The following is a 125,820-nucleotide window of genomic DNA, read 5'->3' as shown; positions in this document are numbered from 1 at the left end:
TGAAAATAACAGCTTCATTCTTCCTCATGGACACTTCCAGTCTTCTGCACCAGAATAACGCATGAGGTGGTTGCTCTGAGCTATAAGCATAATTTTACTGAAGAATCAGGTACCTAGTAATATTAGGAAAATATGTTTCAAACAAAACATCAATATTATAGGTTTCATGAATGGCAAAGGGAAAGAGAAAAGAATATTGCTAGGCTCTTCTTTTCCTAAACTATAACAGGTTTCTACACTTGCATTATTGAACCTAACCCCATAACTTAACATGGGACACTACACTTAACATGAGAACAAAATGAAAATGTTATACTGTATAGTCTATATTGCCCTCTGTGATAAAGACTTATCATCACTCAATTTCAGGACTCAAGCTTTGTTTTTAACTTAGGGTCCTGCTTGCAGTTAAGACTTGTCCTCCAGTCAAAAAACAGGGCAGACAGGATATGTGGTGTCTTTTGAAGCCATTGATGGAGTGCAAGTGCAACACAATCTAGGAGCCAACACAGTAGTCTATGCCAAATCCTCAACTTTCCATTGACTCATTTATCCAGATTATGCCCATTTTACAGACGAATGAGCTGTAGTGCAGACCAAATCTACATTAGGGTTTTTTGGCAAAACTTTTTTCCCCCATTACTATTACTAGAGAAGCTTCAAGTAAATGTATGTGAAATAAGGGCCTTGTCACACATTCACTCTCACCAGTTACACATCACTGAAATGCAATGAAATGCAATTAAAGTTAGAATGTTAGGAAATAACCCTTCCTTGAAAGGGAGCAACTTGGCAATGTCAGAACAGCACTAAACATTAGCAGCCCGTGTGTAGCACTCAGCAGATCAGGGAGGCAACAGGGAGCACAGCAACAGAGAGGGCAGGGAGCAGAAAGCAGAGCAGCAGATTGGGCAGGGGAAGGAGATGAGTGAGTGGCACTTGGGACAGATGCAGGGCTTACATTGCGGCACGCCTGCCAAAAAGGTTGGCCCCACACTGTTCAAGTATATGTTGCTATGAGGCTAATCCTGCTTGGTAGTGAGAATTTCTCTGTTGTTTATAGGGGAACACCGTGTGTATTTTAAACATGTATTTTCCATCCAGCAGAGATAACACTTCAGTCTATTTTTTTTCTTTTTACAGCAATGAAAACACACTATCTATCAGTAGTAAACTGGCAGTTCTTAGATTTTGTGAAAATGCTCTAATTTGTCCTAAACGAGAATACTTGATATGATTTTCCAAAGTGTTAAATTATAATTATAATCTAAGGGGGGGGGGAAATGAAATGGCAACATTCTTGCTAAAGAATCTTATGCACAAATTACAATAAAACTCCTTGTTCCTAGCAAGCTTGCTGATGCTAGGTCACTATAGGAATGGTGGCACCATGCTAGTTGAACACTAAGTACACTGAAATTATGAGATAGAAAAGCCCAACACATTCCTTGACACATTTTCATTATTTTGATCAGGACTGACTGTAGAAAGAAAAAGACTTGTGGAATTAAAACCCTTTCCACCTCAATGACTATATATAGATTTACTAGTATTGAGACATTTGTACATCTGAGGAGCTTTGCCATTAGGACACTAATAGCTATTGGAAAAAATATCATTTGCACAGTTTCATAAGACCATTTCAGTACAGCAGTTAATGTAACTTTTAATATCCCTTCTTTATACAATCCATATGTATTACTATAGCAAAAGTAACACTAGTTGATTTTTTTTTTAAATATCACACAATGACAACAAATATTATTACAACACCCTCTTTACTCAACTAGATTTACATAAGATTCTCATTTAAATGTCCTTAAAACCTGTAGTTTTTTTAGTGCTTAAGTACAAAAAGAATAGGATGTGGGTTTTGTGGAAAGTGAATAATCTGAGGGATCAAACCTCACATTAAAATTGGCATAATCTGATCTTTCTGTCTGGGACTAAAGTGTTTTAGTTTTTCAACTGTTAATTGTTCATTTTAAAAATAGATATGATTGCTTCTGAAGCTTTCTAGTGTTTTGATTAACGTGTATGGACCTGTGGCTAAAGAAGGGGTCTCCTTTTTAAGAGGTCTGGCTTCTATTCTTGGCTGCACCTCAGGAACGTTGTAGCTTGCCAAATATAAATGGCTTGCCATGTAAATCGTAGTCAACTGAATTAAAGCCCAAACTGTAAAACTAAACTTATTTTAAGTTATGTCAAATACAAGATTTCCTTTGAAATTCCTGCTGAATTCTATGGGTGTTAAATAACATTTAACAACTTTTTTTTCTTTATCCGGTTTCAATGGTTTGGGTCTTTCAAGCAGCCAAAAGGGAAACTGAGCAGGAAAACAATGCAACTAAATGTGCATAAAATCCTGTCAGTCTCAGAAGTTTAGGTCTGGAAGGGACCTCATGAAGTCATCGGGTCCAGCCCCCTGCTCTGGGCAGGAAAGACTGCTGGGAACGAATAACCCCGGCATGGTCTTCAATCTAAAACTGAACACAGATTTTCCTTTCTACTCATTTTCAGTTCTAAGGCAAAAGTGTAACATCTAAATTGATAGCATCCCTTTTGCCAGCCCGTGCCTCAGATTACCAGCTAAAACTGGGATATGCCTTGGATTACCAGCTAAAACTCCTATGGGGTTTTTTCATTAACACCTATAATCAGCTTGTCATGAAATGCAGGTACAAAGCATTAATAGAAAGTCAAAGGGAAATACTGCTGTCCTACTGGTCATGAGGGGGGTCAGCAGGGAATAGGGAATACTCCGTTTACCAGGGTGCCCCTCAGGGTTAGTAGAAACAACAGCCATAAAGCGAAGAAGAGTAGATTTAGACTGGACATCAGGAAGAAATTCTTTATGCTGAGCGTTGCCAAAACATGGAAAGGGCTTCCAAGGGAGGTGACGCTTTTGCCTACCTTGGAGGTGTTCAAAAGGAGATTAGACAAGCACCTGGCTGAGATTACTCGAACCCACGCTCTTTCCTGCCCAGGGCAGGGGGTCGGACTCGATGATCTAATAGGTCCCTTCCAACCCTAAAAATCTCTGAAATACTTCCTTAACCATCAGGAATTATCCTCCTTCTACTCCTCCCCCAAAACCAACTTCCTCTTCTATGTTTTGCCATTTATTGATAACATTTTCGACAAGTCCTCTGCGCACTAGTTGAAGAGTAAACAGAATCATAGAACATTAGGGTCGCACGGCACCTCAGGAAGTCTATTCCAACCCCCAACTCAAAGCAGGGCCTTCCCCAACTAGACCATCCCAGCCAAGGCTTTGTCTTCACAGGTCTTAAAAACCTCCAAGGATAGAAATTTCACCTCTCCGTGTAGCTGGTTCCATCGTGGGGCACTAGGTTAAAGGCTAGTTTGAAATCCAGATATATGACATCCACGTCATCTCCCTTTTCCAGGGCTCGTGTTAAGGTATTTTTGCTAATCATCTTGGAAAAATGTTTTCATAGTCAGATTTTCGGCAATCTCACCTAAGATCTTATTTTAGTTTCTGCAAATATTTGTGCTCGTGGTTTGGGTTGGGGTGGCCAACCTGTGGCATGCATGCTACTAGTGGCACAGGAAGCCTCTGTGCGTGACACTCAGCAGATTAGGGGAAGCACAGGAAGCATGGTGGCAAACAGAGCCAGAAACAGAGAGCAGTTTAGCAGATGAAGCAGGGAGCAAAGGGGAGGAAGCAGAAAACAGAGCAGAAAAAAAACAGGCAGGGAATGTAGGGCAGGGAGAAGGTGGCAGAACAGCAGAGAAAGGAGACTGAGGTGCTATTTGGGGAGCAAACAGGGCTAATTTGTGGCATGCCCTGCCAAAAAGGTGAGCTCCTCCATCGGTTTAGATTACAAAAATGGAGTTTAGGGACTCAAAAAATGGCTCTAATGAACCATGTTCTGTAACCACTGAAAAAGCACCTTGAAAAAAAGTTATAACTATATCTCTGAATTAATTTGAATATACTGGATGTTCAAGACACCAAATAACAAATATTTTACTGATTTTATACATAGCATTCCACCTGCTTTTTGCATATTACAGAGTTATATTGCAGAGGTTTGCTCTTGAATGATTTCTAGTGCACACTTCTGTTGTCTTTAGAGGGTCATTCAGAGAATACGTAGTTATAAGTAGGAAAAAGATAGGACATGCACAGTAATCCATTTTAAAAACTTTATTAGTGGCACAAGCTCTTAATACAGGCTGTCAAGTACAGCCAGAATTCTGATGATCCTCCATATTAAATCTCTGGGTGAAGGCTGTCTGGAACACTAGGTACTCAGAACCAGATTTTCATATCGTTTACTAATGCTGCCTCTACCATTATCTCACTCCATCCACATAAGTCATTGAGACTCTTCATACGAGTTACTCAGTGTGAGTAAGAACCAGACATGTAGTACTACGTTTCCCTCTGCCATGAGGAACAAAGGGAGAAACCAAGAGAAACTGGGGAATTCAGCACATCCACAGACCACAGGACACTGTCAGCTTCAGCTCTGCAGCACAGGTACTGAAGTCCAGCTGCTCTTTGCTACCCGTTTCCCTGAAGGCCCTACAATATCTAGTTCATGAAAATTAATGCCACTCCATGTAGCATTATCTTATGGTTTGCTCCTGTGGTCACTTTTGGAGTGCTGATGGAGAAAAAGAGAAGTAGAAACTGGGTGCCATTGCAGAAGTGCACTTGTGGTAATCTCAAATTCCAATTCATTTAACCCTTGCTGAGTCTCCTGGGCCTCCTTTCCCTATCTTGTAGTAAGATATAGCCCTGAGTGCAAGGTGAGTTGCATTAAGATCTTTGTTCAGGAAAGTCTTGATACAAAAAGAGGATAACAATGTAGGTGCTTGTTGCAATGTTTGATATTTTTTTAAGCTGCAGTACAGCCGTTGTTCAAGATGTAGATAATTTATTAGCAGAAGCCCATGATGAGATGATGCATCTTTCAATCTGTCATCCTTTATATACCTACGGATGACCTATGATTTCTCATCAGTAATTTGCTCAAGGATATACATTATACAGCCAGCTTAAGAAGGCTGACGATAACCAAAAACACCCATTACATTCCAGAATGCCCAACTGCATTCGTTGCAATGTTACAAACATTAGCGCATATCTAGAAAACTCTTCTGAGATTACGGGCACTATGTGGAGATTATGTGCAAAAGTTTGCAGACTTTTTTGGCATTGCTATTAAGGTCATATGAAATATATTTCTTACAAATATAAAGCATCCTTTCCCTCTCAGAACTGAAGAAAATTACCCCCCAATAAAGTTTCAAAAGGTATAATAAAATGATTGGCTAGGAAAACAAACAAAAATTGAAACCATTCCTGGAAAAAAATGTGTGTAAAACCTCCAACAAATGCCACTGTACAAAACCACCTAAAATAAATGCATACATTTGCATCAGCTTTTGTTCTTCAGGAGTCATTATTCACCAGCAGACAGATGACTTTTTACACTATATGCCAATAACCTGAAAGAGAAAATCCAGAAAAGAAAAATTCAGTGAACTATGACAAAAACAAATTCAACTTGGAAAAACATACACTAATTTATCTAAGGAGAATAATACAAAACACGTGTTCAGTGAGAGAAATAAACCTGAGAAGAAGTAATACCGGAGTGATTTAGGTATGAACATTTGCAATATAATACTGCAATAGAAGTCCAAGTAATGCAGTCCTGCAGATGCAGAAATAGTGAAACATTTTTTGGAGAAATCCTGGCTCCACTGAAGTTTGACCAAAGCCTTATATGGAGATTTTACTCTATGTGGCCTACATACAAAATATTGTGCTTGCTTCTGGGCAAACAAACACCACAAAGTCAAACAGGTTGAAGAGAAGCAACAAACATGATTAGGAATTTGAGGAACTATGTTTTGAGGGAATAGTTATAAATACCCACCATATAATTAAAGAATGACTAAGAGTTCATATAATTCCCACACATTTTAAGGATGTAAATTAACAAGGAAAAAATAATGCACAATGGTACAAACTGTAGGAATAAAAAGATTCAGACAGCAACAGTTTAGACTGAATATCTTTTATTTTGTGATTGATCTTAATTAGTCAAAATGGTTTCAGAAGGCTAGCAGGAGAAGTATCATGACTTGAACTATTTAAAATTAAACTAGACATAGCTCTACAAAATTAAGTGCAGCAAGCAGCTCTGAATTTGTGCATGAACTAAAAGAACCATCAGACCTATTTTGTCTAGAATCTTCTAATGTTGAGTCTTTTAAATGGTGTTTGCTTTCTTGTGAACTAGATTTTGGTTCCAATTAGGTTTTTGACTCATTAGCAATCATTCTTAAGAGGCTTGGTTAAAAAGAAAATCTCACCCAATAATGTTAACGTTTAGCTTGTTTTTTGTCTCTCAGATTTTCCGCTGGAGGACTGCTCCTTCGCCTAAATGGGGGAAAAAGTCCAACACATGAATTAGCTGTAGTTAACCATTTTGCATTAAACACCAAAGCACTCTGACAGTGATAATGCCAGCTTCTAAATGATCTGCATCTGAGGCAAATTCTGTCAGCAGGAATAGGAAGAAAAAAAAAGGCTAAAATTGTTGATCATATAACAATTTCTTTTGCGTTCATTTCTCCTTTTTCACATTTCATATTTTACTTCAGCATCTTTGCCTGACTTCCCCATCGTCTCTGAGTGCAGACAGAAGTTACATATGTTGCATGCTCGGCCCCCTAAAAGCACTCTATAGCTGTGCCATGGCACACATGCATGGCTACAGAGTGCTCTTAAAGTAGCAGATCATGCAACTAATTAATCTTCATCAAATGCAGGATCAGTTGAAGGTGCTCCACTTTGGAGCGCCTTATGTTCCCTAGAGTTAATCTGTTTCAACTGGAGCTGGGCTGATGCAGCTCAGCCCTGCCCCACCTCGGGAGCTATCTGCAGGAAGGGATGGGGGATGGAAACAAAGCGAACATTTCCAGTTCTAGACACACATTTCATAAGTAATTATTTTTTCTTCACTAGATTCATTTTGAATATATATTTACATACAAGGAGGGCTTTTATAAATTTGATTTATTAAAACATGTGTGACCAAAAAGGAAAGAAGAGGAAACCGTGTCTGGAAGGCATTTTGTGTTCCTTTTCAGAACTGAGAATTTTGCATTGCAGCCATTTCATCTGTCAACTTAGACCTGTTTTCCAAAACAGTTACTGCATTTACTTATGGCAGTCTGATTTGAAAGTTATAGCACAGGATCATCAAAGGACCTAGAAGTAGTTTGTCTTAAGAGGGATATGATAAAGGAAAATAATGAGACTGAATACAGAAGGCAAGAGAAATTCCAAGACAGAAATGGAAAAAAGAGTGGAATAACAAGTGAAAATATGAAGTGATGAGATAAGGGGTCAATGACAGACAAGGACAGAGATGTAAAGCAGGGCAGAGTCTTAAAGAGCACAGAAGGCAAGGGTGAGGAACCTGGCTGTCATGAGGAATGACACTCACAGACCACATCCACCTGGTCTGCTACAGGAGATTTAACCTTCTACGAATGGACACTTTTAGACTAAGGCATAACAACAACAAACCCGGATACAAGTGAGTACATCTCGCTCATACATACTTACAGAAACAGATCAGGTTGGATCTACTATTTCATAACCCACCACCCAAATTCTAGAGTCCAGACATAATGAATCTAAATTCAAATTCCCCATTTCCACATTCGTATAATACAGCAACTCAGTACTGTGCACATTATAACTGGTTTCTACCTTTTGGGTATCTCTAGGTTTCCCGCCATCTTTTGTGGTGGTTTTCGTGGTCGCAGGTTTCTTTCCACTTTTGTCCTACACTCAAAAGAAAAAAAAAAGCCACAATTACAAATTGATCAGATGAGAAGAGGCATCCTCCTCCCCACCCACCTCACTCCAAATATCAGGGAATCAATGATAACTTATCCTGGACTCCTGAAAGCAGAAACAAATAGAGAAAAAAGTAAGTTGCCTTCTTGATGAGGCAAATGGAGGTGAACATTTTTGGGCCTCATCCTGGTTTAGTGCAGGGGAGCCTCATGGTAGCAGAAAGCATAGGGAGCAGAGCCACAATCCTCTGGCCCTTCATCCATCAGTGAATAAGTTATAACTGTACAGCACTTGTGCTGTTTGTTTAGATATTCTAATAAGAGAAACTGTGGTTAAATGGGTCAGGCTAGATGATCCTGGGAACACGGTCATGAAAATATTGCCACCAACTGCTAAGAGATTCTGAGGGAGTCTAAAAACCAACCAACAGTTCTTTTGCTGGAAAGAGGAAAAAAAGGGTTTATGAAGAGGAAACAAACAGGATGTACTGTCAAGTAGTGATGAGAATTAATAAATAAGGATTTATAGTTCAGGAATATATTTCCACTTAATTGTAATCAGCAAAGTTGCAGGCTGAACTATTACAGCAAAGAAAAATCTACTGTTCATTCTCTTACAGTGGTGTGGAAATGACCCCCAGTGCTGTAAAGGATATAGTTAAATACTATGCATCTCATGAATGACTAAACAGAAAAATGTAAAGTTGATTTAGTCAGAGGGGATTTTTGGAAATAGTAATACCTTCCTATCAGGGAACTGCATTTGTTTATCCTCTTCAGTTTAGCTGAGCATTTCTTATAAACAGAATGGAACAACAGTTATATATGAGTAGACACCAGGCTGGGCCAGAATTCAAAAGACAGAGTTCTGACTCTACTTTACTCTTCCTGCCTGGGAGTGCCTGTCCTGTCATGCTCCTAATATGGCACCTCTCCACTGCTGCCAGTTTCCAGTTGGATCACAAGGCTAGAAACAAGCAGCAGAGGCATTTTATTCGGTAGCCAGCAGTGAGGCAGGGAAGAACTGGCATGAAGTCAGCAGCAGGGCAGGGAGACAGTGGTTCAGCTACATCAAGTCAGTGCAGAATGAGGCATCCACCCACTCAGTTGAGACTCTAAACCAGCGATTCCCAACAAGGGTGCCAGGGTACCCGGGGGTGCTGCCAGGTCCTTGGAAGGGTGCTACGAGGTATATGAAGATAAGCAAGTTGTGAGGAGATAAGCAGATAAAGAGATAAACGCAGGCTCAAGATTGTTCCCATCTGAATGATCCCCCACACCCACAGCACATCCCCTTTGCAAGGAAGTAAGCACTGTAATATAAATTAGATAGGGTGCCACTCAATTCATAAAAGTTATGAAGGGGTTACCTTGAGGTCAAAAAGACTGAAAACCACTGCTCTAAATTAAGGGTTTCTTTTAGTACTGGACAAGGGAGCTTGAAGAAGTTATTTGCTGCCTTCCCCTCATCATTACAAATAGGAGCAAAGGACATATGGTAAGCACTGAAGTCATGAAGACTCACTTAGCTAGCACTGAGAACTTCAAGAAATCCTAACAGTTCGGGAATCTTAGCACTTATAGCCACTCAACTGTCGCAGGGGGCTCTAGTTACAAAGCTCAACCATTTCGAACTGTATCAGGTTTTTAAATAATAGTTCACAGAGTGTGTCTTAGATAAGTTTTGTGGGCACAGTTTATGATAGCAACACTGGGTAGGTAGGTGGAGGAGGGGAAGCAGGAAGGAAGTACTATTTGACTGCTTTTTTCTGAATGGCAAATTAAATTAAATCCCGTCACTTGCATTCTTCCACGCCTCTAAGAAAACAGCCTCTCTTTTGTGCCATAACTTATAGCTATGTCACAGCAGTGCTTGCAGCAATAAAAACGAAACTGCTCTCTGTCTTCTGAGGACATTTTTCTCCACCCAACCTATACAAATATTACTAATGAAATTCCCTCCTTCTCTCACTGCTCTGAGCATGTCTACCCCTCTCAAAACTACCTCTTGCGCAGTTCCTCTAGCTCCTTCTGAATCAAGGTTAGAGGCACAATGTGATAGGTGAGTGGCTAGGACAGCAGTGCCACATGGGACAGCGTCACTGGATATGGTAATTTTTGTGCCCCTCCAGGGTTGACACCCAAGGCCAATGCCCCCATCACCGTCCTTCATTAAATTACTGAAGTGCAGATGCCTCTAAGGGCCCATACAGTTCTGCTCTTACTTCTTGCCAATCTTCCTTCTTTCTCCAAAGAGGTTAAACTTAACAACATTTGCACCTTTCTGGATATTTTTTAACCAGATATATAATCAGGCTAGTACTATATCTTGATATTGCCCTTTAAAATTACACATTGCCAAATAAAAGAACAGAAGAAGTATTTCTAAAAGCCAGATAAAACCAATACAAAAAAGGACAAAAACCCACATGCAAAACAGATAATTTTATAAGTCCCTAGTGAGAGAATGTCCTACCTCTGAGTGTTGTAGTTTGGCAGGTGGTTTTGAGCAGACATCAAAGTCCCCTGATAGCGCATCAATAGCTGCAGAATCATCTGCAGGCTTCTGCAACAAAATTACCATCACTCAAAGTATGGAAAGCAAAGAATTCAAAGGATTCTAAAACTATCAAATATAGCAAAATCAAGACAAACAAGTCACACTTGCACAGTCCACAACTATATTTTTAGACAGCACAGTTCTGTTCCCAAGTAAATGCTACAACCTGTAATCCTGTGCCAACATTTTAAAAAAGAACTATATTTAAAGCAACCTGGTGGTAGTCTGTATGGCCAGACATATTATAGAAGTTGTACACCTCTACAGACCTTACTGTGGAGCAGCCAAAGCACAGTAACAGTTCCATGAGTCTGTTCCCATCCCAAAATGAGTCAGAATTAAACTGGGAGTGAAAATAAATCCCAAATTAATGAAGACAAAGTCGTTGTGGGTTATATTCTGCCTGCTGCAGGAATGGAAGAGTCAGTCCTCCCCCCAGCCATACGATTCACCTGGTACAGTTGCTGGAAGATATCCAAAAAAGTGACGCTATTTTGAAGTCAGCAGGAGTTAACTGCTTGGAACTTTTTGAAAATCAAGTTACATATGTAAGTCTGTAAATCAATTTTAAATGGTCCATTTTTTTAAATCTTGGGCCCTATATATTTGTTATACATGGAGCTGATAGTGCTGTTTCCATTCCAGGTTCCAGACTGCACAGGCAACATTGAGCCTGTAAATTTCATAACTTTGGAGCAAAGAATGTTAAAACCTTTGAACACTGGGTTTTTGGGATCATGCACTAGGGCTGTGTGCAGCTTCGGGTCCTGATTCGATTCGAAGGAGATTCAGCCCAATTCGTTGGCTGGATCTCTGAATCTGAATCAAATCAGGGGACCAATGAAAAGGTCTGAATCAATTTGAAGTTCTCTGAATCGATTCAGAAAAGATTCAGAGAGCTTTGGCAATTCGGGCAGTCCCCATTGGCTGCAGCAGGGAGCTGGACCTGGACTCCATGCTGGTGAGGGGCAGGGGAGTGGGGACTGGAAGAGGAGACCATGGGGGGACCCCTGCTAGGTCCCATCCCCTGCCTGCTCTCCCAGCCCCCCCGAGTGCTCCCTGACCACTCTCCCAACCTCCGCCATGGCTTCCCTGCCGGCCCCAGCTCCTGGTTGTTTGAAAAAAGCCCCTGCTCACAGAGCGCTGCGGGGGAGGGGAGGAAGGGGTCGATCCTCACTACTCCCTACTGCCCCACCTGCGTGGGGGGCTCTGCCACGATGCCCCAACCGCTACCCGCTCTCCCAGCCCCCCCATGGCTGCCCTGCCTGCCCCAGCTCCCAGCATTTTAAAAAAACAAAACAAAACCCCCGCACTCACTGGCAGGGGTCAGGGGGCTCATAGTGGAGTCCCCCACATGGTGTGGGACAGTGGGGGGGCAGCAAGGATCGCCCCCTAGCCAGGCGGCAGCTGGTGAGTGTGGGCTTTTTTTCAAAGAGCCAGGAGCTGGGGCAGGCTGGGCAGCCATCAAGAGTGGGCAGGGGATGGGGCCTGTGTGGTTTGGAGATTTGGCTGATTGAGCAGCAGCCAAATCAGATTCAGCTGAATTGAATCACTGTCCCCCCAAACCAGCCAAATCCAAATTGAATACTAGCCGTGTCGCACAGACCTATTGTATATGTCTGTTACATGTATACTATAAAGTACTATGCATTTGGAGGACTTCACTATCAATATTTCTTCATCTATTCAGTAGCATTTAAAGAGATTTGAACCGTACAATGCCTTAAAATGAAAGATAACATTGCTCAGATCAGCATTCAGTTATGAGCACAGTCAGGATGGGGTCAATGCAGAACAAAACAGTAATGACTTTTACCTTTGGTTCTTTTGGTTCCAAGTCCTCTTTTGACATTGGTTTTACTGGTTTACCCTTTAAAGGAAGAAGATATATAGAATAAATGCAAACCAGTGAATCTTTACTTTGAAGTGATAAACTGGAAAAATAAAATAGGCTTTACACAGGTCATCATTTAAAAGATACACATTTGCAACAATTAAGGCACTGAGCTGTCTCTAGTCACTTAATTTCTACTGTAAGGCACTTTATAATCTGTTTATCGTGTTAATGTGAGATGCCCTGCAATCTCAGGGATCTCCCATTTTAATTACCTTCTGAGTATATACACCGTGTTGTTTGTTAGTCACAGACAACTTACTCAATTATCTCCAATGTTTACTCACATTATTCAATTACAAGGGGAAGCTGACCCATATATACATAAACTTGTATTAAGACAGTCAAGGGCAAGTTCAAAACAAACAAGCAAAAAGCTGTGAAGTATCTGTTCTACATACCTGTTCATTTGAGTCCAAAAGCGCTCTATACTCAGGAGGAATTGTATCATCTCTTTCTCCAAGTTTGTCTGTGTGTTCAGATTTAGCCTTTTCCTATAAACATGAAACAAACATTACTATTCCTTCGTTGTTACTGTAGAATCTAACTACAACAGCTGGTATTCATTACAGTTGCTTGTATAATAGTATATCATGTAATACATAGCCCACATGAATTGAAACCTGGGACCAAAAATTTATTAGTTAGGAGGATCCTAAGAGTCAGTATTTCAGTTTCAAGTGAAATATTTCTGTATGAGAACAGCAGCACTTTTAAACGCTACAAATTTCAGGATCAGTACAATCAGCTACATTTCTGGTTAACTGTGAAACTTGCACTTAGTGCCTGAAGCTTTAAAAACCGCTATCCCTCAACAAATACACCATTTTAATAAGTAAAAAAGGCCTAACATGATGATAGACACTACTTATTTAAAGTAAGTTTTCAGCTTTGCTTTCAGGATCATACCCATTTATAAAAGTTCCATATCTGATACCTCTGTTTTAGAACCCATCCACAGGTTGCCCTCATTTAAACCAAAAAGCTGATATTACAATACCGTAGCTTTGGGCTGCTGCTCCTGGGACATGATCAGAATGGATAAAAACACTTCTTAACAGCCAAATACCACAATGAAGTGAAAGTAGCCTCTCTTTCTCAGCAGGAAGCAGCCTGAACTGGCTGTAGCCAGATACAGGGTTTTTTGTTTATAAACATAAATATGCTTAAGAGGATATGGCATCACAGGTTCCTGAATACCATATGTAAAATGGAAGTGTGCATTCAACAAAGTACTGTGAATAGAAGTCTACAGTTATCTTTGAATGTTGTTCTAATTTCTGTGTATAGCATACAAATATGACCTTTGAAATAGATATGAATGTGTTCTTCAGCATCTGCAAATTTATAATCAAAATATTAGTGACAATGACAGAAAACCTAATCTGGTAACATTTCTTTTATGTCTTAAAAGTGGTACAGCAGTTAAGCACACATGAACCACAATGAAAACATAGAAGTGGAAGGGACCTTTTGGATCACCAAGTCCTACCCCCTGCTCTGGCAGGTGGCCACATTTATATAAACCTTTGGATGAACTCCTTATGATCTGTCTTAAAACTAGTTACTTTTCCTCAACTACTCCCACTAAGTAGACTGTTTCATAATCTCACTGTTCTAATGGTTAGGATGCTTATTCTTATTTCTGGTCCAAATTTATTCATGGCTACTTCATACACATTTGTCCTTGTGTCAAGACTGTTCTTTTAATTTTGATTGCTCTTTACCTTTCCCTGGTGTTTATGTTAATGTTATGTACAGATACAACTTTTTCTTCAGGCTTGGCATATAGCAGAATTTTCCATTGTTCTCTCCTGACCACTTTTGGCCAATTGGGGAAAAGAGGAGGAGGAGCACCATAGGATAGAATATTTGCAGACATAGCTAGGAAAATATTATTACAAAATAAAGACTCAACAGGTCAACAAGGAAGGGAAAAGTCTTAAAGAAAAAAATAGGAATCAGTAGTAAGAAAGATCACCTGCTCCCACCACCAGTAAAAACAGCAACAAAATTCAAGAATGGAATAGCTATACATGATTTTTTTTTATTTTCATCTTTAGTAGCGTCTTGATGGATTTCCTCTTTGTGGAGTAATAAATGCACTTTAACATCCAAAAAACTGAAGAAGTCACTTTAGAAACAAAGACTGGAAAAGAAAGCTGTAATGTACTGGCAGTTGTTGAAATGGCTGTAAAAGGTTTAAAAGATAACATGAAGTGATTAATTAAACTGCAACTGCTTGAATAAAAACATGCAGAATTTAAAGTCTATTCACATGACTGAAAATGATATACCATTCTCTCTCCTATGTACACACATTGCAATACTTCAATAAAAAAGGTATCAAGATAAGCAGATGTCCCAGTTTTTTCTTGACACCGCAAGTTTCAGAATATCTTTTATTACCTTTACTTTATCTACGATGGGCTTGTTTTCATCAGGGTCAGGTTCTCTTTGTCCCAGTGAATCAGAGAGGAGATCTAGGGCTTTGTCTAGCTCCTTTCCACCCTAGCAAAATAAAATATGTTGCAGAAAACAAATATGCTGCCACACTTTACTAAAGCAGGGCTTGTTAACTTCTTCAAACACTGAAAAATCTATTCTGCTTTTATAATATCACAAACAAAGTTAACTTCAGTGAAACAAAAACACACGAAGGGTTACTGAGAGTGTCTACATGAGACACTTATTGGGCAGTCATTACTGCACAGTCATTTAGTACTTGCTTATACCACATGAATGGTTTTAGTACTTACTTATACAAGTACTAAATGAGTGCGCATTAACCAAGAGTTACCGCATAGTAGTGTCACTGAATGAGTTTTTTCACGTTGCTGACAGCGCAATAGCCCAAGACTACTGTGCAGTAACATCATGTCATGCTTCTGCCATGCAGGGCTACTGTGCAGTCAGTGTCTTTTTTACTGTGCAGTCAATTGATACTGGTCTATTGGTGACAATTTGAAAAAAATTAACTTTACTAACAGGAGCCACATTATTTTACCAAAGTCACAATCAGCTGCTAAGCAAGTGCCAGCTGAACGTTTCCATGGGCACAGTTTCTCATTAACGTTTTAAACTTTATTTTCCAGAAAGTGCTGTCATTTGCTTGCTTGTATAGATTTTAGCCACTGAAACATTAACTTCTCCCATTAATCTTTTTTAGTCGGGCATAAGCCAAAATAGTTCTCTCACATGCCATTGTAACAGCAAACTGAAACAGAAGGGGGAGCTTCCCCTGAATTGACAAAGGATGAGAAGTTTGTGCAAAAGCACTTCGTATCCAAGCCAAAAATAGTTTTCCCTTTACTTGTAACAGAAAAGTGGAGTTCAACCTTCACTTGCAATTTTGTTTCAGACAAGCCACACCAAATAAATAAATAATAAATTATTAATATTAGCAATGGTAGCAAGCATATGGTTCCTTAGGGATACACCATGCACATCTAGCTCATTTCTCCCTCTGTCAACTAAATTCTGCTAGATGTAACAGACCCTATTATGGTGCATATACCTGCTACAAAAATAGACATGAATGTGTGTCCTTATTACGGCCAAGGCTAGTTACAAACCCATCATAAAATCTCTTCTGACTCACAATAGAAAGGGGGGCATATTTAGAGGCTATAACTGGGTCTTCCTTTATGCACGTCTTGGCTCATAGATCTTAAGCTGTAAAGTTTTCCTCCGGGTTTTCTGAGGAACCAGAAGATGACTCTGGAAATTACACCCCATTTTTTGTTGCTGACAAGGAGCTTCTAGTAACATCAAAATCGAATTTGGGACATGAAGCTGAAATTGTACCTAACATCTAGACACTAGAATTATTTTCTACAGAAAAATTAGCTTGCTAGCCAGTCAGTCTTAAAAGGTAAAGAGTTTAATTTTATAGTAGGCTTCATGATTAAAAACTTTTCCAATCAGACCCCTTCCTTGATTTGGTTTTAACATAAATATCCTCATCATTTAAAAACTTGCATACTGCTTACTTGAGGAGCAGCTGAGTGCACTGCAGAAGCCGCAGTAAAGGAAACAGCATCTTCAGTAGGTGCAGCAGAAGATTTTTTAACCTCTGTTGCTTCCTAAAATAAAAAGAAACATGATGATCTGTGAACAGCACTAAAAAAAAGAAAACAAACACAGGAAATCCCAGCTTTATGGCATAGGAACTCCCAGATCTATGGTAGGCAACTTTTTTCCTCCTGGTAGTGTCCTTTAAGATTGCAATTTTATAACATTATACCTATTTCAGTCCAACTTACTTTATTTATAAGAGTCCTTAATGTCTCTCAATTTGTCTATGTGCTCTAAATTCTATATTTCAGAAGTAACTTGCTTAAGTACACCCAGTAGTACAACTAAGGGAGGGCAAAAGGAGCACCTGCCCCAAAGCATCAAGTTCGGAGGGACACCAAATTCCCCCCTTCTCAAACTCCACAAAGTTCACACCCTGGTAGCATTTCTATGCTGGTATATTCAAGAGTCCCCAGCTACTGCTTTAAGAACAACAGTGGTGCTGGCAGCTAGGGACTATTTTTAGGAGGTCCTGGCATGGAAAAGGCGACAGCCTCCCTCCGCCCCCTCACCACCAACCACCTCAAAACCCACAGGTGCCGCACCACACCCCACCCCACGCTCTTGGAACTGCATCCTTCGCCCTACAGCGTTTGCCCAACTCTGCTTATTATGGCACTGAGCTGGCATAAGGAATCCAGACACATTTCCCAGGTGAAATCCTGGCCTCAAAGTCAAAAGGCAAAAACTGCAATGCCTATTATCCCAGAGATTTTTCCAAGTAATCGCTAAGGTTCTAGCATAATCATTTAAGTAAAAACAAACAAACAAATCTGATTTTTTCTTATTATTTAGGAAAGTCTGGGTCTCTGTTCTTTCAAAATTCATTGTTAAAAAAAATTGACAGAAAACCCAAATTACTTAATTTGAATAACTGTAAATCAAGTGCTTTTAAATATCTTACTTTTGAAGTGGTTATTGGTGCAGACTGTACAGTTGTTGCTGCAGAACAGGAAAATCCCTCTGACAAAGCATCAAGGAGATCACTTTCACTCATGGGCTGCAGTTGAAAAGAAACAAAATCACAAATGTAACCCTTTTGTCCTTTAAAAATCTGCTGCTTACTCAGATCATGAAGATCACAGATGACTCTTAAAGCACAGATTGGAAAATGTTTTGTTACCTGCTTAATGTATACCAAATGGAATAGTAAATGACTGTCTGAACCTTTACTTATTTACCTCAGGTTTTTCTTGAGGTTTTGGCATAAGTGGTTTTCCATCTTTATCCTGAAAGAATGGGAAAGGAAAAAACATCCCTCTGTTAATAATACAGTATGTTATGACCATGAAACACAAGGCTTTGATAACAGTAGTTGTAATAAACAATGGTTAAATAATATATAGTATATATATATATACACGTGTGTTTTTTACATATATATACCGTATTTTTCAGACCATAAGACGCACCTGACCATAAGACGCACCCAGTTTTACACACCCCTCCTGGAGCCTCAGTCTCCGCGGCAGCGAGTCCCTCCTTTGGACTCCTGCCCCGTCTGTTCCGGCCGGCCATTTTTATTGCCGGCTCCCGGCCACCAGCACGGGCGCCGGCTTCCGATGTAAACAAGCGGCGGATGTCCCGCTCGGGCTCCGCCGCCTCCACGGGCAAGCTCCGCCCCGTCTCCCCGGGACACGGCATAAACAAGCGGCGGGTGTCCCGCTCGGGCTCCGCCGCCTCCGTGGGCAAGCTCCGCCCCATCTCCCCGGGACACACACCTTTGGACCATAAGACGCACCCTCGTTTTCCCCCCACTTTTGGGGGGAAAAAAGTGCGTCTTATGGTCCGAAAAATACGGTATTTTACACAACTAATTTACCTAACAAGAACCTCTGCAATTTACTAGTGAAGTCACAAAGACAAATAATGCTGCAGGATTTTAAAGTAAAATCTTGCACATGTTGATTCTTTCTCAATTTATAAATAAAAGCCTAATGTGGAGCCCTATATGGTCACTCCAGGACCCACGGTCCTTCTCATGCAACAACTCAGTAACAAAAGTTGTGAAGGCCTTAGTCACACACTTCCAACTGTCTTCTTGTCAGTATCAGTCCTCGATGAAACTTGTAAAAAACCCATCTGCTCCAATGGCATTGTCCAGATGTAACTAATTGATTTTAACAGAGTTCTTTTAAAACAAGCAATAATGAAATCCAGTTCACATTACCTAATTTTACTCATACTTGGGTACCACAGAGTACGCTACATAGGCCCAAAATTTATTTTTACATAAAAACTCCCTAATGTTCAGATACCCTGATGAATTATACATCTTAATGAATACATTTTTTTAAATATTTAAAGTAGTGCCCAAAGCAACAAAGTCATTTCAAATATGAACTGCAGCTGTAGCTACATCCATACACACCTGTAAACAAAGACAAAGGAACACATTACAAGACATTACCTTGGCTTCAATTAATCTGTAGTCAGGAGGGATCGTTTCTTCATCTTCACCCAGTTTTTCTCGTTCTTCTTCTTTGGCTTTCTCCTAAAAGAAAACAGTGGAGCATCTCTCAACAGAAATGTCATAAGGCAGTGGTTTTCAACCCTTTTTTCTATTTTTGGACTCCTAAAAAATGTAGAATGGAGGTGCGGATCCCATAGAATTGTAAGTGGAGGTATTGACATACTTTTGACTGATCATAGTCATCTTTTGCAGACGCCTTAGAATAGCCTGTGGACCCCCAGGGTCCATGGACCACAGGTTTGAAAACCACTGTCATAAGGCTTTGAACACTGCGTGTGAGCAGACAACTGATGTTGCAGCAACATTTTGATACTACTGTAGTCATTAGGCAAAAATCTTATATTTCCTTTGGTAATTTTTAATTTATATCTAATACACTTGATTTTACACTCAGTTCCTTCAGCGTAAATCAGGAGTACTCTATTTCTTACTATAGAGTTCAATTTTGTTTTTAAAACTGACAGAAGCAAATAAGAGAATAAGCATAAATCAGCAACAAATAGAGCATTATTCTCCTGGGACTTTGATTCAGGAGTGCTGGACTCCAGTATAATTTAAAGCTTCAAAGGAGCACGCTTAAGATTCAGTGTACATAAGCTCATGTTAAGGAGACAGCTGAGAGAGAAGGCAGGAGAGCCTTCCCCGCTTCTCTTCCCCACTTCCCCACTGGCTACCTTTTTCCATGATAATTACCACCTAGCCCAAAATTTCCAAGTTTTAGAAGACAAAAAAAAAAAAAAAAATCACACCGCAAACTTGTATAGTTCCTAAAACAGACTGGACAGTTCTTTTTGATAATAAGCTGAACTATGACGTTTTTATGACAGCACACCTTTAATAAAAAATTACTACTGTACATTGTGTTTCTGACTTTGTTGTTATATACAATATTAAGAGGCAGCTTCAACAATATGCCAGCCCAACATCTGAAATTTAGTTCCTTTTGAAAAGACAACAGAACATTTCTGGGCATGTTTTACATACATTTCAGCTGTGCTTTAGTGTAGCTTTCAGAAACTAAATAAAGACAATTTTCAGGAGTTGCCTTAATTTAGAAAGGTTATTGTGCTATTGCATTTTTTCATTTTTGTATCATTGTACTTATAGATGGAATTAATAAAATATGCAGTAATCATGCCAGCCAAAACCTGACTCCTGGAAATTATCTGGTCTAAGCTAGCATGTGTCAAGAGAAGCACATTTACAAAGCCCAACTCCTGTTTTACCTTCACTTTATCCACAGCAGGTTTACTTTCTTCTGGGTCATGTTCTCTCTTTCCTAGACTACCAGACAATGCTTCAACTGCCTCATCTGGCACTTGGCCAACCTGTAAAGACATTTGCTATTGCATGAGATGCAGCTGTAGTTTGATATTCCCCTGGCTTCAAAGTGACACGTTCAGAAAGACAAACTCAAATTTATCACCACACATTATAAACATCTTCATTTTACAACTAACAAATATATACGTGTAGATAAAGTCCACTGAGTGCCTCTGTCTATATTACATATATCAGTAATGAACAGGAACTAGTCTGAAACCAGTGCTCCAACTTTTTATGAAGCAGGAGTAAACTTTTACTTGAGCACCAATTCTAGTTCTCTCCAGATTACTCACTGAAGTCGTTACTGATGGAGCTGAAGATTGCCCTGTGCACATGGCAGCATGCAGGACAACTTCTTCCTTTGTAGTCTTTGCATGGGTCGAAACCGCAGGGGTCTTTGCAGGGGTTGAAACCGCAGGGGTCTGATGCAGACAAATACAGGGACCTTTACAAACTTGCTCAGAGAACAGAGCAATGAAACCCTCTCCCCCCCAAAAAAAATACAACAGAATATGATTGTTGCAAGACTGTTTGAATGTAGTGAAAAATTACTAAGCAAAAGTATAGATTTGAGTAAAACCTGCAGCCAGATATTAAAAACATTTTAACTGTTGTCTGTGTATAAACGGTGTATACAATACCACAGACAACATGAAAAATAATGAAGAACTAGCAAAAGAAGAACAAGTATTTCCAGGACAATATTGTGAAAAACACTACAGATATTTTCTAAAAACCCACCATCCTAAAATTCTCTCTTCAGTGCCAGTGCAATATACACATTTAAAGATCCCAGAAGACTTACGACAGATGCATTAGTGGGCTTAGTTGGTTTGGACTGTGCTGCAGGTGCTGCTGGACAGACAAATTCTTTTGAAAATTCATCAACGAGCTCAGAATCGCTTAAAGGCTGCAATTAAAAGGAAAGTGTGGTATAAACTGACTGATTCATTTCTATCTTGCAAAAACAAGATAAAAGGTATCTTGCAAAAACACACCAACTTCTCAGAAAATAAACAAGCTTTCTCAGCCAACAACTGGGCAACCGTTCTGAATTTCAAAATATAATAAGTATCGCAAATTAATCACAATCCTGCAGACAAAACTAAAAATATTTCCTCCATAATTCATAATTTACATTCTTATAAATAAAGGTGATTCTTACTGAAATGATAGTTTCATAGTAGCTAGAGTCGGAAGGGACCTAGGTAGATCATCTAGTCCGACCCCCTGCCTTGGCAGGAAAGAGCACCGGGGTCAGATGACCCCGGCAAGGTGCTCATCTAACTTCCTTTTAAAAATCCCCAGGCTAGGAGCCTGCACCACTTCCCCTGGAAGCCGGTTCCAGGCCCTAGCCGCCCTGACTGTGAAGTAGCGCCTCCTAATATCTAATCTAAACTTACCCTCCGCCAGCTTGTGACCGTTATTCCTGGTCACTCCTGGCAGCGCACGGGGGAACAGGGACTCCCCCAATACCTGCTGATCCCCCCTGACCAGTTTGTAGCAGGCCACAAGGTCCCCCCTTAACCTTCTCTTGTGGAGGCTAAACAGGTTCAGGTCCCGTAGCCTCTCCTCATAAGGCCTGCCCTGCTGACCCCTGATCATACGAGTGGCCCTCCTCTGAACTCTTTCCATATCGTCCACGTCCCTCTTGAAGTGTGGCGCCCAGAACTGGACGCAGTACTCCAGCTGCGGCCTGACCAGTGCCGCCTAGAGGGGGAGGATCACCTCCCTGGACCTGCTCGAGATGCATCTGTGGATGCATGACAGGGTACGGTTGGCCTTCTTGACTGCCTCCCCACACTGCCGGCCCATGTTCATCGTGGAGTCAATGACGACTCCAAGATCCTTTTCCGTCTCCGTGCTGGCAAGAGGGGAGTTCCCCAACCTGTAAGTGTGGTGCCGGTTCTTCCTCCCCATGTGCAACACCTTGCACTTACCAGTGTTAAACCCCATCCTATTCTCATCCGCCCACCGTTGCAACCTGTCAAGGTCAGCTTGTAGCCTATTGCACCCTTCTAGTGCACCCACATCCCCCCACATCTTAGTGTCATCAGCAAACTTGAACAGGGTGCTTTCTACCCCCTCATCCAAGTCACTGATGAAGATGTTGAACAGTGCGGGCCTGAGGACTGAGCCCTGCGGAACCCCACTGCCCACGTCCTTCCAGGTCGAGAAGAACCCATCCACTACCACCCTCTGGGTGCGGCCCTCCAACCAGTTGGCGACCCATTTGACCGTGTGGGCATCGACACCACAGTCTCCCAGCTTTTTGATGAGGACAGGGTGAGAGACAGTGTCGAAAGCCTTCCGGAAGTCCAGAAAGACTACATCCACAGCAACCCCTGCGTCTAATGATTTGGTGACCTGATCGTAAAAGGCCACCAGGTTGGTCTGACAAGACCTGCCACTGATGAACCCATGTTGGTTGCCCCTGAGCATGCATTCCCCCGCAAGGCCCTCCTGGATGTGTGCCAGGATAATTTTTTCAAAGAGCTTACCCGGGATTGAGGTAAGACTAACTGGCCTGTAATTTCCCGGGTCCTCTTTTTTTCCCTTTTTGAAGATAGGGACCACATTGGCCCTCTTCCAGTCCTCCGGCACCTCACCAGAGCACCACGAGTGCTCATAGAGCCGCGCCAGGGGTCCCGCAATGACCTCAGCCAGTTCCTGTAGAACCCTAGGGTGAAGATCGTCCGGACCAGCGGACTCGAACACGATAATCAAGGGACCTTGTGAGGTAATCTTGTCCAGCCCCCTGCTCAAGGCAGGATCATCCCTGATTAAACCATCCCAGCCAAGTGTCTGACTAAACAGCTCCTGTAAGCTACCAAGGAATGTTCTTTAGTATCCTCTTCCAATGCTTGAACACCCTCATTGTCAAAAAAATTCCTCCTCATCTCCAATTTAAATTTCCCCTGCTGCAGCTTCCATTGCTCCTAGTCCTGTCTCCTACAGCAGGGGTTGTCAACCAGAGATGCACATACCCCCAGGGGTACTTCGACAAGGGCTAGAGGGTATGCACAGGCAGGTGGGGATGGAGCACTACTACCCAACACCCTGCACTGCCACCTTCCAGGAGCAGGGCCGGGGGGGAATAGGGGAAGAGTGGGTGAGGACAGTGGCTCCCCTCTGTGGGCCACACAGGCGCCACCCAGCCAGCTGGACACAGTACGGGGGGAGTTCTCACATGGCCACCGCCCCACGCTACTACCACCGCTGCCACATGCAAGCCCTACCCCACTCCACATCTGGCTGCTGCCACCCCCCTGCCAGGAGTGTACCCAGAAGGGATACACTCCTTTAAAAAGGTTGAAAACCCCTGCCCTACAGCCACAGAGAAAAGCTCCATCCCTCCATCTCCATCCTCTCTGTAATTGCCCTTTATGTATTTGAAGACTTATCAAATCTCCCCTCAGTCTTCTTTTCTCCAAACTACATAACCCTAAAAATCATGACTGCTTCCCCGTTATAATTCATACAGGAGCAACAGAAAGGCATAGAAACAATTAAGAGCTTTTCAGTTAACAACAAGACTTTATTCTGGTTGTGTTCAGTAAGCCTAATTACTAGCAATAAGAAAGGACCACTGGCAAATGCACCATGTTTTGTCAGTTTCTACATACTGCTGAAGCATTTCAATATTACTCAAATATCTGCACGATCCATTTACAAAACAAACAGTATTCAACCTTACTACCAGCCTGAAAGACAGCTAGAAAGCAAAACAACTTTTCACTTTCTGCCTACGCCTCTTCATTACTGAAGCACAGTTGTCAACAACAATCCTCCAACCAGTGCTGCCTTTGGCTCACTGTTTTTGGCTTTACTTCAAGTCAGACCAACCACCTCTCCAGACATTTTTGGTGTAACCACTCCAAAAATGTGTGTAATGTCAGTATCTAGCTCTGGCGTAACGTCAATATCTAGTTTCCTCAGAATACGGCTATATGCCATTTCCATGTTTTTTCTTTCCTCAGATCTTTTGTGCATTGTGCTGTGTAATTTGTTGTTTACTAACCACTCTGGTCATTTAATTTTTAAAATGTGGTATAGATATTGATTTTAAAGTGGTTCTCACTGAATGTTTAGTGCTAACCTGCTTTCAGGAAAGTAAAAGCTACTTGTGCTGTACCATTTCTTGCACAGACCTCTTCCTCAGTGCCACCAGAGCAGCCCCCAATACTTTCAAGGGAAAAGTAGCTCTCCACTTCTTCAGGGTATGTGCCATTTACACCGCCATCTCCCAGGGTTCCAACTATTTTTTTGGTGTTCCCTTCCTCTCCCACCCCAGCATCGTTCCAATTCAACTTCTGTTTCGATGATTCAACAGAACAGTGTTTCATTTTGAATTTTGTTTAGTTTCGAAAACACTGTCCCATTTTGTTTAGTCAAAACTGTTTCACTGTTTTGACATCTCACCCAAAGGTTATTATGGGGAAACAAAGGATGCAGCAGGCAGGCAGATCGGGGGCTCACCTGCACCCCTGGGTGGGCTGCTAGGGCTATGCCAGTGTCCTCCCGGGGGTGTGAGGCCCCCAATCTACCTGCCAGATGAGAGAAATTGGGTGCTGCCACCTGGGACCAGTGCCGGGAAGATCATTACTGTCACCAGTCCCAGGCAGTAGTATCTGGCTCCTCTCATTCGGCAAGCAGATCAGCGGCTCATCCGCACCCCTGGGAGGGCTATGCCAGAGTCCTCCCGGAGGTGCGGGCCCCCGATCTACCTGCCAGATGACAGACTAGCACTGGGTGCCTGCACCCAGCGCTGGGAAGATCAGTGCTGCCACTGGCCCCAGCCAGCAGCACCCTGGCTCCTGTCACCCAGCAAGCAGATTGGGGGCATGCGCCCCCAGGAGGACTCCAGCACACCCCCCGCAGCCCTCCCGGGGGTGCTGACTGACAGAAGCTGGGTGCTGCCACCTGCGGTCAGTGGGGCTAGGGCAGATCAGCTTGTGCAGGGACCTGCCCCCCCAAGGGTCGGGGCGGGTCCTCGCATGAGCTGATCTTCCCTGCCCCCTAGCAGAGCCGGCTCCTGGTGGGGGCCCAAGGCAAATCAGCTGGTGCAGAGACCCTCTCCCGCCCTGGGACTGGGACGGTGGGTCCCCACACCAGCTGATCAGCCCCAACCCCATACCGAGGCCAGCTCCAGGTGGGGGCCCAGAGCAGATCAGCTGGTGCGGGGAGCCACCCTTGCCCTGGGATCAGGGCGGCGGGTCCCCACACGAACTAATCTGCCCTGGCCCCGCTAGCCCCAGGCGGCAGCACCCAGCTCCTGTCAGCCAGCAGGCAGATCGGGGGGGTCGGCACCCCTGAGAGGGCTGTAGCGGCTATGCTAGAGTCCTCCCGGAGGTACGTGCCTCTGATCAGCCTGCTGGGTGACAGGAGCCAAGTGCTGCTGCCCGGGGCCAGCAGCAGCACCAATCTTCCCAGTGCTGGGTGCAGGTTGCGCTCAGTGCCGGTCTGTCATCTGGCAGTTAGATTGGGGGCCCATGCCCCCGGGGGGACTCCAGCACAGCCCCCACAGCTCTCCTGGGGGTGCTGCCAGCTAGGACTGGCGCTAAAGCCAGTAAGGCTGGCTTTGAGACTTGAAACATATCAAGTTTCCTTGTTTCATTTTGAAGCTATTTCAAAGGCTTTTGTTTTGTTTCAATTTCACTGTTTTGAGCATGAAACGCATCAAGACAGCTTAGAGATGAAACACCGGGTAAAATTTCGCACAGCCCTACCACTTATCTCCAACCCAAATTTTTCAGCTTCCTCTTCTGGTCCTTCCATATTCTCAGTCACACTTCTTTTGGTCTCTTGGCTCCATGGCAGATATTAGCTGCAAAGTCTTTTTGGCATTAGATGTAACCTTCTCTTTTAAGTTCCAGTTGTATTCCTCATCAGTCACTCAGTTAATTAAAAAAATAGCAGAAGTGATGGAAAACATCCTTGCTTCAGAATTGTCTGTACCTCAAAAGGCTTTAGGAAAGCCAACCATGGATTACCGTATATCCTGAGATGGTGCTCAACCTCCATCCTGAGCCAAACACAGCCCACTGAGCCATAAATATCCGAGCCTCAGGGCTTTCCATGGATAAGGAAATTTAGCAGCAGGGGAGTGGTGGCAATAAATACGGTCACCCACCTCTGCTGCCAAATTCTCAAACCCCAAGCCCTGTACAGCAGGTTGGGGCAGGGTCACGCCTCCTCGCCACACCCCTGCACCTGGTTGAGGCTGGGCGACACCCCTCCCCACAGGCTAGATGGGACTGAGCCATGCCTCCTTTCCCCTCTGGGGCTGAGTCAAGCTGCCTCCCCCCCCTTGTGGGTCAGAGTCAAGCCCCCTCCCCTCCCTTGTGGGTCAGAGTCAAGCCCCCGCCCCTAGTGGAGCCAGACCACACACCCTCCTTCCCCTAGTGGGGCCACATTGGAGCCGGGATAGCTCCTGGTTCCCTCCATGCAGCCAGATGGGGCTCTACCACAACTGTCCCTTGCTGGATTGCAACCACCAGCTAGATCTGTCCCATGAATGGCCCGGTCACAGCCCATCCTGCCCACCAGCCAAAAAGACTGAGCACCACTGCCTTACGCCATTATACAAGGCTTTCACAAGATTAATCTCTGGAATTCCATAATGGCTCAATTTCCAGATAATACCCCCTCAAATGCTTTTTCAAAATCAGCAATCTTTATGTACAGCAGCATTTTTTCACTTGACACTCAAGAACATCAAGCTGTGCTTTTACAGCATGTGAATCAATAAATATAAGAACAGGTTCAGAGACTATGTAACTGTAGTATGAAAGAATGGACAAAGTGAAAAAAACTCATGTGCTCACAATCCTCTAATATTGTTATTTTGCTTACCTTAGGTTTTTCATCAGGTTTTGGCAATAATGGTTTTCCATCTTTATCCTGAAAATAAAGTATAAACATTACTGATAGTTTTTTTTATTACTACAAAATTTGGTTTATAATGCCTGCTACCAAGGACAAATTTAGGATGTTTACAATGAGAAAGGTGTCCATACATGTTCAAGAATTCAGAAACAATTACATGAAAACAAGCATTCAAAAGAATGTTGCCACATCACATTTGTTAACAAGTGCTAATAACGTAGAATTCCCAAACATTGTGTTACATTTCTTGTACTGTGTGGGAATAGCAAAACATTCCCATTCCCATGCAGAAGAGGCTGGTACCAGAATGAGGCATAGAAATCATTAAGCCAGAAAGCATTTTGGTAGTATTATTACATAAACTAACATAAATTATTACATAAACCACACTTAAGCTCTTGCCTACAGAAAACATTCTTATATAGTCTCCAGCACCCAGTTTTTACTGAGGGGGCAGGGAGATAATCAGAGAGCCTGTTACCGTTTCCTGAGCCTCAAGGCACAGTTGTACTGACCGTAGTTTTCAGCATACACTGCCTGTACCTAAACTGGCTCAGGGAGAACTAGGGTTACTCTACTCTATTAGAGCTGGTGATGATGCCCAGAGAATCATCAAGCAGAACAGGGCAGAACAGGAGCACAGTGTACTTTCATCCACACCCCAGTTACTCTCTACAAAAACATCCACCTTTTACCAAATCCTACATCAGGGCTTGATGGAAGAGGTGATGTGGGGATAGGGTATAGCTCTGGTATAGCCAAGAGCTCCCCCAGGCTCTAAGAATTCTCAGTTGACTACGTAGAACTGGTGCCCAAACACTCAGTGAGCATACAGTCGCACAAAGGGGCCATAACACCACAAAGAATCTGACTAATAGGACCTATAACAGATTTACAGTGGCATAGAGTCAGATCAGTGAAAAACAGGAATTAAATGAGAAGTAATACAAATTAATACAGATCCAATTTTATAGTCCTGGTAGCTGTGAAGAAAAATCTGACTTTCAATTGACATAGGACTGCTTCTCCGCATGTAAAAACTGCCCTGTTCAAAATGAAACCTAACAAGGCCAGTTCAAATGTCAACACTGTACTGTACATTAGTCACAAGACGCTGATAAAGTTTTGCAAGAACATTCACCTATCTGCTTGGCAAAAAAATATAAATAATGTGGACAAAAATAAAAAATAAATACACTCTCCAGTGGCTTGGCCAGTTATAAAATGGTACTTTCAGTGCTTCCTCAAAGACACATCCAAAAGAAATACCACCACTTTCCCAGGCTGCACATTCCTCTCCTAAATGCAATCAATAAGATGCCAGGAATCCTTAGGACTATTTTTAGCATGTCCACTGGGAAAAGGAAAGAGACCAGGGATATAAAAACCACCCAAAGGGAGTATGCTAGAAAAGAGATCCACCATTTTGTTTCTCCAGTTTCAGCCCCCATCTGCAATAAAACCACAAACAGTCAGACACTTCTAATGTACGCAAAGAAAGGAGAGACAAGAAATTACCAATGCTGGTTTTAATCTGTATTCGGGAGGGATTGAGTCCTCACGTTCTCCAGCCTTTTCTTCTTTTTTCTCTTTGGCTTTTGGCTAAAGAAAAGAATATAAATACATATTTACAGAAATTCAAGGAAAAAACAACACCAATGTTATTTTTCTGTAGCAAAGTTCACTTAAATTTAAGCTGCTACTTCTACAGTCAGATAAAGTTATTCTGTGCTTTGAGGACCTCACATTTCCGAACCCTCATGACCTTTTTAAGGCAGGCTTTTGTTGTAAGTATGACACTTACATGTGAAATAAATATTGTTTTGAAACTGACAGTGCATATCACAGTGATGCATTACGCTATGCATTCTGGAGAAATACAGTCCCAGAGAAGTGGGACACAAATATAACTCTAGTGCCTAATACACTTAAAGCCTTCTAGGAAGCACAGGACAAAGCCCCCAGATTTCCTAGGGGTTGCCACCAGTCTGGCCATGCCAGTAGCCAATAGAAATAAAGGGTGAACAGGCCTGCATGCCTCGCTAACTGGATCCCTCAAATACACAGTGCCAGCCTTCGCTCCCCTGCCACCTCCAACACTGGGCAATACATCCTTAGGTCTTCCACGTGTTCCCAGCTCCTCTAGACATTCACTCTCCCTGACTCCAGACTCCTGTTCCAATCTGCTTTTCTGACAGCATCTCAGGCTTTTCAACCTCCATTTTTAGTAGCATTCTAGGGCCCCATCTAGATGTTCAGGGAAAAGCATGATAGGACCTGATGCACGATCCATACAACTTTGCCTCCTGCCATGCCACTCATTCATAGCAGGAGGCATGATTGTGGGATCCAGCATCAGTGTCGATCACGCTTTACTGCCACAACCCCAAGCTCCCCCTGCGCCGGTTCCTGCTGCTGGAAGCTTTGCAGCTGACAGGGCCCGCAAAGTGGGTAGAGTTCCACAGACTGTCCCCACCATAAGCTCCATAGCTAACGAGGCTTGCAGGAGGGGCAGCATTCCCCTGCACTGTCCCCGCTGCAAGCTCCACAGCTGACAAGGCTCACAGCAGTAGTGGTGTTCCCCAGGCTGCCGTTGTCACAAGTCCCGCAGCTGAAGAGGCTTGCAGTAGGCAGCAATTCCCTGTGCTGTCCCCACTGCAAGCCCTGTAGTTGGCATGTCTTGCATGGGGGGAAGCCTTACCCATGCTGCCTCCCCTCCACGAGCCTCATCAACTATGGGGTTTGCAGCAGGGGCAGTGTGGGGATGCTGCCGCTGTTGTGCGCCTCATCAGATACGAGGCTGGTAGAGGCTGGTACACCTCTGTGGCTTGGAGCCCCTCAGTTTATGGAGCTTCCAACCACAGGGTAGCACCTGGCCACACATTCAATTGATGGTGTAATAAGAACAAGTCACAAAATTATTACACAATTTTTGTGGAATAACTTTGTGGCTTATTGCATGTTTTATCACACCATTAACTGATTGAATATGTGGTTGGGTCACAAACTTAAGAGGTGATTAACTGGTTAATCACACCTTAAGTGTAACATTTAGATGAGGCCCTAGACACTTTCATGATCAACTGACTTTGCATTCCCTTCTGACATTCGCCTGCTTTGTATCACTACTGTAAATAGCAAAAAGATAAACATCACAAAGCTAGTAAAACAAGAATTATATGTAAATATAAGAAATCTCAGAAAGTCAAGGATTACATACAAATATAGGCCAGAAGTTAGACACAGCAGTTTAATAAAAGGTACACTGTTGAAAGTAACTAAAGGCACATGGAAAAGACCAAAACTAAGCAGGAAAGCAGCAAGAACACGCGCAAAAACAGGAATTCCATTTACTTCTTAAAAAGGCTCTTACTGATTTTAAACACCGACTAAGGTTAGAGACAGAGAGAAAAAGCAGATTTTAAAGTTCAACTGGCAAGATACACACCAGTCATCTCCCTAGCTACTTTGTTACACCTTATACCTACTCTCCTTATCTGTTTTTATTGTATTTAGATTGTTAAGTTCATTAGGACATGAGCTGCTTTCTTCTTTGGACTGCAGAGCACCTAGGAAAAGGGAACCAGGATTCTCACTGGAATTTTGAGATGTGTCGCAGTAGAAATATAATCATACCTCTGCAACCTCTACAATGGAGCTCAGGTCTTGCTCAGGTTCAGGTTCTGGTGCACCAAGAGTATCAGCAAGGGCCTCCAGTGCATCATCACTAATTGCTGCCTGTATTTTAAGAACGTGTGTAAATTATATTGTGATTTTTCATACAATGACAAACACTTTATCCTACATGCCTCTTCCTCTACACTACACATGGAGCTCAAGTGAATAAAAAGCCAGACATTTCTGCTTGGCTAAGCCCAATTTCCTTAATATCAAGAGGTAGCAGGTAGTCAGGTCTCTGATCAAACCAGCAGGCCCTAATGAAAATAAATCCTAGCTTAAGGAGAGAAGAGAGCAGAGACCATAACATCACACAGGGCAACATCTGTATTGCATTTTATTAGCACAGTCAGAAGTTATACACTGTCTCTCCAGGTATTGGGGAAAAAAGCAGTTTTACAAGTACAAAGAAATGAAATTAGAGATTTTACAAATACCCTACAGAGCTAAGGAAACAAGATCATTTTAGAACCTACTTATGTTAATGTTTTTAAGGATTACAGGAGCTCTGTGGATGCCCTTTAGGAGCAGAATTACTCAACCCTGTATTTGAGCCCAAAGCTGTAATATGAAGAACACCACCAATCAGGTCCTGAGCACTTGCAATACACATTGGACTAAATACATATAACATGATTTCAAGTACAGCCAATAAGATTTAGCATCCTGGAATAGCATGCCCATATTAATGTATATAAAACATCATTTTAATATCGTCAGTCAAAGAAGAGAAGCCTTTACCTCTTCTGTTTTTGGTTTCTTCTCCTTTGGAGGAGCTGAACTCCTGACTGAACTTGTTGCCTCTGCTTGTACAATTTTACCTTCTGTTGGCTTCTTCTATATGAAAGACAAAAAAACAAACAGTCTGTTACTAGCAAATTTGCAAAAATGAGTATCAAAAGGGTAAAATTATCAAGATTTATTTTAGGCCAAAAAAAATCCTGTGATGGGAAAAATTAATACCTCTTTCAGATCTGTCACCTTCTCCTCAGCAGATGGAACACTGCAAGTAAAGTCAGATGACAGGGCATCTGCAATGTCATCATCTGTCATTGGTTTCTAAACAGAAATTGCAGCTAAGTTATAGTCATTGAAGTCTGAAAGTCAATACTCTCAAAACCTCCCAAACCTTATGCACTGCTCGGTAACTGTATGCTTAAATAGCAACATATGCCCAACACACTATTGTTTCACATCATCTCAGGTCAGCCACAGGAAAAACAAGACTAAAAAAAATGTTAATCCTACACTTCTCTGTACAACTAACATCAAAAACTTCAGGAACGGTGAACTTCTACTGGAATCAAAGTATAGTCTAAAGATATGGACAAAGTTCAGTGAGCCAAAGGGACTGACACTTAACACATCTCAGCTAGCTGCTCCACCATATTGTTTGTCTGCCTGGCCTCACCTGCAGTAGGCAAAAATTAAATTTGGGCAGCTAAGCTTACACATTTCAGATAGGAGCATCTGTTGTGAGGTAAGGTCCTACCTCCCTTTTACTCAGTACAATTTGATTGTTTGCCCACATCCTAAGAAATTACCTTAAACACAAGGATTCAAGCATTCTTTGCTATGGAAGGTAGTGAAGAAATCCCACATGAAACTATCGAGATCTACTTTAATACTGCCAAGCAAAGAATACTATTTGTAGCATTCTCAGAGGTGTAACAATGTATCCAGGCACTTGGGGCAACCCCAGTATAGAGGGGAGTGGTGACTTCTGGCTGCTGCCATGCTGCTAGCACAATTGTGCAGCTATGATGGCAGGTTTTTCCCCCCCAGCCTCTTCCACCTTCTCCAAGTTGACAACCTGGGGAGCTGTCCCAATTTCTTCCCTAGTTATGCTACTGCCTCCCACTGATTTCAATGGGATCTGCATATAGCTAGTATCTTCTGAAAGTCAGGATTTTTGATGCTAGGAAGTTAATACAAATCAGATTATGAGAATGAAGGTTCATTTTCATGTTCTGAGACAAATTTAACCTTACCAGAGATTCTTCCTCTATTTTTGAAGGGATTGCAGCTTTGCCATCTCCTTTACCCTGAAAAAAATTTTTTTTTTTTTATGGTGAATGGAATTTATCAACTCACCAAACTAAAAATCACAGCTGCAACCTAGTAATATTATTCATCTTGTTTACCGTCAATAACTTTAAGTACTCTGGAGGGAGACTACCTTCCCGTTTTCCCAGTTCTTCCAAATACTCAGCAGAAAATGGATCCTGCAACAGAAAATGAGTCAATTTTTGCATTAATGCTTACCAAAAAAATGGAAGTTGCTAATGCATAATGATAAGTATATATGAAAACATGAATGCCACATGCCCCCGGAGGCTGGGGGGGCACAGCAAGCTCCCATAGGCAGCAACAACGTTGTTGGTGGTAGAAGTATGGCAGAGGCAAGTGAGGAGCTGCTGCAGACAGCTGCAGCACTGTCAGCAGTGGGGTGGTGAGTGCTGACCAGTGGTTGGCAACCACTCACAGACACCACTGGCAGCACTGATGGCAGCCAGTGGCGATTGTGGACCACCCACAGATGACAGCAGTGGCGAGGTGGGGAGGAGGTGTTGGTGGCGCCTTTTCGCAGGGGGTGCACTCAGGGGGTGCTTGTGCACCCCCTACGCATCGCCAATGTATGAAATGAACCTCTATCCACTAGTGATGGTGGTGAAACACACGTGAAGGTAGAGTACAATTAGTGGTCCATTTACACTAAAGAGTACAGTGTGGTGAAGAGATATTTCAATTACCTTTAAACAAGCCACTTTGGTACCAGAGGCAGTATAGACTGCCAAGGCTAGACTGTTTCTAGTATCTGAGTTAACTCTCGTACTCTGGTACAAGTAAAAATGTAACCAGAAAAATTCCTTTCACCTTCCCAAGATTTTTTTAATCTACCTCATTAGATGTTTTGATTAAAAATACTCTGTCATTTTAAATTGGTCAGAAAAGCAAATACTTGGCAACCAATTCACAGAGCAGCTTTTCTTTCAGTTTGCTGACACTTCACTACTTTTTGCTGCAGCATACTTACATTTGAAATATTTTCTTACAGCCAAGCATGGTATACTAAATGACATGGGTGTCAAATTGTATGTGTTACAGAAAAACATTAAATATTTATGATGTTATGATATAAAAATGACAACTATTGATCTCCTACAATAACAAGGAACATATCTTAAGGGAAAGTATATTTTTCACACATGAAATTCAGTACCGTAACTGCTGGACCAGTATACACTGGGCTGGGGGGTGCAATTTCTTCAGGTCCTCCAAGGGTATCTATTAAGCTATCTAAGGCTGCATCAATGTCAGACTAGAAAAAAAGTAGAGAATTCAACAAGTTAAGATACATATCTATCCCTGAAGTCACAGCATTACTATGACATTGTAAAGGAAAAAAAAAACCACACACACACATCAAAGTAAAGAACAAACCTTAAAATGAACAACCAAGTCTATTTTTTAAGATATTATGCAAGTACAAAAGTATGTTGCCTGTCATCTTCTTCCATGTTTACAAAGGAGTTGACTGAAATTATTAAGAATACTTTTAGATAACTGTCTTCAGCTAATGTTCAAAGGGAAGCACTGTCATGTTCATGTATGAGCGTGGGATTACACTGTTCGCTTTGCAGGCCCAAAGCAATAAGTTTGTTGTTTTCTAACGCACTACACTTATTTAAAAGTAATTATGAGAAGTATCATAATTGTGATTAGATGAATATAATGCCTCTGACGGTCTCCCTCATCTCTCATAATTGGAATCCCAACCGTACAGCAGATTAGAGCTGCGTGGCACCCCCACTACAGGGTAGCCAAAGGCAGAATCTGCTTCAGTAAGATATCTTAACAAACAGTGCAAAACTATTTTACCTCCATGCTTTCTGATTATCTCCTATTTGATGACTGCAGGATCAACTGAATTTTTATTCCAATAAGCAAGAAGGTAGTTGAGCTTGTTTGATTTTTTTTCTTAATCTTTATTCATTTTGTCAGAGGATCAAATAAAACACTGATATAATGCAGAGACGGTCAGAAAGCTATGAACATAAAGAGGCTCAGTATTTCCGTTTAAAATTAGGAAAACAATCTAATATGGACACCTACAGTTTGGCAGAGTTGTTGCCAAACTTAAGATTCATGCTGCACCGTAGGCCCAAGAAGACAAAGCAATACCAAGGCAGCCAGTAGAGATGGAACGATCATTAGCAATTTGAGATTTTTTTGTTATTAAACGGGGCAATTCATATGAGGAGCTGAATTACTCAACTTGCATCGAGGCCTTCATTAGTCAAAGAAGCTCAACACCTAGAAAAAGGGTTGGTAGGCTCTAAAAAGAGACGTATGTTCCCTTTGGTTAAAAAAAATCCAATCCATTTGACATAGGATCATTAAGGAGAGAGATATACATGAGGGTTCAGATCCATCCCAGAAACCAACCCAAAAAATTGCTGTGAATAACCACAGTTAGTTCAACAGTAAATAAGTCTTTTCAAAGAAAATGTTTTTCAAACTCTTTCAGTTTCAATAACAAGAAAATAGTAAAATATCAAATAACTGTGCTAATTGCTAAGGACCTACCAAATTTGAAGTGGCAGGGGATCAATTTTGTGGGCAGATTGTGGGGCTAGCCTCCATTTTCATGGTTTTATCACAGTGCCCCCCACCCCCCAACCTCTGATTGGTCAAGGGACCTCTGTGTCCCCACTGCTTGCCGCTGATTGGTTGAGGGCTGTCCACCATGTGGCCCTGCCCCACACCACTGATTGGCTGAGAGGGACAGGGCCACATGACAGGCAGCCTTCTTAGCCAGCCAATGGCAAGGGGCAGTTGCCATCTCAGCTGCTCCCTTCCCACTGGGGAGCCAGCATTTTATCTTTAGTAAGTATTTTTTCAAGGATTCCACAACACTGCCTGATTTTGCAGACAATGCGTGCTTTCACAATTTCTGCAAAACCCACGAAATCACCAACTGAGGAGGTCCCTACTAATTGGGAATGAACCCTAGGCAGTTATGAAAACATGTATAACTCTTACATCTACATGCTCAAGCAGTGATAGAAGTACAGCAGACTGTTACAACTTGAACCATTCAGGGTTGCATCTGCAGCAATTCAGATCACTTGTCTTGTTGCAGATACTGAACTGTAATACTCTCTTCGTTTTGAAGAAGTTAAAAAGGTAGCCTTTGTCCATAGTCAGAGATTACATTTTAAAATACTTTGTTAACTTGTAAAAGAATTTAGGAAGGTATTTTTCAAGCTCTCAAAATTTCCTTATCAAAGAGGAGCAAGAAGTCTTTATAAAACTTTGAGAGAAGGAAATAAACTGACCTGTAAGAAGTAGGAAGTTGTTCAGCACTCTACTGTATTTGCCGCTCCTCCTGAGTCATTGTAAATATTTATTTACAAAGATAAAAGTACTAACCAATTATTTACAGCAGTCTTAGATTTGGCAGAAGTAAAGAACAGGGGAAGTTTTGTTTTTTTATAAGATGATTTGTAGATCACTATATTGTTACCTACCTTTTCAGATGGCACAGTAGTTACAGCTTCAACAGTTGGGGCTGCTGGTTTACTTTCTTTACTCTGCAAAAAAAGGGTAAAAATATTGCTGTAAGCCATCATGAAACAATTAGATGTAAATATATAACTGATACATGTTAAGATTGTAGTTACCAACCTCAGCACTTGGCTTATCTGGAGCAACCAAACCAGCTGCAGCAACAGCACCAACTGCACCTGCAGCTGCAGCAGCTGCCCCACCAGCTAGGGTTTTATTTTCAGTTTTATGCTAAGGGTGGGGGGAAACAAAAAAACAAGAGTGTGTTACTCACAAGACTATACAAAATTTGATACACAAACTACAATAGAGATGTTCTATTCCAGTATATTACTTTTGCCCTTCTTGCCACTTATGCAAAAAGGTAGAACATGATCATATACACATTTCAAGAAAAAGACTATTAATTCAACAAAGGATCACTTGGTGCTGATAGAAGGTGTGCAACTTTATGACACTCCTTTCATACCACTGATATGCTTTGAGAGCCAGTTATCTATTACAGGTGTTGGCAACCTACACTCCAGCTGCAGCTGTATTCAGGAGTGGATGAGCACTTCCCCCTTGCCACAGCAGGGGAAATCTATGGTAGCAGTCACCATCTAAGCCAGGGGTGTGAAAGATGCCATCTGCAGAGCCACATCATCCAGCCCCCAGTGCTGCCTGCGAGTCTGAGTGACCCACAGGCAGCATGCAAGGTATGCTGGATGTCTCCATACACAGCACCAGCTCTTGTTCACATCCTGGACTAATGGAGTCACCATGTGCAGCACAACACTGAGGCAGCAGCAGATTCAGGGCCATGCAGCATTGCTCTACAGCGGTGGTGGAGTCAGGGCTTCAAGCTGTGTACAACAGCCCTGGACTCGCTAAAACAGGACTCGGCTGCATGTGGCACCCACTCCAGGACCCAAGCTGGATCCAGAATGTAGGACTGGTCTGGGGCCCAACCCAGCCTGCAAATGAGTCCCAAGCCTCTCATAGAGCCTGTAAGGCTAGATGAGTTTGACAGTTCTCATCTAAGCACTCTCCTGTCTGACAGATAAGCAGGCATTACTGCACTTCTGTAAACTGCTTGCTTTCTTCTCTGTCACATCAAACCAGTTGACAGTGCTCCAAAATCTGCTTGAAATACTCTCAAAAGAAGGGAGCCAGGTTTCAATTATAGCAGTGCTTCTGAGTCAAACAGAGCAAAGAGTGCACCTCTGGTTGACACTAACCTTCCTTGTCTGCTCATGCATTTCATTAAGAAGGCAGATGAACAAAATGTGGTTGACTGGCTCAAGTTCAAACAATACACAGCTTGTGGAGGAGTGGAAGCATTGCCAGCTTCAGCAGGTCTACAACTGCCACATGCTCCTAGTCTGGTTTACCTTAAGAAACAACCAGAACATTACAAAACTAAAAGTAGCCTGAAGTTGGGTAGGGGGACCATCATTATCAATGAGCACATACCCACGGGTACAGTTTCCAGTAGGGTCTCTTCAGTACTGAAAACAGTAGCACAATTTCAGTACTGAAAACAGTAGCACAAGCCCCAGGCACCAATTCAGAGGAGACACTAGAATGACAGTCCCCATAAAACCTAAGTCACTGCTGCAGCCCATGTTGGGGGAGCTTGAATGGAGGCATCAGTAGCCCATGGTAAGGTGGTAAGCGCTCCCCTCCTCCCCATCTGTGTGCTGCTACAGGCACCAACATTTTAAGTTATATCTCTGCTGACAATTATATATTAATTTTCTCATCAACTCTTTCAAAGAGGTCATGAAAGGCAAAGTTCAAAGCCCCGTGAAATCCTAAATCGTAAAACTGTCAGAGTGGAATATAACGGTTGCACAAAAAGATTGCCACACATCGTCAAATGGCAGTCGCAGGATTTCCCTATATAGGAAACTTTTGGGGAAATGAACTCTCTTGTTTGTACAGAACCAAGTACAACAGAGTCCTAGTCCATGACAGAGGCTGCTATCCCCTGCAATAGTAAAAACAACAACAAAGGGATCGTCTTTTCTATTTTACCTTGGATTCTTCTATTGATGTGGCTTGTGCTGGCTGCTTAGTTGGACCGGTGGCAGCTCTTTCCGTAGTAGCTTGCTTGGATCCTGTTGCCACAGAAGATTTGCCTGGGCTTTTTGCCTGTACAAATGTAAATGTGCTGTTACTATATAAAACAGATTTTCTTTTCAGTATCGCCATTTTAATTTAGCAGATATAGATATAGATATATAGATAGATAGATGTGTGCACAAGCAGAATAAAATGTCAATAACTTACCCCACCAGATTCCTTTTGCTTTTCCTTGGTTGGGTGTTTAGTTTGAGAGTCATCTGGCTATCAAAATTAAAATAGCACAATATATACATATTAGAAAAAAATTACCAATCAGTAAACAGTCATATCAATAATTTAGTTTAATAAATATACATGATATTTTTCTTCTCTACTCCACAATTTAAGAAATAGTAACATAGAATATTAATAATAATTGGTTCTAATATTTTCTGAAGATCTGTGTAGGCAGGACTGCATAAACAAATAAAAATATAATTTCTGGCTCTAGTACAGTATACATTTTAAAGGCACAGCCCTGTGAACACTTATTTGCATGGAGATTACTACACTACAAAGGGAAAAGCAAAGACTTAAAATAATCTAAAAGAAGCTTTAAAATGATGGGGCCTGTTAAGAAGTTGTCAGAACATTTCAATTTAGTTATTGATGGACTTTTTATTATCTGTCCATTTCTCACAGTTTTCTTTGATGGTGACAATTTCTCTTTTAGATTATATTTTCAAGGTCACTTGCAATTTGTACTCAGTTTGATGGAGGATGGTATGTATGACTACAGCCGGAGACCACATGTGGAGGAAGAGTATAGTTGGGGTTTATAGCAATGTTCTTCATGCCACTGAATTATAGCAAAGTTTCTAAGGAAAGATCCTTGAAGAACCTTGGGTTGTTTTATTGTTTGAATTTTTTTTCTTGACTAGTCCTCAGCAGGATTTTTCCTTCTCTTTTAGGAGAGAGAAAGAAAAATAGATTAATTTTAAAACACCTGAAACTTACTCTGCAGATGGGAGCCTACGCCCTTTCTAGGAAAAACATACATGAGAGTAAGTAGTAGACAGGAGAAGCACAGATCTTTCTCCCTGTGATTCTGATGTAGCCAGAAAGCAAGCCAGACTCTTCAACACATTTGATAACTACCTCCTGAAAAATGAATGACGCTTTTCCTCATTCATTCTCCTAACATATGCTCCAAAAGCAGCACACTAGATACAGCGTTGCATCCTATTTAGAAATCTAAATTAGGGGTGAGGGTGTTCAAAGCGGCTGCTTCCCAGAGATGAGCTTCTTTTACTCTCAACATGCAGAGAAACAGTTCCTACCCTATTTGCATTAGCTTGTTGCCCTCAGTACAATGCAAGTAGTTGTTAGCACCTGGTACACTAGTGGCCAACAGGTTTACCCTATCATTTCAAATTTCTTCAGAGAAAAAGGTACGAGGATTCATCATAGGTGAGTAAGTAGTAGTTTACCTTTGCTGACTGTGGTATTTTCTCAGGGTCCATTTTTGCTGTTTGTGCAGGCTAAGATAAAATCATAAAAATATATGTATAAGGAAAGAACCAAAATTATCCGGAATACAACTGAAAACAACTCACCCCCCACCTCTTGGATCATATTTTAAAACCTATTACTTCTGGATTTTCCATTCAGGTCAAAACTGATCCAGAAACATGGTTTCTGAGATACGGTCATAAACTGTCACGTATATATTACATTCACACCAATGAATCATACAAGTTATACAACCCTGATGTTATACAAACACATACTTTGCATCAATCAAATCAATCCACTATCAAAGCAGGTAATCCTAATTTTTTTGGTCCTCTGATCCAGGGAGATTAGGTGCGATTGTATGGCTGTGGAAGTAAGAATTTTTTTCCAACATTACTGAATGATCAATTAAACATAAGATGCATTTTAGCTGATGGTTGGGACAATGAGTGTTACAGAAGTGAGGGTACAAAGAACTAGAATTGTTTTAATGATTGATCTCCAAAGTATGGTGGGTACATCAGGAAGACTGCAGTGTGAATAAGCATATGAAAAAACAAAGCCTGGAATTGAAGATTATTAGCTCAAGCCTTTTGGCCCTAGTGGTAAGTGGTTAAAACATGCTGTCAGTGTGACTGCGAATAACTACAGAGAGACACACAGTGAATCACATTTCACCTTGGTTTTGTTTCTTTTCCTGCCATGAGACTGCTGTCCGCTGGTCTGCTTATGGCTTGCAGTAGCCTAGTATTAAAGTACAAACTCATTTTTTTAATACATACCTCCAAGGACAGGTTAGCAAAGAAAGGGCTTTTGTGAAAAAGAAAACTGTATTTTACTAACATTTTTTTTTCTCAATTAAAACAATTTAGCAGAAATTAGAAAAGACAAGGAGGACAAGAAAATTAGGGCCACATCAGAAGCATCTCTCCTTCCTAAGCATTTGTGTTGGTACAAAGTAACTTTAGGTACCTTTGGGATTATGGTACTTCACACACAAATGAAAGTCTGCAGAGAAATTTAACATATTTTAACTGATATTCATTTAGGCTGATGACAGATGTTGGGGGGGGGGGGGGAAACCCCAGCACTTTACTGAAAGAGGAATTGCATCAATTTGACCCAGCTCCCCAGCATCTGTATAGCTTATGTGCTTCAGCGGGGCTTTTTGGTGCTTTTATGTAATAGCCGACTGAATTACTGATTGAATCAGCTTTTAAACAAAAGCACCAAGAGGCCCGCTGAATTCCATGAGCTACATAGACTTGGGCAAGCCAGGTCAAACCGATATGATTCCTCTTCTGGGCATGTGCAGCGTTTGATGTCAAGGCATGCTAAACGGAAAGTAAAGCCCTGTTTTGTTTTTTTGGGGGGTCCATGTCTGTAAGCAACCTACATTTACACTTTCAGCTGATTTTAAGGTTTCCTGAATGTCCCATATATGTAAAGCCCTGAGAAAAATAAATACAAGATATTCTTTAATTTTGCAAACCCAGCTTGAGCTCTGAACTCTGCCTCTCAGATTTCCTCAGCAACTAACAGTGGACCAAAGGTGTAATGATTTGAATAGTATAGGGCTGTAGCACAATTAATTAGTATATTTGGCTGTTAACCAAGATGTTGGTTGTTTGAGTCCACCCAAGGATGGAGGTTTTAGAGGCTGCCTAAGCACTAGACAAGAATAATCCAGGAATGGTTTTCCCCTATTGCAGGGGAAGTGATGTTGAGGGGTAACCAGCATGGGTTCGTGCAAGGCCAATCCTGCCTGACTAACCTGGTCTCTTTCTATGACGAGGTAACAAAGAGCTTAGATGGGAAGGAGGAAGTTGATGTCATCTTTTTGGACTTCCAAAAGGCCTTCGACACAGTGTCCCACCCAATTCTGGTGGGCAAGCTGAGGGACTGCAGCATTGATGAATGCACACAGTCACATGGGTGGCAAACTGGCTCCAGGGGCGCACCCAGAGGGTGGTGGTGGACGGGTGGATGTCGACCTGGGGAGGTGTGGACAGCAAAGTCCCACACGGCTCGGTCCTTGGGCCGGTGCTGTTCAACATCTTCATTAGTGACCTGGATGAGGGTGTGGAGAGCACCCTGTTCAAGTTCGCTGATGACACCAAGCTGTGGGGTAAAGTGAATACACTGGCAGGCAGGGACCACATCCAGGCAGACCTGGATAGGTTAGAGAAGTGGACGGATCTGAACAGAATACGGTTCAACAAGAACAAGTGCAGGGTGCTGCACCTGGGGAGAGGGAACCAGCATTATAGTTATAGGTTAGGGGCTGACCCTCTCAGCAGCACATAGGCAGAGAGGGATCTTGGAGTCAGGGTGCTTCGAGGCGGGCTTTGGCTTCCTCAGCCATGACCGGCACATCGTGATGAGAGACATGCTGGGATGGGATGGGCTCCACCTTTCCCCTAAAGGTAAGCGTGTGTTCTCTTCCAGGTTGGTGAACCTCCTTCGGCGGGCTTTAAACTAGGCTCGTCGGGGGAGGGGGAAGATGAGGGCGGAGGAGACGATGAGATACCAGGCCCAGCAACAGCCAGCGAGCCCAGACCAATGGTCAAAAGGGAGAAACAGGTAAGCGATGGGGGACGGGGCATTGCTGAGACTAGGGGGTCAGTGGGCACAACCGCTGAAGGCCTCAAATGCCTCTACACGAATGCTCGAAGTATGGGGAAGAAGCAGGAGGAACTCGCCCTCCTCCTAGCTGTCACCAGCCCTGACATAGTAGGGATCACAGAAACGTGGTGGGACTCATCGCATGACTGGGCGGTGAGTGTCAAGGGCTATAGGCTATACAGGAAGGACAGGATAGGAAGGAAAGGTGGAGGAGTAGCACTCTACATCAAGGAGGAATATACTTCCTCGTTAATTAGCATGGGGGTAGAGGGGGGGCACTCTGAGGTGCTCTGGGTTAGAGTAAAAGGCAGTCCAGGGGAGAGAGACTTAACGGTGGGAGTCTACTATAGACCTCCCAACCAGGGAGAAGAGCTCGACCTGGAATTCTTAGGTCAGCTTACAGAGGCAGTGAGGGCTAAGGATGTGGTCATCATGGGGGACCTGAACTTCCCAGACATCTGCTGGGAGGAGCAGTCAGCCAAGTCTGATCGCTCACGTCGGTTCTTAGCCAGACTGCAGGACCTCCATCTAACCCAGGAGGTGCACAGTCCCACCAGGGGAGACGCCTTGTTGGACCTAGTGCTGGCCACGGGTGATGACCTGGTGAGGGGGCTGCGGGTGATGGGCCACCTGGGAGACAGTGATCATCGCTTGCTGGAATTCACCATCCAGCGTAAGGTGGCAAAGGGCTGCAGCAAGGCAACAGCCCTAGACTTTAGGAGGGCTGACTTCAACAAGCTAAGGAGGATAGTTGGGGAAGCGCTGAGGACCCAGAGGGGAAGGGAATCAGATGTCGAAGGTGAGTGGTTGCTCCTTAAGGAGACGATCCTCCATGCCCAAAGGGAGGTAATCCCAACAAGGGTCAAAGGGAGCAGGAGGGCACATAAACCCCCATGGCTCACTAAGAGAATCCGGGAATGTCTCCTTGCTAAAGGGAGGCATATACCCAATGGAGAGATGGGGTCATCGCCAAGAAGGACTATGTTATAGTCGCCCGAGGATGTAGGGGGGCAGTCAGGAGGGCCAAGGCAGAGTTGGAGATAGGACTAGCTTCCCGGATTAAGGACAATAAGAAGTCCTTCTTCAAATACATAGGGGGTAAAAAGAGGGTCCCGGGTAATGTGGGGCCCCTGCAGGACACGATGGGCAACTTAGTCATCACGCCAGATGACAAAGCTAACATATTTAACGATTTCTTTGCCTCTGTCTTCCTAAGTAGGGACCAGTTCAGCCACCTCCCTGCTGGGCCCCCCTCGGGCCCCGAGAGAGACACGCCTGGGCCAAGGGTTAGCGAGGAGTTAGTTAGGGTACTTCTGGAGAGGCTGGACGTGTTCAAGTCCGCTGGTCCGGACGATCTTCACCCTAGGGTTCTACAGGAACTGGCTGAGGTCATTGCGGGACCCCTGGCACGGCTCTATGAGCACTCGTGGTGCTCTGGCGAGGTGCCGGAGGACTGGAAGAGGGCCAATGTGGTCCCTATCTTCAAAAAGGGAAAAAAAGAGGACCCGGGAAATTACAGGCCAGTTAGTCTTACCTCAATCCCGGGTAAGCTCTTTGAAAAAATTATCCTGGCACACATCCAGGAGGGCCTTGCGGGGGAATGCATGCTCAGGGGCAACCAACATGGGTTTATCAGTGGCAGGTCTTGTCAGACCAACCTGGTGGCCTTTTACGATCAGGTCACCAAATCATTAGACGCAGGGGTTGCTGTGGATGTAGTCTTTTTGGACTTCCGGAAGGCTTTCGACACTGTCTCTCACCCTGTCCTCATCAAAAAGCTGGGAGACTGTGGTGTCGATGCCCACACGGTCAAATGGGTCGCCAACTGGTTGGAGGGCCGCACCCAGAGGGTGGTAGTGGATGGGTTCTTCTCGACCTGGAAGGACGTGGGCAGTGGGGTTCCGCAGGGCTCGGTCCTCGGGCCTGCACTGTTCAACATCTTCATCAGTGACTTGGATGAGGGGGTAGAAAGCACCCTGTTCAAGTTTGCTGATGACACTAAGATGTGGGGGGATGTGGGTGCACTAGAAGGGTGCAATAGGCTACAAGCTGACCTTGACAGGTTGCAACGGTGGGCGGATGAGAATAGGATGGGGTTTAACACTGATAAGTGCAAGGTGTTGCACATGGGGAGGAAGAACCGGCACCACACTTACAGGTTGGGGAACTCCCCTCTTGCCAGCACGGAGACGGAAAAGGATCTTGGAGTCGTCATTGACTCCACGATGAACATGGGCCGGCAGTGTGGGGAGGCAGTCAAGAAGGCCAATCGTACCCTGTCATGCATCCACAGATGCATCTCGAGCAGGTCCAGGGAGGTGATCCTCCCCCTCTAGGCGGCACTGGTCAGGCCGCAGCTGGAGTACTGCGTCCAGTTCTGGGCGCCACACTTCAAGAGGGACGTGGACAATATGGAAAGAGTTCAGAGGAGGGCCACTCGTATGATCAGGGGTCAGCAGGGCAGGCCTTATGAGGATAGGCTACGGGACCTGAACCTGTTTAGCCTCCACAAGAGAAGGCTAAGGGGGGACCTTGTGGCCTGCTACAAACTGGTCAGGGGGGATCAGCAGGTATTGGGGGAGTCCCTGTTCCCCCGTGCGCTGCCAGGAGTGACCAGGAATAACGGTCACAAACTGGCGGAGGGTAAGTTTAGATTAGATATTAGGAGGCGCTACTTCACAGTCAGGGTGGCTAGGGCCTGGAACCAGCTTCCAGGGGAAGTGGTGCAGGCTCCTAGCCTGGGGATTTTTAAAAGGAAGTTAGATGAGCACCTTGCCGGGGTCATCTGACCCCGGTGCTCTTTCCTGCTAAGGCAGGGGGTCGGACTAGATGATCTACCTAGGTCCCTTCCGACTCTAGCTACTATGAAACTATGAAACTATTGACTCCAGGATGAATATGAGTTGCCAATGCAACAAAGCAACAGGCAGAGACAACCGCACCCTGTCATGCATCAACAGGGGCATCACTAACAGGTCCAGAGAGGTCTTGCTCCCCCTCTATGTGGCGCTGGTCAGGCCACAGCTGGAGTACTGTGTCCAGTTCTGGGCATCGCACTTCAAGAAGGACATGGAGAACCTGGAGAGGGTCCACTTGTATGGTTGAGGGCCTTCATGGCCAGCCCTATGAGGAGAGGCTGAGGGACCTGAATCTCTTCAGTCTCCGCAAGAGGAGACTGAGGGGGGATCTTGTGGCTGCCTACAACCTTATCGGGGCCAGTAGCAGGGACTCGGGGAAAGTCTGTTCACCAGGGCCCCCCTTGGAGTCACCAGGAACAATGGCCACAAGCTGAGGGAGGATAGGTTTAGGTTAGATATTAGTTTCATAGTTTCTAGGGTCAGACAGGACCTGAGTAGATCATCTAGTCCAACCCCCTGCCATGGCAGGAAAGAGTACTGGGGTCAAACGACCCCAGCAAGGTGTTCATCTAGCCTCCTCTTAAAGACCCCCAGGGTAGGAGCCTGCACCACTTCTCTCAGAGCTATCAATGATTATAAGGCTTAGATATATGTCTGTGCTTCTGTTTCTCCTGCAGACTTGATTTCTGTAGTCTGATTAGACAGGAAAATTAGCGACCGCCTCTTGGTGTCATTTTGGATCTATATATAGAAAAATGGCCACATCTTTTTATAGCTGCCCATTTGACTTATCATGTAGAGAACAGCATAAGAACATGTTAGGAATGAGTTAATCTATCATCCTCAGGAAGCACATATCTGAAACTGGAGACGAACAAACAACAAATCCCTATGTTTCTAAATGGGTACTGATGACCGTGCATGGTTTAAAATGGCTTAAATAATTGTCTAGTTTATTGCTAGGTGGGTAGTTTTATGGAAGTGTGCTCAGGTTAACATTTATAAATTAGATTTACCGGTCCCTATTTCAGCTGAATCAGAAATCTACTTGGTGATATTAAGTATTATTATTATTTAAAATCAACAAGGGTGGGTGGTACAAAAGGAAAGTTGTTTTTATTAAGAAATATACTGATATTCAGGTAAAAGTTGTATACTTTCAAGTTCTATAGATTATAAATATTAGGTATAATTCATTATTTGTAGAGTTTTAGGGAATATAGCATCATATGTATTTTCACTAGTTTGCATTACTTTTGGAATAATTTCAGAACAAACCTGAGCTACAATCAGCCTGTAAAGACTGTTATTTTGGGGAATGCTCATAAAGCTGGGTTTTTTTTCAATGCTCATCAGGGTAAACTGGCTGATGATACTACACATCATCTTGGAAGTGTCATGACCATAACTAAACAGACCAGTTTTTGATTCACAAGTATGTAGTGTTGGCAAGATTCTCATTTTGTCTCATCCACATCATTTCCTGTCTTATCTGATTCTGTGAGCTGCCAGAATACTGAAAAAACATGTAAGGAGGAGTACAAGATTTCTGTTGATTTCAATATACTGTTCCCAAGTAGGAGTGCAACAAACCAGGTAGAGGGAAGGGACAGCACCTTTCTTATATTTATCTATCATAGTAACCAAAAGCCCAAATTAGGCATAAGACCCCTTTGTGCTAGGTGTAGTATAAAGTTAAAATGTCATTACCACTGATATGAGAAGCTTACGAACTCAAGACGGACAGAATAAGTGTAAAGGACAACAGGAAGCTATGACAGTAGACTAATGACAACATGCTAAGGTCCTTACCCTAGGCTGGAACAATGCATGCAAATTAAGTTCTACATATTATTGTTTTCTGAATCAGGACCTATGAACATAACTCAGAGATTCTGACTAAGTTATACTTGAATGCGAGTCAGTAACAGTGTGTGAAGACTCAGATCTTCTGACTTAATCTCATGCCTTCTAAGCCAGTGCTTCAGTTGAAAAAATTAATATACTTAGGACTTCATACCTTTACTTCAGATGGCTTTGCAGTGGATGCTTTTGATACATCTGCAGAAGAGGGCTGTGTCCAGGGGAAAAAAAGATAAGAAGTGCTTAAAAATAAATTTTCATGTTTACTTAATATGTTAAACAAGTACTAATAGAGTTTATTATGCAACTAAATCGCCTTATTAGAATTCAAGCTTAAGAGCCAGTTGAGAACAGAAGATTAATGAAAATCAGACCTATTGCTTATTTTGATCTTCTGACATGGACATATCTACTCTTCATCTCTGTGAACAGACAGGACCTCTAAAAGTATGCTTCATAAATAGACTCTTGTCCAAAGTATGCAGAAAGTAAATTTATTGTTGAGCGAGCCCTGAAAGGTGTAAGAAGCCTCTCTCCGATACTGAAACATAGAAATACTGACATAAAAACAGAATTCTTAAACACTTGTGTGTACAAGCACATTGAAAAGTATCCTTTTGGATTTATTCAGTTACCAATCAAAATGTGTAATAATGAACTAGTAAATATATAAGCAGTAAGGTAAAAGGAATCATCATGACTATGTAGTTGAAACTGCTGTATAAGACAGCCCACAGAATTTCACCAAACAGTTTCTGTAATAATCTCACATCTTGAAGCTGAACTAGAGCACGTTGCTTAGAAAGACAGTGTGTGTAAAATATCAAGTGATGCAGAATACATCCAACTCTTTGTTCCAATGATTAATTACAACCTCACAGTTAAAACTGGTACCTGAATTCCATTCTGAATTTATCTAGCTTCACCATTCAGGACTGGCCTGAATATTCCAGTAGGAACCTCAGTGCTACGTACAGAGGGAAGACCACTTTCCCACTCCTGTTTCATATTCCTCTGCTTGCACAGCCAAGAATCATAGAAAATTAGGGTTGGCAAGGACCTCAGGAGGTTATCTAGTCCAACTCCCCACACAAAGCAGGACCATCCTCAACTAGATCATCCTAGCCAAAGCTTTGTCTATCCGAGTTTTGAAGACCTCCAAGGATGGAGCTACAACCACCTCCCTGGGTAACCTGTTCCAGTATTTTACTACCCTTCCAGTGAGAAAATTCTAACTAATATCTAACCCAAACTTCCCTTGCTGCAACTTGAGACCATTGCTCCTTCTTCTGTCATCTGCCATCACTGAGAACAGCCTAGCTCCATCTTCTTTGGAAACTCGCTTCAGGTAGTTGAAGACTGCTATTAAATCCCCTTTCTGTCTTTTCTTCTCCAGACTAAGTAAATCCAGTTCCCTCATCCTCTCCTTGTAAGTCAGACGTCCCACCCCTTTAACCATTTTTGTTGCCCTCTGTGGGACTCTCTCCAATTTGCCCACATCCTTTCTGTAGTGAGGGTGGGGGGGGGCAGGAGGGCAAAACTTGGCACAGTATTCCAGATGTGGCCTCACCAGTGTTGAATAGAAAGGAATAATCATTAATCACCTTCCTTGATCTGCTGGCATTGCATTAGAAGTCTTATAGCACCATACTATTCAACTGGTCATTTAGTATGAACCCTTATCCAATTTTGCCCAACTGTGCACCCACCTGACCCCACATGCCCACATCCACCTGCACACCCACCCACCCCCACATACCTACATCTGGCCACATGTCCACATCTGGCTTGAGAGCAGCCCTGTGCACTGGCCCAACCCTGCTCTGGTGCTACCTTGCACACACAGCCACATTATCTGGCCAGTAGGACTCTCCACAGGTCTGGAAATTTGGCAGGAGGAGAGCAACTATTAACACAGTCACCACTCCCCTGCTGCCAAGTATCCAGACCCATGGGGAGCTCCATGGGCCAAATGATAAGGCTCTACAGGCCAGAGAATAAGCGCCACTACTAATCAGTCAGTGCTCACCAGGATACTCTCCATCATATGAGGGAAGAAATCTGTATTCTTTGTTCTCAGTACAACCCTGCCTTGCATTACTTTAAAATGCATTTCATTCAAATAAATCCAGTTACAATACCAATTCCCTCACATAAGGCAACCTGCCTTTGTAATATATGAATGGTCTTCCACTTTCAAGGAAGAATAAAGTGTTAGGTCAGTCAACCATGAATGTGACACATTATGCTTTTCCAAAATTCCACAGAACTAGATTCATAGGTTGTTAGGGGCTAGAAGGGACCTTGCAGATCATCAGGTCCAGCCGCCCACTCTAGGCCGCACTAAATCAAGCTAAATGGTATTAACACTATGTAATCTACTTGATTTTTTTAAATATGTGTTAACAAGCTTTACAGTGCTCATATCTCCAGCTAATCTCTTATGGCTTTAAACTTATATAGTCTATGTTTATACCCCTCTTGGCTTCAGGAAAGATCCACGTGGGAGAGGAATAACAACACAAGAGAAATTATTAAACTACATGTACATAAAAGCATCATCACAATGTACAAACTGAAGAAAATTAATAGTTACAAGGCTCTCAGTTATTGTAAAAACTGTTGCAAATACGTATCTCTAGCAAAAGTCTAACTGTTAAGTTGATACTTAAAGTCCACATAGGGCTAGGTTGCACAGGTAACAGATACAGAAAGCTTGTGCTCCACTCCTTTGCTCATATCCTTGACATGCTGGAAAAAGGTTTACTTTCTTCAAATATATTTAATTTTTTGTGGAAAAGAAAATATAAAAACCCCTCAACTGATTATAGGAGCTGTTCTGCATAATTAATGTAAGCAAATCCATTTTGCCTTCAGACTTGTGGTACCTCGCGCACCTTGCTGCTTTGCCTCCCTGCCAGAGTCTGGCCCAGGACTTTTGACCAACCTACAAAGTCCAGGACTGTCTCTGCCAAACTGGGACCGATGGTCACCCTACTGAAAGGCATAATGTAGGCAGGGTGCTTGGAAGGTCACGGCTTCTGTTCCTCAGAGCTCAGAGTCCTCAAATGCCTGAGCCTGCCCCTGCAACAGGCCTCAAGAAGAGGTGGAGACCTGTATTATCACAACCTGATTTCATATCTTTGAGGTGAAGAGAGCAAGATAATAAATAAAAATGTAAGGCTTTTATGCTACTGCGCTGCTTATAAAACAACTTGTATGTTTACAAAAAGACTATTTTTGATGTTTCTTTTTACTGTTTTTGGTGGTATGTATTAGCCAATAACCTGCAGTTATTAAAGAATGGTATTCTCTGTTCACCACAATCTGAGTACAGAACAGATGAAGTTTTGTCCTCAGACACAACAAGCAAACGCATGACAGATTTGGAGATAAATATTAAAGCGTTGCCTAGTAACCAGCACAACAGTGAACTGACACATAGCTTAAAAAGAAGCTGGAGAGATTTGTATGCGTTTAGAAACACACCCTGTTAAATAGTATCAAACAGGCCATACCAAAAAGGTTAAAGGTCCAAACACAAAGCAAGAATGGATGAAGCCTCAACATGACTTCATGAACTCATGGGTGGAGAAACTTAAGCAGCTGGAGGTACAAGAGTATTAGCCAGCTGAATTCACTAGCAGAGGAAGGCAGGGAAGCAGGTTTTTCTTGTAGTGTTATCCAAGATAAAGAGGAACCCACAGCAGTTGAAAAATAGTGCTTCAACAACACTGCTGTTAATTTCTCCTTGCACCCCATGAGTGTGCTGTCCAAGCAAGAATTTTGGCTCCGGACGTCTCCACTCATGTCCAAGTCTTAACTTGCTGGAAATGTGGCCAGGAAAAAAAAGTACAATATAGTATCTTGCAGAATCCCTCAGGAAACAGGTATGAGAGTTGCAGAAAGAGGTGATTTGGCTGTGAAACATCCAAGAACAAGACTTCAGTATCGACAGGATGACCAGAGAGACCTTCAAAGCAGAAAAGGCTAGCCAGCCTAAGAGGACTGGAACAGCACTACAGGAGGAAGAACGTTTCTTCACAGGAAAATAAATGACTGCTAGCTGTATTGTGCAGCAGAGTGCTCTCCTCCCAAAAGTACTTTTAACCATCAAACTCAAGAAGTACTATATAATCCTGGGAGCAAGAGAAGGTAAGTGGACCTAAAACAGCAAGGGAAAAGAAGCCACAAGTTCAAGACCAGAAAACTCAAAAGACACCAGCCTACAACAAGGGACAGATGAAAATTGATGGTTGTTGTTAGAGACTCCCTTCTGAGGGACACTGAGATATCCACCTGATGGCCTGGTCCATCACCCCAAGTGTACTGTCTGTCTGCCTGCACCCAAAATCTGAGATATCACAGAGAGCTTGGAAAGGCTTATTTGGCCCGGTCCACTACTACCCCATGTTACTTATCCACTTGGACACTAATGATGGTACCATGGTCCTGAATGGTCATTTGGATACCAGAGATGAACACATGGGTTGCAGAGATGGTGTTCAGAAAGCCAAAATCTCCTTGTCAAACAGACACTTTTTCGAGAAGGACTTCTAAGAAGAAGAAGTGATATACAAGTGATGAAGAAAGGAACAGCATCCTAGAAAAATGACTCACCAAACTACTGATTTACCAGATTACAGCCATTTGACTGAGGGGGTAAAGGAATGGGAGAATTACAAAATGGCCCGAGGAGAGACAAGATGGAAAAAATGTGGCATGTTGAACCTCTCAACTATCTAGACAGGAAGTGGTGCTAAACAGGAAGAATGAGGAAGGATTAGTATGTGACCTGACTACAACTTAAATCAACCTTATTGGAGATTTGATGCAACAATAGGACTGGAAGAGTGATATGGAAAAATACAGTTTGTTCAAGGACAGCAGAGAAAAAAGGGAGGAGATATTGCATGAACAGATTAGCTTGCTCTGAAGTTTATGGAAGCTGTGAAGGGCAAGCTTGTTGAATATTTGAAGGGAGGGAAGGAAAAAGGAGAAGCAATATTATACTAGGAGTCTATTGTAAAGCGCCTAGTCAGGGGAAACATATGAATGAGATTATTTTTTAATCAAGTAAAGAAACATCCAAATAGCAACACCTAGTAGTATAAGAGGATTTTATTTACCTGTATTGGAAAAGCAATATGGCAGGACACAGACAGCCCAGCAAGTCCTGGGAACATGTTGGGAATTCTCTCTTAGTTCTAGGAAATGGAGAAATTTTCTATGCATGGCAATTTTAGATTAGATTTTATTCTAATACAAGGAACACTAGCTGAGAATGTAGAAGTAGAATGCCATTTAGGTGAAAGAGTTTATGAAATGACAGTGTTTATTATTCTAAGAAAAAGAAGGAGAGCAGTGGCATAAGGGTCATGTGCTTAATAAAAGACTTCAGTAACTCAGGGAACCAGTAGGTAGAACTCTTTGGAAACACAGTCTGAAAGAGAGAAGACTGCAGAAGAGTTGCTAATTACAGAGACTATAATAAATAATTGATGACAACTATCCTGATGCAGAGGGAAGATCAATAGTGCAGGAAAAGATCAAAATGGCTGCATAAAGTACTTTTCAATTATTTGAAAATGAAAAAAGAAATTGTATAAGTAAAAACAATCATGCAGAACAAAGGCTGACTATAAAACAGTGGTTTTCAACCCTCAGCCCATGGGCCACATGCAGCCCAATCATGCTGCTGTGGCCTATGTGACATTCTGTTAAAGAGTAAACGATTGCCTCCCCCAGTTTATTAATCAAATGTAGAGAAATGTGAGAAATGGTGGGTTTCCCCTTGCAGGCTGACAGAGTTCCAGCCTTCAAAGGGCTGCGGGGAGCGGGAGGCAGGTGATTGGAGGCAGGAGGTGCCATGTGCATGCGCGCATGCATACATGCATGTGGCAGCCCGGCAGCATAGAAAGCAGCTCCCTCCAGATAAATCTGGGGGGGGGGGGAGGAGGTGGCTGATTGAGACCACCACAATGGAGACACACGGAACAGAACAGAGCGCAGCAGAGCAGGGCTGGGGCTGCTGTCCACCCAAGGTGGTGCATGGGGCCCGGGGTGGGAATGTGCAGCCACAGAGCCCAGCCGGGAAGCGGGACAAAACCACAGATGATTAGTCTGCAGGACAGCAAGGAGGCTGGCTCCCTGCTGCTGTGCGCACTCCTGGGGAGGGAGAGGTATATGGAGGAATGTGCCCCCCTGATTTGTGCACGGGGTAGATGCGAGCTGCCTGCTGTGGGCTCAGGGCTCCCTGCCCTACTGCCCGCCCCCTGGGGGCCTCCACAGCAGGGTAGGACAGGGAGGCTTGGTGATACTGCCGGCAGCCCCATGCCAGCTGTGCCACCATAGCGAGGCACCCCCTGCCCACCCGGCAGCAGTGGGGAGCACAACTCCGTGCTGCCGCTACTGCCAAGAAGGAAGGGGGTGCCTTGCCAGGGCAGCGTGGAACTCCTGGCAGCGGCAATGAGCCTCTCTGCCCGGCAGAGCCAGGTCCTGCCTACTGGGCTGAGAAGGCCATGGGGGAGAGGGCAGCAAAAGCGGGGAGCCCCAAGCCCATAGCAGGCAGCCCACATCTACCCCCAGTGGGCTCTGTTCCAGCTGTGCCACCCATAGAGTGGGGGTGGGGGAAGCAGGGCTCCATGCCCTGCTCCAGCCACAGCAGCTGTCACCTCCCATGGGCTTGGGCACTGCAGATCCTGGCCCCATAGCCCTGGTAGCTGGGGGGCTCCTCTGCTGTGGCGTGCAGCCCACATGACACATTGCAAGTTGCAGATGTGGCCCACTATGACAAATGGGTTGAGAACCACTGGTATAAAACAATGGAACAACCATGCAACGTTAAGAAGAAATTAGACAGGCTAAGGCAAACAATTAGTTACAACTAGGATGGGACAGGCACACACACAAAGTGTTATTTAAATACATTAAAAGGAAAAAAGGAAAACAAAATGCATACAGATTAGAGATGTGCGAAATGGGCCATATTCAAGTCTGATTTGGCTCAAATCAGGGGACAGTGATTCGATTCATTGATTCAGATCACTGCCCTAATTCAATTCAGCAGAATCCGAATCTGAAGATTCGATGCTGATTCAGAGAATCAGCAATTCAGCCATAGACACAGCTTTAAATGTTTTTTCTGCATACCTTGGAGGTACCAGGCGCAGCTCGTGAATGCCGAGATGGTGGGGCAGATACAGCATCCCTCAGGAGCGCCAGGGGTCCCCAGTGCACTTGACAGCAGACCCAGAAGTGGATCAGAAGCACTTCCAGTCCACTTCTGGGTCCACTGGAGAGCATGCTGGGGGTCTCCCCCAGACCCAGGAGGCACCAGTCACTGAGCTAGGGGGCAGGGGTCCCCCACATGCTATGCGGTGGACTCCAAAGTGCTTCTGGTCCACTACCGAGTGTGCTGGGGACACCCCCGTGCTCCTGTAGGATGCTCAATCTGCTCCACCATCTCAGCATTCATGAGCTGCCCAGTATCTTGAGCTATGTAGAAAAAACATTTAAAGCTGTGTCTATGTCTGAATCATCGAATCTCTCCACATCAATCTGTAGAGATTAAAGGGTCTCCTGATTCGATTCAGATTTGCAGATTCAGCCACTGAATTGGGTCAAATCTCCACCAGATTGACTCAGCAACCGAAGCTTTGCACAGCCCTAATACAGATCCCTTGTTTAACAATGTAACACAGGACAAGCAAATTGGCTCACACTCCCACTAGAACCACTTATCCTAGGTGCAGTGCCACTTAAATGAGGCTATAGATATTTTTGGTTCAGGTGGGAAAAATAAAAAAGCACACATAGCATGTTTTGACCTGGCACAGTAAGAGGTACAGAGTAAGAGGTACAGAGGTGTCCTGCATGGCCTCAGGTCTGGTACTTAATCCCTTTATTACATCATTTAAAATTTGGTCCGTATCTGACTTAGTATTTTGTATTTTCAAAGGATACGTGCTAAATTTTCCACTGAATTCAGTTTGCTGAATGGAGCTGTGATGGAGCAGGTGTTAAGGCATGCACAGCTGACAGACCAGAGGTCACAAGTTTGAGGCCATGACAGGGCCATGCTGTGAGTGCTTCTGTTAAATTCCAATAAATCTGCAAATTCTGCTAAATACCTTGTCAAACAAGGACACAAAATAGCAAAGGGAAGTTTGCTGAATCAGGGCCCTATTGAACAAATTCCTCTAAACACACTGGGCACGTTTACATATGCCCTGGTGGGGGAGGCGGCATTTTTAATTGGAACAGCTCTTGGGAACCACTCAAATTAAAATGCCCGCAGCATCCTGGGCTTCAAAATGGCAGCAGGGGCATTTTAACTAAAGCTATTTCAATGCAATTCCCCACTGCCATTTTGAAATGAGGAGATGCCTGAATAGGATTAGAATGCTCCAGCAGACACTATTAATCATTCTAATTAGAATGCATCAGAGTAGGTGTTGGGCACATGTATAGGTGCCCATTAGGTTTTGAAACCTCATGTACTTCCTATGCTTATAATGTTACATAAACATTCATTATAAAGCTAAACTAATATGACCAATACCTTACGAATGACAACAATACAAACGTAATTCCTCTTTTGAAACGGCTCTAAATGTACATTTGTCTATACTCTAATCAACACATTCCAGTCTTTCATAAGTTTTGGACAACAGCCATAAAGGTAGCCTCAAAATATATTACAATCTATTCTCATATATGATACCAGGTGTGTCTACATATGCAATTAATTCAAAGTAATAAACTCCGGGGCAGTTTGAGTTACAGTAAACTACTCCCGGATGTAGCATCTACACATGCACCCAGGACAGTAGCAATTTGAACAGAGGTGGAACAGTTTACACCAGGGCTGCTCAGCACCAGGCTCCAGGTCGCCACATCAGAGGGGCTGGCTAGGACATGAGGATGCTGAAAGTGTGGAGCTGTGTGGCTATGTGACAGGCAGGAACCTGACCCCCAGCTGGCTGGCTTACCAGGTGCGATCAGCATCTACACATGCAGTTAAATCACAGTTAATTACCCTGGCATAGGACAGTACTGTTCCAGCAGTACAATCTTACAGCAGCATCAATTAGTTTACTGTGGCCTTATACTGGTACATGTATACATGGTGAAGCATTACTCTGTAACTAATTGGTTTACTCCACAGTAAAGCACATGTGTAGACGTGGTCTCTGTAAACAAATGCAAGTACATCTGATAGGTTCATGACATTCATTCGTCTAAGCATCAAAAAAAGTCATGTGTAATGAATCAAAGAAATGAGAAATGGAATAATACTATTAGCGTAGAACTCAGTATCTGTGCAGGACTGAGCCAGAAGAAAAATCTGGAATCACTGCCATGACAAAGACAAACACTAAAACTTAATTCCCTGTGTGATCTTCAAACCACAAAATGGTTTTTACAGTAAGAATCATTTTACACAGGCGAGTAAAGACAAAAGGTATGAAGAAAGTAAGAAAGCAAGGTAAATAAGTAATAGTTGTACACAGAAGAGAATAAAGGCATTGAAGGATGTAAGAAATATATGCAGTTCTCTCTTAATTAAGAACATGAAGAATTTAATGCAACTTAATGGTAAGTACAGACTGTCAAGAAGCCTGAGACTCAATCTTCAATCAATTCGATCTTCACAAGTTAGTCTAAGCTACGCAGACTGAACCAATAAGCAAGTAAACATTCACTTTTGATTCTGGAAACGCAGACACGTACCAGTACTTGCCTCAGGCCAGAAGCTGGGGGGCACTAGTGCACACCTCCTTGCTCAGCTGGAGCAGACAGCTTGGGCCAAAGCTATCCTATCCACCTTGTAAGGCAGGGTTGACAAAGAGATGCAAAGCATCCTGGGAAACTGAGTTAACTTGAATCTGGCGGGGATCTAGAAGTTCAATAACCTGATTTAACCTAAATCAGTTAAGTCTGATACTACATCCGTCAAGGTTTATCTTAAACTGGTTTTGGCTATTCTAAAAGCAGTTTATGCACACTGAACTTCTGTTGTGTTACAGATTTGAACCAATTTCTGATCACTTATACTGGTTTAAGTGCATCTTCTGCTGCAAAGAACTCAGACCACAATAAATCTGAATGATACTGACACTGGATTCCTATTTCAAGTCTCTGGGTTTATCTTGTGAATCATGTTTGTACACCTAATAATGCTAATGTTGCATGGCATGCTGTGACACTCTTGAAAGGAACTCAAAGAACCCCAGGGTGATATGGCACCCTGGTTGAGAATTACTGCTCTAGCCAATCACACAACATGCCAGGTACAGAAGTACAAAAAGCTTTATCTCGTCTAAATTTGCAGGGGGGGGGAGGGGTTGCAAATTATATTTCCATAGTAATGACAAACTCAAAAGAGAAGGAGAAAAAAGGTTATTCAACTAAGTCCTAACCTGAAACTAAATTTACTGTAGCTAAGGATTTAACACAGCTCTGCCCTGCAGCTCTTCCTTAAGGGCTTTATAACCTGCTTCAGAACTAACATGAAATACCCTAGAAGTGTTCTAGAGAGCAGTGAACTATTGTATACTATTCCCAGTTTAAAAATCATAGAATCATAGAAAATTAGGGTTGGAAGGGACCTCAGGAGGTCATCTAGTTCAACCCTAGGACCATCCCTAACTAGATCATTCCAGCCAGGGCTAGGCCTTAAAAACCTCAAAGGATGGAGATTCCACCACCTCTCTAGATAACTTGTTCCAGTCCTTCACCACCCTCCTAGTGAGAACGTTATTTCTTAATACCAACCTAAACCTCCCTTGCTGAAACTTGAGACCATTGTTCCTTGTTCTGTCATCTGTCACCACTGAGAACAGTCTAACTTTCAGAAGCATCCTTCAGGTAATTAAAGGCTGTTATCAAATCCCTTCTCAGTCTTCTCTTCTCCAAACTACATAAGCTCAGTTCCCTCAGCCTCTCATAAGTCACGTGCCACAGCCCCTGAACCATTTTTGTTATCTCCGCTGGACTCCCTCCAACTTGTCCACATCCCTTCTATAGTGCAGCCCAAAAATGGATACAGAACTCCAAATGTGGCCTCACCAGTACAGAGTAAAGCAGAATGGTTACTTCCCATGATCTGCTGGCAACACTCCTACTAGTGCAGCCCAGTATGCTGTTAGCCTTTTTGGCAACAAGGGCAAAAGCTGACTCATATCCAGCTAACTGTCCACTGTAAACCCCCAGGTTCTTTTCTGCAGAGCTGCTGCCCAGCCAGTCAGTCCCCAGGCTGTAGCAGTGAATGGGATTCTTCTGTCCTAAGTGCAGGACTTTGAACTTGTCCTTCTTGAACCCCATAAGATTTCTTTTGGCCCAATCCTCCAATTGATCTAGGTCACACCAAATCCTAGCGCTACTCTCCAGCATATCTACTACATCCCCCAGCTTGACATAATCCATGAATTTGCTGAGAGTGCAGTCCAGCCCATCTTTCAGATCATTAATGAAGATATTAAACAAAGTCAGCCCTAGGACTGACCCCTGGGGTACTCCACTTGATGCCTATAAGCCACTTCTCCAATATGGAAGGTCATATACTTCATTTGTATGGGTGCATGGGATTCTTCTGTCCTAAATGCTTAAAGTGGAATTAGAAGTGAAGACTATAACAAAGATCCAGTTCTTTTAACCATACTTTTTCAGCATTGAAAATTCAGTTTTGTGCATTTCACCATGAAATATACCCCTTTGTTCCTTGAGAATACTTAAGTATTTCATTATGCATGTTATTCCATTATTACACATTTTCTTTTTCTCTTGTCATTTTGATTAACTGACATAAAAACTGGTTAGCGGAGTTTGTGACTGCACACAACATATTAGTTCCGAAATATTCAGGGTCAGGATATCCTAAGTTGGACTGTAACTCCTTTGAGATCAAAGGAGATACAAAAGGAGTCATTTGCCTTAAGAGACTTTTCCTAGTGTCTTTTCCAAAAGCATGACTGGCCTTTCATGCAGAATGCTGTAGTTTGTAAGAGATTTGGGTTCTCTGCTCATTCATCTTTGGAATTTTGTATTTTAAATTTCCCCCTTTTTCTTCCCTATACCAGTTGTAGTCATTTTTAAAGACTGCACCTACATGCTATGCTCTTAGGGGAGTTGGAGTGAGAATAATTTCCTGTTGGAACAGAAGTTTGAATTCTCCGTTTTGGGAGCAGTTCTCTCATGTAGTTTTATTGCCCTTATCATTCCAATATATTTCCTTTTGGAGAAAGTAAGTACCTGTGTGTCACTACTATCAGAGCACAATACAAGATATTTTTAAAACCAGCAATTTTGATCTTTTGTTTTACTCTTTGCAACAGTTTAAGTAGGTACATCTACACAGGAACAGTACAAAACATGTACTAAACAAAACAGAACGTGTGCAATACCTATTACTAAAAAAGCAACTCTAGAATATGGATGGTCATGTTTGTCACTTAGTTCACTCAAAAATCAAGCTTCAATTAATACCTTATGCCTGCCTGTATTGGAAACAGCAGTAAGTGTTCAACTCAGTGATGCCACTGTGTGCTACAGAAAGTAGTTAAATATTTATATAATTTATAATTCACTATTATTTCTGTTTTTAACACCAGTGTTCTCTAGTGCTACTTGCAGCAGTGAATTGCAAATAGGTAAAATAATTTACTATAGGGAAACACCAGCTGAATACCATACACAGCCACTGAATTTTGCTGGGATTAGGTCAATCAATCTGGAGTATTGCTAAAGAACAGAACAAAAAGTCAGTAATATTACATATTTATTTCAGTCCTCCTTAAGTATTCCTGGAAAAACTGAGTATTCTGCAGAGGAAAGCTTAATCAAATAAATAAGCAATTAAAGAAAAAAGGACTAAATATCCTAAGATTTCTGAAGAAACTTGTTTAGCAATTTCACTTTAATAATTAAATTTGAAATTTAAACCTATCAAGTTTGACAAAATCTAGAGCTATTAATTTGTGGCACTCATTTCTTTGGTATAGGATTAGGACAGTGCTACTAGTGAGGTAATACAAACATATATATAGCCTAGATGACAGACACCCATTATGTACAGCAAAAGATAAGTAAAACTTCACAAAATGATTACCTGAACAAAACTGCAAGAGAAAACTAATAACAGAGAAGGTGAGAAGTGGAAACTGCTTTTGCCACTATGCAGTAACTGTATTAGCAACAACTGTGATTACCTCTTGTTTAATCAGAAAGCTTAGCACCACTGTATTCTTCTAAAGCAGGGGTGCTTAAACTCCGGTCCATAAGCCAAATGCTGCCGAGCCATGGCATGTAGACTAGGGGGGTCCCCCGAGTCAGGAAATCTGGTGGTGGGGAAGCAATAACAATAATGCCATCCTCCCCTGATGCCAAATCCCCAAGTCCCGTGGGTCCAAATTGGACAAAGCCAGGCCTTACCCCCTTTCTCCCCTGTGTAACTGGATTGGGTCCTGCCTCACATACCACACTGGGCCCTCTGGGTGGACTAAGCACCATCCATCTGGCCCCAGGGACAAAAAGGTTGGGTGCCACTGTTCTAAAGCTTTCTTTAAAATGACATTTCTCAGATCTCGCAACAGATGTCATAGTCAGACCAGGGGTTACCTAGGCCTCTGACAGTATCCAGAATGAAACACTTCAAAGGATAACAAAAAAAATTCTGTGTGGTTGGTTTTTATTAGTTTAAAAAATAACCATAATACTATTTCAAACTTTAGTCTGTTTTTATTTTTTAATCTAAAGTAGGCTACAAGACATTTTAAACAGATACATATTGTACATGGTATAGTACATACATATACTATGCATCTAACATAAGCACAAAAATCAAAATTAGATCACAACTGCTGCCAACCAGGAACAGTGCACACTGCTATTATGTAACATGTTAATTTGTCTGTCCTTATTCATCAAAGCCTGTGTTTCTCTCCTTGTAAATTATAAGTTCACTGAGGGAGTTAGTACCTCGTGTACTTTACATATTACTGAATTTAATACATAATATTAAAGAAAGTTTGCCCTTTCAATATAATTATTATAAATTATTTTTAGCTAGAAACATTTTTAACCCTATAACTAGCTTATTTGCATGTATTAAAGAAAAAGAGGTGGGAGTACATATACATATATTTGTCAGTTCAATAGACTGGCAGTTCCAACAGCAAATAATTTTTAAAAGTCACTACACAGCATTTTACATGTTCAATTTACTTTAAACACATTTGTTTCATTAATCTCCACCACACTCCCTATGAAACAGTGCTATGAAGTAGATACATATATTTTGTTATCCTTATTTGCAGATGGTTATGTTGAGGAGAGATATGAAGTGACCTGCTCATGGCCTCAGAGCAAACTCAGTAACAAAAGGCCATGCTTTCAGTCTACTGCACCTTTATTATCCAACACAATGCTGGATCAAACAATCTTTCTTTTTTTGGCTCCTATCAGGCCTGATATGGGCTTCTTTGCAGAGGGGACTGGAGACCTCAAGTTTTTCACCGTCACTGCTGTCAAACATTTCTACACTGTAGTAAAGAGGAAGGAAGATGCAATGGCCCTGAAAAAGTACCAGAGTTTGACCTTTCACGAGATTTTCAAGGATCAGAGTCACAGGCCTGTTTCTAAAAGGCCTTAGCTCTTTGGTCCTCCTAGCAGTAGGCAGCCTGTAGAAATCTCATTGTCAAGTGGTCCCTTACAGCCATCTTCTTCCAGCTCAGGGAGTGTTTCAGAATGGGAAGGAGGACAGCAGGTAGAGCGAGACTGACATGGTCAGCACTCACCAAAAAGAGTCCCGTGCTCTGAGGGAAAGGAAAGATGATGTCACAGAGAATGGTCCCCACATCCTCAATGATCTTTGTGCCCCACAACTTTTCCCCAGAAGCAAAAGCTATGTGAAAGCAGTTCCACAAATCACAATGAAGCCATGGAAACAGCACTCTCTCCTGCAAGACTCTTCTTCCCTTCCCCTCAAAATCTTATCCTCTGTATATTATTTCTGAACACAGTATTTTGGTTTATAAGTAAAATTAGATTTATCAGATCCACTTCAACTGACCTTGAAATTTTGTTGTAGATTCTCCACAATGAAGATGCAGCTGTGCAGGAGATCTTTTAATAAGACAGCTCATCTTTGGTGCCAGCTGCACTGGGGACAGACCAAGTAATACATTTCTAACTCCAGGACATCTGTAATACTGAGGATGATGCTGATGCATACCAGCAGCTCTCTACGACTAAGTACAGACAGTCAAAAAGCCTAAGTCTGAATCAATTCAATTTTCACAGGTTAGTCTAAGCTAACTACATAGATTGAACCAATAAGCAAGTGAACAGACATTCACTTTTGATTCTGGAAATACAGCTACAAGCCTGCAGTGGCGTAGGCCAAAAGTCAGGGGATGCTAGAGCACACCTCCCTGCTTGGCTGGAGCAGACAGCTTGGGCCAAGGCTAGCCTGCCCACCCTGCAAGGGAAGGTTTGCAGGAGAGGTGCAAAGCATCCTGGGATGCTTGGGGACTGTGAATTTACCTGAATCTAGAGGGGATCTGGGACAGAAGTTCAAGAAACAAATTTAATCTAATTCAGTTAAGTCTGATACTTCATCCATCCAGGTTTATCTTAAACTGGTTTGGGCCATTTTGAAAGCAGTTTATTTGCACTGAGCTTCTGTTACATTACAGATTTGAACCAGTTTCCAATACTTATACTGGTTTATGTGTAATTTATTTCCCTAGCCTACAAAAGACAACTAGTACTACATGAGATGCACCCTTTCCATATTACTGAAAAGAAACCATCTACTTTAGGTATAAAACAAACTAACCAATGCACGTTTGTTTAAAAAACGTTCATGCACTTCAGCTACCAGCAACACCTAACTCCCTTATTTTTTTCCTATTTGTTACACATTTGACAGTAGGTTTGTTTAAGGTCATTTCCCACATCCCATCCATTAGACTCCAGTCCTGCAATTTATTTCCATGAGGATGGACCTCTGAACCCACATACAGCATGGCACTGAGATCTTAGCCAGCTTCCCTTTTTATTTCAGGACAGGAAAAGGAGAGAGGAGAGAAGCAACAACCAGCAAAAGAAAACCATTTATTAAAATTGGATAAATGTGACAAGGCCATAAAATTGGCAGGGAATCTAACTGGCAAACACTGATACTGGAGACTACTTTCAACACACCGCACCTTTGCCTAAATTTCAAATTGACTGTGTCCTATTAAACTTGCAAGTCTATAGCACTTAATATGTGCCAATACAACCTAAACAAACATGAACTTCACTAAAGGCTTATATGCAATTCAAATCACACTCTGGCTAGAAGAGGTACATAGACATTGTGCTGGTCCTCTATTCAGGAAAGAATTTTAGTGTAAGTGTATATTCAATTACTTCTTTTTCCTTCTACATATTATAGCACCACAGTATACAAAGTTGTGTAATTTCAATTTATAAAGCAAAATTTTATTTAAAAGAAAGGAACAGTAGCCAATATTTTTATAATAGTCATATTTTTTCACACAAATGTGGTAAGGAAAGAAACAAACCCTCAAACAATATTACTGAATAAAAGCCCAGTAAAATTTACCCTTGAAAGCCTGTTCCAGAAGCTCTGCTATATAAGGTCTGTTTTTATTCTTTCCAAGGAGGAAAAAAAAGAGAGGATAATAAAGGTACTGACAACCCTAACATGAGGCAAGAGATTATCTTCTTAGTTCATTCTGTGTATTTTTAGCTCTGACCCAAGCAAAGAAACCTGTGATAATGGCTCAAATGTTTTAAAATTATTATACTGAATATTTTCATATAAAATATTAAAGTATAAACCTTTACAATATATTTAATTGTATTACTACAAAAACAGTGATAAAAACAAGGAGTATTATTATATTTCTTCTGTAAATATTTGATCTTTTAGCATGTATTATTTACATTCAGCACACTTGTAGTTGGTATGGATAGCTATATTTAAGCATGCTGGAACAAAGTTTATACAAATTACCCCACCCCTAACCATGCAACATTTAACACTTAAAAGGACTATGCTAAATTCTGCATTCACATGCACAGATGTCTGAAGCAGAAGCTTGCTCCAATGACCCAGGACATTAGTAAAATATCTTGTCCTCACAACTTTGGGATTTTGCTAATTTCTCATGAACTGACAATTCTGTAATGCCCCACCCCACAACTCACAAGGCAAACATTTGGAAACGCATATAAAGCACAAACTGTTTTCCTACCCAGAAAGATTTCCCCTCTCATATTTGATTATTAAACATGTTAAAACAGTTTTAGAAATGATTCACTGTACATGTACAGCCAGTTTCTGAAATGCTTCAGCTCAGATAAAAGGAACATGTCAGAAGCCTGTGAAGTCAGCAGCTAATGTTACTATAATTCAGAGAACTGCTGGGAAAGAAGCAGTAAGAAACTCTAGAACATTATTAGCCTAAAGCACAGGCTGCAAGAAAGAAAAAGCAAGTCAGAAAACAGTACTCACTTCGTACAGTCAGACTATACACTTCCAGCAAGATCCTTGTGATAAGGCTGTTTTTGTTTCAGCTGAAACGTCTTTGGTTTCAGTTTTAATAAAGTCCTGGCCAACTCCTCTTCACTTGATGATGACACAGCTAGTCCCAACTGCACATGGGAATATTCTCCACCCAGGAAAACCTCTGTTGCTCCACCTCTGGGTTTTCTGGGGTTTTTTAGCATACAATTAAGTGTCCCTGCATAAAGACTTCCTACAGCTAGAGTATCTAATCTAGAGCATAATCAGAAAATGCTGTCGGTAGAAATATGTATGCTTTTGTGCCTCTGGCTTTTTACCATGAGTGACAATAGACAAACCTCACCTTTGATTTTTCTATGACATTACTGAAGGTAGTCAAGAGATGCAACTTGAACCCACAATATTATGTGGATTATACAGGTTTAGTTAACAACGTACAATAAATACTTGGTAATGCAGAGACAGTTTACTTTACCCTCAATTATCCTCCCTCTTTCCTTAAGCTGTTCCTCTTTCCTCACTTCTACCCACAATACCTAACTGAACTACACAACACAAACAATTCCTCCAGTCAGCTCGATTGTTATTGAGCTAGTGGCAGAGAATAAGACACATTCACCCTGTGAAGCACTGCCCTCAGCGGTGCTGTTTACGGATCTTACTCTTAGCAGTTTATAAAGCATTCCTCACTATCCCCTTGAGCAACGGCTAATAAATCAGCAGTCTAGCCCCACCTGCTGCTGAAGTAGCAGCATGAAAAATCCTGACTGCAGGATCCAGAATAGTTGCCAATACACTTTATACATACGTTTTAATAAAAATATTTGTTACTACTATCGTGGATAGGCAAGGAGGCAGGGACTAAAAGTCTTTAAATTATTCCCGTGGCAGCAGAATTCAGAAGATAAGTTAATCACAGATACGAAAATAGGGGAAAGTTAAAGATGGTCCTTTGGGCAGCAAAGGAAAAAAGAAGGATGAGGCAATGCTTACTCTAGATATATGAATAGGTAGCTCAGAAGTCGGAAGAGAATCACAGGAAAATGATTTGCTATGTGAATATGCAGCAATCCAAAAACAAATCATACAATCATTATGCAAAACTTCACATGCTCAAGTCTCTCAGACAAAACACAAGTATCAGAATATCATTTAACAGGCATCCAGTTAAGCATAATAGACATCAGCTCAGACTATGAAATGTATTTAGTAACATATATTAATTTGATATAATAGATACTATTAGATCATTTGAATAATAGATACTACCAAATAGCAATTTGGTCGCTTTAAAAGATGCCTTCAAAAGGATAGGATAAGGATGCCAAAAGTAAAAGTTATTATACCAGTTGTAAGGAAGGCAAGCTGCAGGGTGATGTGTAGGGGGAAAAAAGCAGAGGGGCCAGGCAGCAGGGGGAAGCCAGGTGACAGGCCGCTTGACCTACCTGCCCCCTGCTGCTGCTTGCCCCACTAAAGTGGTGGATGACTTTGTTAGAAATATTATTAAAAATGTATAGTAAATAGAGTGTTGTTAGAACCACACAGCTGGCATTTCGTGCCTGGTGGTGGGGGGGGAGAAACTACCAAGGGCTCTTTGTGTTAAGGTATCACTCCCTTTTCTTCTGGCAAATTTACTATCTCTTTGTTACACTAAAGCACATACTCCTTAGCTTTCTCATGCAGATAAGAGAAATTGCAATTTTTAATGATCGTGTCCTTGGGAAAGAGTGGGTTTAAACTTTTGGTAACCTGGAGAGCTTTTCTGAGCATGCGTAATTAGCTAATGCATATATGCCTATCCGCCCCGCATACTTAAGTAGTTAATTATAATGCACATGGGACGTATGAAGCGACATGTTTACATATATGTTTGTATGAACCGGAAATAAGTTGTAAGAGTTCCTGTTTCTGCACACGTGCCCAGGAGAGAGGGGATAAAAGCCAGCTGAAAGTTTTCCTCACGGGCAGAGTGTGGTCTTTTGTCTTCACTCTGACCCTATTTGCAAATATATCCTTTGTGTTACTAACAATGTGTGCCTGAAGGATTATTATTCATGAGCCTCCAAAGAAACAAACCGTGATTTTTATATAAACTTAAAAAAAAAAAATGAGATTCCAGACATGGAAAACGATAACAAATTTATCAATTTTTCATGTCTAGAATCTAATTATAGGGAGGTCATCTTAAATTTAGAGTCGTCTTGGATTCAGGTAAATATGGTAATACATTTACACCACAAATCTAAATCACTTCCAGAACTTCTCAGATGCCAAGAGTTTAAAATTGTGATTCACCTGGGTATTCTCTCCCCTGACAATTTCTGTCCATATAAAAATGTACTGCAAATTATAAACTGAATAGGTAATGACTCAACATAATAGTGAATATAATATGAAAACAACCAGAAAAACATTTCCTGATTGTATGAACCATATTCAGCAAAAGCTTCAGTTTTTCTTTCTCATTTTTCCGAATCTGCCACAGAATTTTCAGTCAGGTGCACAGGAACTATGGGCCATAAAATATTCTGATCCAGGTGATCACTGAGTAAACAGGAATTGCTAGCAGGACGCTGAGTAACTCAGTCTTTCAGGTTGACATAGAAAAAAAAGTAGGAAAGCAGAAGCACTAATGCTGTCTTTGGCCTCAGGAAAACAGCTCTGAATTTCTTCACATCTGGAAAACTGCAGCATTATTCAATACCAGGTGCTGGAAGATTTCCACAAACTCATAAGACTGCCTTACTGAATTGTGATATTTCTAAAAAAGAATACACTTTAAGATTATTTTAAATTATCCTTCTGTGATGGTCTAAAATTGAATCAAGTTTTCTAACTTCCCTCTGCAAGCATGAAGGCTAGTAACTCACCCACTTTCTTAAAAAATGGAAGACCAGATCCTTAATATGTATATTGATATATATCTATAGATATCCTTAAGAAAAATATCTGATGAAACTAACAGAAAAACTGCAGGAGGCAGCAACAATTAAGTTATCTTCACAATACTCTCACTGCGTTTCCATGCATAGTGTTAAGAGACTGGCGTGAAAGACATTTAATTTTCATAAAAGAAAGCTCAACTTCTGCAGTAACTGACCAACCACATCCCACTCCAAGACTGTCTGTTATCCACTAGTGACAAGCAGATTTTAAGTCCTGAATAAGAGGTATTTCCATAAACTATAAATAGCTTATTCTTACACCATGTGAAAAATATACCTGACCTAATTACTTTTGCTGTACTAAACTGAAATACAGCCCCTTCACTGGATTTACTCAAAGTTTAAAAAAGGTACATGCGTTTGAAATGAGTGCATTTTTCTTTCAAAGCCCATATCCAGTATGAACCACAGCTATCACCATGTACATCTGACTAATTAAAAATAATTAACTCCATTAACATAAACTAATCCAACCTATAAAGGAAAAAATATTTTTAAAGTTATTAATATATTTTGAAAGTTTGAGGGGAAAAGTCTTGAAATTAAGCAACAGGATATACATAAGATAACAATTATACAAAAATATGATGCAACATGAATGCAAAAAATACACACCCATTTATTTAAAAGCTCATCTACTTGATGGATATGTTTATTCTAAGCAAACAAGAATGTATTTATACTTACCACTGTATCTACCATTACCCAAAAAACTCTGATAAGCATATTGAGTACCAACAGTTACAAATTACTTCAAAGAAGCTGTTGTGTATGCAGCACTTTTGAAAAATCAGAAAGGTATCTGTGCAGCAATGGAGGGAAAAAAACTTGGCATTTCTCTACACCAGAAGCTGGACAAAATCAACGTTCTACAGCTCAGTCCAACAAGGAACTGAAGGAGGGATCCATACCACAAATACTATGTATACAAAATGACAATGAGGACCAAGACACCCTCTCCAACCAGTATCAGAGACCACCTCAGTGGGAACATCTACACGTGTATTTATGCCGGATTAAATTTACTGCGCAGTAAGTAGGTATAGGCTGGTGTCTACACACACATGCATTACAGCGCATTAGTGCGGTGTGTGGACTGACTTGGTCCACACACAGCGTTATTGCGCAGTAAGGCATCTACACATGTTAATATGCAGTAACTAACCAGGAGTAAATTTGATACCTGCACGTGGAGATGCCACCCTGTATGTTTAGTTTAAAAAGGGCAATAACACTCTCTGGGTTTAGTATTTTCTTACATTTAAGGACTTAGTTTAGAACCCAAGTTAACATTGTTTAGCTACTTATTAGCTCCAGGGTAACTGTAAATCGAATGAAATAATGAGATGATTCAAGCAATCTAACTGAAAATTCTAAATTCTGGAAATACTCAGGATAGAGAATGTACATGTTTGCATAGGCTGCTTGAACACACTGTAATTACAGCGTGTTGGAGCAGATTTGATTAATCAAGTCTACTGGAGTATGGCAATTACCATACTCCAGCAGCCTCCCACATCTCATGTATCAGAGTCCCCATGCTTCAAGAGCGGTGGGGGTGCTTCAACTGAAGCTTAACGAACGAACATTAGTTCAAGCACCCACACTGCCATTCTGAAGCACAGGGACGCTGATACATGAGACGCTGAGCCACTCTAATTAAAGCGCCACCCACCTACCCCCAAAGCACATGTAAAAGTTCCCTTAAAGTTCAAACAAGAAATAGAGAAAGGGTAGTACGGTTATTCTGGGGAAGGAAAAAGCAAGGTGGATTGGAAACAAGGAAGGAAATCTACTTATTAATCCAGACTCAGGTCTAAAGCACCTTCTAAACAGTGAGGCAATCCAAATCTCTGAGTGTTCTTGAAATACCTAAGTGCATAGCAGATACCAAACAAATCAGTCAAAACAGCAGCACTTCTTCCTCCTGCTCTATCATACAATATGGTTAAGTAAAATCTACATGAGATTTGCACCAAAAGGTGCAGAAACAGGGATAAATGATAGCCTGCTGGGCCTTTAAGCTTCAGGGAGGCAACAAAGTATTAGAGTAATGGATTTCTCTAGTAAGAAACCAAAGATATAAGGAATGAAGAATAATGAGAAGACAGTGAGAATGGGTACTGGCTTCTAACTATTAATACTATTCCTGGACAAACCCATAGGGTTTTTCCACATCATGGAGTACAGAACTGTAGGATACTTGAATTACCAGGATGCCAGCTGGGCACCAAGCACAGGCAAACACAAATAAAGGAGGTGCCTAAAATAGTACTAATAGTCCTATGTATAGGGTTTTTTTGTTATTTTAAACAATTTTCTTCCTCTTGTGTTCGTACCTATTTAGTGTTCATAAACTCTTGCCCTTCACAGTTGTTGCAAAGCCAGGATTTAGTTCTTTTGGGTTTTCTGGCATGGCTGTCCCTTGAAACCTTTGGTTGCTGTTCTTTGAGTTCCCTCCATCTGTCCATACCATTTCTGACATTAGTTAAAAATGAATATAATATTCCATGTGTGGTTGCATCACAACTATAGGGAGAGGATATATAATACTTTTGCTCATTTATCCTCTATGTGTATTGATCCCCAGCTGCACAGTTTAAGTGAATAATTTCCATAAGTTTGCACTTTACCTTAGTGGTGGCAGCAGCTCCACTTTTCTGTGTTTTAGGTGTCTGACTGACACTAGCACTGGCTGGTTTCTTCTGTGAAATAAAAACAAAAATATATAAGAAAGGGACAGGACAGAATGAATACATCAGAAATATAAAAAGTAAAAACTATTAAAATTACTGCATTAAAAATTATCAGATTATCTGATGTTCTGTCTAGCATACTATTTCATGAAAGATACCAACATTCATTTATATTTCATATCTGTTTTCCAAGTCACCAGGAGCAGTTTTCCCCTTTATAATGTCAGTAACTAAGACACCTCAAAAAATTATTTCACATCATTTCACTGCAAGAAGAGCAAGTCAATGCAGGCTGAAATCATATGCATGCCTGCATAAATAATGTATGAATCTCTAAAAAAAATTTTTTATAATAAATATGGTAGTTTTGATTAATTGTTAAACCAACTGTAATCATTTATTGGTTGACAGGCTAGGAATTGTAAATGCTAAAAATTCAAGAAAAAAAAATCAAGGGCTTGATTTTTAAATTAAAAAGATATACAATGCAAACTTTAAAAATATGTTATTCATTTTTAACTGGCATTAGGCATATGCCCTAGTCCCATCACATGCTACTTGAATTGGTCCACAGAAACATTACTGAAGAAAATCACCTCTATAAACAGACACACTTAAAAAACATCCAAGACTAAGTATCAAGGCAGACAAGTCGAATGGTTTCTGTATATAAGCATCCCACAGCAGAGTGGGAAAAAATACACAAGTTAAGCAGAGAAGCAGTCCATAAAATTACAGAAAGTCAGAATTAATGGTAAACAAATGTATTTGAAGAGAACACAAACATAGTGCTATGTGACTAATTTTATGCCAAAATGACTCCACTTAAAGAGATACATGACAATAAAAAATGGTACTTTTGTTTTTAATGACAAGACGAACATCACATCTACCTGCTCTGCTATCAGTAGAGTTGTGCTGGTATACACATAAATCAGTCTAATGATGAAAATCAGATTCAGAGAAAACTAGGGAAAAAGAAATCAATGATAGACATGAAATGAAAAAAAAAGTTGGATTTGCGGATGGGGAGAGACTGAAAAGACCTAATCGCTCTCTCTAGTAAGCAGATGCCCAAGATTTGGGAATCCTGTCCTAAACACAGAGAAACCTACTCAATGCTATTTCAGAATCTCAGTAAACAAACGATTATACAAAATCCAGAAATACTAATATTCCAGCATTCATACCAGACATAAGGGACTCTGATGCGTTAGTCTCTTCAAATAGAAACACAAGTTCTCTTTCATAAAAGTAACTGCCACATGCTTCTCCTCTGACTTCAGCTCTTAGACACAATACAAAAGGAAAGAATTTTGCTCCTAATAAGAAAATAAAATTACAAAGACTAAACCAACTCTCTATACTTAGTCAGCTTAGTCAAAGCATATGGGTAAAGGTGATGCACATCCCAACAGTACATATGCTGACATGAATATTCATCACATTTTTGTCAGACTTCTCAGCATACTGAGAAAAAATGAAATCTGAATTAAGCCATAGTATTATATACCAAAAACCAAGGGAACACCCCCACATGCAGAGGCATGCACTTTCAATGTCACAAATAGCAGTGGCACAAATTTGTGCTGCTGCTTTGTGCCCCATCGCACGCCCCTGCACACGCACTTCGGTGCACAGCAAATTGTGCTCGGAGGGGTGTGGGCAGCAGGGGTGCAGACCCGGGAGCAAGGAATCTGGCCAGCATTGCTCTGGATGGCCAACCCTCTGCGTGTTCCAGCACACACTATGGACACATGTGCCATGCTGCTTTCTTTCCATGGAGGTTTTTGCAGCACAATGCACATTTTCACATTCTGGGCTTGCAGTTTGTGGCACCACAAAGTGGTTTGCAGCTCCACAAACCATGCGTTTCTGCACATATGGATGAACCCCAAGAGTGCTGCTAGTATAACAAGACTTGAACATTTGATCATTCCCTTTTGCTCTTTCCTCCTTATATCCGTCATTCGATAGGATTAAAAGGACAGTATTTTCTATAGTCAGGTGAAGGAGTTACAAATTTCTTCTGCATGAAAGTCTAGTAATTTACATCTGGCACATAGTAAAACTGGGACACAGTGGCAGAGCAGTTAAGGCAGGGGTGGCCAACCTGTAGAATGGGTGCCACAAGTGGCACAGGCAGCCTCTATGCGTGGCACATTGCAGATCAGAGAGGAGACAAACAATACTACAGCAGATAGGGCAGGAAGCAGAAAGCAAAACAGGAAATTGGGCAGGGAGCACACAGCTGGAAGTAGAACAGCACATCAGGCACAAGAAGGCGATTGGAGTGGTACTTGTAGAGGGTACAGAAATGATTAAATCAAGGCTTCCTGACCAGTGATTAAAATCAAATCCACCCTGGCCTAAACAGGATGGCAATTAATTTACTGAAAGGCATGTAGCTGGCTTATACTTTTACTTTGGGTCTCTTCAGAATCAAAACAATACAAAATGTAAGCTGTTTTAATCAAGTGTACTATCCTAAGATTAGCATAACTTTGATATCTTATTGCAGTGTTAAAAGAATATAGCTTCTGCACATTTCATCCCAGCTTCTCTCTAGACATTGGGTCAGGTCATGATCCAGACGCCTGGAACTGAACTGTCAGTACTTCAAGGTTGTTCAAATCATGGATTTTGGTCTGAATTCGGTATCTACCCCTTAATGTTTGAAGGTGGGCAAATTAACAACATTGCTGTTCTATGTTCACTGCAGGGGTGATTACCTCCAATAATACTCCTACCTAAACTTTGCCTTAGAATGTCTGCAATAACTCCAAGTAATATTTCAACTCTAGCCTTTATGCAAAGAGAGACATCTTCTCAGTCTGCCAAGTTCTGAAACCTTACAGATTTTGGCCAAATTGTGGGCCTCTAACCTTTCAGCATCTGTTGAAAGATCAGACATTATTTTCCTGTTTGAGCCAATGACATGAGGAATGAGCATTCTGATGATTATTTCTCTGAAAGGCCATATATAAAAATACCTTATAGGTTAATAACATTACCTAAATAGCATGTTTTTATAACTGCCTGATCTTTTCATGTATTTATTTTTTTAAAGGCTGTGTGAAACTGAATTAACAGTGTAAATCTCCTAACACCATAATATCCCATTAATAGTAGAAAAAGACTATTAAGAAAACTAAACTTCAAGCCTTAGATTAAGCAACTATTAAGGCAAATACTGATTGTAGATTTATATAGCATAGTTGGGCCTTGTCAGACATTCACTCGCCTGGGAGAGTGAATGTCTGTACATGCCGTGGTTACTCTCAGAAGAAAACAATTCTCTCTAGCATCTTTCACCCCTCTCACCCTGAGTGTCACTTACTGGGCTCTGCTGCTCCAGCAGGTAGCAGAACATGCACACTTCATAAACCCTACACTGTGCTGCCAGGGTAACACAGACTGACCATGGGCATTCTGGGTCAGCTAACAGATCTGTTCTATGTACTGCTGACATGTCAGCAGGCAGACTAAGGGAGCCTGCAGGGCACACTAAGATGTGTGCACAGCTCCCACTCCCCACTCCCCCATCCCCAGCTACACAGCATCAGCATTGCAAGCTCTCAAGCTCTTCACTCTTCAGAGCTTCAGCATTCAAATGTCCATACATCCAGCTTGCATAAGTTTTTCTTCCAGGAGAACAAACCTAGGAGAATTCTCCCAGATTATCTGAATGTATGTATGCAACCTGTTCTGTACCTATAAGGACAATAAAATAATACAACCTAGACATTTTTATATGCATCATACAAAGGCACTTAAAAATAAAAAAGTGCAAAATCTCATATAGGTAGTCTTTTCTCAATGGACTACTTCCATTTGCAAACTAAACAAGTTAAGTCCTTATGCAATGCCGTATTGGGCATCCTAAGTAGCTGTTGCCAACCCTCATATGTTTGTTTAAGCCTGTTTTCTTGGACCTACAGGAAATCTGATGTTGCTCTTGGAAAAGAGAATTGATGCCCTAAGTACTGGTGTTAAGAAGCTTTTGAAGTTAAGATTTACCAGAATAAACATCTTTGAAGAAAAGTCACTTTAAAAAAAAACAAGTATCCTTAGAATCCTTTCAAGAAAAAGACCAGGTGTTTCCTTATTTTTATTCTGATACCATAATTTAGTTTAGTTATTTAAAAAATTAGAACCAGATAGTCACTTAAATTGTTTAAAAACATAATCCTTGATTTTCAAATTAAGAACCAAATTACTATACACAATGACCCCACTCTTAGCAGGGACCTCTGACCTCCAGTGAAACACAGTTTTGTGCTCCCTTTGATATTTTTGCTTGGTACTTAGATAGCATAGTGATGGAGAGATTAAATGTTGTTGCTGTGTCAAAATTTGTGATGTTCCATTTTATAGAATAACATTTCTTTTCTAAAAGATGCACAGTTAATTATACCATGCAAGGCAAAACAAACTTATGTGAATCAATGCCTTACATAGGAGTGTCTGAGCAAAAATTCTATACCCAAATATTAACCATTCACAAAGTCATATTTTCCAATTTGTCATGAATTATACCTATTAAAACAGGACACTATTACAACCCTGGTACTCTTAAAAGTCATTCTACAGTTAACTTTTTAATTTCATTTAAACTGATTTATGGTTTGGGGGTTAGTTTTTAATACTTTTCTTACAAACTGGATCAAGATTAGAATTACCATTCTGATATTAGTGTTCCAACCTCTAGGCATAAAGCACACATGACCTAACATTTGACCGCCGTTCTTTCATTTCTATTGAATCCCTGCTACAGTAACAAAGAACGAAATTCCTATTCCAGTTCCACCCTTCTAATCATAACATTTTTTCTCTGAAAGATAATTCTCTATTGAAGCAAGTCAGAAAATTTTAAAGAGTTCCCCATATGAATACTGTTGGTTTAAAACTATTCTAATTCTGATATATTATGCTGGTTTTATTCTACCCTACATTTTAAGATCAGTCATTCAGTGTTGTCAAAACTAAAATACAAATTGATTTAATCAAAGGATTAAGAAAACATACTTGTGACTGCACCAATATTTTGACTGAATACATAAGACTAATGAAGGGAAACCAAAGTTAAATATTTGTAACACTACATAGTCAACCACAACAAACTGACTGCATCTTTTACATAACTGCTCGTGTAGAGCAGATACAACCTGACCTGAAAGTCTGCTGCTATTCAGAAAGACCATCTATTCCCATTAAAGAGGCACCAGGCACACCTAATTTCCTAACACCATTTCACTAGAGCTGCGTTTTCCAAAACCAGTCAGTTTAGGCACCACCATGGGGCTAGGGGGTGCAGGTGCTAAGGCACATGGTTGAAAACCCAGAGGTTACATCTTAGAGTTCAGAACAGAACGGCTCACAGAATGGCCCTGTCAGATTCAAACAATATTTGCTAAATACCTTGTCAAAAAGACATGAAAAGAAAGGGTATCCCAACATAGTAAAATTAGCCACTAATGATCCCCTAATTCCCTTGCCACTGATCACCACCACCATGAGGGGGACTCCCTACATACTTGGGAAGTATAGAATTAGAGAACTGAAGAGTCACAGTTCTCCCTGGCCCAAAGAAAACTGAGCATCTCTTTATGTTGACAGGTTTTGTCAACTTTTTTATGCATGCCTGGGAAATCAAATCATAGTTCTAATGGGCTGCAAACTGTCTCACTCAGCGGGTGAGCTACATGAGATGCTTTACTGTGCATTAGACTAATCTGATGTGTAATAAAGCACAGCATCTACACATGTGGGAATTACTGCAAAGTAAATTAGGCTAATGCACTGTTTGCTAGTACCAACACATACAGGTACTAGATTAATGGTGTATTAGTTACTGCACAGTAGAGCATGTGCAATTTGTTCCCAGTCAGCCTAGGCAGTAGGGGGTGACAGATGGTGGAGGGCAGTTGTCTGTGATTCCAGTGCTGCTCAGCTCCCAGTTCCTCACAGGCACAGGGGGGAAGCAGGACCCAACCAAGGTATGTGCTGTGCAGATAGTAACAGGGCTGAGGGGACAGAAAAGGTCCCCTGTCCCCTCAACCCTATTGCTGCCCATGCAGCATACACCCCGTTTGACTCCTGCTCCCCCACCTCCATACCTGGAGGGAGCCGGGAGCTAAGCAGTGCCAGCACTGGGAGGAGACATGGAGGGTAAGCAGCACTGGAACCAGGGGGGAGATGCAGGGTACAAAGGAAGCAGCACTGAGAACTGGGGGGGATGGGGCGGGGTATAAGAGGGAGAACCAGGGACTGGCTCTGCTTCCCCCCAACATCTCCCTCCCCATTCCCTGGCACTGCTTCCCCCCCACATCTCCCCAAGTCCTCACACCAGGTTCCAGCACCGATTCCCCGTGTTTCCCTCCCAGTCCCGGTGCTGTTTACCCCTAAGCTTGGGCCAGGGGCATCACCCCAAGACAGTGCTGCTGAGCTAGGCTGCAATCTTGAGTTCCATGTGGCTGTGAGCTGTCCCCCGCTCTCGGACAGCTCCCACCACACTCCCTAGAGCCAAGAACTGACCCCCATACCTCCTGCCAGCTCAGGGCTGGTACCCAGGGGAGCCTGGAGCTCCCTCTGGCTGCTGCAGGGGGACAGAGCAGGGAAGGGGCAGAAAAGTCAGGAGCATTGATTGCATGTGTAGATGTGCCCAGTCCACCTTCACTCAGTCCATGTTCTGATTGAACAGCTCTGGCTCAATGACCTGCCTCCACCCATGGGCCAGGAACAGCCAGGGCTGCACTGGGAAGCTGGCAGTGTCGGTGCTGGGAGCGGAAATTTGGTGCTGCAGCCACCTCCCAGCACCACCAGCACCCACTCCAAGCTCAGCCCCCAGCGAAAAGAGCCCAGTGCAGCCCTGGCTCCAGCTCACAGCTGCAGCCTGCCAACTCCACGCAGATCCAAGGGCACATGCTCCCCCCTCATGCCCTCTCGGGGTGCAAGCAGTGGTGGGAACTGCCCCCAACCCCCATGAGCCACGGCTCCATCCCACGCCAACCCCACCCCAGCTGGCTAGTGCCTGCCCTTGCGCCTGCCCCCTGCCTCACAGCAGGGGGCATTGAGCTGTCCCCACCCCACACCCCTTCCACCACACCAGACTTACCAGCTGGAGGCAACTTTCCACGCTGCTGGCTCTGCTCCTCACTGCCCGAGTGTTACGCTGTGGCTGCACGCTGCATGGGCATTTATCGACCAAATTATCGGCCCCATTGGGCCAATTTCCCATACAGCCAATTTTCTTTATAATTGCACTGATCTAATATCAGGCGGATGTGTTGATGCACCTCTACTCAAATGTCTAACAATATTTCTTTGCATGGTCCATGCACCTCTCTCTGTCTTCTTGCACATCAGGAAAATGGGAGGCCTTGAAATGTTTTAAAAAACATCTAAAAACAGTAAGTACAGTCTTAAGGCATACATCACTCCCACATGCTGGGTGGGGGCGGAAGCGGAGAACGAAGCATGGAGAGGTGGATGACTGGGTAGGCCTCTGGAATGTCTTGGGGAAGTATGGCTAAAACAGAAACATGGAACTTATGCGAGATAGGGGACAGTGGAAGTGCAGAGCATGATTTTACGCACGCTATATGACTTCCCAGTGAGTTGCAGCTATAAGAACTGTATACTTCAGCAGCAGGTGCCAGACAGACAGGAGCCAGTGCTTATATTCCAATCACATCTAAAATACTAATGGCTTAACAGAATGGGAAAGATAGAGATACACGAGAAACATGATAGGAACCATGTATTTCAAGTGATAATGGAGTTGGGTGTGAAGGAAGAAAAAACTCCATATAAAATTTTTCTTCATGTACTTAACCTGATTGCAACTAGCAGATAACAACACTGTCAAGAGTCTGTGACACAGAACATGTCTGCAATCTCTCTTACTTCCCCCTCTTAGCAAGAATGCAGTGCATGACCATAATCCCCACTCCATTATTAAGAAGTGCAAGTATGCATCAGGGAGGGAAAGGCAGGGGGGAAAAAGGAAGCACTTGGGAATCAGTTAGGCATCCCACCTGTGATCCTGTGTGATACCTACAAGAAACACTGCTCCTTTTATAAAAACATCCCCTATACAAACCAACCTAGATAATATAATGACTGAAAACTTTATTAATGCAGAAATTAGGTTGCCCTTCTATAACATCAAGTTTACTAAAACACAAACTTCTGAAAATCATAACACTAAGAGTTTAAGTACCTGCCCACGTAACCTTAACTTTGCCTTCTTCGAGCAAGTTCCCAATGCAGTCGTAAACATATACTCTCACAGCTTCTGAACTATACTGAAGAAGGGCTACCTGTTTGCCCTACAAACATTATCCCCAAGGAAAAACAAAAAAGAAAAACCCATACCATACATGCTAAATTTTACATCCCGGTTTATAACTTCTTGGCCCTTACATATAGGATGTCATTTATATTTTCACTTACCCATTGGTAAACCTAGAGAACACATTCATCTCCCACCCAACGCTGAGAATCCTCATGGCAAGGCAACCCCAGGATTTCACTCCAGATACAATGTCGGGCCAAAGGAAGCATCTGAGATCATTCAAATTGTGTGTGACTTTTTCTTTTGATGACAAAGATACAGGGGATGGACTCAACCCCCTTCCAGAACAGCGTGGTCCCCCATGGTAAGAATGTCGTACCCCATTTTTTTCTATGACAAGAAATAAAGCCTGCAGAACACAGCTCCTTATAGCCTGCTGCTGCAAGGTTCACCAGCTCTGTTTAGATGCTCAGCTGCTTTCTATACTTTTCCTATTTCAGCAACTAGTTGCTTAGGCCTGATCCTAAGAAAAAAGTAAGTCCTTTGTATATTCAGTAGCTAATTACGTTAAATGTGTGGTATGGCACAGGAAAGACTTTTCAGGGATGAAACCTTGCCCCTAAAAAAATAAATAAATAAATCAATGGCAAAATTCCCATTGACTTTAACAGGTTGTTGCTGTTTTCACTTCTGAAGTTTAAGCGTTCTTCTACTTAAAGAAGGAAGTCGGGGGGAAGGGTCCAGTCTAACAGAGATGGCACTGGACTAGACCTTAGGAAATCTATCTTGCTAGGTGATTTGGGTACATTTCTTTTGTAAAATGTTCCGCGATCCATAGAGGACGAGCATTGCAGGAGAGGCCAGTAGTATAATTACTGAGCAACTGCAGAGCTTTCAGGTTATTCAGTGTGGGAGTGGGCAGTCTTTAAATACTACTTGTACACAGATACTTCTTATTACCATATTTACTTGCATACCACACACACCTTTTACCCAAAAATCAGTCGTACAAAATTGGGTTGCATGTCTGACACAAGGAAGTGAATTTTCTTCATCTGAATAGAAACATGGGGGAATATAAGCATAAAGACACTGCTCTATACTGGCTGCTGCTGCTTCTCTCCTGCCCAGTAAACACTAGGGGCTGAGATCAGTTTCAACCCTCTCATAGCAGCTGCCAAACTGGCCTTTTGCCAATCTGGCACAGTTGGCTTTTGCTCATAGCTTCTTCCTGCAACAACCACTGAGCTAGCTAAGAGCGTTTGAGCTGCTGCATGCAGTCACCTCTTGGCTATGACTCCACCACAAAATTTCTATGTTCTACTTTCCAAAGTTAGGAAGGCATATGATATGGAAGGAGGTACAATATTATTAAAGGGCATGCAAGATCTAAGGCAAAGTTATACTTCTGCGGTGATAAAATTTATCTAGTGATTAAGTTTGGTAACATTTATAAAGGAAAAGGACTTGCACCTTCTCTCTCATTCTGTATGAATACAGTTCAGCTGCTGTCTTTTTTACATAGTCACAACTCACACAAACCTTCTGCAATAATTACATATATTCCATAGCTACCATATGATTAAAAGAATTATCGTCAAACCGGGTGCTTTCAACTCCCAGCATGACAATGATCAAACCATGAAACAAGATGCTAGAAATAGAAGTCCGAGTCATCTAGCCTGCCTCCAACCTACGCAGAACGATTCTATATCAAGGCGGGATTGCTCTCCACGGTGCATCACTGGGTATTTTCCAGTTTGATTTTAAGCATCCCTGGAGAAAAGGTTTTCAGCAATGCCACTGGGAGATTATTCCACATCTTAACAGAGCTCAGAGTGGTTTTCTGCGTATTCAGTTTAAATAGTCTATTTAGTATTTACGGGAGAAAATTAAACAGTTTTACTTTTCTGTTTACTAGTCTAAATCACTCTATGGCATTTACATTTCACAAAAATTAGCAAACAGTCTTATATCCCTCACAGTTTCACTCTCATTGTGTTCTTCTGTACACTACTAGTGTCTGTCTGGTAATTAAGTGCCCAGACCTAAAATGTAAGTATTCTAGGCTGAGTTGACCACAGTCTTATAGAACAGGACTATAAACTCTCTGGTCCATAATGTGAAACTTCTGTGTATGTAACCCATAAACTGTCCCTCCCTTCTTACTGAAATATAACAGTCAGATTCAAGAAGAGCAATACATAGATTTAGTTTATTACTAGTTCCAATATTATTGCAAAATTCCAAGAGGACCGGTTACTAATGTTAGAACTAACACAGTTTAATGAAAAAAAAATGAAATGTTAAGGTCTAGCTTCATTTTAAAATGCTATCAAAGTAATTATCAGGAAAAGAACAAATCTGAGCTAATGAGTAAGCCAAATGCCAAATGCCGAGTTCCCCAAAAGAAAACACTCACCCAACATGTTTAGACTCAAAACCTGCCAAGTATTTCATCAAGACAACAAATTTAATAGTAGCTTTCCCCTTCAGAGTCTAGTTAGCTAAAAACAGAACTTCCCAACAAAACAAGGACACCACAATTCAAACTATAAGCTCTTAGCTCCCACTATTACCACAAAGAGGTCATAGTTTCTAAATTAAAAGCACAGAACTCAGTTGAGGAATCTGCCATCATGCTGAGCACTTGAAGAGGAATTTGGCATTAAGTTGAGAAGGTAGAATGACATTCTGCAGAAAAACCTGAACATCTTTACAAGCCTAAAGGGGAAAAAAGTCTGTTCTTACTCTGCACAATTCTTTCCTGAAATTCAGAAAGTATAGAAGAGCAATTGCCTACAATAGATCTATACCAGGGATTGGCAACCCCTGACATGCATGCCATTTTCCTTGGCACACCACAGCCACCTTGGGCTCTAGGCAGCTGCTGCCAGCCACAGAGCCTGGGCTGCTAGCAGTAGGCAGCATGGAGGTTGCAATGCAAGCCCTGTGGCCAGCAGCTCAGGCTCCATGGCAGGTAGCAGGTGCCCAGAGCCCAGGCCAGCTACAGCTGGGAGCCTGGAAACAGCTGTGGTGGGCTCCACAGCCCTAGCACCGACTCTGTAGCTGCAGTGCCTGTATGTATACCTCTGGGCAGACAGAGGAGGGCCCAGGGTTGCACTGCTTCAGGCCTCTTCCTGGCCATGTGCTTGGAGGCACATGCCCAGCCGCCACCGCAACAGAGCTCGTGCAGCTGTTTGCTGCCTCCCACAGCCAGCCTGGGCTCTGAGCTGCTGTAGCAGGTGGCCAGAAACCTACAAACAGCTGTGCTAGAGTCCCAGACCCCAGGGCAGCAGCAGGTGCCTGCATGCTTCATGACACACAGCAGGAATGGCTCCACCCCATTCATCCATCCAGAGGCACAGGTACACCCATCTCCAACAGTGAGGATCAGGCTCCTCACAGCTCCCCCACCTCTGGCACAACATGTTGAGGCTTGGATGGCGATTAGGGTATTTTTGGCATTCTAGCCAAAATGCTGCCAACCCCTGATCTATAGTACAAGGACTACTGCAATCAATTTAAATTAGCCTCTGGAGGAACACTCCCCACCTCAAGTATTTACACTGTTTTACTTGCTGAGGTCTAGATAGCCACAACAGATTCAGCCTCTTACACCCATATCTCATTTTCATTACTTAAAGTAAAATCAGCACCTGGATACTGTAAAAGTAAGAATTGAGAGAGTAAAATAAGGAAGCAGGCACTAATCTGGTAAGCAGCCATAAATTTGGGTTAAACCAGGGCTGTCCAACTGGTGGCCCCACAATGGGCTAGCATGCGGCCCACAGGCCCCTGCAACCATCTTTCCCCTACATAGTTTCATAGTTTCTAGGGTTGGAAGGGACCTGAGTAGATCATCTAGTCCGACCCCCTGCCATGGCAGGAAAGAGTACTGTGGTCAAACGACCCCAGCAAGGTGTACATCTAGCCTCCTCTTAAAGACATCCAGGGTAGGAGCCTGCACCACTTCTCTTGAAGTTGGTTCCAGATCCTAGCCGCCCTGACCGTGAAGTAGCGCCTCCTGATATCTAGCCTAAATCTACCCTCTGCCAGCTTGTGACCATTATTCCTGGTCACTCCTGGCAGCGCTCAGGGGAACAGGGACTTCCCCAGTGCCTGCTGGTCCCCCCTGACTAGTTTGTAACAGGCCACTAGATCTCCCCTCAGCCTTCTCTTGTGGAGACTGAACAGGTTCAGGTCCCGTAGCCTGTCTTCGTAGGGCCTGCCCTGCTGCCCCCTGATCATGCGAGTGGCCCTCCTCTGGACCCTCTCCATGTTGTCCACATCCCTCTTGAGGTGCAGCGCCCAGAACTGGACGCAGTACTCCAGCTGTGGCCTGACCAGTGCTGCATAGAGGGGGAGTATCACCTCCTTCCACCTGCTCGAGATGCATCTGTGGATGCATGACAGGGTACGGTTGGCCTTCCTGACTGCATCCCCACACTGCCAGCCCATGTTCATCTTGGAGTCAATGACGACTCCAAGATCCTTTTCCACCTCTGTACTGACAGGAATGGAGTTCCCCAACCTGTAGCTATGGTGCCGGTTGTTCTTCCCCAGGTGCATCACTCTGCACTTGTCGGTGTTGAATCCCATCCTATTCTCATCTGGCCGCCTATATGGGAGGGGCAAACCAGGGAGGTGGTTCATAACATGCATTACTTGTCCAGCTCATACAGCAAAGAGGATTCCAGGGGGCCACACAGCTGCCAGCACTGCCCACTTGTCAAGGTTGGGGGGAGATCCTGGGGGACTGCTCCCTCAGCAAATGGCCTGTGCTGTCTGCAGCCCAGGGCCACGCACCAAAGCTGTGTACAGCCTCCAGCTGTATTTTCAGTTGGATCCTGCATGCAAGTACTTGGCCAATGAGTCTAACCAAATCAATACTCAATTACACTTCAGCCTACTGGACAAAGTGTCTCATTACTCAGCAGGCCTTTGGAATCGTCCATTATCTATACGGATAAATTTATGCTTCTGCATTTGCTTACTTAGGAAATATATTTAATGTCTCCTTCCAATTGAAGAGACCGTGTCTGGAACAGAAAGTGAACTTGTAACATGTCAAATCATATTAGTATGTATCTACATGCACCTTTTTCCCAAAAATGAGTTTTCCGAACTTGGGTAGCATGTCTCAAGCAGGGAAACTGATTTTCTTCGCCAAAGGAAAAACGTGGAAGAACAGAAGCATAATGACATTGTGTTATACTACCTGCTGTTTCTCATGCCCAGCAAGCAGCAAGGGCAGAGTCCAATTTTAACTCTCTTCCAGCTACTGCCAAATTGGCTTTTGCCTACAGCCTTTGCCTGAAAAAAACCAGTGAGCTGGCTGTCAGTAAGTAAGCTGCTGAATGCAGTTAGTTTTTGGTCATGACTTGAAAAATCTCTCTCTCTACATTCTGCCCTCCAAAACCAAAATGTGTTTAGGGATGGGGAAGGGGATGTGGTATGCAAGAAAAAATTTAAGTATTTTCTTCATTTTAAGTAATGCATGTTATGTCCCCAATGCTATACTGGTTCATTCCTACAAAAAGGAGAAATGATCCTATAGTGCTTTAAGTTGCAAACTAAAGTATGTTTACATTTTTAAAAATCCAAAATTTTGTCTGATTTAGGTATAATGGGGAATCCCTGAATTGACTGCAAATGATGATTCAGACTTTCTAGTTTTTCCTAGTAGGAGGACTCAGGTACAAAAAAGAGTATCTTTATTCAAATGGCTGGAAAGATGTGGTCACTGAAAAGAATACAGAGACAGAATCAGAGAGGGTATATTATAGTAACCATTGTTGCTTCAGACAGTATCATATTTAGCAATCTGGCTCAAACCAACTTTAGTAAGACAGAACAGCTAATGTTACAAGCAACCTGCCAATCATTCGGAACGTTTCAAAAGGCAAAACTGACAAAGAGCTAGTAGTTGGTCACCAGTATGACAAAATGCCAGTTTTCAGATCTTTGGAGACAAACAGATTCGGTAACTTTATAATAGCAAAAATGCTGTAATATGTATTGTCCTCCACACAGAAGCTTAAATTGGTTGCGGAGATCTTACCCTAAACTGAATAAGATACATATTATTTTGGAAAAATGCCTAACTGCATAAGTCAACAACAATCAGTCAGTCAGTTTTCAAGTGACCACTTTGCCACCTCAAAAAAATAAAAAAATAAATAACAACACACCGGTACAGAATGCGACTGGGCAAATGTTTTATGCTACCAACTTTCCAGGTTACCATAATGCAGTATTTGCATTTACCTCTGCTGCTTCGGATTCTTTTTTATCTCCTGGTTTAGAAGATGTTCCACTTTTTTTCTTGTCCCCATGCTGTAAGATTAAAAAAAAAAAAAATTTTATTAGTAATATACTCTATTGAATTTTCTATTCAGAGGGATTCTGTAAGCCTTTTGATACTACACATAGGGATCATTTCACCCACTGAACTACAATGGTGTGGAACATGACAATTATTCCTGTTCAATAACAGAATACAGCCAAAGATCTAGAAGACACAAAGGATAAAATCAAACCACAGGTAAAATTGAGATAGGCAAAATGTAATTGGTTTTAGGGGCAGAAATTGACTCAGCTGATTGGCTTAACACTATGTTTCTTACAAAAAGTGCTAGAACATATCTTAATACCTCCGTTCTACAATTCATCCTCTTACATCAGAATGCTCTTTAACCCACCACTAGGCTATAGGTTTGATGGCAACTTAAGTCTTGACCAAACTGTCAATGATTTCATTAGGAACTGAATACTGCTTTTAGAGGAAACAGCACTACTCACTCAATCATAATTATTTTTTCCATTCCCTAGGTTTTTCTTGTTTCACCAAAGTTCTCACCATATCTAGCCATCCTTATCTCAAAAGATAACTCTCTGTAATTTCTGGAGTTACATTGTTAGCATATGAGCAATAATCTTTGCCAAAGTTCAGGCTCTTTTCCAGCTCCTCCCAGGCTTGGTGAGTCCCTGCCTCCACTCTTTTCAGGAGTTAGGCCTCTTGCTTTCATGTTCCCTGCAGTTGAGTCCTCCAGTTTTGACTGAGTCCTTAAAAATGTGGCACACAGCCTAACAATCATCATTACTCAGTATCCCCAGCTGAATTTGAATCTTATAAGCCAAAACTGCAACCTGTGAACACCACAGCAACCCAAATAGTCTTTACAAAGTAAAGATTGCTTAATACGAACAGTGGGAACACATTAGAAACAAGATAAAAGGGGTTTTTATTCAGTGAAAAGATCTACATATCCAACCCTATAATTTGATGATGGGTCTGATCTCAGCTACCTGATCTCATCTTTCCCATTGTTGCCTTTTAATTCAGCCTCAAAAATCTTAATTTCAGTTTCTTGCCTGAGGTCCCCCCCTCCAGCTGACTGAATTCAGCATGGATGAAGGTATACTGTATTACACCTGCATAGCCCTTTTAAGTCCGTAGGTAGCCCCCCTATTCTGATGTTTAGCTTGCTTTCATGCATTGTACAATTAACTATACCTGGGATTTCATTTTGCACCACGATAACAATTCTAACAAAGAGGTGGACAAACAGTATTTATAAAATGTTACCAGCAGCTCTCATACCCTTTATCTTATTTTCTATCCCATACAATAAATAGTAGATTCATAGATGCTAGGGTCAGAAGGGACCTCAACAGATCATCGAGTCTGACCCCCTGCCTAGGCTTGAAACTCACAAAACTACTGGCTTGTGAAAGTGACACTCATGCAGTTCTCAAAAAAGTCATTCATTTTCTTTTGAAACTGAGCAGCAGCAGGTCAAATGACCAGTTATATAGGTTGCTCCTACTGTGTTATCAAAACTGATGGATTTTTAACTGAATTTCATAGGAAAGGTATTTTTACTTCACAGGGAGTGAAGAGCAATCCTGCAAGCTAATATGCATGCATCTTCTAGTGATTTCAGCAGAAATCTACAATCAGTTTGCAGGATTCAAGGCCTAAGTCGCTGTGGAGAAATGGAAACACTATATACAAGATGCAGTCAAATGCACAAAGGAAACCTGAGAAGTGAGAGAAAATGTCTTCCTCCATCTCTTAGCTACAGTAGGGAGGCAGTGCTTGTAACCAAATGTTGGTTAAAAAAAAAATCAAGTATAAATGTGACGTTTAGTTTGATGCGTCTTTTAATCAAAAGTGTGAATATCACATGGTACCTGTGTAATCTCCAGGGATCTAGGTTTTCCATTCCCATGGAAAAACAGGAAAAACTATATTTTCCCTTTTAACAGATTTTTCATTTTAACAGAAATACCTGCAGATTTTCCACTTTACAAAGGTCTCCTGAGGTTAGCAGAGCTCCAGCTTGCAAAAAGGGCAACAAACCCTAAGTCCTGTCCCAAGGGAGAGGGAGAGGGGTAACGGATAGGGCCTAAGACTCTCAGTGAGCGAGGCCTTGGCTCAGACTTACTTTCCCTCCTGGAGCCTTTGGGGTCAGTGGGGCTTGCAGAAGGCTGGGGGCCCCCTCTGGTGGGGCTGGGGGGCTACAGGAAGAGCCAGCAGGGCCAGTGAAAGGGAGGGCGGCGGTGTGTGGGTGTTGTGTGCAGGAAGCCCCACACGGAGGGCCGGTCCAGCCTGATAGGGCATGGACCGGGAGCTGTGCACCACTAGACCAGGTAGGAAGCCGCACATGGAAGCATGGAGTCACGCACCATTGGGCCGGGTGGGCTCCTGCTTTCCTTCATGTGTGGCTTCTGCTGGAGTGCTGCAAGCCCCACACGGAGGCACAGAGACCAACTGGGCCCATGGCAAGTGGCTCCCAATCCACACATCAATGGACTGGGCCAGCCAGCTCTGTGCCTCCACACTGGGCTTCCAGCACTCCAGCACCAATGGAAACCTGGCCCTTTGTATACTGCTCCCACCTGCAGTGCTGTGCTCCACATGTGCTGATACAGAGCCAGCCCGATCTGGTCCAAAGGCACGCGCCAGTGGGCTGGACCGGCTCCATGGCAGCACATACATGGGACTCAGCTAGAAGCACGTGCTGCCAGGAGTTCTGTCTGCTGTGGGCATGAGCGCCCTGAGGGCCCACTGCCTGCTGCTGCTGATCCACCAGCAGTGGGGGCTGTGCTACAAACCCCACACCCACCCACACAACCCCCACACACACAAACCACTCAACTGCCCACAAACCCCACACCCTTTTACAACCCTCCCACCGCCAACACCCCTTCAAAACTCCCCACAAACCCCACCTGCCCACCCAGTACCTGCATATATATAGAAAGTGCCTGCATATATTTCTAAGGGTTCAAATAATGTTATATTTAGTTTAATTTAAAAAAAATAAATAAATAAAAGTAATTAATTTTGCATAATTCTTTTCTGCATGTAATTTTGAATTTCTGTGCATAAGTCCCTGGGGTGTATAGAGTGGTCTCAGTAGGAGTTCTGACTTTCCATGATGAAAAACCCAAAATCAAGTGCCAAAATATATAGGTATTTAGAATGTGTTTTATTATAGTGATTGAGGCACTGGTAGGCTTCCAAATAGTTTTAAAACTGTAAATATATCAGTAAAACACTGTGATCAAATGACACCTATATATAGTGGCCTTTCATTTTAATCTTGGATTTTGGGTTTGTAATCAGAGATTTTGCCTTTTTTAACAGAAAATTTGCAACTTTTTTTTAAATCAGAGAAAATCAGGAATCCTGGTAATCTCACACTGTAAAGGTTCATCATCCTGTTCAAATTTAATGTCTTTACACATTATAACAAACCACATAATCAAAAGCACAAATACAGAATGGGAGATAACACTGCTGAGGAGGATCTAGGGGTTCTGGTGGATCATAAACTCAACAAAAATTAGCTAGGTGACAGACAGACAGACCGACTGACCAAATGCAGTTTTGGGCTGCATCAGCAAGAGCATTAAGCCATGGGAACTGATAGTACTACTCTACCTGGCAGTAGTTAAGCCTTTTTGAGAGCAAGGCTATCTGCTGGGCATCCCATGGACCATATGTAGCCTCTAAGGGATTAACCCACAGTCCCTGGGCTCCTGGTCCACTAGGAGCTCTCCCCACTCTTCCAGCTGTTACTGCTGTTGGAGTCTCTAAGCTCCCCTCCCTCCTCCAGCTTCTGCTTCCTACCCCTGCCCCTGGGTGTACCATGGCACAGCCCACTGGATTGAAGAAGCCTGCAGCCAGGGGGACTGAGGGGACCCCAAGAACCCCACACTGCACAGATGTGCCTGCATGGTACAGGGGTGGTGGAAACAGGCACACAGCACAGAAGGGGGCATATGGCACAGTGGGTAGGGGGAAGGGGCCCAGCACATGCAAATCACGTAGCAGGAGGTGGTCCATGTGGCATAAGGCCCAGGTGAATGTGATCCTTATAGAACATGACTAGGGGTCCAGCAGTTCTTGGCCACTCAGAAGTTGGACAGCCCTGATCAAGAGTATGGTGAACATGAATGAGATCCACATTCTAAGAAAGATGTGGAGAAACTGAATTGCAGCAAGCCAGATTTGGATTAGGTCTCAGAAAAAGATTCCTTATTGTTTGAACAGAAGACAGAGGAATACAACAGACTAACCAGGGAAGCTGAAAAATCTCCTTCACTGGAGGTTTTCAAGATGAGGCTGCATAAGTATTTGACATGGTAATTTAAGAGAAGAAGCATTACAGCATTTGTGCCAGGAATTGGTATTTAAGGTCCCTTGCAAACAATGATTCTATGTAGTCTTAAACTGATGTACTATAAATCTACCCTAAGCTATGTGATACTCTAAATACTATATGCTGCACTGAATGTGCAGGTCCCATGACATCCCTGGAAATTCTTCATGCAAACGTACAAATGCCAGAATGTAGCTAGTTTATCTGATATGGTATCAGTTCACAGTAGAGCTCATGCATGCTTTACTGTACACCATTTGTGTTTTGTTGCTCTTATTTGTATTTTGGGAGGGGAAAGCTGTAAAAGCAATATTGCAGATTTTAAGCCCAGTATGCATTTTAACTGTTTAAAGCCATCACAGTTACAAAGCTAATTTCACATTTGTTCCCTTTCTAGACTCTAAATGCCTAAAAAAGACTAAATCCTCCCACATATGTAGGTATTCATAACTAAAGGGAGTTAGGTGCCTAAATATCCCTTACAGAATAAAGGATCTCAACATAACCAAGAGTCATGTCTAATCTTGCTTAAAGACTTTCCATCCCTTGAAGGAAAGTCTAAACTTCTTCAAACATGTCCCATATTCATTAGCAGGGATCCAGGTTTTCTGTTCACAATGGAAAAACACAGTAAAACCTGGATTCTCTCTTTTAAAGAAGAAAAAGTCAAGTTAAGGCTGGCAGAGTTCCAATTTGCTAAGGGACTGGGGGGAGCAGGAGGAGAACAGTCAGCACAGGGGGTGCCATGTGCACAGGCACATGGCCACCAGGCAGCCACAGGTACATTGGCAGGGGGGGAAGGAAGGTAGATTGAGGCCCCCACAGTGAGGGAGGGAGTTGGGCATGGCTGGGGCTGCTGTCCACTCACCGCTCAGGCCATAGCAGCCACCACCTCCTGTGGGCAGCAGCCAGGGTTCAGGCACTGCTGTGGGGGCAGGGGACTGTAGACCCAAGTCCCTGGCCCCATAGTCCTGGTAGCTGCGGGTCCCCTCTGGCAGGGGTGGAGGGGGCAGAGGACGAGGGGCACCAGCAGGGGGTAGGGGGCTGTGGCTTAGAAATGAGGGACAATGGCATGGGTAGGGCACCAGCATATCAGGGCTAATCAGCACCACAAAGCAGTGTGGACCCATGTCCTGGTAAGTGAAGGGGGCAAGGAGTGCTCTGATTTTCCATCATAAAAAACCCCCCAAATCAAACCACAAAAGTTACAGGTATTTAGAATTTATTTTACTATAGTGATTGAGGCATTGGTAAACTTCCAAATGGCTTTACAATTGTAACTATATCAATAAAACACTGTGTTCAGTTGAAATATTGATATAAACCCAAAATCCATGTTTAATCACGAATATGGGGGGGTGTTAATTACAGATTTGGGTGGGTTCCTTTAAAATCGGAGAATTTGCAATTTTTAAACAGAGAAAAATCAGGATCTCTGTCATTAGTCTGGTTCCTTTCACTCAAGACAGACCACTTGTTAATGCTGTTTTTAGTCCTCTTATCTTGTTCTTAACTCTGCCCCCATGCTTTAGCCCTTCAGGTCAAAAACAGCCTAGTAGGCTCAACAGGATACCAATGCCAAAGTCCTCAGAACTAATATCTACCTCATCCTCCCTTTACAACCCTCTAGTTTTTGCCAGGTGAGTTTTTACCTTGAAGTCAGCCTTTCCATATTATACCAACATATTCATGCAATCAACAGTCTCTTCTTAATCAGGGTTATATACGGTATTCATAAACTCCAACTCTGTCAATGGAGGACACAGCAAACACCTAACTTACAACTGTTTTAATTGTTTCAGAGACATTTTAATGTCTTTGATGAAGTCTAAAATTAGCCCGTGACATTTTTATATCATACTATATATAAAAGTTAGAAAAAACACAGCAAGCAAAATACTAAACTTTTTATTTTACAATTTATCTTGAATTTATCCAAAGTAGGCAAAAAGAAGAGATACCCATGGTATACAATTTCAGTTCAAGAGTTTCATCACTTTAACATGCTCTATACAGCATATAAAAGTGCCAGAAAACACTCACCAACTCTACTTTCTCAATCGGCAAGATATACAAGATGTGCATCTTACATATTACAAAAAACACGTGACCCAAGGAAAAAGTTGTCCAAATTCAAGGACAACATGCTACCAGTGAAATCAATAAACAACAAATCTAATCTAAGCCCAAAAGGGAAGAAGTCCCAAAGCAAGGGATTAGTGGAAAAAAAAATCTATTATCCACTTGAGAAAGCCCAGTTCTTTTTTGAACTAGTTACCAGCTAAAACCCAGCACGGCAACTACTTCATGCTTTTACTTATTCCCCTTCCAAGTTTTGTATGATTTTCCTTACTTAAGTTATAAGGTCTTTGGGGAAGCTCTCTCTCTCTTACTCGGGGACTGCACAATATCTCGCACAAGAGTCCAATTTCAGTTAGTGTCATTGAAGGTACTGTGATGCAAATACTTTTGATAACTGATTTCCCACAAAACATGAGTGCAAGTGATTTTCTGGCCCTGAAACACATGCTTAGTTTGTTTTAGATTGCTTGCTTTTAGATCCAAAACTCAGTGACTCAGGACAGCAGGGACCCTCCTAGTTTAATGTATGGATTTTACCGCATGTGCTAGCATTGTGCAAAGTTTAATGCAATACTTGCATCTAAATCCAGCTATAAAAGCCAACCCAACATCCAACATCCAGCCCAACACCAGGACTCACAGTTCTAACCACCTTTCATTGACACTGGCTAACTGGTTTGAATTCTGACTCACAATAGGGACTGAGGTTGAAAACTTATAACTGTATAATTAGATATTTATGTTCCAGCAAAATCTTTGCAGAGCACATCTAACATGCGCTACGATCAGCAATGGTTTCAGCAATAGTTGCAGGTTTTACTTTAGTAAACTAGTGAATTGAATGTTTGATGGCATATGCACCCTACAATAGGATTTTTTCCTGTGTGCTGTTATTTTGAGTATTAGCTGTCAATACAAACTGCTTCCTTCCATGACAGACAACAAATTAGAAAGAGCAGGCCTTTTGGAACAGGTAATTAACTGAAAGTTTAGTCACAGTAATCACTGGATGCTTAAGTACAGAATACAGATTATGCCAGAACTCAAAAAACTTGTGGCTTACCTAGGGAGGTCCCAACAAGATAGAAAAGGTCATTGTAGGTCAAGGAACTCCCCACAGTTTGGAGCAAGTTTACACAGACTAGTATCATGCAGGAACTCACTCAGAAAAAAACCAAAAGTTTTGGCTAAAAGGAGAGTGAATGGAAGCTCTGTTATAAAGCTATGAAAAGCAGCAGCAAAACTTGGAAAGACAAAAATTTTTTGTGTAATTGGTCTTTGCTGAAGTCTCATGTGAGACTTCATGGGCTCTGAAATGACAAGGCCCAACTTTAACAGGTTTTCTAGCCAAAATAAGTGCAGGCCCTTTGGCGAAACCAAGCCATGGCAAACACGGGGTGGGGGGACTGAACCTGAGCCCCTTCTACGTTTTACAAAACGGCCAGATCCTTTCTGAGTTGCTAGATATCCTGCTCAGCATCAATTTTCAGCTTGGCAGACAGGAGGGCGAAGGAACAGGCTACCCAGAGAGCTCGGGAGTCTCCATCCTCAGAGGTTTTGAAGATCCGAGTACACGAAGCCCTGGCTGGGATGACCTAGCTGGGGCTGGTCCTGCCGTGAGCAGGGGGTTGGACTACACCTCCCGAGGTCCCTTCCAGTCCTCATTTTCTAGGACTCCAGACAGCCGAGCGGCTGATCTCTGGGCGTAGGTCTGGAGCCAGGCACCAGGCGCCCACGTCGCGCCGCGAGCCTCATGGCACGAAGCCGCCTCCCCCTACGACCCAGGTGTGACCCGGCGGCCTCCGCCCACAGCCCGCAAAGCGCAGCCCGGGTCTTTACCGTAGCGTACCACCAGCGTGCGAAAGCCATCGCCGCCCGCGGGATCGTCTTCACAGCTGGAGCCGCAATGAGAGCACGGAGCCCGGCCCACCCCGGCCCGCCCAGTCCCGGCCCTGCAGCGACGGGCAGCGCTGGCTCGGCCCACCCCACCCCGCCTCACGCAGCCATGCCAGGCAGGGGCAGGGCAGGGTAGGGTGAGGCCTCGCGCGTCGCTATGGCTGCAGGGCGGGGCGGGGCTGACCGCGCCCCACGGCCCGGGGTCGTCCTCCCCCTCACACCCAGCCTCGGCTGCATGGGGGCGTCGCCGGGCTCGCCTCACGCCCCCTCCCCGCGGCGCCCCCCGCCCCACTCACCCCTGGCGGCCGCGCGGCGACGGGCCCCCGTTTCCCTCGGCCCGGCTGGGACATGTCGCGGCACTGACGGAGCGAGGCAGAAGGAAGCGGCGAGCTGCCTCCGCCAGGCGTGAAGCGGTTTTTCCGATGCGCCCCGAGCCAGAGCTCCCCGCTAGTCCCTCCTCTTCCTGCGGGTGCTCCGCACCACTCCTCTTTCGGGGCCTCGCCCGCACCAGGCTGGGGGGCGGGAGAGATGTGGCTGAGGGCAGGATGCCCGCTGGCGGCTTGTCTTGGCGAGGACGCCAGCTCCCCGCTAGGCGACCTGAGAGCCGGCCTCTGTCGCTAGCAGAGACGGGACAGGACTTGTTGCTTTCTCCTCCTCTCTCTTAGAAAAAGCTCCAGCTTCCTGACACAACCCAACCCAACCCCCGCCCCCAACTCACCAGCCTAGAAGTCCGGTCCGATCGGCTGGTTTGTGTTAGGCCCGGCCTCACCTCGGAAAGAAACTCCTCTGGGCTAGTTTTAGGGAGACGTTGCCTGAGAAGATCACTTTTCTTTCCCCCTATCCCACCTCCCCAAATGTCCGTGGTTTTTTAAAAAGTACCAAAATCACTCTTAAAACAAGAGGAAGCCTAGATCTCTACCCAGAGTTCAAACCGAACTTAGACCCTTTTCAAGGCTTTGAAGGGGAAAAAAAAAGATGTTAAGAGGCTTACTCTTTCAGGTTTTATGTCTCTTGTGCACTTCCCAGATTTAGTTCCCAGTGGAAATCCTACCGTAAAACTTCTTGTGAGAAGCCAGGAGGTTTTTTTTGTGGGTACCTTTAATTGGACTGGCTGGAAAGTAGTTGGGGGAAGATGCTGGACAAGCTTTCAAGCATAACATGCCCTTAACTTCAGACTTGTTGTGGGGTAACCCCACAGCTCCAGGCCATCTCTGTGCTGTTCTGCTTCGCACCGCCAGGGCTTCAACCAGCTCTTGGTCATGGGAGATGTCTCTCCTGCCAGCACATCTCGATCTCACAGCAGGGCCATCCCAACTGCCCCAAGCCCTGTGCTTTGGGGGGCCTATGCGGAGCTGAGCAGCTGTGGCTCCTCCTGCAGGATCTGCCTAGTGCTGGTGACTCCACGCCACCGCTTGCTTCTTGTTCAGCTGTTTGCCACCCCCTGCCACTGCCACCACCAGCTTCTTCACATCCGGGTCCCATGCAGACTGATATGCTCTAGGTCCTGCACCCTACTAGGGTCATCTCTGCTCACAGGCACCCTGACCAGACTTTACAGTTTGTGAAGGAGATCCAGCAAGGTCTTGGGGTTCCCTGGGTTTGTGAAAATAGGTCTGCTGGCCCCATGGGACCAGAACACCTACTGCTACCAGTTGCTGCTCCAGAATCACTCGAGACAAACTGTAAAAGGAAAAGGCCACAACAGGTTTATAGGCAGATAAGGTTCTTGGGGTAAATCCAATATCTTTTTTCAGACCAACTCAAATCATTGGAAAAATTCTTAGCAAGCTTTTGGGCACAAACCCCCTTTACCCAGCTGAGGAAGCATTTGCAGATGGTCTGTGCTTTTCCTGGATGAAGTAGATGAAGAGGTTGCTTTATCACTCCATTCAGGAAAAACACAGACCTGCAGACACTTCCTTAGCCTGACAAAGGGGGTTTGTGCCCAAAAGCTTACTAAGAAGAATTTTTCCAACTATTTGAGTTGGTATAATAAAACCTTGTCTGCTTATGTCCTTAGATCAAGACAGCTACAACCTACACCCCTGAAACTACAGGTTTATTGCCTGTAAGTCCTGCTACATATTCACATTAAAGCCAGATAGAAACTAACAACAGAGTTGTTGCACAGTTTCAAGCACTATCTTTATAGCTGGTTAGCTCTTTTTATAGCTGGGAACTCATTTTTATGGTGTGATATGTACTTTACACATGTAGCTAGTTTAAATTTATTGTGCCATTAGCCGGTTAATTGTGTGATAACTGCTTTGCACTTATGGCCAGTCTTGCTTTGCACAGGTGACCAGTCTAAATTTATTGGGCAGTTAACGAGTTAATTGCATAATAAAAGTAATGTGTAGCAGGGGCTTAAGAGAAAAACAGGGAAAAAATTTGGAGACAAATATACAGATATAAAACATAAATGCCTCACTGTTCCCTTTTAACTTGAAATAGCTGCCTGGTCTTCTGCTTCAAACAGCTAGCAATCTGCTAATTTCTGGGGTGATCCTTCAACCTCCTTGCTCAGATCTGAAGTTCAGCACTTGGAGTCTTAAAGCTTGACTAACATCTAGGAGCATGACTAACAAGTTTTGCACACCGGGCAAAATGCCCTTGGGTGGCTGTCAGGTTCTGAGCACCAGAAATTGAGGTTCGAGGGGAGAAGAAAGGAAAAAGTTCAGTCTTGGTTACTCCAGGGACTCACAGAGTGCTGCTGCTGCTGCTGCCATGTCACTGCACCTAGCCCCTACGGCCAGGGGCACGGGACTGTTCTTGCCAGCAAAGTCTTGGGGAGAAGGTACCATTCCAGCACCAAATCCATGTAAATCAGATCCTGGGGTTAGTGTCTCTCACCCCCAACTTCCGCAGTTAAGCTGCCGCTAACCACGATTGCCAACTTTCAGTAAAACTTCGGGCTAAAAATGGCTGTCTGTAAAGTCCACAAAAAAATCATGCTGGCGGAAATAGAAGTAGGGTGGTCGACAGGGAAATCCCATGTACAAATAAACTGAGGGCCTTCATCTGACCACACCCCATTGTAAAAACTAGCCAGAAGCAAGGATCATGCCCTGTCTAAACTGTAGAAAGCTTGAGTATGCAGCAGAATATAGGATGGTGGGTGGGATGGAAAGGATAAGATAAAGGTGAGGGGATGTCTGTAAGTAGTTTAATATATGAATTTAACATAAATCTTTTGTGTGTTCATCGAAAAAATAACTGGTCACAGCAACAGGTCTAACAGATTGTACTGCATTCCTGAGGCTGCAGCGCATAGGATACTCCCTGCTAGCACAGTGCCACAGGAAGAAGACAGAGCCTGCTTCAGTTCCACACCCTGTATTGCTCTGTTCTTGATAGCTGTAATTTGAACTCTAGGACTGAAGCTGTGTGATAAGACAAGATTATGAGAAACCCCAATAATTGAGGTCATTAGCTTATCAGTTATTGATAAGAGTGCTCAGTGTAAGTGCAAATCCCTTATGCACATGCCTAACTAAGCATCAGAGCAATCCCATTGACGAGTTAGATGCATATGTAAATAGTCAGACAGATCTCTCAGAGAGCCCATGGAGCCTTCCAGTTCATTAAATAGTTACTCAAATAGATCTCAACCTACCTCCAAAGTTGTATGACTAAAATGCTATTCATATGTTTGTTTGTTTATGTGTTTGTGTAAAACAGTATTTATATGCATAATACAAATGTACATTTTGTAAGTACAGTTATGTATCCCTAACTATGCTTATAACTGGACAGATTCTGATGATTAACTCTAACCCCTTGCTGTTGCAAGCAAATACGCAGATTTTCTCCTTTGAGGAATAAAAATGCAGGAAACTGTGGGTTTCCATTTGCAGGCTGGCAGATTTCCAGTCTGCAAGGAGCTTCTTGGAGCTGGAGGGAGCAGGATGCAGGGGGCAGGGAGTGCCATGTGCATGTGCACACACACACATGCATGTGGCAGCTAGGCAGTTTGGTGGAGAGCAGCTCCCTCCAGGTAAGTCTAAGCGAGCAGGAGGGGGAGGACACAGACAATGTGTGGAGGGGCAGGGGGGCACAGGCGATATGACGGAAGGGAGGAACAAGTGGGGTAGCAGGTATGGGCGAATCAGCAAAGAGGCATAGGCAATGTGGCAGGGAGAACCATGTCCTCTGCCAGATTTATGTGCCCACTGGGGCATGGGGTCACAGCCTGGCTGGACCAGGTCTGGACAGGAGCCACCTCCACAGCCCAATAAGCAGGACTCCACAGCCCAATAAGCATGGGAGGAAGTGCCACATCACCCTGCCCACCAAGGCGAAGTGTCCCCTGCCCACTTGGCAGCAGTGGGGGGCACAACTCCACACTGTTGTTCCTCACCTTGGTGGCCATGGTGGAGCTGAGCTCCCTTCTGCACTGGGTCCCTCCTGCTGGGCCACAGAGAGCAGGGAGCAGCAGGTCAGGAGTGAGGGGCACTAGCAGGGGTGACAGGACTGTGGGTTGAGAGTGCAGAGTGCTGGCAGAGACAGGGGGCTGTGAGTTGGGAGTGAGGGGCACCAGCATATCAAGGCTGCTCAGCACCAGAAAGCAGGGAGGGAGCGGGGGAAGGCAGGACAGCTGCAGCTGGACCCATGTCCTAGTGAGCAAAGGGGACAGGGGGAGCTCTGATTTTCCATGAGAAAAGCACCGAAATATATAGGCATTTCAAATCTATGTAACTATAATAATTGAGGCACTGGTAGGTTTTGAAATTGCTCTAAAATTGTAAATATGTCAGTAAAACATTCCGTCTATCTGTATATCTATAGTGGCATTTCATTTTAAATCACAGAAAAATGCAGATTTTGGATCCCTTTAAGATCAGACACTTTGGGATTTTTAAACAGGGAAAACTACAAGATCCCCTGGCCCTGCCAGTCTCTGGCCGTGGCCCTCCTCAGCTTTCAGCCCATCTCTGGGCCCTGGCCTAGTTCACATTCACCCCTCCTGGGCTACAGACCTCTGGGCTCCCTGGCCCTACTGATGTGTCCCTTTCAGGAATATAAATCTTCTGGCTCCCTGGCTCCTCTCTCCCTTCTGGGCGATCTGGGACCACCATAATTCCCTTTAGTTCCTTGCACAAACCACCAGTTGCTTACCCCCAGCTCAGATATTACCCAGGAGTTCCTCTCTCTGTGGCTGTCAGGGCCAGACTCCCTGACCAGCTCAGGTCCTGGGCTTATATGCTGCAAGCCTGGCCCCTCCTGGTCAGGTGACACTCTAATTGGCCCATGCCAAAGAGCCTGAAACAGCCTCTTTCCTTCTTGAAGTGACAGGCATGCTAGGTGCCCTGTCACACTGATCAAGTTCAATCTTCAAACTAGTTAGGTGGTATTGTCCTTACTACTACAGGAAGACTCTTAAAGAGTATCACTCCTTTAGTGGCTGGAGACCTTTCAATTACTGGCCTAAATTTACTCATAGCCAGTTTATGCCCACAAGCGTACAAAAGCTTAGACAACTGAAAAAATAGGAATACAATGTTAGGCGTAAGAACGGGGGAGGGGGGAGGTGAAGAGGCTTTATGAAAATCTAGTTCCGAAAGCCTCAAAAATCCAGATTTGCAGGTGCTAACAATTCTAGTACCTGGGAATTAGACGTTCAGACATGATAAGAGTCATTATGCTCTTTGACAGGCTTTACCATGCCCTGTGTTCTTACTCTTGTAAAAAAAACTACTCTCTGCACAAAGACTGAACAATGATGGCAGCACAGTTTTATTGCCAAATGTGTCCCAAGTGTCACTCAGTACATTAGTGCAGCCACTAGTAAGCACATAAAGCAGCAGAATTTTCATTTCACTTAGGTAATAGTAAAAAAGACTGTATAGTGTTATGGCTGTTGGGCTTTTTGCAAATTCTAGTTCATCCACTATAGTAGCGTATATACTGGTAATCAATATTGCTATCCTAATACATTTTAATCAATAACCCTACTTCTTGGCTGAAATACTGTATTTACTTGATTCGAAGATGAGGTTTTATCCCCCATTTAATATGGGGGGAGGAAGCCTCATTTTGGACTCAACTACCAGCTTGGGGCAGTGGCGCCTGCAGCTATGGCCCTATTCTGGGGCTGGAGCAGGAGCCAGAACTGGAGCCAACACCACCATCTACCCCAGACCAGGGTCAGATCTGTCACTGTTGCTGCAAGGCCACAGTGGCTCGAGGGGGCTCATATGGCAGAGGAGAGAGCATGCAGTGGTAGAAGCATTGGCAATGTGTAGGGGGGTTCATGCAGGTGCATGTGAACCCCTTGAGCGTGGTGGAGCACTCCCTGCAAAAAGGCACCCACACTCGATGGCGTCTGTGGGTGGTCACTGCTTGCCACTCCCCCCTTGCTGCCAACACTGCTGGCAGCACCTGCAGGCAGTCCACATCGCCACTGGCCGCTGCCAACAGTGTCTGCGTGTGGTTGCCAACCATTGGTCGGCACTTACCACCCCACTCCCCCACTGCCGACTGCACTGTGGCAGCTCCTCACTTGCCTCTGCCACGATCCTGCCACTGACAACGCCGCCGTCACCTGTGGGAGCTCGCCGTGCCCCCCCCAGCCACTGGGAACATGTGGCGTTCATGGTTACAAGTGTGGGGAAACTTTACAGTGTAGGGGTAAAGTGAGGGAGTCCACTTAATCACAGGGAAAATGCTGTGGCTCTGTCCCTGACCTGCCACTGCTGTCCTGCCAGAAGTACAGCTGGAGTCAGATCCAGAGCCATTGCACAATGTCATCCTGGATTTGGGGACATACAGTACCTTACAGTGGGTGGGTGGGAGCAGGATCAGATACAGAGTCAATGGGAAACATTCCAAGGAATTTAAACTGGTACCAAGGCAGAAATTGGACAGTAGCTACTCTTATGTGGACCTTGAACATAGGCCAGTAAGATTTGAAGTTATCTAGTATTATACAGACTTTTTGACCATTTGGGGTTTCTCCAAGACTTTTCATTACTTTCCTAAGTTACTCCTTACTAGCAGCATGTACTATGTCTGAATTTTGAATATAATTTTAACTGAAGTTTTAGCTGTATTAATTGAAGTTTTAGCAGTTTATCTTCTGACACATCAGTGAACACATTACATTTAGCATCAGTCTTATGCTGGAATAAACCCAAATAATTGATTGTTTTGGAACTGACTAACATTTACATATTCATCTTCAAAAGTAGGCAAGCAGTTGTACTAGGTCTACAGATGGGTAGATAGACAGCCTACTAAATAATTTTGAGTAGCAACAATATTTGAGTCTGGGAAAGAGATTGCCATTGCCCTATTTTGATATCAAAGCTTTATTCCAAGTGCTTCTGTGCCCTCTGCATTTACTGAACACTGTTTCGTGTACAGGCTCCAAGACTTACCTCCCATGTAAAATGTTTGATTTATGACAGACTGCAGAAGGTATTCTTTCATCATTGGTTTCAACCTTTATAGCCTTCCCGTAGGTTTTATGGCAACCACACCCAAATACAACAGCAACTAAGGCAAGTAAGAGCATTTAATCGTTCTTCTGTGTACCATTTTCTACAAAGTCTTCAGGAAACAAAAAATGATATCCTATTTGTAAAAGTATCACTTTTTGATAAGGACAAAGTATTTTATGTTATCCATGCAGCTGTTAATGTTTCCAACCCTGTATTTTTAGCATATATAATTTATGTTTGATCTCAGGAATTGTATCGCTTTTTAATTTACCCATCCACTCTTTCTTTGGCTACAGGATCCCCTTGATTCCATCCTGCTATCTAACACAGCAGTGTCTGACTCATCCAGTCCCACATCTGGAACATGGGGGCAGTTAGCAGGCTGGATCTGAAACAAGATGCTGGTCTGCAGATTGGATCTAGAGCACAGGGCCATGTCATTTGACCTGTGGGGCTGAACATTGGTGGCAGCAGCAATGTCACAGCCATGACAACCACCACTCTTCCCACTGCCAAAGTTCTGGCCCTGGGGGCAGATGATGCAGTTCTGCACTCTAGATTCGGGAGCCTGCCATGTTGCCAGGTTTCCAGACCTATGGGGAGTTGCAGAGGCCAATGACAAGGCTCCATGACAGTAGTGTGGGTAGGGATAGATAAGAGGGACTCTGGGCCTGGATGCTAAAGTAGGAGCAGGTATCAGAATTGTCCCTCCCTCTCATGTTGTTCATGACCCAGCAGCAAGAGCAGCCCTACAACATAGACGCTCTGCTGCTGTTGATTTAAGAGTAAGAGCCAGGGGAGACAAAGCATGGGGCGCAGCAGCAGCACAACCAGGGACTGCTTGGGAGATCCCAGCATGGCTTAGACTCCTGATTTCTGCCCCCCACCGCCCATATGCTCTTGGAATCCATATGGCCCACTGCTCTCCCACAGGGTTTGCCCAGGGCACAAATCCTGCTTGTTACACCTCTGCTTCATGCAATGTATCTGGTTACCACAGGTCTAATGAAAATACCTGCCATAATTTGGCTACATTTAGGAGAAAACTAAAGGTAGGAAAGACTATGCTATATTTTAAACAATCATATAGGATATGATGCAAGGATATGGGGGAAATAGTAGTACAACTTCTGCAGAATTGATCTCATTCTTTTTCCCCACTGTGGCCGCTTTTCTCTTCTCCAACTGTTTTATATCGTGGGAATGAACCAGTGCAGAGGGGGAAGACTGGAGAGTTCTTTGGGAGCAATGTAGAGCTACCAAGAGAAACTGTGGATGAAACCACAACATGCCAAGAATAGCTGCAACTATGGACTATGAAATATTGTTCTTCTCCAAGAGTTATGAGGGTTTTTTGTTGTTATCTGAATGCAGCTCTTGACAAAATAATGGGATTTCTGTGATACAGGGGCAAACAATTAAAGCGTTAAGGCTGAAAGATGGTTTTAAAAAGGAAGTTTGATTTGACAAGCTGGGTGTCACCCAAAAAAATTCCAATCATGAAGGAGTGTCTAACCTTCTGCTATACAAAAAACTAGAACTCTTGGTTCCAAGATGATATATTTTATTAGACCAACTGGAAAACCTTCTGCTAAGCTTTTGTTCTATTTAAAAAAAGGAGAAAAAAAACACCTTGTAATGAAATATATTCTCAAGAAGACAGAGTAATCCTGTTAAATAGTAGGGAAGGTGGGCCATTATACATTAAACACTATATCTTTATAAACTGAGGAAAACTTCCATATATTTAAAACTGGTTATCGTATAAGTAAGAATGAAATTTGGGCCTGTTTCTCTAAGAGATCTTTACATTAGTTTTATACATGAATACTTTTCAGGTAGAGAATCTTTTAAGAATAGTGTAAGAGATGAATGGAAAGTTGACATTTTATGAATTTATGCAGTTTCAGTTCTCAAATTCAACAAAAAATCACTAGTACTAGAACAAAGATCTTTCTGAAACATTGTGTATTTTATACATGCTCTGAATTGAATACAATAGATACACATGGTAAGGGCCTGTGTGCAATAATAAAATCCAACTGGAAGTGTTTTTCATGCACTTTTGACCACTCTACTACTTACCTACTTAATCCATCTCCACTGGGATTCATTCTAACATTCCAAATCCCTGAACACTATTTTTTTCTTTGTGATCTTCATTTACCAGAGAAATGTTCTGTTCTTGTCTGGGTAAATACTGAATTCCTTCCACTCCCACATTACTCCAACTGAGATTTGTGATAGGCAATCGTAAATATACAATTCTTGATAGGTTTAACATTAAATACTTCTTGGCCCCTTGGGATTAGAAGAAGATGAGTTATTTAATTGAAAATCTTGCTGGAGTGATCTGACCCCAGCTGACTTCCTGCCCCTTGGGCAGGGGGCTGGACCCAATGATCTCGCGAGGTCCCTTCCAGCCCTAATGCCTATGAAATCTAAATACAAAAATATAATACCTATAAGAAGTGCTAGGTACTACCTTCACTAATCAAATCTTTACCTTACGGAAATGCTAGAAAGTAGCTCTGAGGTTTTCCAGTACAGTTTTAGTCAACATCTAAAGGTATCTAAGCAACCAATATTGGCTGGGCCCCTTATGACAAGTTTCACCCTGCTCCATATTAATCACATATACTGCAATGTATGATTGCATATTACTATTCTGTAGCCACAACATAGCCCAGTAATGCAATGTCTCTTTGACTACAGCACTGCTGCATCCGTTTCTGCTTGCAGGTCCAGCAAAGGATGATTCAGCATGTGGTAATGCTTCCAACATACCAGCTCTGTCTTCTGTAGAAGGCCTGTCGGCTCTTGTTTTTCTCTGCTTAGAGTGTTTCAGCCCCGTGCACTGTTTGGGAGTTAGAGTTTCAGCAGCCCAGTTCTTTAGTATGTCCAAGAGTTTAGGATCTTTCTGCTCTGATTATGTTCCTGTGTAAACTGCTGCAGCATAAATGGATTTAAATAATGGATTAGAGCCCCTTAATTGGTTGAACTCTCTCCTGGAAGTACTTCTCATTTCTATTTTGAGCCTGCAAACTGCGTATTACTCTCACATGCTTCCTAAGCTATATTATGGGATAGCCCTGCATTGCAGGGAGACGTGTTTCCACTAAGTATAGGAACTGGGTAAGTCAGAACTTGGCACTGGCTCACTGAAATATGCCAAATGTAGTTTGCTCTGAATTCTCTTAACAGAGAAAACACATAGACAATTTACTTGCAGGTATAGATTATTATTTTCTAAACCACACTATTATGCTTGGTGCAGCCTAAGGCCCAAAATACAGGCCATTAATGTCTGGAAAAGCTTGCAACCTAAACATTGTGCTACCCTGTACTCTCAGGGGCAATTAGCAAACATGCCATATTTTCAGTGCACTGGCAGTAGGAAGAGTGTAGACAATAATCTGGGCAGAATGCTGCATTCTGTGCAGGAAGAAGAGCGGAAATGGGTTTGTTGCCTGTGTGGTGGTGAAGTCACCACTGGACATTGTCTGTACAATCCCACCACCTATATGAATGAAGCTGTAGACAATGCTGACAAACACTTTACCTGTAGAAGCTGTGACCTGTCTGTTTACCTCAGATATTTCAGGGCCCTGGATTTCACACCTGTGTCTCTCTTTCTAAACAGACAACCTGGTCACTGATTTCCAGAATCTGAACCTCAATATATAGTATAGAAACTAATCTAGAGGAGCTAGATTTGTTTTCATTTGTTTTAAACTCCCCCACCCTTATACAGCATGGCCTGCAATGTTAGAAGCATATTAGTCACTTCATACCTTTATTCTGAATCATCAACAAATGCTGGCTGAGAAATCTGCTCTGCTCTGCACTGCTCTTGAGAGGCCACGGGCCAATTGTAAAACAGTGTTAGGGCACTGGGAAACAATCTAAAGAATAAGTGGATAATTATTTGACATGGCAAATTTTGATGGCCCCAAGTGAGGAAGTAAATACTCACCCATGCAAAGAAGGATTGTAAACACTAAGGAAGTAAGACAAGAGCTTTCATCCTGAAACATTAAATACAAATATCATATTAGTACAAAAGCATATCCCTTGCCCTTCCCCACAGAAGAAAAGCAGGAGTAACATTCTCATTTGACAGATTGCTGTGGGTTATTTATACCAAATGCCTGTTTAGTTCTTCCTGTTTATTTTTATTTGTGACAGGTTAGCTGGCAGTAACCTAGCCCAGGGGTTTTGAAAGGGCAAAGATGGTTGGAGGACTTGGGATTCCCCTTCCTCACCAACCTGGTAATGATTTGGCCCAGGAGTTTTGAAGGGGTAAAAGAAAATTGGAGGACTTGGGATTCCCTTTCCTCATCAATCAGGCCCCAGAGACTCACCCTCCATGTCCCCTGATTGGCCCCTTGGGTCACCAGGAGGGGGATAAAAAGGGGCAGCGCAGCTGACTCAGGAGAGACCAGTGGGGGACCACAAGGAAGGAGATTCAAAGAGCTGGGCCAGTGGGATGGGAGCAGTTGCCCCAGAAGAACTTGAAGGAGCGGGATCTGCAGGCAGCAGTTAGACCCTCAGCGGCGTGGGGCCAGCAGGAGAGGCCCCCCACTGGGCTCCAGGATCCCCTATGAGAGGCTGCAGCCAGCAGGAGAGGCTCTGCCCCTCCAGCAAGGAGCTGAGCAGCAACCTGAGAGGTTCCCAGCTCTGCTTCCAGCTCTTCCAATCAGAGGCTTGGCAGCTCAACATGGGGCCAGGGCTCCTGGAAGGTCAAGACCCCTAGCAGGTTAGCATAGTACCAGCATTAGAAGCTGTGTGGTAGAGTTTCTGCCTACCATGTGAAGAAATATGTGTTCAAGTCCCAGCTGGGATGAGTGAGCTAACAGGGAAAAATTCCTCTCCCATTGGAAAAGGGCTGTTGTGCTTTCTCCCCTTCCAGGTACCTAGGCCCTATATTCCTTGTCATTTGACATTTTCTGCCTTTTATATATCACCAACCAGTATTGTTTGTTCTGCTGTTTGTGTTTTACATTTTGGTTAACCCTGTCTTTTGTCAACTGGATGAATATGGCTATGATTGTAAGTGTCTGACTTTTGTTGAATCCTCCCCTTCAGGGCATTGTAGTGTCCCCTATAACTCCTGGTTTATACTGGTTATGTTCCCAGTATTGTTCTCTCATTAAAAGGTATATGGTTAAGTCCCCATTGGTGGCCTGGCTCTGCTTTATAGGGGAAGGAGAGTCCCTACACCTCCCACAGTGCTTGTGCACCTGCTTTGATCCCTTCAGTTGACGAGGGGGTACCTCTTGGAGTACCGCCTGGCTTACATATTTTATTAATTGGACAGCACTACTGAGCACCAGGGCTAAGGACAGAAGTTACACACAAACCAGTGTAGCAGGCTCACCTTTCAGAGCTTGGGTTGAGTCTCAGGCTTGAGATTTTGTTTTGATTGGTGGAACCCATCCACCAATCAGGAGGCAGCAGGAGAAATAAAGTCATGCCTCTTTCCTGAGCAGAGGGGGCGAAGAGCTCTCCTGGACCTGACTGAAGACTGTAAATGGTCAGGTACAGAAGATTTCAGGGGCACAGCCCTGGAGCGTATAGAAGGAGCTGTGGCCCCAGCATGAGAGGCAGATGCAGTGAAGGACTCGAGAAGAGCAGACCTAAGAAAAGCTGGGGAGCTCTTCCTCAATGGGCAATAGACCCAAGGCTCCTGAAGCTGCCACTGGTGCGAGACCACTCGGGCTGCTGACAGCACACAGGGACGGTGCACAGAGACCCGGCCCTGGGAACGGTGTGAGACTGCTCGGGCCCATCATGGTGCACAGTTCGGTGCACAGAGCCCAGTCTTTGGGAGCCGCAAGTGGTAGCTTGAGCCTGCAACCCCAGCAGGGCCTTGGGGGCCTCAGTGAGGCAGTTCAGGTCCCACAGTGTACAGGGTGGCACAGGGGCCCAAACATTGGGAGCCAGGGAGCAGCAGAGTCTGCTTGGGTTAGCCACCTGGCAAGAGAATGGGTCCTTCAGACTCTGGCCAGCCAGCCTGTGCTAAGAGAGGCCTCAGTACTGAGCCAGGGCACAGGGAAATAGTAGTGCTGGAGCATGAGGCCCAGGAGCCAGCAGCAGTGGTGCAGCAGCTGAGAGGAGCTGAGCCCTCGGTGCCCAGAGTGGGGCACAGGGTGGAGAGGAACCCAGCAGCATAGGAGAGGCCTGGAAAAGCGCTCCAGCAGAGGAGACCCCATCGAGCTGCTCCCGGACCGCCACCACCTGAGGAAGTGTGAGTCATTGGGCCCTTGGGTCCCACAGGTGAAAGACACTTGGGGCAAGCAAACCCAGAGAAGGGGCTGGGTGAGCAGCCCCCTGCCTAGTCAAGGCCCTAAGGGGAGGGATCCCTGGTGCTTCCTGGACACTCCCCCAAGAGATAGTCCCGATTGGCCCCTTGGGCCACCTGGAGGGGGATAAAAGGGGCAACTTGGCCTGACTCAGGGGAGAGACCAGACAGGGGCAATAAGGATGGAGTGTCACAGAGCTGGCAAGAGCTGAGCCAGCAGGGCAGGAGCAGTGCCCCAGAAGAGCCTGAAAGAGCGGGACCTGCAGGCAGCAGTGTGACCCTCAGCAGCATGGCATGTGGTTGGAAGGAAGGAAGACTATCTCTTGCCATGGGTCAGGGATTATATTAAGGAATAGCTGTTATTAAGATTGTTCATGTTTGTGCCTTATATTTTGTAATTGAAATGTTGTATTGTGATGTTGTAAATAGCATTATTTAGGGTTTGACCTTGGTTATTGGTTAGTGTTCTCTGTGTAAATATATATGATATTTAGTTTTATGTTTAAAGTATATTATTACTTAATGTAACCCGGGCGGTACTCCAAGAGGTACCCCCTCTCCAATTGAAGAGATCAAAACAGGTGCACAAGCACTGTGGGAGGTGTAGGGACTCTCCTCCCCCTATAGAGCAGAGCCAGACGACCAATGGGGACTTGACCATATACCTTTTAATACTGGGAACATAACAGGCATACATCAGAGGGTATAGTGGACACTACAATGCCCCAAGGAGGCAGGATTCAACAAAGGTTAGACACTTACAATCATTTACAAAAAACAGGGTTAACACAGTATAAAACACAAACAGCAGAACAAACAATATGGGCTGGTGAAATATAAAAAGGCGCAAAATGTCAAATGACAAGAAAATATAGGGCTTTAGTACCTGGAGGGGGAGAAAAACCACAGTGACCCCTTTCCACTGCAAGAAGTTGCTTCTTGTTATCTCACTCACCCCAAGTCACCTCAGCTGGGACATAAACCCAGATCTCCCATGTGGTAGGCAGGCACACTGCCACACAGCCACCACTGGTAGCACTAGTCCACCCTGCTAGGGGGTCTTGACCTTCCTGGAGCCCCAGCCTCATGTCAAACTGCCTGGCCTCTGGAAGAGTTGGAAGCAGAGCTGGGAACCTCTTAGGTTGCTTCTCAGATCCTTCTTGGAGTGGGGGAGGAGCCCCTCCTGCTAGCTGCAGTGGGATCCTGGAGCCCAGTGGGGAGCCTCTCCTGCCGGCCACATGCTGCGCTGCTGAGGGTCACACTGCTGCCTGCAGGTCCCGCTCTTTCAGGCTCTTCTGGGGCACTGCTCCTGCCCTGCTGGCTCAGCTCTTGCCAGCTCTGTGACACTCCTTCCTTATTGCCCCTGTTTGGTCTCTCCCCTGAGTCAGCCCAGTTGCCCCTTTTATCCCCCTCCAGGTGACCCAAGGGGCCAATCGGGACATTGGGGGGGGTCAGTCTCTGGGGCCTGATTGGTGCGGAAAGGGAATCCCAAGTCCTCCAATCATCTTTTATCCCTTCAAAACTCCTGGGCCAAATCATTACCAGATTGGTGAGGAAAGGGAATCCTGAGTCCTCCAATCATCTTTTGCCCTTTCAGAACTCCTGGGCTAGGTCACTGCCAGCTAGCCTGTCACATCAATAAATTGTATATAGTTAAGAACTTTGGGCTTGGGCTAACTCTATAATGGAAAGAGGGATCTGCTTCAAATTCTGGCACTCCCTCCTGCCTACCCATCCTATTCAATTGAGCAGGAAGTTGGACTAGATGATCTCCTGAGGTCACTTCCAACCCTAACTTTCTGTGATTCTATGATTCAGCCTTGGGCTTTTTGACTATCTGTACTTAGCCCTTGAAATAAGGGTGCTTTATAAATCAACTGATGGTGCTTAGTTCCTGGTTTTATGAGCAGCTATTCCAGTCATAAGGGTGTTCTGGTTTTGATACATGTAAAAACTCTCACCAGGACTGCTGACATAATAACATGGAGGTTTTGGCTGCTTGGTGGATGCCAAACACCTGCTTAAGGCAGAGGAAGTCAATGACTTTCTACTGACTTCAGTGGCTTTCTACTGACTTGAGGGAGTTTCACATCAGGCACCAAACATTATCCATAAGATGCAACAAAAGCCCTTGTTTCAAACCTTTTTGAATACACAAGCAGAATTCAGATATGGGCTAGGGCTTCCTTTCTTTGAAGATATTAGGCAGGGATAAGCAGCACATCATATACAGTATCCTACAATGTAGCTGAAGGCTGCTGTCATCCTTATTATGGCCTTGCATGGAGTACAGCTTCCAGCAGGAAACTTTTCATTTTGTTCTGAACAGTTCTGAAGGGTGTATTATGTGCTGACACCTCCAATCTTCCTACTACACACTCCAAGGATCGGGCAGCTACCATCTGCCCTATTTTGTGGGAATTTCATCATTTCAGCTCATATAGCTCACAATTTGGGAACTCCTAAATGTGAAGAAATAAATCAATGAAGATGTATTAACATAAACATAACTCCCATTAACATTACATGGATGGCTGAGGGGACAATAGTTTCCCTTTGATATACCTTTTAAGCCATTTCTTAAAGAAAGATGTCTGCAACCAACAGATAATATGTTGATATTTATGGGAAACAAACAGTTAAGTGCTGGTGTGCCCACATCAAAATTTGTGATGCCAGAATGAATACTGTTTCCATATCCTCAGTTTCCAATGCCAAAGCATGTGATTTAATACTTGAGGGCACTGAAAATGCTTCACATTCCAGAAAGGAATAATTGTCTTTTCCTTAGGAGGCCATAACTACTATTGGACAAGACCAATTTTTCCATGCATTTTAAATCCTGAAAGAGATTCCCAAATGATGTGATAGAGTGGAGAACATAATCCTGCCTGAAAACAAATTCCTGTCTGATAGTGGATACAACACTCAACCCTAAGTTGGAAAATCAAGCCTTCTCTGCTCTGTCCAGTTTCTGTTTGTTAATGGGTATACGTGTGGAGAGGAACAGCTGATGAAGGAGCTTATAAAACATTTGGTAGTACCTTGCATAAATTCTTCCAGAAAGGTCAATGTTAATAGTGTTTTCTATGTGTAATTTTCTTCCTCTTGGCCACATTCTTAGCATTTTCAAATGCGGCCCACCCATTTAGGCTTGAGTTTGGCTTTATGATCTAGTGTGTTCTGGACAGACTTCCTCAGAAATAGGCCAAATGTTAGTAAAGAGAATACTGATAATGCTGTAAAATTAAATGAGATACCTGGAGTGCCACTTTTTACTTTATGCAATCTTAGAAGAATGGGGTTGCAAGGGATTATAGGAGGTCATCTTGTCCAACCTCCTGCTGAAGGAAGGATCATTCTTTAAAACATCAAGTGTTTGTCTACCCTGCATTTAAAAACTTGTGAGGCCAGACATTCCACCAGCTTGATAGGTAATCTGTTCCAGTATTTAACCACCCTGATAGCTGGAACATTCTTCCCACATGTAACCTACATTTCTTTTGTTGCAATTTAAGCAAATTAATTCTTGTTCTGTCTCCTGTGGGTACAGATTGACATTGATCACCATACTATTTATAACAGTATTTTTTGTATATGAAGACTGTTATCAAATCTCCACTCAATCTTACCTAGACTAAATTATCTCAGTTTCCCCAGCCTTTCATCATGTCACTTTTTTAGGCCTCAATAATTTTTGTTGCGCTCCTTTGGATTCTTTTATTTGGCCACATCTTTCTTGAAGTACAAAACATGAAAGTACTCCTGTTGAGAACTTCACCAGCACTGAATGGAGTGTAAGACTTACTCCCTGTGCTTTGCATAAATGCACCTGTTGATGCATCCCAATATGACATTAGTGCTTCTTTTTGCAGCAATATAACATTGTTTATTAACTGGAGACCTCCATATGCTTCCTGATGCTTTTCTGCAGTACAGTAGTGCAGCCTAATTGCTCAATTACCATGCTGAATTGTTGTGTGGCATTGTTCCTAAATGTATGACTTGGCACTTATCCTTGCTAAATTTCATTTGATTAATTTCAGACTATTTTCCTAATTTATGAATGCCATTTAAAATCTCATCAGTATTTTCTGAATTCCATGACTGACTTTACCTTATCTCTCTGAGTTTATGACTACCTGTTTCTTTGTCTGTACTCCATTGCTCATTTTTCACAGGACTCTCTGTATTCATAAGTAACTCCTTTTCTACTGTCCCAGCTCTCCGGAACTCCCTTCCTCTCTTCATAGGCCCATGAGTCATTTCCTTTTGTAATCTCATTTCATCCTGTATTCTGCAGCCTGAGCTTTTGTGTTTGTTTCAGATGATTAAAAATGATCTCGAAAAGTCACTTCACCTTAAATCCTGATGTTTCTTTTTAGCTTGCAAACATGTCGCTCCACAAAATGCTTTTGTGATGCTCTACAGGGAGAATATAGAGAGGCTGAAATAGAACTCCAAGATTAAAATGATTCCCACATAATGCCACATAAAGCTGTTGATGTAGAAGTATGCAGAAAGGCAACACGAACAATGCCACCAAAGAAACAGAACAGAGTAAAATTGCATTAATCAACAATTAATATAAATTAAAATCTAGTTTATGATTAGGATTACAAACTTTATTTCCAAAACAAAACAATGGTCTTTGGTGCCATCTACTGGACAGTAATGCATATATATGTCTTTTTGAAGGCACATTAGCAACATAAAAAAAAATTGAGGTCAAATTCTGCTTTTAAAGCTGAAGGCAAAAGGGCTGTATTTATTAACTTTATCCTTTTAAAATCATATTTGGCATGTCACACAGCTTCAGTTTCTCAGTTGTCAAAGGCCTAAAATGGACACAGGTTAATAGAGAGAGTAAACCATGTATAGTGTAGGAAGTTTAAAATGAAGCAGTATTAATTGATTTGACATAAATAATATTTTTAAACCTTGGCTTTTCATAGATTTCATAGACATTAGGGCTGGAAGGGACCTCAGAAGATCATCGAGTCCAGCCCCCTGCCCAAAGGGCAGGAAGTCAGCTGGGATCATAGGATCCCACCAAGATAAGCATCCAATTTACTCTTTTAGCTTTCTTTTGGTACAAGAAATATTTATTTTCCTTAGAAAATGTACTACTGCATCTATTTGACATACTCCACATGTGGTCAGCAAACATGTATTTGTTTTTATGCACAAATATCAGATCTTGCACATGCACCCATAAATATTCTAGTGGGAGACTTAGAGGTCTGTTGTCAGTTTGGGCCATAATAGGGCCATAATAGAAACTAATAACAATAAAAAAGCAAAGTTCAGGCTAGCTTCTGCATAAATTGAAGAAGCATTCATTAAGAAACAGTTAATCTCTTTAGTTCTAAAACCTCCAGAAAAAGCACAATCAGGTGCAGACATCTGTATATTTAATAGAGCATTAATAGATCATTGTCATGCCGTGGTTTGGCTGATGAATGACCACATGAATACCCTGGGCAGGACCCTTCCCCAACTTTCCTGCTGTGTCTTGATGATTTACAAAAGAAAAAAAGTGGGGCTCAGTGTTATAATCAGTGGGCCCCTATAGGGGTACTCATGGTATGGTCGTGGCCGACTTGGGGCTCTGCCTCCCCTACACCCTGGCCTCTCACCAGCCACTGATGTCAAGACTTTACAGTCTGCAGTAGCTGCTTTGGTTTTCCAGCCCCCTGTAGGGGTACTCAAGGTATGGTCGTGGCTGACTTGGGGCTCTGTCTCCCCTACGCCCTGGCCTCTCACCAACCACTTATGTCAAGACTATATGGTCTACAGTAGCTGCTTTGGTTTTCCAGCCCCATTTGCTTCTCACTGAATGGAACTCCAACGTTCAACCCTCCGCTGGGCTGACTCAGGGTACAGTGAGGGTGTGCCTGGAGTCCTCTTTGCCCCTTAGCGTCAACACTTATCCCTGGGCTAACAGCTCTGGGTCTTCCCCTATCAGGAAGCAGCCCTTCCTGACCCAACAGGTCTCCAAACAAAAAACACCATGGGCAAAAGGAAAATAAAACAATAAAGGGGCTGTCTTCAAAAGCTGAGACAAACCCCAGCAGACTACCTGCCATATGAGTCTTCCTTCCAGGCGGAAGAAAAGGAGATAAGGGAGGATAAAGAGGAAAACAGGAGCACCCTGCCTTCTCCTGTCCATATCGCAGTGGGGACCCAGCAGCTTATGTGCCCCAGAGCTTTGATGCCTCTTTCACCCAGTGCTGTGTCCCTAACTCTTCCCCCTCTCTTTGGCATCATCTGTGCCTTTTAAATATCCTGCAGCGGTGCCTGGGGCTGACATCATCAGCCAGGTGCTGCTGAGCCAGACCAACAGCATGCTTAAAAAGCAGTGCTGAAGTGTCACGCCCTGCACCGGTCTGAGCTCGCTTTTCCTTGCCAGCAAGTTTGCCCAAACCCCTAGTTTTCTCCACCCTATCCTCTCAGAGTTCAATGGGGCTCTTGGGAATTTGAGTGGATGTGGGCAGTCCTTTCCGCCACAATTATGTACAACCATACCATAGGTGTGGTTTGGGTCAAGCCTTAACACAGTACAGGAATACCTATTTATTCACTGACAGGAATAACACTGAGTAATGAACTTCTTTTGCAACTGTATTGTTCTTTGCAGCTGTGTCTGGGGCTGGGTTTTGTTTTGTGTATGTGTGTAATTGGGTAATTAATACATTTGACTACAATACAATATTGTTATTAGAACAATTATTGTAATCATTTAGTATTATTAAGTACTAAAGCTAAAATTCCCTCTCCTATGTCTTATCTGGGATGTTTTTCTTCTTAGAGAGAAGACTTGGTTTTGTAGAAATCTGGAATAGAGGAAATCCTCATTTTTCATCTCCTTCCTCCAGGCTTTCAATTATGGCCTTTAGAAATGTTGGATTAGAGAGAACCTCTCAGAGTCTGTCAGTGCTGCTCCTTAACTGGCCAGAGAGTTGTTGAGTGATGTGTGAGGCATTTACTTTTCGTGCATCCCAGCAACTCAGCATACAACGTTATATTGGAACAATAGGCCAAGGACCTGTTTACAACATAGGGTTTTTGTTTTGCTTTATCTTGTTTCTTTTTTTTGCCAGTAGGGGGAATTGACAGATGTTGCATTAGTGTAGCTTTCTATTGTAACTGGATTAGCACAAAACCTTAGTGTGCATGCACTGCAGTCATAAAACCATGACTTGCAGGTCAAAATGTGGACTGGCTGCCTGGAGTGCCCCAGTTTCGGTGCTGCTTGCAATCAGGAATACAGCACAGGGTAAGAGGCAGTTTCTGACATTGTGTATGAAATGACAACACAAATTGCTGTCACATTTCCAGCACTGCACAGTAATTATATTTTTTTGTAATTTGTTTTCTTTGAAGTGAACAAATCTTGTTTTGATTTTTTGATATTAGGCTGTGTAAAACGTGCAAAAAGCAATCTGTGTATTTGGGGCCTAACAAGTCTTTTAAAACCTGGATTGGGTGGTGTCTATTTAAATTTGTCCTGTGGTGTGACCCTGCAAATATATTAATGCAGAGCTAAACAAGACTGTTGTTCAGTGGCTGGAAATCCTGTAATCTCTTTTGCAGTGTTCCTGTGTGAATATCAACATCCTGTCCAAATCCAGAGACAGTGAGTTTTACAACCCCTACACTGTGGGGTGGAGTTTAAACGTTTGATGACAATAAAGAAAGTAGCAGTGTGGGCTAGAGATAAAATTAAGATATGTTGAAACAACCTCAGCTGTGAAACGTTTACCGTTTCAGTCTTAGCCTCCTAATCCATGGTTTGTTTGGGGTTTTTTTTCTCCTGGTGAGGACAAATACAGTGGAGTTGCATCATACGTGTATTTAACTTATGCGAATTCAACTATGCGTTCTTGGCAAAAAAAAAAAGAGAGAAAAATAACAATTTAAATAGTGCAGGTGATTCCACCTGCCATTCCACGATGAAGATGGGAGCTGTACACACTCCGATGATTAGTTTTCCACTTCCCCTGACAACACTATTGGGGGGGTCATCAGGGCTTGATGTTGATCCAAGAGACAATGGGCCAGGCTTGAGTGACGGAGAGCAAGTCATAGACAAAGTGGTTGGCTCTGGTTCAGCTCGGGAAGTTGATTGCTTAGGCTCATCTGCTGCTGGTTGTTTTTTCTTGAAAAACATGGTGATTGGCAACTGTCGCTGTCGTCTCTTGTGCTCCTCAAACATTTCTTGGTATGGTCTCAAATCGTCCATAATACTACATGTGATTTTGAGGCTTCTTTCCATACTGTTGTCAGGGGAAGAGGAAGACTAATCATCAGGGTATGTACAGCGCCCATCTTCATCGTCTCATCGTTTATCATACGGGCGCTGTACTAATCATCATCGTCATCATTCATCGTTGTCGCATCACCATTGTCATAGTCGTATTACCGTTATCATCGTCGTCGTAGACTAGCAAGACTATCCAGGATGAATGTTGAGTGTTCAGGTTTACACGGTTCTTTGGGTGAACACTATTCATAAGCAATGCACCAGGCTTTCATACAAGTAAGCTTCTTGTCTGTGCCTGGAAGAAGCAATTTTTGACATTTTGTATCACCTATACTCTACCACTCCCTTACTCTATTCTTCCAACCTAGTTGCCCCTGGTAGTGGCAACACTTGACAGCATTAAAGGAAGATGGCTTTCCAGTAAGTACCAGGATTTTCAAACGTTAAAGAAAGCTGATAATTAAAAAAAGCAAATCAGGGGATCCTTTTCTCAACTTCTGGTAGAGGGTTCTTTATTTTCCGGTTTTGTTTATTTGACAAGGACATGTAATTTGAAAAATAAATTGACCGTGTTGTGTTTGTTTAATATGTGACATAGGGCCTCTCTAGATATTCAGATAAAGGTGTGATAGGATCTGATGCATGATCCACAGAGTCACACCTCCTGCCATAATACATTTGTGTGATAGGAGCGTGATCCAGCATCAGATCCAATTAATTTTTAGCGCCTATGCAGAGGGAGCCTACGATCACAATAGGGCCCACAGCCAGGGCAGCAGGTGGTGCACCGCTGTGACTGGCAGCATTGTTAGCTGATGGGGCTCCCAGTCACAAGGGAGTATCTGGCCACATGTTTAATTAATGGTGCAATAAGAACAAGCCACAAAGTTATTCCACATGTTTTGTGGAATAATTTTGTGACTTATTCCTTGCTTTATCATGCCATTAATTGTTTGAACATATGTCTGGGTCAAAACTTGAGATATGATTAACTGGTTAATCATGCCTTAAGTGTAAAATGTAGATGAGGCCATAAACAACATGAGTCTTAAAAAGTATGATTTTAATTAAAAATATGACTGCGAATTCCAGTGCACAGTTCCATGTGATGTTACTGAATTCATTTGATTAACTGATTAGAATCAATTATGTTATGTTAGATATGTGGCATTATCTTGGAAGCACTCTTGATTCTATTTTAAAATAACAGTTTTAAATGATCACAGCTTTCCATTTTTCTAGCAAAGAGCACTCGGCCAAAGTGAAGTACTGATTTTAGCTTTATGTAATCAAAGAAAAGATCTTGTGAAGTGAGGATGGCACCTAATTATTATTATTACTTGAATTTTCTGTGTCAAATTGAGTTTCCTTACAAAGTATACTGATTTTACAGATGCTGCTGCTATTTCAAATTTTTTGAGGTGCATTATAAAATGCATTGTTAAAAACTATCCCTGACATGTAGATGCTGATGTGGCTGGCTAGGGCATGAGGGTGCTTCAGTGCAGGGGTTGCCTGTTGACTAGCCCTGCACTGGAACACTCTCGTGCCCCAGCCAGTCCCTCCGCAGCCCTGGTGGGGAACTGGTCTGGGCTGACAGGCTGAACCCTGGGTCCCCCTGCCAGCTGGGACTGTTCCAAACCAACTCAACAAGTCCTGGGTGTACGTTCAAACAGCATGCCCAGGAGCAATAGACTCCAGAGCTCTGGAGTTTATTGCTTTACATTCATTACATGTGTAGATGTGCCCAGAGGATAGTTATTCAAGTGATCTGCACTCAGGTCAGCTTTGTCCAGGAGTGGGCAGCTGTCCTTTGTAGTTCTGTTCCAGTTACAGTCTCACTCAGGCTCCACTTCTAGTTACCGATTGTGTCAGCAGGTCTCCTAGGTGCATATCTCATGGTTCTGTGTACTGCAACAACCTAAGCTGCTCTATAATACTTCTTCAGTGAATTGTGGAAAACTTGTCCAGTTTCTAAGGCCATGCAGGAGAATTGTGAGAAGACATTGGAGGACCATCAGCACTCAGTTGCTTCATAGTGGATTGGTTATGAACCTGAGTATAGGTGGTAGTTGCACTTTAGCTAATATCTCAGGGCAAGCCAAGTCTAGAGGCAAAGCACTAGAGCACTCAGATAAAAGGTTCTGTGTACAGATAGAGAGGGTGGTTAGAGGCAACAGTTGAGTCCTTAAGTCTATAGTGAAGGTGGACAGAGCATTTTAAAAAAGCAGAAAAGCATACTAACAAATTAGATGAGCCTTAGCCAAAACCAGGAGTTACCAAGAATCCTACAAAGACTAATCTCTTGAGATTTCCTGTTGAGTGTGATAAAGTCCAGCAACCCAAACTCCCTCCACGCTGGCAGGTACATCAGAGAAAGTCTGCATGTATTGCTGTAATGTTTAAGGAGACAGAAAACAGTACAGTGCTTGCCTCTATAGTATATCTGCAATTTTTACTATATTTTATGGTGTTTTGTGTCCATATGAACATAAGTAGTAGTTTCTGTTCCCTTTGTCCTGCTTTATCTTGGCTTAATATTTTAAAGATTGTGTCCTAAACAAAGGTAATATTTGAATCTTAAACTCCTTATTTAATGAGTCTTTGTGATTTTTTTTACTGTACTACTTTAATCTTGTATTAATATAGTGTGTGCTTTTAACATATTCTAAGTGTGGATGGTTCAAGGATGCTACTGATATCCAATTGAATCACATGCAATTTAATATTTTAAGATTCTGTTTTCTTGGATGACAAGCTTAATTCTTTCATTGCCTGCCATCATGTCTCTTAATATGATAATTTATTTGTTTCTGTCCATTTTGTATTCAGTAAGAGCTATTTAGTTTCTTGTAAAAAGAAAAATTAAATACATCTTTTTTGAAAAGTTCTTGAGCATGACACAAATTTACATAGCTCTTAATTTGACACATAATAAAGCTTTTCAAGTGAGACCAGTAAGACAGCGTATGATTAATTGAATATGCAAATGAAAGCCTGTGAGAAAGATAACTTATCCAAGCCAGCAAATAGGAAAAGAAGAGTGACAAAGTGGGGGTTTAAAACTTGGTGGGGTTGACTGAGCCACCTCAACAACTATTGAATTTGCTGTCGGTTGAAAGCAATCATGAGATGTTCAATCAATGGGACAAAACTGTTGGGCAAGGTTTTTTCCAAACATACGTGGTTATTTGAGCACTGGCTGCTAGAAAAAACATAGTATTTTTTTGCTTCTGAAAGGTTCCCTTTTTTGAAGAAATTGATTAGAAGGAAGGCACACAAACAGTAGGTGCTTTTGATAACAACTTGATCACATATGAGTGCCAAATTGTATGGGTGTCATAAGTTCCTGTATAGGAGGGAGGGGGAGAAAAGACTGACTTGATTGATTTGTTCTAGCTACTTCTCCAGAAACATCTGGTGCTGGCCAGTGGACACACACTTCTGGACTACATTGGATCTGATTTAGGACACGTGTTCCTTTGAAGCGATTTCCTAAAGCTTTGTCCACTTTGATTCTGGAGGGTAATTGGCTTTGAGATCCTTTTCTGCAAACCTTTTGTAATCTCAGCAACCTTGTATGGTTTCTTGGCCCTTACATGCCATTTATCGGTGGCTGTATTTTTTTCCTCTTCTAATTACTGATATGTTGCTGTGACCAAATGACTGCATTTGCTGGTTTCTCCACTCTATCAGGAGGGGTTCAGATCCTGCAGGGAGCTGTGGCTTAATTAGTGCCGACTTAAGAGGGCAACTGTGGCTCATTAGATTTAACCCTCTAGCAGAAGGAGCAAGGAATTGAGATGCAAAGGTCACAAAGGAAGGGGCTCTGGTAGGGTGCAGAGGCAATGCTAGGGTGGGCATACAGTACAGTTTTAAAATTACTATAAGCTATATTTAAGGCAAGGGTTTTTTTGGGTTGGTATCTTTTATTGGGCTGCTTAGTTGAGATAAAGCGAGACAAGTTTTTTAATATAAGGCAGTCTTCTTCAGGTCACTATACCCTTCAAGCTTGTAGCTTTATTTATAATGGATAGGGACTCCATCAACTTTAACTGACGTCCTACTTGCACCTATGGTATTTAATGTGTGAGGGACATTGCTTAGAAAAAATACAGAGTTTGAAGGCTCTGCACTGGAAGAGGCATTAAACACAACATAAACATTTACAGGAGATAATTTGAATTCAGGGAAAAAGTGTTTGAAAACCTGCAAAACTCTAACAGTACAAAGCTGAAGAACTGATTAGAAGCTAAAAGTAAAGTTATCTTTTTAGTAACCCAGTGGGGAAAACATAGAAGCTATTCTGGGGGTATTTACAGCATAATTTCTATGTGCAGACATGCATATTTTTATTCTATAAGCAGTCCTACGTTCATCAATGGGAAGTAGTTGTGCATGTATATAAACGTTTCCAAGGTCAGAATCAGAATTTGTAACTGGAACTGTGGAAAGAAATCTTACCAGGAGAGAAATAGCAAATATCTGTGCTTTGGCAAAAAGAGGAAAACTTTATTTTTTAATTTTATCTTCAAATTTTTGTGTGAGAAAATACAGGACAGTTTTTCAGGTGAGAAAACTTTCATTGTACCCTGGAAATCTGTATCCCCTGGGAAAACAGGAGCTGTTTTTTGGGTATTTGGGTATTTGCAGCATAACTTCTGTAGTTTGTCATGTGAAAAATTCTGTAGCCTTGTTGCTAATATGCTGGTTTTCCATTCATTTTACTAAATTGTTTTCCTTATTTCAAGGCCTACCAAGTGTATGTAAAGGAACTTGGACTAAAGAAAATCTGATTTCAATTTGCATGCAGAAATTCAAATTTTGCCAAGTGAGAGTTGCAGTTTTGCTGCAACTATAAATAAAGAGGTCAGGGCCTCTTTCCTTTTGTCAGTCTTGCGCAGGATAGCATTGTGGTTTAAACTAAAATAAAAGAATATCACAGAATGTCAGCCTAGTCACAGTTCATCTTTTTATTTTTCATAAGTGACTCACCTTGTAGCCATGGCAACTTCCCACTAGTAGCAAGCGTACCATGTTAACTGTTTCTCCCTTGCTGATTTGCAGCTAGTATAAATTACAACAACACCTCATAGGCTACTGCTGTGACATTTACATCTGGGTCACATATTAGGTGAGTAAGTTAGACAAAATGTCTATTTTAAATTTAATAGCTGCAGAGGGCTGCTCCAAGAGAAAATTCATTAATTTTAATGGGTATGGACTTGAGAACTTGGATGTTTTTAACAATTTTGGAGGACTAGCACTGCTTGCTATTTCCCATATGATTCTGGTTGTTCTCCAATGTATCTTTTGTGTTACTGTGATAGCCTTTCTCTAATGGAGTTGTTCAGCTTAAGATTCCAAATATGTCATCATTTCTCATTAATAAGAGATGAACAGAACAGGTTTTGCATATAAAATGATGTGGAATCACATGGAAGTGTTCTCTGAAGACATCTGAAGGAGGTAACAAGCCGGAGGGGGAGTATCTGTTCACCAAGACCCCTCAGACTGAGGATCACTTCAGGCTAGGCATAAGGAAAAACTTTTTTACAAGTCAAGTACTGAGGATTTGGAACAGTCTCCCCACAGAAATGGTACAGTCATCTACCCTGGAGATCTTCAAAAAGCATCTTGACGCCCATCTTGCTGGGGTTATCTGATCCCAGTAGTCTTTCCTGCCCAAATGCAGGGGGCAGGACCTGATGATCTGTAAAATCCCTTTCAGCCCCTAACAACTATGAAACTAGGAAATCTGCAGACCTCCTCTTGGTTCAAAAAACGTTTTCAGTGTTGTATAACTCAGGTTCCTAGTGAAGTTGCAGCTGTTTAGGTTTTGCTAAAGAGGTCAACATTTGTCTGTGGGAGGTGATTTAAGAAAAATAAAGAGCTTACAGGTAAGCTCAGATCTACACTGTTCACTGTGTACAAATTGTTTTTGTCTGTTCAAGTACCAGGTTTGACACCAAATTCTGTTTTTTCTGTTAATAAAAACAAAACAGACAAATCTCTCCAGATCTACGTGCCCTCAGCAAAATAGGGGGCAGTCTGGGTAAGAGCAGGCGGTGTTAGCAAAACAAACAGATCAAAATTCATTGAGTTATGTTATATTATTCAAAACAGAAGTGTCTTTCTCTAGATGATGTGGGTGTCAGTGTTACTATGCATAGCAGAGGATGTTCATGGTTTCTGTCATCTCGCTGCTTAATTCTCATGACGTAAATAAATGAACTAGCTCATATCTGAGCCAGTAGCCACAGGAGTCAAAGACCAGCTGGTCTTTGTGACAGGCATAAAACATTCTGTAACTATATTACATAACAGAGGCCACAAAATAGTCTAGTATTTTACTAGAACTCCTGTGTATCACATCTTTATTACACCAACCACAGGCAAGTTGCCCTTGTCACAGAACTGCTCATTTCCCATATAGTCTCAGATTTCAGAAGATACTCATTGACCCATGTAATGATAATTAAAAAGGATACATTTCCCATCACCCTGTAGTCATTAGCAGTAGTGCCTTGCATAATTATCATTACTGCTGTCAAGTACACATGTAGCAATCTGAAAATGTTTCAGACCTCCGATAGCCTTAACTTCCAATAGACGCAAGCCAGATGCCATTGAAAAGGTCTTCAGTTTCACCAGCACAAAATGTGCTATCTGTAAAAAGACTACTTTAAAGAAAATACAGTTGCAAGATGTTACACTATGCAGATATTTTGTCCCTGTTTCAAAGGGCAGCATTCCAAAATCAAAGAGAAAATGTGTTTTCCAGGAGGGACGTTTGAGCTCTTCACTTTACTTGCTACAAGCATATATGCACTGTTTCAGAAACAGAATATTGCATACTGAGGCAGCATCACCATTAGATAATACATAAAAAGGAATTATTTCCTAAACCAAATCTTATCAAGATGGTTCTTCCCATCTGTCCCAAGGACATTCCTCTGAGAAAATCTTGCCAAAATCCATTTTCTTTTATGTCCAAAAAAACCAGAAGCCTGAATGACAGAAAGTCCTGGATGCTCTATACTAGGAGGTAATGTATATTTGCAATTAGTCATTTCTTAAAACTACAGTGGTTTTGACCATTGTGTTCAAAGTGGCCATATCAATCTCTATTCCAAATGCTTCACCTTCTAATGATGGAACTGCCTCTTGACCAGATTATGCTATGGTTGCATTTGTAGCACACATCATAGGAACATAGAGAAGTAGGGCTGGAAGAGACCTCCAGAGGTCACCTAATCCAACCCCCTGCCTCAGGGAGGATCATCTCTCTCCAAGCCATCCCATACAAACCATATTCTAAACTCTACATAAGATTACCATCAACCCTGACCCAACACAGCCCTAACACCCTAACCTGCCACAGGTAAAGCAGGGACACCATAACAGCCAATGTCCTATGCTTCTATGAAAAGTTGTCAATATATGCTTCACAGATCCCTGGTAGAGGGTCACACCTCTACAGAGTAAAACCCCCAACAGTCCATATCAATTTGACCATTGTGTAAAACTGCTTCCTGGCCCCAAATATGGTGATCGGTTTGACCCTGAGTGGAGGGGCAAGACTCTCTAGCCAGGAACTTCCAGCTTTTGGCCCCAGCAGGAGCACTGGCACTCCCAAATAAGTCCACAGGCTTGCCTGTAACCAACGCCCAATGCCTCTGATGGAGGCTTAAAAATATCCTGACACATGAAACAGAAAGGGGGCGAGGTGGGGGCAATAAGCAAAGGCAAGAAGCATGGGAATTACCAATAGTAGAACATAGGCATAGCTACAGATAGATCATCTACAACCAGTAGCTGTCCAGTGTCTTCTTGAAGACCTACAGTGACAGAGTCCACAACTTCCCTAGGCAGTCTATTCCACTGCCTCACTTTTCTAATAGGGCGCATCTACACATGCATTAATGAGCTGTCGCTACTGCACATTAAATTTAGTACCTCTAATATGAGGTAATAGATAATGAGACGTAGGTGGTGCTAATGTGCAGTAGCCATGGCACAGTCTTCTTGTGATGCTTGATGTACAGTAGAGTAATTCTACTGTGCATTAGCACTGTTTTTGCTGAGCACACTAATGCTCAGTAGAATTAGTCGACTGTGCAAAGCATCTCGTGTAGATGTGCCCACATTGACAAGCCTTTCCAGATATCCAGTATAAACACTTAGCTGCAACTTCAAGCCATTGGTCTATGTCCACCTCTCAGCAGCAAGAGAGCAAAGGTACTTTCCCTCTTGTTTATGGTAGCCCTTTAAGTATTTAAAGACTATCAGGTAGCCCTCTTACGTACCTTTTCTGCAAGCTGAACATGCCTTGCTCCTTCAGCCTCTCTTCATATGACTTGCCTTCCAAGCCCTTGATCATCTTTGTCACCTGCCTCTAGACCCTCTCTCATTTCTCCATGCCCTGTTTAAAATGCGGAGTGCAGAACTGCACACAGTATTCCAGATAAAGCCTAACCAGCAGCAAGTATATAGCCACTATCACCTCTTGTGTTTTGCACTTAATGCTTCTGTTGATGCATCCCAAAACCTCATTTGCCTTTTGTGCATCTGCATCACACTGCAGACTCTTATTGAGTCGGAGATCTGCTAAGACTCTCACATCCTTTTCCATAGTGCTGCCATCCATCAAGGTGTCCCCCACTTTGTATTTGTGTTTTTGATTATTCCTCCCAAGATGTAGCACCTTGCATTTGTCCACATTGAGCTTCATCCTGTTAGATATAGCCCAACTTTCAACTGTCAGAATCCTTCTGAATTGCCCTGGCATCCACCATGTTCACAGTCCTTCCCAGTTTTGTCTCATCTGCAGATTTGCTCAAGAAACTTTCTATGCCAGCACACAAATCATTAGTAAACATGTTGAACAGCACTGGGCCCAAAACAGACCCCTGTGGGATTCTATTTGAAACCACCTGCTATTCTGACATGACCCATTAATAATTACCCTTTTCTTACAGCTATCGAGCCAGTTATCTATCCATCCTGTAGTAGTTTCAGTTAGTCCACATTTCTCCAATTTGTTTATAAGATTGTGTGGGACCTTGTCAAAAACCTTGCTGAAGCCCAGATACCTATATCCACAGCATTTTTGTTCATCCACCCAAGTAGTTACTTTGTCAAAGAACGAGATCAAGTTTGTTTGACATAATTTGTTTTTCATAAACCCATGCTGGCTGCTTGTGATCAGCCTTTCCTCTCCAGATGCTTGCAAATAGCCTTCTTTAGGCTACTGGAATGCTTCAGTAACTTGTCAGGTATTGAGGTTAGGCTAACCGGTCTATAGTTCTCTGGATCCTCCTTTTTTCCTTTTTTAGAGGGATACTGTATTAACCTTTTTCCAGTCTTTTGGTAGCTGGCCTGTATGCTATGACTTCATAAAGATCATTGCCAAGGGCTCCATGATCAACTCTGCCAGTTCCTTCAGGACCCTGGAATGATGCTCATTCGGCCCTGCTGACTTGAATTAATTCATACCCAACAAAAGCTTCTGACTTCCTCTTTTTTATCTCTTCCCTCAGCTTGCCCACTTCCTTATCTAGATAATCCTTAATAGGTGTCTAACTGCAGCTTTGTTTTATGAAGACTGAGACAAAGTAGCTGTTGAACAGCTCTGCCTTCTTTGCATCTTTGATTAGGGGTTCCCCCTGGTTTGTTAGCAGAGGACCCACAATATAGGTGTGGCAAGAGGGGGAAAATAATTAATTTGTTTGCTTGCTACATGCATCTGAAAAAATGCTGTGTAGAGTTATCATCATGGTTCTCTTGCATAGGCAGTTTCTTATGTCAGTGTAGAACTTTCCTGGCAGATAGAAATATATTACTGTGATCCACAAAGACTGGGGAGGCGTCTCGGTCAGGTGTAGTACCTGCAACTACTTTTAACTGGCTTGTTTTCAAATGAGAAGACTTAATAATTTTAAGTTGATGGTGGCGGTAACACAAAAGTAATGTATTTCTGACCAGAACATTTTAAGCAGTGGCCAGCCAGAAAGAATAACTTGGACACAACTGTCAACATAGGTAGGGTCCAGTTTGGGCGCCAACAGAAGTGACAATTTTCGCCCAATCTGACCACAGAAAGCTGTCTATAGCCATGACCAACTGTGAGTGCACAGATGCAGACTGCTTAAAAAATGGCTGATCTGGCAAAAAGATTAAGACATTTCAAAACATAGCATCATCTGTAACTTGTGTCTGCCTGCCTCCATGCCGTTTTCAGAATGGGAGCGGGGGAACGGAGCATAGGGAGTTTGGTCTGGGGTTTTTCAGCCCCGGCTGGAAGGTGGGGCGAGTAAATTAGAGCCTCCCTGAGGTGAGGGGAGGGTCCAATTCACCAACTCCACCCTTCAGCATCAGCTAGGGAATCCCAAAAACAAGCTTGCTTTGCCCCATGTCCCTGCTCCCACTCTGAAAACAG

General features: G+C 42.8%; 1 protein-coding gene across 7 annotated transcripts; it reads right to left on the bottom strand.

The window, feature by feature from the left end:
• Positions 1 to 4,159: 4,159 nt before the first annotated feature.
• On the bottom strand, positions 4,160 to 94,010 carry CAST (calpastatin). Of its 7 annotated transcripts, none has more exons than XM_090038309.1 (32): positions 93,664 to 94,010; positions 84,984 to 85,052; positions 70,352 to 70,423; positions 47,389 to 47,442; positions 40,564 to 40,629; positions 39,861 to 39,911; positions 38,596 to 38,652; positions 38,341 to 38,457; positions 36,442 to 36,552; positions 36,285 to 36,347; positions 33,974 to 34,072; positions 32,895 to 32,975; positions 32,742 to 32,795; positions 31,714 to 31,809; positions 31,492 to 31,584; positions 30,709 to 30,810; positions 28,591 to 28,674; positions 27,040 to 27,087; positions 20,990 to 21,094; positions 20,478 to 20,606; positions 20,085 to 20,186; positions 18,796 to 18,879; positions 17,567 to 17,614; positions 17,290 to 17,385; positions 16,301 to 16,393; positions 14,718 to 14,819; positions 12,710 to 12,802; positions 12,231 to 12,284; positions 10,331 to 10,420; positions 7,766 to 7,845; positions 6,358 to 6,424; positions 4,160 to 5,484 (listed from the first exon to the last, which is right to left on the bottom strand). In XM_090038309.1, exons 1-31 carry the CDS (start codon positions 93,715 to 93,717, stop codon positions 6,367 to 6,369), a joined length of 2,505 nt encoding a protein of 834 aa, XP_089894435.1. In that variant the 5' UTR covers positions 93,718 to 94,010; the 3' UTR covers positions 4,160 to 5,484; positions 6,358 to 6,366. The 7 variants fall into 7 exon arrangements, with proteins under 7 accessions (XP_089894435.1, XP_089894434.1, XP_089894436.1 ...); XM_090038308.1 differs by having other exon boundaries at positions 31,492 to 31,587; positions 93,664 to 94,009; XM_090038310.1 differs by having other exon boundaries at positions 7,766 to 7,840; positions 31,492 to 31,587; positions 93,664 to 94,007.
• Positions 94,011 to 125,820: the final 31,810 nt, after the last annotated feature.

Source organism: Crocodylus siamensis, chromosome 3 (genome assembly GCF_052110815.1).
Source record: "Crocodylus siamensis isolate JL-2025a chromosome 3, ASM5211081v1, whole genome shotgun sequence".
NCBI lineage: Eukaryota > Metazoa > Chordata > Crocodylia > Crocodylidae > Crocodylus > Crocodylus siamensis.
Note: the sequence above shows the minus strand (reverse complement) of the source record. Positions and strands in the feature narration are given on the sequence as shown.

Bases quoted from the DNA above. Each gene is read 5' to 3' on its own strand.
- CAST (XM_090038308.1), bottom strand. From the start codon at position 93,717: ATGTCCCAGCCGGGCCGAGGGAAACGGGGGCCCGTCGCCGCGCGGCCG. The intron at 31,588-31,713 runs GTATTAATTTTT...TCTTTCATATAG, and splicing joins AGGTGACAGATCTGAAAGAG to AAGAAGCCAACAGAAGGTAA. The intron at 20,187-20,477 runs GTGAGTAATCTG...ATGTCTTTACAG, and splicing joins CTCCATCAGTAACGACTTCA to GTTGGCCAAGTGCCAGATGA.